The sequence below is a fragment of the Pseudophryne corroboree genome, chromosome 2 (genome assembly GCF_028390025.1).
Source record: "Pseudophryne corroboree isolate aPseCor3 chromosome 2, aPseCor3.hap2, whole genome shotgun sequence".
NCBI lineage: Eukaryota > Metazoa > Chordata > Amphibia > Anura > Myobatrachidae > Pseudophryne > Pseudophryne corroboree.
The window spans coordinates 132,288,857-132,433,035 of record NC_086445.1 but is presented as its reverse complement, the minus strand read 5'-3'; the positions used below and the strand labels follow the sequence as shown (position 1 = coordinate 132,433,035).

General features: G+C 45.7%; 1 protein-coding gene across 1 annotated transcript; it reads right to left on the bottom strand.

Annotated features, from left to right (window-relative positions):
- Nucleotides 1-82,578: 82,578 nt before the first annotated feature.
- Nucleotides 82,579-142,833, bottom strand: PDX1 (pancreatic and duodenal homeobox 1). Its single transcript, XM_063957032.1, has 2 exons — nucleotides 142,428-142,833; nucleotides 82,579-82,985 (listed from the first exon to the last, which is right to left on the bottom strand). The coding sequence occupies exons 1-2, from the start codon at nucleotides 142,831-142,833 to the stop codon at nucleotides 82,579-82,581; spliced, it is 813 nt and encodes a 270-aa protein (XP_063813102.1).
- Between the last annotated feature and the right edge of the window lie 1,346 nt (nucleotides 142,834-144,179).

Sequence of the window (144,179 nt, the reverse complement as noted above, 5' to 3'; positions counted from 1 at the left end):
CGACATGATCACAATGTCGACTTCTGTAAGGTCAACAGGAGCAGATAAGTCACTGCTAGAACTCCAGAGACTGTCAATAGTCTACTTTAAAATTTCAGCAGTGTCCACATGTCAACAGTGTTGACATTCTCATGTTGACATGATGAATTTTGCCCTTATATGCCACACCCGCCCAAAATAGATAACCCCTGTAACTGCTCTCATGTGACAGGGAAGGTCATTCCCCCTATCTAGTTGTTATGGCCTTTGCTCTTTTGCAGCTGGAAAAGGAAAAGTACTTGTGCTCCCACGTGATACCGATAGTATGTTAATAATGTCATATGTATGACTAAAATGATGGCTTTCTTGTAACAGAACCTGGGTCATTTCTCAGGGATGTTGCACGTTCTCAGTGAATTTCTATTTGCGCCTTCAGACAAAAACAGAACTTTCTGGGCTAGGCTCAGCAATAGGGGCATGACTCTGCTTACTCCAACTCAGAATCAGCCTCTGTATTTCTGAAATTCTGAAGTACACAGGCCCCTCCTTGCAGGCAGAGCCCTCTATCAGATGGATCATTGATCCTTCAGCTCAGACGTTGCCTGTTGTTACTATCTGTTGCTGTGTAACTAATGACGGTCAATAAACTGGTCGGTGGCAATGTAAAACACGAGTTTTGTTTGTATAGTGGTCAGAGGTTCAAAAGTCAGCATTGTTCCGCAGCAACGGATTACCTGTTCAGCAAAAATAAAATGCATGGTGTGTCTTGCTTTGAATATCATTGCCATTTTCATTTTTGGGCTTAAACAGCCAAGCAAATGTACCCCCATAGCAGCAACCTAAACCACTAGGCCCTTTTCATTTGGTATCATAAGAATCAGAATCAGCTGTATTGGCCAGGTGTACTCACGTACACTAGGATTTTTTGCATCGCCAAGCAGCAACATGAAGGGGGAATACATGGCATAAGAAGGGGGAAAACGTAGCATACATTACAAACATTACACGTATGAGTTCATACTGCACATTGCAACTGTACAATAGACTCAACATATTAGACATGTTAGACTTTTTATATATTGTTCAGCTGGTGGACAGCTAGCGGGAAGAAGCTTTTAATGGATCTGGTCGACCATATATGTATATACTTAGGGCCTGATTCGGAGTTGGGCGCAATGTCCATTTTGTATGTAGTGTATCGATTTTCCACTGTGACTGTATATAAGTCGCACAGCACATGTGTCGCCATAGACTTGCAATGGCGGGGGCAGCGAGGATTTATTGGCAAGGTGACTGACAGGCGGGGAACATTTGTGATAGGTAACGGGGGAGTGGCAACTGAAATGTAAATGTGTCACAATCGTATCGGGGCGATCTCAGCGCAGAATACATGGCTCTGGCAGATTGCTACTGATGGCCAGGCTGCTCAACCACAGGGTTACTAAGAAATCCGATTATCAACCGATATGCGTCCAATGTCTACGTCTGTGTATACAAGTGGCATATCTCAGACACCTCCAGTGGGTGTATCAATGCAAATCCCGGTGGCGTCACTTGCATATTTTCGCTCAGCTGCTGCATACTGAGTCGCAGCTGCATTTGCATACATCTCCTGTGATCCTTTAAACACATCGGAAGGCTGATAACTTATATTGCATGCTACATTAATACTGCCTCCTTAACAAAATAATACCTTATGCTACTTAAAAGTAATGCTAATTTTTGACAGTTTGAACAAATCTTTGCAAATCTCCACACATCGCATTGGTGACTGAGCTTCCATCGTCCAGCAGATTGGTTCTCAAAGTGCAAAAAAAGCAGCGCTTAATGCTGGTTACATACTGGGGTCATTCAGGTGCGGATGTTCTTCCTACTCCTGTTGCAGTGATTTGTCGCATGCAATTGTGATACAGGTTGAGTATCCCCTATCCAAAATGCTTGGGACCAGAGGTATTTTGTAGTGATGAGCGCCTGAAATTTTTCGGGTTTTGTGTTTTGGTTTTGGGTTCGGTTCCGCGGCCGTGTTTTGGGTTCGACCGCGTTTTGGCAAAACCTCACCGAATTTTTTTTGTCGGATTCGGGTGTGTTTTGGATTCGGGTGTTTTTTTCAAAAAACCCTAAAAAACAGCTTAAATCATAGAATTTGGGGGTCATTTTGATCCCATATTATTATTAACCTCAAAAACCATAATTTCCACTCATTTTCAGTTTATTCTGAATACCTCACACCTCACAATATTATTTTTAGTCCTAAAATTTGCACCGAGGTCGCTGGATGACTCAGCTAAGCGACCCTAGTGGCCGACACAAACACCTGGCCCATCTAGGAGTGGCACTGCAGTGTCACGCAGGATGTCCCTTCCAAAAAACCCTCCCCAAACAGCACATGACGCAAAGAAAAAAAGAGGCGCAATGAGGTAGCTGTGTGAGAAAGATTAGCGACCCTAGTGGCCGACACAAACACCGGGCCCATTTAGGAGTGGCACTGCAGTGTCACGCAGGATGGCCCTTCCAAAACCCCCCCCCAAACAGCACATGACGCAAAGAAAAAAAGAGGCGCAATGAGGTAGCTGACTGTGTGAGTAAGATAAGCGACCCTAGTGGCCGACACAAACACCGGGCCCATTTAGGAGTGGCACTGCAGTGTCACGCAGGATGTCCCTTCCAAAAAACCCTCCCCAAACAGCACATGACGCAAAGAAAAAAGAGGCGCAATGAGGTAGCTGTGTGAGTAAGATTAGCGACCGTAGTGGCCGACACAAACACCGGGCCCATTTAGGAGTGGCACTGCAGTGTCACGCAGGATGTCCCTTCCAAAAAACCCTCCCCAAACAGCACATGACGCAAAGAAAAAAAGAGGCGCAATGAGGTAGCTGTGTGAGTAAGATTAGCGACCCTAGTGGCCGACACAAACACCGGGCCCATCTAGGAGTGGCACTGCAGTGTCACGTAGGATGTCCCTTCCAAAAAACCCTCCCCAAACAGCACATGACGCAAAGAAAAAAAGAGGCGCAATGAGGTAGCTGTGTGAGTAAGATTAGCGACCCTAGTGGCCGACACAAACACCGGGCCCATTTAGGAGTGGCACTGCAGTGTCACGCAGGATGTCCCTTCCAAAAAACCCTCCCCAAACAGCACATGACGCAAAGAAAAAAAGAGGCGCAATGAGGTAGCTGTGTGAGTAAGATTAGCGACCGTAGTGGCCGACACAAACACCGGGCCCATTTAGGAGTGGCACTGCAGTGTCACGCAGGATGTCCCTTCCAAAAAACCCTCCCCAAACAGCACATGACGCAAAGAAAAAAAGAGGCGCAATGAGGTAGCTGTGTGAGTAAGATTAGCGACCCTAGTGGCCGACACAAACACCGGGCCCATCTAGGAGTGGCACTGCAGTGTCACGCAGGATGGCCCTTCCAAAAAACCCTCCCCAAACAGCACATGACGCAAAGAAAAATAAAAGAAAAAAGAGGTGCAAGATGGAATTGTCCTTGGGCCCTCCCACCCACCCTTATGTTGTATAAACAAAACAGGACATGCACACTTTAACCAACCCATCATTTCAGTGACAGGGTCTGCCACACGACTGTGACTGATATGACGGGTTGGTTTGGACCCCCCCCAAAAAAGAAGCAATTAATCTCTCCTTGCACAAACTGGCTCTACAGAGGCAAGATGTCCACCTCATCATCATCCTCCGATATATCACCGTGTACATCCCCCTCCTCACAGATTATCAATTCGTCCCCACTGGAATCCACCATCTCAGCTCCCTGTGTACTTTGTGGAGGCAATTGCTGCTGGTCAGTGTCTTCGCGGAGGAATTGATTATAATTCATTTTAATGAACATCATCTTCTCCACATTTTCTGGATGTAACCTCGTACGCCGATTGCTGACAAGGTGAGCGGCGGCACTAAACACTCTTTCGGAGTACACACTTGTGGGAGGGCAACTTAGGTAGAATAAAGCCAGTTTGTGCAAGGGCCTCCAAATTGCCTCTTTTTCCTGCCAGTATAAGTATGGACTGTGTGACGTGCCTACTTGGATGCGGTCACTCATATAATCCTCCACCATTCTTTCAATGGTGAGAGAATCATATGCAGTGACAGTAGACGACATGTCCGTAATCGTTGTCAGGTCCTTCAGTCCGGACCAGATGTCAGCATCAGCAGTCGCTCCAGACTGCCCTGCATCACCGCCAGCGGGTGGGCTCGGAATTCTGAGCCTTTTCCTCGCACCCCCAGTTGCGGGAGAATGTGAAGGAGGAGATGTTGACAGGTCGCGTTCCGCTTGACTTGACAATTTTCTCACCAGCAGGTCTTTCAACCCCAGCAGACTTGTGTCTGCCGGAAAGAGAGATCCAAGGTAGGCTTTAAATCTAGGATCGAGCATGGTGGCCAAAATGTAGTGCTCTGATTTCAACAGATTGACCACCCGTGAATCCTTGTTAAGCGAATTAAGGGCTCCATCCACAAGTCCCACATGCCTAGCGGAATCGCTCCGTGTTAGCTCCTCCTTCAATGTCTCCAGCTTCTTCTGCAAAAGCCTGATGAGGGGAATGACCTGACTCAGGCTGGCAGTGTCTGAACTGACTTCACGTGTGGCAAGTTCAAAGGGCAGCAGAACCTTGCACAACGTTGAAATCATTCTCCACTGCGCTTGAGACAGGTGCATTCCACCTCCTATATCGTGCTCAATTGTATAGGCTTGAATGGCCTTTTGCTGCTCCTCCAACCTCTGAAGCATATAGAGGGTTGAATTCCACCTCGTTACCACTTCTTGCTTCAGATGATGGCAGGGCAGGTTCAGTAGTTTTTGGTGGTGCTCCAGTCTTCTGTACGTGGTGCCTGTACGCCGAAAGTGTCCCGCAATTCTTCTGGCCACCGACAGCATCTCTTGCACGCCCCTGTCGTTTTTTAAATAATTCTGCACCACCAAATTCAAGGTATGTGCAAAACATGGGACGTGCTGGAATTTGCCCATATTTAATGCACACACAATATTGCTGGCGTTGTCCGATGCCACAAATCCACAGGAGAGTCCAATTGGGGTAAGCCATTCCGCGATGATCTTCCTCAGTTGCCGTAAGAGGTTTTCAGCTGTGTGCGTATTCTGGAAAGCGGTGATACAAAGCGTAGCCTGCCTAGGAAAGAGTTGGCGTTTGCGAGATGCTGCTACTGGTGCCGCCGCTGCTGTTCTTGCGGCGGGAGTCCATACATCTACCCAGTGGGCTGTCACAGTCATATAGTCCTGACCCTGCCCTGCTCCACTTGTCCACATGTCCGTGGTTAAGTGGACATTGGGTACAGCTGCATTTTTTAGGACACTGGTGACTCTTTTTCTGAGGTCTGTGTACATTTTCGGTATCGCCTGCCTAGAGAAATGGAACCTAGATGGTATTTGGTACCGGGGACACAGTACCTCCAACAAGTCTCTAGTTGGCTCTGCAGTAATGATGGATACCGGAACCACGTTTCTCACCACCCAGGATGCCAAGGCCTCAGTTATCCGCTTTGCAGTAGGATGACTGCTGTGATATTTCATCTTCCTCGCAAAGGACTGTTGGACAGTCAATTGCTTGGTGGAAGTAGTAAAAGTGGTCTTACGACTTCCCCTCTGGGATGACCATCGACTCCCAGCAGTAACAACAGCAGCGCCAGCAGCAGTAGGCGTTACACGCAAGGATGCATCGGAGGAATCCCAGGCAGGAGAGGAATCGTCAGAATTGCCAGTGACATGGCCTGCAGGACTATTGGCATTCCTGGGGAAGGAGGAAATTGACACTGAGGGAGTTGGTGGGGTGGTTTGCGTGAGCTTGGTTACAAGAGGAAGGGATTTACTGGTCAGTGGACTGCTTCCGCTGTCACCCAAAGTTTTTGAACTTGTCACTGACTTATTATGAATGCGCTGCAGGTGACGTATAAGGGAGGATGTTCCGAGGTGGTTAACGTCCTTACCCCTACTTATTACAGCTTGACAAAGGGAACACACGGCTTGACACCTGTTGTCCGCATTTCTGGTGAAATACCTCCACACCGAAGAGCTGATTTTTTTGGTATTTTCACCTGGCATGTCAACGGCCATATTCCTCCCACGGACAACAGGTGTCTCCCCGGGTGCCTGACTTAAACAAACCACCTCACCATCAGAATCCTCCTGGTCAATTTCCTCCCCAGCGCCAGCAACACCCATATCCTCCTCATCCTGGTGTACTTCAACACTGACATCTTCAATCTGACTATCAGGAACTGGACTGCGGGTGCTCCTTCCAGCACTTGCAGGGGGCGTGCAAATGGTGGAAGGCGCATGCTCTTCACGTCCAGTGTTGGGAAGGTCAGGCATCGCAACCGACACAATTGGACTCTCCTTGTGGATTTGGGATTTCGAAGAACGCACAGTTCTTTGCGGTGCTACTGCTTTTGCCAGCTTGAGTCTTTTCATTTTTCTAGCGAGAGGCTGAGTGCCTCCATCCTCATGTGAAGCTGAACCACTAGCCATGAACATAGGCCAGGGCCTCAGCCGTTCCTTGCCACTCCGTGTGGTAAATGGCATATTGGCAAGTTTACGCTTCTCCTCCGACAATTTTATTTTAGGTTTTGGAGTCCTTTTTTTACTGATATTTGGTGTTTTGGATTTGACATGCTCTGTACTATGACATTGGGCATCGGCCTTGGCAGACGACGTTGCTGGCATTTCATCATCTCGGCCATGACTAGTGGCAGCAGCTTCAGCACGAGGTGGAAGTGGATCTTGATCTTTCCCTAATTTTGGAACCTCAACATTTTTGTTCTCCATATTTTAATAGGCACAACTAAAAGGCACCTCAGGTAAACAATGGAGATGGATGGATACTAGTATACAATTATGGACGGACTGCCGAGTGCCGACACAGAGGTAGCTACAGCCGTGGACTACCGTACTGTACTGTGTCTGCTGCTAATATAGACTGGTTGATAAAGAGATGTAGTAGTATGTATGTATAAAGAAGAAAGAAAAAAAAACCTCGGGTAGGTGGTATACAATTATGGACGGACTGCCGAGTGCCGACACAGAGGTAGCTACAGCCGTGAACTACCGTACTGTACTGTGTCTGCTGCTAATATAGACTGGTTGATAAAGAGATGTAGTAGTATGTATGTATAAAGAAGAAAGAAAAAAAAACCACGGGTAGGTGGTATACAATTATGGACGGACTGCCGAGTGCCGACACAGAGGTAGCTACAGCCGTGGACTACCGTACTGTACTGTGTCTGCTGCTAATATAGACTGTTGATAAAGAGATGTAGTAGTATGTATGTATAAAGAAGAAAGAAAAAAAAACCTCGGGTAGGTGGTATACAATTATGGACGGACTGCCGAGTGCCGACACAGAGGTAGCTACAGCCGTGAACTACCGTACTGTACTGTGTCTGCTGCTAATATAGACTGGTTGATAAAGAGATGTAGTAGTATGTATGTATAAAGAAGAAAGAAAAAAAAACCTCGGGTAGGTGGTATACAATTATGGACGGACTGCCGAGTGCCGACACAGAGGTAGCTACAGCCGTGAACTACCGTACTGTACTGTGTCTGCTGCTAATATAGACTGGTTGATAAAGAGATGTAGTAGTATGTATGTATAAAGAAGAAAGAAAAAAAAAACACGGGTAGGTGGTATACATATATGGACGGACTGCCGAGTGCCGACACAGAGGTAGCTACAGCCGTGGACTACCGTACTGTACTGTGTCTGCTGCTAATATAGACTGGTTGATAAAGAGAGGTAGTAGTATGTATGTATAAAGAAGAAAGAAAAAAAAACCTCGGGTAGGTGGTATACAATTATGGACGGACTGCCGAGTGCCGACACAGAGGTAGCTACAGCCGTGAACTACCGTACTGTACTGTGTCTGCTGCTAATATAGACTGGTTGATAAAGAGATGTAGTAGTATGTATGTATAAAGAAGAAAGAAAAAAAAACCACGGGTAGGTGGTATACAATTATGGACGGACTGCCGAGTGCCGACACAGAGGTAGCTACAGCCGTGAACTACCGTACTGTACTGTGTCTGCTGCTAATATAGACTGGTTGATAAAGAGATGTAGTAGTATGTATGTATAAAGAAGAAAGAAAGAAAAACCTCGGGTAGGTGGTATACAATTATGGACGGACTGCCGAGTGCCGACACAGAGGTAGCTACAGCCGTGAACTACCGTACTGTACTGTGTCTGCTGCTAATATAGACTGGTTGATAAAGAGATGTAGTAGTATGTATGTATAAAGAAGAAAGAAAAAAAAACCACGGGTAGGTGGTATACAATTATGGACGGACTGCCGAGTGCCGACACAGAGGTAGCTACAGCCGTGGACTACCGTACTGTACTGTGTCTGCTGCTAATATAGACTGGTTGATAAAGAGATGTAGTAGTATGTATGTATAAAGAAGAAAGAAAAAAAAACCACGGGTAGGTGGTATACAATTATGGATGGACTGCCGAGTGCCGACACAGAGGTAGCTACAGCCGTGAACTACCGTACTGTGTCTGCTGCGACTGGATGATAAATAATGATATAAAAAATATATATATATCACTACTGCAGCCGGACAGGTATATATTATATAATGACGGACCTGCTGGACACTGTCTGTCAGCAGAATGAGTTTTTTATAGAATAAAAAAAAAAACACCACACAAGTGAAGTCACACGACGAGTGTTTAACTTTTTCAGGCAATCACAATATAGTATACTACTAACTATACTGGTGGTCAGTGTGGTCAGGTCACTGGTCAGTCACACTGGCAGTGGCACTCCTGCAGCAAAAGTGTGCACTGTTTCATTTTAATATAATATGTACTCCTGGCTCCTGCTATAACCTATAACTGGCACTGCAGTGCTCCCCAGTCTCCCCCACAATTATAAGCTGTGTGAGCTGAGCACAGTCAGATATATATACATAGATGATGCAGCACACTGGGCTGAGCAGTGCACACAGATATGGTATGTGACTGAGTCACTGTGTGTATCGTTTTTTTCAGGCAGAGAACGGATATATTAAATAAAACTGCACTGTCTGGTGGTCACTGTGGTCAGTCACTAGTAAACTCTGCACTCTCTACACTTCTACAGTACTCCTAAGCTCCAGTAAATCAGGTCAATCTCTCTCTCTCTCTCTCTCTCTCTTCTAATCTAAATGGAGAGGACGCCAGCCACGTCCTCTCCCTATCAATCTCAATGCACGTGTGAAAATGGCGGCGACGCGCGGCTCCTTATATAGAATCCGAGTCTCGCGAGAATCCGACAGCGTCATGATGACGTTCGGGCGCGCTCGGGTTAACCGAGCAAGGCGGGAGGATCCGAGTCTGCTCGGACCCGTGAAAAAAACCATGAAGTTCGGGCGGGTTCGGATTCAGAGAAACCGAACCCGCTCATCTCTAGTATTTTGGATGTCGGATTTTTCCGTATTTTGGAATAATTGCATACCATAAAGAGATATCATGGTGATGAACCCAAGTCTAAGAACAGAATGCATTTATGTTTCATATACACCTTATACACACAGCCTGAAGGTCATTTTAGCCAATATTTTTTGTAACTTTGTGCATTAAACAAAGTGTGTCTACATTCACACAATTCATTTATGTTTCATATACACCTTTTACGCACAGCCTGAAGGTCATTTAATACAATATTTTAATAACTTTGTGTATTAAACAAAGTTTGTGTACATTGAGCCATCAAAAACAAAGGTTTCACTATCTCACTCTCAGTCAAAAAAGTATGTATTTCGGAATATTCCGTATTTCGGAATATTTGGATATGGGATACTCAACCTGTATATGCTAATATGTTCAGAAGCTAACCAGTACAAAAGAATGGCCACTGCGATTGCATCATTTGCGTGATTGCAGAAACATTGCTTACATCATCGCACATTGGGTTGCCGTGCAGAGCCTGAGTACCTCTATAGACGCGCAGGCTAAGCTGAACTCCCAGGACGCACAGGCCTTTCCAGTAGCAAGTGTGATCGCAACTGCTAATGTATGTACCCCCAGAATATGCTGTCCAAACGCCCATGATATGCCTGACCACTCCTCACTACCACCCCCAAACTCTGACTTCCTGTCACTTACTTGCAACTAAAATCTTGCTGCAACTGTACTCACTAATCGGGTGGTCTTCTGTATGCCGAATGTCGGGATCCCGGCGCACAGTATACCAGCGCCGAAATCCCGACACCCGGCATACCGACAACTATTCTCCCTCGTGGGGGTCCACGACCCCCCTGGAGGGAGAATAAAATAGTGTGGCACCCGTAGCGCGCCACCGTGCCCCCAGCGAGCCCGCAAGGGGCTCCCTTTGCGCTCTCCATGCTGTCGGTATGCCGGCGGTCGTGCTCCCGGCGCCGGTATGCTGGTCGCCGGGAGCCCGAGCGCTGGCATACCGTACTACACCCCACTAATCACTCGCTACGTGTGCAATCACAGATGCATGCGCAAAAACATCAATCAATGGCCCTCATTCCGAGTTGTTCGCTCGCAAGCTGCTTTTAGCAGCATTGCACATGCTAAGCCGCCGCCTACTGGGAGTGAATCTTAGCTTATCAAAATTGCGAACGAAAGATTCGCAATATTGCGAAAAGACTTCTCTGTGCAGTTTCTGAGTAGCTCAAGACTTACTCTGCCAGTGCGATCAGTTCAGTGCTTGTCGTTCCTGGTTTGACGTCACAAACACACCCAGCGTTCGCCCAGACACTCCTCCGTTTCTCCAGCCACTCCCGCGTTTTTCCCAGAAACGGTAGCGTTTTTACACACACTCCCATAAAACGGCCAGTTTCCGCCCAGAAACACCCACTTCCTGTCAATCACACTCTGATCTCCAGAACGAAGAAAAAACCTCGTAGTGCCGTGAGTAAAATACCAATCTTCATAGCAAATTTACTTGGCGCAGTCGCAGTGCGAACATTGTGCATGCGCAATTAGCGGAAAATCGCTGCGATGCGAGGAAAATTACCGAGCGAACAACTCGGAATGACCACCAATATGCGTACAATAGCTGCTTTGTGTCCAAACCTGAATAACCCCCACTGTGCAATATATTGCTCGTTATATCGACAAACGATATAGCATGATACATCGGTGGGTGTGAACAGAGACATATCACGTCGCCTCTGCAGCACAGCTGATATATCTTGTAGACCAACCGACTCGTTAAGCGACTGCAAGAAACGCAGACAATTACTTCAGAAGTGGGCAGGCAAATTTATAAATGCCCAGCCAGTTGTGATGTCTGGCAAGACGTATTGAGCAGCAGATTGGTAAGGGTGCATAGTGCATGGCAAGGCCCAATAATCGCATTTGGAATGCAATCTTGGCAAGATAATAGCGCCCAAGATCGCATTGCAGGATGCAATTACACCACCCAAATGTATGAAGCAGCACCCACAGGGACAGGAGCTCTGAGAGGAGTCTATCCCTGCGATGTGTTCACTTCCATACTGACACTTCTGTGTGTGAGCAGTCTGCATGCATGGCAGCCATTTTCTCTTTTTTTATTTGACATGGGAAAGATCTATTCAAGTCTAAGCAAAAATCTGTAAAAGAAGAAAATAAAAGAATTACATTCATAAAAACAGAAGGAAAGCCCAGATCTTCCAGGGAATGGTAATCCAAACAGACTCAGATGCTGTGCATATTGGCCCACAGGCTCAGACAGGAGTGACAATCAGTAGGTTTCTTGTTTACAAGCTGCAGGGTTAAAGATCGTCCACTACAAGATTTTAGGTTAATAAATAGCACTTGTGATTTGATCCTGGAGTGAGAATAGGAAAAGCCATGTTATGGGAAAGGAATTTAACTCACACTGCTCAGTTATCGTCTGCAGCCTCACTGATTGGGTTACATCCACCCAAGTGTCAAACATGATGCCTCAATTGGTTACAGTATAAGAATGTGCGCTCACACACACGTATATAAACTATATAAATACATATATTTATTAGAGATGAGCGCCTGAAATTTTTCGGGTTTTGTGTTTTGGTTTTGGGTTCGGTTCCGCGACCGTGTTTTGGGTTCGACCGCGTTTTGGCAAAACCTCACCGAATTTTTTTTGTCGGATTCGGGTGTGTTTTGGATTCGGGTGTTTTTTTTCAAAAAACCCTAAAAAACAGCTTAAATCATAGAATTTGGGGGTCATTTTGATCCCAAAGTATTATTAACCTCAAAAACCATAATTTACACTCATTTTCAGTCTATTCTGAATACCTCACACCTCACAATATTATTTTTAGTCCTAAAATTTGCACCGAGGTCGCTGTGTGAGTAAGATAAGCGACCCTAGTGGCCGACACAAACACCGGGCCCATCTAGGAGTGGCACTGCAGTGTCACGCAGGATGTCCCTTCCAAAAAACCCTCCCCAAACAGCACATGACGCAAAGAAAAAAAGAGGCGCAATGAGGTAGCTGACTGTGTGAGTAAGATAAGCGACCCTAGTGGCCGACACAAACACCGGGCCCATCTAGGAGTGGCACTGCAGTGTCACGCAGGATGTCCCTTCCAAAAAACCCTCCCCAAACAGCACATGACGCAAAGAAAAAAAGAGGCGCAATGAGGTAGCTGACTGTGTGAGTAAGATAAGCGACCCTAGTGGCCGACACAAACACCGGGCCCATCTAGGAGTGGCACTGCAGTGTCACGCAGGATGTCCCTTCCAAAAAACCCTCCCCAAACAGCACATGACGCAAAGAAAAAAAGAGGCGCAATGAGGTAGCTGACTGTGTGAGTAAGATAAGCGACCCTAGTGGCCGACACAAACACCGGGCCCATCTAGGAGTGGCACTGCAGTGTCACGCAGGATGGCCCTTCCAAAAAACCCTCCCCAAACAGCACATGACGCAAAGAAAAAGAAAAGAAAAAAGAGGTGCAAGATGGAATTGTCCTTGGGCCCTCCCACCCACCCTTATGTTGTATAAACAGGACATGCACACTTTAACCAACCCATCATTTCAGTGACAGGGTCTGCCACACGACTGTGACTGATATGACGGGTTGGTTTGGACCCCCCCCAAAAAAGAAGCAATTAATCTCTCCTTGCACAAACTGGCTCTACAGAGGCAAGATGTCCACCTCATCATCATCCTCCGATATATCACCGTGTACATCCCCCTCCTCACAGATTATCAATTCGTCCCCACTGGAATCCACCATCTCAGCACCCTGTGTACTTTGTGGAGGCAATTGCTGCTGGTGAATGTCTCCACGGAGGAATTGATTATAATTCATTTTAATGAACATCATCTTCTCCACATTTTCTGGATGTAACCTCGTACGCCGATTGCTGACAAGGTGAGCGGCGGCACTAAACACTCTTTCGGAGTACACACTTGTGGGAGGGCAACTTAGGTAGAATAAAGCCAGTTTGTGCAAGGGCCTCCAAATTGCCTCTTTTTCCTGCCAGTATAAGTACGGACTGTGTGACGTGCCTACTTGGATGCGGTCACTCATATAATCCTCCACCATTCTTTCAATGGTGAGAGAATCATATGCAGTGACAGTAGACGACATGTCCGTAATCGTTGTCAGGTCCTTCAGTCCGGACCAGATGTCAGCATCAGCAGTCGCTCCAGACTGCCCTGCATCACCGCCAGCGGGTGGGCTCGGAATTCTGAGCCTTTTCCTCGCACCCCCAGTTGCGGGAGAATGTGAAGGAGGAGATGTTGTTGACAGGTCGCGTTCCGCTTGACTTGACAATTTTCTCACCAGCAGGTCTTTCAACCCCAGCAGACTTGTGTCTGCCGGAAAGAGAGATCCAAGGTAGGCTTTAAATCTAGGATCGAGCACGGTGGCCAAAATGTAGTGCTCTGATTTCAACAGATTGACCACCCGTGAATCCTTGTTAAGCGAATTAAGGGCTCCATCCACAAGTCCCACATGCCTAGCGGAATCGCTCCGTGTTAGCTCCTCCTTCAATGTCTCCAGCTTCTTCTGCAAAAGCCTGATGAGGGGAATGACCTGACTCAGGCTGGCAGTGTCTGAACTGACTTCACGTGTGGCAAGTTCAAAGGGCATCAGAACCTTGCACAACGTTGAAATCATTCTCCACTGCGCTTGAGACAGGTGCATTCCACCTCCTATATCGTGCTCAATTGTATAGGCTTGAATGGCCTTTTGCTGCTCCTCCAACCTCTGAAGCATATAGAGGGTTGAATTCCACCTCGTTACCACTTCTTGCTTCAGATGATGGCAGGGCAGGTTCAGTAGTTTTTGGTGGTGCTCCAGTTTTCTGTACGTGGTGCCTGTACGCCGAAAGTGTCCCGCAATTCTTCTGGCCACCGACAGCATCTCTTGCACGCCCCTGTCGTTTTTTAAAAAATTCTGCACCACCAAATTCAAGGTATGTGCAAAACATGGGACGTGCTGGAATTTGCCCAGATTTAATGCACACACAATATTGCTGGCGTTGTCCGATGCCACAAATCCACAGGAGAGTCCAATTGGGGTAAGCCATTCCGCGATGATCTTCCTCAGTTGCCGTAAGAGGTTTTCAGCTGTGTGTGTATTCTGGAAACCGGTGATACAAAGCGTAGCCTGCCTAGGAAAGAGTTGGCGTTTGCGAGATGCTGCTACTGGTGCCGCCGCTGCTGTTGTTGCGGCGGGAGTCCAAACATCTACCCAGTGGGCTGTCACAGTCATATAGTCCTGACCCTGCCCTGCTCCACTTGTCCACATGTCCGTGGTTAAGTGGACATTGGGTACAGCTGCATTTTTTAGGACACTGGTGACTCTTTTTCTGAGGTCTGTGTACATTTTCGGTATCGCCTGCCTAGAGAAATGGAACCTAGATGGTATTTGGTACCGGGGACACAGTACCTCCAACAAGTCTCTAGTTGGCTCTGCAGTAATGATGGATACCGGAACCACGTTTCTCACCACCCAGGATGTCAAGGCCTCAGTTATCCGCTTTGCAGTAGGATGACTGCTGTGATATTTCATCTTCCTCGCAAAGGACTGTTGGACAGTCAATTGCTTGGTGGAAGTAGTACAAGTGGTCTTACGACTTCCCCTCTGGGATGACCATCGACTCCCAGCAGCAACAACAGCAGCGCCAGCAGCAGTAGGCGTTACACGCAAGGATGCATCGGAGGAATCCCAGGCAGGAGAGGAATCATCAGAATTGCCAGTGACATGGCCTGCAGAACTATTGGCATTCCTGGGGAAGGAGGAAATTGACACTGAGGGAGTTGGTGGGGTGGTTTGCGTGAGCTTGGTTACAAGAGGAAGGGATTTACTGGTCAGTGGACTGCTTCCGCTGTCGGCCCAAGTTTTTGAACTTGTCACTGACTTATTATGAATGCGCTGCAGGTGACGTATAAGGGAGGATGTTCCGAGGTGGTTAACGTCCTTACCCCTACTTATTACAGCTTGACAAAGGGAACACACGGCTTGACACCTGTTGTCCGCATTTCTGGTGAAATACTTCCACACCGAAGAGCTGATTTTTTTGGTATTTTCACCAGGCATGTCAACGGCCATATTCCTCCCACGGACAACAGGTGTCTCCCCGGGTGCCTGACTTAAACAAACCACCTCACCATCAGAATCCTCCTGGTCAATTTCCTCCCCAGCGCCAGCAACCAGGGACGGATCTAGACTTTTCTTTTAGGGGGGGCGGTTTATTTATTCCTGACTCCTCCCCTACACTCATTACTCCTCCCACTACGCATACCAACTGTCCATTAATGCTCTAAAAAGCATATAAAGCATTGCCAGGCTGCACATGTGCTTCTTATGTAGCACACACACACCAGGCACATGTAACTACTAACACACATACGGGCTGCACACACTGCCCAAGGTGGGTGTGACGGCATGTGATGATGGCAGATTGGGCTAGGGGCCCCAGTGACATGGAGGATGGGGAGGGATGTCAGTGCAGCCACACACCATCACCTGGCAGCAGCCCCCACCTCATGTAAGTGGGCGTGGCTATGACTGTTAGGGGGGGCATTCGCCCCGTTCGCCCCCCCTTGGATCCGGCCCTGCCAGCAACACCCATATCCTCCTCATCCTGGTGTACTTCAACACTGACATCTTCAATCTGACTATCAGGAACTGGACTGCGGGTGCTCCTTCCATCACTTGCAGGGGGCGTGCAAATGGTGGAAGGCGCATGTTCTTCACGTCCAGTGTTGGGAAGGTCAGGCATCGCAACCGACACAATTGGAGTCGGACTCTCCTTGTGGATTTGGGATTTCGAAGAACGCACAGTTCTTTGCGGTGCTACTGCTTTTGCCAGCTTGAGTCTTTTCATTTTTCTAGTGAGAGGCTGAGTGCTTCCATCCTCATGTGAAGCTGAACCACTAGCCATGAACATAGGCCAGGGCCTCAGCCGTTCCTTGCCACTCCGTGTGGTAAATGGCATATTGGCAAGTTTACGCTTCTCCTCCGACAATTTTATTTTAGGTTTTGGAGTCCTTTTTTTACTGATATTTGGTGTTTTGGATTTGACATGCTCTGTACTATGACATTGGGCATCGGCCTTGGCAGACGACGTTGCTGGCATTTCATCGTCTCGGCCATGACTAGTGGCAGCCGCTTCAGCACGAGGTGGAAGTGGATCTTGATCTTTCCCTAATTTTGGAACCTCAACATTTTTGTTCTCCATATTTTAATAGGCACCTCAGGTAAACAATGGAGATGGATGGATACTAGTATACAATTATGGATGGACTGCCGAGTGCCGACACAGAGGTAGCTACAGCCGTGGACTACTGTACTGTGTCTGCTGCTAATATAGACTGGTTAATAAAGAGATGTAGTATGTATGTATAAAGAAGAAAGAAAAAAAAACCACGGGTAGGTGGTATACAATTATGGACGGACTGCCGAGTGCCGACACAGAGGTAGCTACAGCCGTGGACTACCGTACTGTACTGTGTCTGCTGCTAATATAGACTGGTTGATAAAGAGATGTAGTAGTATGTATGTATAAAGAAGAAAGAAAAAAAAACCACGGGTAGGTGGTATACAATTATGGACGGACTGCCGAGTGCCGACACAGAGGTAGCTACAGCCGTGGACTACCGTACTGTACTGTGTCTGCTGCTAATATAGACTGGTTGATAAAGAGATGTAGTATGTATGTATAAAGAAGAAAGAAAAAAAAACCACGGGTAGGTGGTATACAATTATGGATGGACTGCCGAGTGCCGACACAGAGGTAGCTACAGCCGTGGACTACTGTACTGTGTCTGCTGCTAATATAGACTGGTTAATAAAGAGATGTAGTATGTATGTATAAAGAAGAAAGAAAAAAAAACCACGGGTAGGTGGTATACAATTATGGATGGACTGCCGAGTGCCGACACAGAGGTAGCTACAGCCGTGGACTACTGTACTGTGTCTGCTGCTAATATAGACTGGTTGATAAAGAGATGTAGTATGTATGTATAAAGAAGAAAGAAAAAAAAACCACGGGTAGGTGGTATACAATTATGGACGGACTGCTGAGTGCCGACACAGAGGTAGCTACAGCCGTGGACTACCGTACTGTACTGTGTCTGCTGCTAATATAGACTGGTTGATAAAGAGATGTAGTATGTATGTATAAAGAAGAAAGAAAAAAAAAAACCACGGGTAGGTGGTATACAATTATGGATGGACTGCCGAGTGCTGACACAGAGGTAGCTACAGCCGTGAACTACTGTACTGTGTCTGCTGCTAATATAGACTGGTTAATAAAGAGATGTAGTATGTATGTATAAAGAAGAAAGAAAAAAAAACCACGGGTAGGTGGTATACAATTATGGATGGACTGCCGAGTGCCGACACAGAGGTAGCTACAGCCGTGGACTACTGTACTGTGTCTGCTGCTAATATAGACTGGTTGATAAAGAGATGTAGTATGTATGTATAAAGAAGAAAGAAAAAAAAACCACGGGTAGGTGGTATACAATTATGGACGGACTGCCGAGTGCCGACACAGAGGTAGCTACAGCCGTGGACTACCGTACTGTACTGTGTCTGCTGCTAATATAGACTGGTTGATAAAGAGATGTAGTATGTATGTATAAAGAAGAAAGAAAAAAAAACCACGGGTAGGTGGTATACAATTATGGATGGACTGCCGAGTGCCGACACAGAGGTAGCTACAGCCGTGGACTACTGTACTGTGTCTGCTGCTAATATAGACTGGTTGATAAAGAGATGTAGTATGTATGTATAAAGAAGAAAGAAAAAAAAACCACGGGTAGGTGGTATACAATTATGGATGGACTGCCGAGTGCCGACACAGAGGTAGCTACAGCCGTGGACTACTGTACTGTGTCTGCTGCTAATATAGACTGGTTGATAAAGAGATGTAGTTTGTATGTATAAAGAAGAAAGAAAAAAAAAACCACGGGTAGGTGGTATACAATTATGGATGGACTGCCGAGTGCCGACACAGAGGTAGCTACAGCCGTGGACTACTGTACTGTGTCTGCTGCTAATATAGACTGGTTGATAAAGAGATGTAGTATGTATGTATAAAGAAGAAAGAAAAAAAAAACACGGGTAGGTGGTATACAATTATGGACGGACTGCCGAGTGCCGACACAGAGGTAGCTACAGCCGTGGACTACCGTACTGTACTGTGTCTGCTGCTAATATAGACTGGTTGATAATGAGATGTAGTATGTATGTATAAAGAAGAAAGAAAAAAAAACCACGGGTAGGTGGTATACAATTATGGATGGACTGCCGAGTGCCGACACAGAGGTAGCTACAGCCGTGGACTACTGTACTGTGTCTGCTGCTAATATAGACTGGTTGATAAAGAGATGTAATATGTATGTATAAAGAAGAAAGAAAAAAAAACCACGGGTAGGTGGTATACAATTATGGACGGACTGCCGAGTGCCGACACAGAGGTAGCTACAGCCGTGGACTACTGTACTGTGTCTGCTGCTAATATAGACTGGTTGATAATGAGATGTAGTATGTATGTATAAAGAAGAAAGAAAAAAAAACCACGGGTAGGTGGTATACAATTATGGATGGACTGCCGAGTGCCGACACAGAGGTAGCTACAGCCGTGAACTACCGTACTGTGTCTGCTGCGACTGGATGATAAATAATGATATAAAAAATATATATATATCACTACTGCAGCCGGACAGGTATATATTATATAATGACGGACCTGCTGGACACTGTCTGTCAGCAGAATGAGTTTTTTATAGAATAAAAAAAAAACCACCACACAAGTCACACGACGAGTGTTTAACTTTTTCAGGCAATCACAATATAGTATACTACTAACTATACTGGTGGTCAGTGTGGTCAGGTCACTGGTCAGTCACACTGGCAGTGGCACTCCTGCAGCAAAAGTGTGCACTGTTTAATTTTAATAATATGTACTCCTGGCTCCTGCTATAACCTATAACTGGCACTGCTCCCCAGTCTCCCCCACAATTATAAGCTGTGTGAGCACAGTCAGATATATACATAGATGATGCAGCACACTGGGCTGAGCAGTGCACACAGATATGGTATGTGACTGAGTCACTGTGTATCGTTTTTTTCAGGCAGAGAACGGATTATATTAAATAAAACTGCACTGTCTGGTGGTCACTGTGGTCAGTCACTACTAAACTCTGCACTCTCTACAGTACTCCTAAGCTCCAGTAAATCAAGTGTCTCTGTCTCAAATCAATCTCACTCTCTCTCTTCTAATCTAAATGGAGAGGACGCCAGCCACGTCCTCTCCCTATCAATCTCAATGCACGTGTGAAAATGGCGGCGACGCGCGGCTCCTTATATAGAATCCGAGTCTCGCGATAGAATCCGAGCCTCGCGAGAATCCGACAGCGTCATGATGACGTTCGGGCGCGCTTGGGTTAACCGAGCAAGGCGGGAAGATCCGAGTCGCTCGGACCCGTGAAAAAAAACATGAAGTTCGGGCGGGTTCGGATTCCGAGGAACCGAACCCGCTCATCTCTAATATTTATATCACGGTTGGATCAACCATGATTTTTTAATGCTTTCTAACATTAATAATGATATAAGGCTTTGATTTAATTTATTTTTCAAATTTCAATAAAACCAATTTTCTAGAGCCTATTATCCCTATTACATCTTAATATATGTAGCTAGCCTAAACATATTAATTTAATACATAGTCACTTGTGACCAGTGCTTAAAGTGGTCCTAGAGAGGTGGTGGAACTCACCCCCCCTCCCCCCGCCGCCCATGCAATAAAAGTATTGCGCACGCAGTAGGCGTGCGCCCCAAAAAAGGGGCATGGTCTCAAACTGAAAGGGGCGTGGTCACACAATAGTAATAATGCCCACAGTAGTAGCACCCCTAATACACATAATGCCTACAGTAGTAGCACCCCGTAATACACAATGCCCACAGCAGTAGCGCCCCTTTTACAATGACCACAGTAGTAGTGCTCCTTATGCAATGTCCACTGTACTGGTAGTGCCCCTTATATATAGCCCATAGTAGTGGTGCCCCTTATGTCCCCAGTAGTGATGCCCCTTATGAAGTGACCCCTTTACAATGCCCTCATTAGTAGTGCCCTTATTTGTAATGCCCTTAATGGTAATGCCCCTGTGTAGTATTGCCCCCAGTAGTAATGTTGCCTGTAGTAATGCCCCCAGGCGTTTAGCCCCCTGTAGTGTAGCCCCAGTAGTTATGCCCCCAGTAGTTTAGCCCCCAGTAGTAATGCCCCTGCAGTTATGACCCCAGTAGTTTACCCCCACTTTAGTTTAGCCTCCCAGTGGTAATGCCCCCTGTAGTTTAGTCCTCATGTAGTTTGCCCCATGTAGTTTAGCCCCCAGCGGTAATGCCCTCTGTAGTTTAGCCCCTGCAGTTATGCCCCCAGTAGTTTAGCCTCCCAGTAGTAATGCCTTCAGTAGTTTAGCCCCATGTAGTTTGCCCCAAGTAAGAATGCCCCCAGTAGTTTAGCCCCTGCTGTTATGCCCCCAGTAGTTTAGCCACCCAGTAGTAATGCCCCCAGTAGTTTAGCCCCATGTAGTTTGCCCCAAGTAGGAATGCCCCCAGTAGTATAGCCCATGTAGTTATTCCCCCTGTAGTTTGCCCCCTTGTAGTTTAGCCCCCCTGTAGTTATGCCCCCAGTAGTAATGTGCCCCTGAAGTTGTGCCCCCAGTAGTAATGCGCCCCTGTAGTTTGCCCCCTTGTAGTTTACCCCCAGTAGTTAGCCCCATGTAGCTTGCCCCCAGTAGTTAGCCCCCTGTAGCTTGCCCCAAGTAGTAATGCGCCCTTGTAGTTTAGCCCCGCTGTAGTAATGCCCCTGTAGTTTTACCCCCAGTAGTAATTCCCCTGTAGTTATGCCCCCAGTAGTAATGCACCCCTGTAGTTAGCCCCATGTAGCTTGCCCCAAGTAGTAATGCCCCCAGTAGTAATGCCCTCTGTAGTTTGCCCCCTTGTAGTTTAGCCCCCCTGTGGTAATGCCCCTTGTAGTTTAGCCCCCCTGTAGTAATGCCCCCTGTAGTTTAGTCCCCAAATAGTAATGCCCTCAGTAGTTTAGACCCTCTAGCTATGCCCCCAGTAGTGTGCGTCAAGTAGTAATGCCCCAGTAATAATGCGCTCCTGTAGTTTGCCCCCAGTAGTTTACCCCTTGTAGGTTGCCCCCTGTAGCTTGCCCCCAGCAGACGTGCCTTAAAAAACAACAAAAAGCACCATACCTACCAAGCCCCGCTCCCGCATCCGACCGCTGTGATCCTCCCAGCGTCCGGCTCCCTGCACAATGAGAAAGACATCATGACGTCTCTCTCATATCACACACTAGAGCCGGGAGCCAGAAGCAAGAGCTCAGTACTGAGCTCCTGCCGCCGGGCTTCCACTGTGCGGGGAGAGCCGGGCGCCGCTGATAACAGTGGGCGCCCGGCATCTCCCTGCGGCGCCGGCACACTTCGGGTTAGGTGAGCCGGAGGAGGCAGAACTGCGTTCCGTCTTCAAGTGGAACTGACGGAACGCAGTTCCGCCCCGTTCCGGCTCACTTAAACCCCTGCTTGTGACTGATTTTTATAGTAAATCCTGCAAAATACTTTGATTTTCATTTGTTTTATATTCTGTCTCCTTTTGTACATTGCAATCCATTCCATTTGCCAGTCAGGGTGACTGCTTATCATGTGCTTTTCCTTCTCTTACTAGCTTCTACACCATACTCTTTACAACGGCACCTAGCCCTCGGTTTCAGCCACCCGGATGCTTATTTCAGTGTCATGTCCACTGATGCAAAAATGTTTATATACCTTGTACCTGTCCTATATTGTCTTGTACGGTAAGTCACTTTTCTTGATTTGTTCATTTGTTTATGTACTTTGGAGGTCATTCCGAGTCGTTCGCTCGGAAAATTTCTTCGCATCGCAGCGTTTTTCCGCTTAGTGCGCATGCGCAATGTCCGCACTGCGACTGCGCCAAGTAAATTTGCTATGAAGTTTGGATTTTTACTCACCGCTTTTTCTTCGCTCAGGCGATCGTAGTGTGATTGACAGGAAATGGGTGTTACTGGGCGGAAACAGGCCGTTTTATGGGCGTGTGGGAAAAAACGCTACCGTTTCCGGAAAAAACGCGGGAGTGGCTGGAGAAACGGAGGAGTGTCTGGGCGAACGCTGGGTGTGTTTGTGACGTCAAACCAGGAACGATAAGCACTGAACTGATAGCAGATGCCGAGTAAGTCTGAAGCTACTCTGAAACTGCTACGAGATGTGTAATCGCAATATTGCGAATCTTTCGTTCGCAATTTTAAGAAGCTAAGATTCACTCCCAGTAGGCGGCGGCTTAGCGTGTGCAATACTGCTAAAATCGCCTTGCGAGCGAACAACTCGGAATGAGGGCCTTTGTTAGGTGCTGCGGATCCCTTGTGGCGCCATATAAAGGATGATAATAATAATCTCCTATATAATAGTCCCGAGTGACTGTGTTTATAACACTGGGCGTGGCTAGGAGCTCTCATTGGGTTAGAGGCAGGTCTATCGCACCCAGACTACAGCTGATTGGGCAAGAAACGCCCGCCCACACAGGTTACATCCAATGGGAGGCTCTGCCCTTTGGCTGCTGTGTGTTCCCAGAGCAGGATTAACAATGGGGCTGATGGAGCTGCAGCTCCAGGTCCACACCCCAAAATAGGCCCACTGCATCTGCAACAACATACCCTCCAACAATTTACACATAAAAATCGGTACAAATTCAAAAAGGGGGCGTGGCCATGGGTGAAGTGGCGGGGCCATGCCCCCTTTCCTATACTTTCAATGGAAGTTTGGAGAGCCAAAAATCAGTACAGACCATTAGAAAAAAGGTACACTACCTGCAAAAAAGGTGCAGCTGGAGGGTATGCCACTGCATCTGCAGCAAGTCTCTGTGCTGTAGATAGGGGGAAAAAAAACCTTTTACTGCAGTGTCCTATGTCCTGCTGCTAGTCCGCCTGCCCCCTCCGGCATCAACAATCCCCACTCCCTAGCCGCGGCGCAGGTGGAACAAAAGCTGCTGCAGCCACCGGCATAGATGTGTATGAAAGCGTTGCAGCAGAAGGCTTTCATAGCCCTCCCTGCGCCGCATACTCTCTGAGCACCGAAGCCTCCTCTTCGCATGATGTCACAGAAGTGCCTCCCCGCCACACCCACGCCCAGATCCCCAGAGGCCCTGACTCCGCAACACAGCACCTGGGCTGCCGGCCTGGAAGCCCCGAGATGGCTAATGTAACAGACAGAGTGGGTGATATCACGGAGGGTAATGTCTGGACGCTGAATCAATGTTAAAGGTGACAGTGCTGTGCAGTGCAGTGGGTGTGCAGTGTCACTGACACTGCACAGCACTCTCACCTTTTACATTGATTCAGCAAGTCAGTCAGTTCTGCCAGCCAGTCACTATTGTTAGCGCTGGTGTCCCAAAGCACTGCATTACAGGGTAGAAGACACACTAAATAAACTACAGCTCCCAGCAGCCCTTAGCGCCAAAGCATTCCGGCGCTAAGGGTTGCTGGGAGCTGTAGTTTATTGAGTGCATCTTCTTCCCTGTAATGTGGCGCGTTGGGACACCGGTGCTAACAATAGTGACTGACTGCTTGGCTGCTGTGCGAGTCTCTGGGAGAGCCACTGTCAAAGGCAGGACAGCAGCTTAGCTGCTTCCAGGAAGATAAGCATTACCCGCCCCTCCCCCACTCACAGTACCTCTGGACCCCATCCGCGGCACCCCCACGCCCCCCTTCCACCACCCTTGGTGGCTCCACAACCCCTCCCCCACCCGCAGCACCCAGCTCCTCCCCCTTCCTCAGCACCACCGCACTCGCCCCACCCACGGCACCCCCGCAACTGCTCCTCCCCCACCCACAGTGCCTCTGGAGCCCCACCTGTGGCACCCACACCCCCACACCAGCCCCTCCCACACCTGTGGCACCCCCGCTACCGCCCCTCCCCCAACCGTGGCACCCCCAGACCTCCTCCCCCATCCGCATCTCCCCCGCACCCACCACTCCCCCAACCACAGCACGTACTAGGTGATATATCAGGCCCTGCGTGCCATGGTTTAAACTAAGGTGGTTTAAACCAGTCAACCCTGATTTATATATATATTTACAATGCATTCCTATAGGAAGTGTAACCATACCAAAAACATTAAAAAAGGAAAACTGTAACTTAATAGATTGCAATTTTAAACCTTTAGTGACGGCCTTTGAGACTCTAACTAAAGAATGGATGATGCATGAAATCTCTTGGTTGGGCTGCATAGCGGCTGCTAAAATGGTGCTCTTACCTAAATGAATGTACCTCTACCGTACTATTTCCAGACTTCTCCCCAGACAATCATTTAACAAGTTTAACCAAAGTCTTATTAAATATGCATGGAAAGGCTCCAAGCCTAACATAGCCAGAAATACTATTTCCCTTCCGAAACTCAGAGGAGGTGCTGCTTTTCCAGACTTTGGGGCATACCACTCAGCCTGTATATTGAGCCAAATTAAATATTGGTTCAGATCTGATTCCCTTACACCGTGGGTAATTATTGAAAGAGCTATGATGTCTCCTTTTGATCTCCCAGATCTCCTATGGCTACCTACTATGGTAATTCCTAGAGATGAGCGGGTTCGGTTCTCCGAGATCCGAACCCCCCCCCGAACTTCACCTATTTTACACGGTTCCGAGGAAGCCTCGGATCTTCCCGCCTTGCTCGGTTAACCCGAACGCGCCCGAACGTCATCATCCCGCTGTCGGATTCTCGCGAGATTCGTATTCTATAAAAAGAGCCGCGCGTCGCCGCCATTTTTCACTCATGCATTGGAGATTGAACGGAGAGGACGTGGCTGCATTCTCTCCCTTGAAAGCTCTGTATCTGTGCTCAGTGTGCTGCAAATATCTGTGCTCAGTGTGCTGCAAATATCTACGTTCTCTGCCTGAAAACGCTCCAAATCTGTGCTCAGTGTGCTGCAAATATCTGTGCTCAGTGTGCTGCAAATATCTGTGCTCAGTGTGCTGCAGATATCTACGTTCTCTGCCTGAAAACGCTCCATATCTGTGCTCAGTGTGCTGCAAATATCTGTGCTCAGTGTGCTGCATTTTGGTAACCAGCAGTATACATATAGTACAGTACAGTAGGCCATTGCTGTATCTTGCAGCTCTGTGTCAAGTATACTATCTTTGTGCTGCATTATTGTGAGCAGTATATAGTAGGACAGTGCAGCATTTTGGTGACCAGCAGTATACATATAGTACAGTACAGTAGGCCATTGCTGTATCTTGCAGCTCTGTGTCAAGTATACTATCTCTGTGCTGCATTATTGTGAGCAGTATATAGCAGGACAGTGCAGCATTTTGGTGACCAGCAGTATACATATATTACAGTACAGTAGGCCATTGCTGTATCTTGCAACTCTGTGTCATGTATACTATCTCTGTGCTGCATTATTGAGAGCAGTATATAGTAGGACAGTGCAGCACTTTGGTGACCAGCAGTATACTGCACATATAGTACAGTACAGTAGGCCATTGCTGTATCTTGCAGCTCTGTGTCAAGTATACTATCTCTGTGGTGCATTATTGTAAGCAGTATATAGTAGGACAGTGCAGCATTTTGGTGACCAGCAGTATAAATATAGTACAGTACAGTAGGCCATTGCTGTATCTTGCAGATCTGTGTCAAGTATACTATCTCTGTGCTGCATTATTGTGAGCAGTATATAGTAGGACAGTGCAGCATTTTGGTGACCAGCAGTATAAATATAGTACAGTACAGTAGGCCATTGCTGTATCTTGCAGCTCAGTGTCAGGTATACTATCTCTGTGCTGCATTATTGTGAGCAGTATATAGCAGGACAGTGCAGCATTTTGGTGACCAGCAGTATACATATAGTACAGTACAGTAGGCCATTGCTGTATCTTGCAGCTCAGTGTCAAGTATACTATCTCTGTGCTGCATTATTGTGAGCAGTATATAGCAGGACAGTGCAGCATTTTGGTGACCAGCAGTATACATATAGTACAGTACAGTAGGCCATTGCTGTATCTTGCAGCTCTGTGTCAAGTATACTATCTCTGTGCTGCATTATTGTGAGCAGTATATAGTAGGACAGTGCAGCATTTTGGTGACCAGCAGTATACATATAGTACAGTACAGTAGGCCATTGCTGTATCTTGCAGCTCTGTGTCAAGTATACTATCTCTGTGCTGCATTATTGTGAGCAGTATATAGTAGGACAGTGCAGCATTTTGGTGACCAGCAGTATACATATAGTACAGTACAGTAGGCCATTGCTGTATCTTGCAGCTCTGTGTCACTTCTAGTATCCTGATCAGTGCCCAATATCTGCTGCATTGTTGAGACCAGTATGTATACTGTACTGTGCGACGTGTGTTATACACCTGGTGATTTTATACATCCATTAATCTGTACTGAGCGATGTGTGAGATACACCTGGGGATTATACACCCTATATACTGTACTGTGTGATGTGTGAGATACACCTGGGGATTATACTATATTATTATTATTATCCTTTATTTATATGGCGCCACAAGGGTTCCGCAGGGCCCAATTACAGAGTACATAAATAATCAAACAGGAAAACAGCAACTTACAGTTGATGACAGTATAGGACAAGTACAGGATAAATAAACATAGTTACATCAGCAGATGACACTGGAATAAATATCAGGTGGCAGAAGACTGCTTGATGTGGTACAGTTGAAGATTATTAAAGTAAGACAAAGGATAAGCACATGAGGGAAGAGGGCCCTGCTCGTGAGAGCTTACAATCTAAAGGGGAGGGGTAGACAGACATGGGCGACACAGATGGGGTACATAGAGAACGTGGAACAGAGGGTTAGGATGAGATTTGGCTGGGTTTGGTGAAGAAGTGGACCCCCAGAAGGCACAAGTCAATACTTAACATTGCAACATTTTACTGGGCTATGCAGGAGAAAATTAAAAATAAGGGGGGAAAAAAAGAATCGATAACTTCTACCGCTTTCAAAAAGGTCAATGGAAGCTGAAATAATGGACAACTACCTCATGGAAGCCAGATACAGTATACCAAACAGTACTTAGCAGAGTTAGGAATGAGTGCTTATGATATACAGTAACATTTTGTCATAATATTTCAGAAACTGCATGGCTGGTCTCTTGCACTCTTTTGCTCTAATACACCACCTGCTTTAGGATTTATATTCAAAAACATTATGTCTCCATAATCCCCAAAACGTCAGTCTTCTTGGAAAGTGGTTTGTTCCTTTGTAAGGGAAAGAGAACAAACGTTCTCAAACAACGGTTTCTCAATTTCTTTTTCCTCTGGGAAGGGATTGTGGATTCGCAGGAATATCTGAGCATTTCTGTAATCAGAAAGCAGCGACTTTCTACAAATGTTTACGAATAATTCCAGTGATTTTGTCATTTTCTTCCAGTGATTTGGACCAATAATACTATTGATTAGAACGAATAATTCCAGTGATTTTGTCATTTTCTTCCAGTGATTTGGACCAATAATACCATTGATTAGAACAAATAATTCCAGTGATTTTGTCATTTTCTTCCAGTGATTTGGACCAATAATACCATTGATTAGAACGAATAATTCCTGTGATATTGAGGTGTTTGTGTCGCTTAGCTTAGCCATCCAGCGACCACAGTGCTACTCTTTTTCTTTTTTCTTTGCATCATGTGCTGTTTGGGGCCAATTTTTTTAAGTGACATCCTGTCTGACACTGCAGTGCCACTCATAGATGGGCCAGGTGTTTGTGCCGCCCTCTTGGGTCGCTTTGCTTAGTCATCCAGTGACCTCGGTACAAACTTTAGGACTAAAAATAGTATTGTGAGGTGTTCAGAATAGACTGGAAATGAGTGGAAATTGTGGTTATTGAGGTTAATAATACTATAGGATCAAAATTACCCCCAAATTCTCTGATTTAAGCTGTTTTTCAGGGGTTTTTGAAAAAACACACCCGAATCCAAAACACACCCGAATCCGACAAAAAATTTTCAGGGAGGTTTTTCCAAAACGCGTCCGAATCCAAAACACGGCCGCGGAACCGAATCCAAAACCAAAACTCGAAAAATTTCCGGTGCACATCTCTAGTAATTCCCCCTTGAGCCCATACTTGTAACAACTATTTAAATCTGGTGTAAATTTGTATCCTTCAATGCAGGAATTACTTTACCATCTTTAGAACTTTCCCTGAATGTCATAGGTGCCTTAATTCCGTCTCTACAATTTGATGAGTAAGCTGGATTGGGCCTGACTACCTTAAATGATGTGTGCCAGGAAGACGGTCTGGTACCCTTTTCTCTCTTTCAGAGCAGGGCTGATATTTCACATAAAGATTTTTTACAAATATCGACAATTGAGACATTGGCTACAGAGTCATGTCTCACCCCGCTTGAATAACTTGACTTTCCCCCCCTTACTACTGTCCAAACTTAAATCCTCAGCACAGAGAGGTAATGGGGGGTCATTCCGAGTTGATCGTAGCTGTGCTAAATTGAGCACAGCTATAATCATTCACACTGACATGCGGGGGGACGCCCAGCACAACGCTAGTCCGCCCCGCATGTCAGTGCCACCACCCCCCCGCAGAAGTGCAAAGGCATCGCACAGCGGCGATGTCTTTGCACTTCAAGAGTAGCTCCCGACCAGCGCAGCTTTAGCGTGCTGGCCGGGAGCTACTCGTCGCTCCCCGGCCCGCAGCGGCTGTGTATGATGTCACGCAGCCGCCGTGGCCCGCCCCCCAATGGTCCGGCCACGCCTGCGTTGGCCGGACCACGCCCCCTAAACGGCGGCTTAAAGCCACCATCCAGCCCCCTCGCGCCCAGCGACCGCCTCTGCCTCAGAGACGATCGCTAGGCAACGATGGCTGGCATGCACCGGTGCACTGAGGTGCCGGTGCATGCGCAGTTCTGACCCGTTTGCTGCGCTGCGAGAAACAGCAGCGAGCGATCGGATCGGAATGACCCCCAATATCTCTTGGTGGTATCAGTACTTGCTCTCAGAAAGGACTTCTGGGAAATCACCTTCTCAAGTCAAATGGGAGAAAGATTTCTCTCAAGTGTTTCCTGATGAGGATTGGGATGTCATCTTCTGGACTTGTTTTAGGATATCTAAATGTGTTCATCACTCAGAGATGTACTATAAACTGCTTCATAGGGCCTATTTCACTCCAGAGCGGCAACATAAAATATGGCCTTGTTATGCACACCAGTGCCTGCAGGAATGTACTGGTGTCTGAACGGATAGGGATGCAAAACAAATGAACTCACAGACAGACTGGGGAATATGACATTACGTACACAGAAGGTGATAGGGTAACAAAATAAACACAAAGTGAACAGAGAAGCCCAGAGGCTAAGAAACTGGGTGTCCCCCTAGTATTAGTAATGCTCAGATGGAAAAGCAAGATGTTGTGTTTTAATATGTAGAGAACCCGAAATGCTGTTGCTAAGGGCAACAGCAAAACCCTAAAGGGTTACCAACGGGTGTGGCAGTAAACTCCTTGGTCAGAGATGGAATAATAGACACAAGGAGAGTCTCCACAATCCTAATCCTCACTTGCAGTGCACAGGTTCAGCTTACTGCCACTAAACTGACACCTGAACCCCTTGCACAGTGAGACAGGATTTAGGCAGGCAAATCTGAGAATACAGCCGCAAACTTGCTAAGTTCACAGAGTAGCAAAAGAACCCCAGCAAGTTAAACGACTGACTCCAGTCTTACTGCTAGGTCTGGATTGGCAGAGTGTAGTACCAAATCCCCAGGCCTATTTGCAGTAAGCAACAACAAATACAAAGCTACACAGTACTGGCTAACTTTCAGGAACTGACTAACCAACAAAGATTCAGCAGCATCTGCTTAACCTGAGAAGAGGCCTTATATAGCAGGTGCTGTCCACGCCCCACTCAGACCTCACAGACTGTGAGCACAAAAACCAGCACCGGATCCCCTGCCGTGCACAGAGCCTGTAACCACTGCACAGCAAAAGACCCGAACCGGAGTATCAGCTGCGCTCATGTTACTCTGCTAGCACTTGTCTCCCGGTTGCCTTGACGACGTGGCAGCACAGGGCAGGAGACCCTAACAGTACCCCCCCTCTGACGAGGGGTCAAAGAACCCTTACCACCGGGTTTATCGGGGAACTGCGAGAAGAAAGAGCGTATCAGTCTGGGGGCATGTAGATCACAACTGCGCACCCACGACCGCTCCTCCGGGCCATACCCCTTCCAGTGCACCAAAAATGACAGCCGACCCCGAACCATCTTGGAGTCAAGAATCCTTTCAACAACAAACTCCCTCTGGCCACGTATCAGAAGAGGGGAAGGTCTTCCACTGGAAGAAGGATTACTAATCGCCCGTTTTAAAAGGGAACAATGAAATGTTTTATTGATACCCAAAGAACGGGGCAGATCTAACTGAAATGCCACCGGATTGATAACCCTGGTGATCTTATAAGGGCCGATGAACCGGGGGCCTAACTTATGAGATGGCTGTCTCAACTTCAAATTCTTGGTAGACAACCAAACGAAGTCTCCTAATTTGAAGCTGCAGGGTCTTTTCCGCTTATCAAAAACCCTTTTGGTCACTAATGACACAGACACAAGGGCTTTCTTCACTTTCTTCCAAATACCTCTAAGGACCGAAACCACAGAGGAACCACCAGGCGTGGAGTCCAGGGGGTCAAAAGAATTGGCCTTAGGATGATGCCCATACACACAAAGGAAGGGAGAGATCCCTGTAGCAGAGTGAGCCGCGTTGTTATAGGCAAACTCCGCCATGGACAGATGAGCAACCCAGTCAGTCTGACACTTGGAGACATAACACCTGAGGAAATGCTCCAAGGACTGGTTCACCCTTTCAGTCTGCCCATTGGACTGCGGATGGTAGCCTGACGACAAGCTGACAGAAATCTGGAGATCGGAACAAAATGCCCTCCAGAATTTGGCCACAAACTGGGATCCGCGGTCAGAGACCACATCAAGTGGCAACCCGTGGAGACGCACAACATGCAGCATAAATAATTCAGACAGGCGTCTGGCCGATGGCAGCCCAACCAGTGGAACGAAGTGCGCCATCTTCGAAAACCTGTCAACGACAACCCAGATGGCTGTCATCCCCGAGGATTTGGGCAAGTCCACCACAAAATCCATTGAAATGTGGGTCCATGGCTTAGATGGGATAGAGAGTGGATGTAATGGGCCAACAGGAACCCCTCTAGGAGTCTTATTTCGGGCACAGATGTCACATGCCCGAACCCACTGATCCACATCCTTAGCCACCGAGGGCCACCACACCGCCCTAGATAGCAACTCCCGAGTTCTGGCAATACCCGGGTGACCTGCCGACTTCTTGGCATGGAATTCCAGGAACACTCGCTGTCTTAACCTAGGAGGCACAAACAAAAGACCTACCGGAAGGTCTGGAGGAGCCTGCTCCTGTGCTCTAAGGACTAATGATAAGAGGTCCTGGGTAATGCCCACTTTAATACATGATGGGGACACAATGGGCAATGGCTCCTCGGTGGTCTCCTGGATTGGAGCAAAACTCCGCGAGAGCGCATCAGCCTTGATGTTTTTTGACCCAGGGCGATATGTTATCAAAAAATTAAAGCGAGCAAAAAACAAAGCCCATCGTGCCTGCCTGGCATTGAGACACTTCGCTGACTCTAAATATGCCAGATTCTTATGGTCGGTGAGAATTGAGACCACAAACTTAGCCCCCTCAAGCCAGTGTCTCCACTCCTCGAGTGCATCCTTAATAGCCAACAATTCCCGGTTACCCACGTCATAATTCATCTCGGCAGGCGAAAATTTACGGGAAAAGTAAGCACAGGGATGAAGGCGATTATCAGACACTCCCATCTGAGAGAGCACTGCCCCAATACCCATCTCAGAGGCATCCACCTCCACCACAAAAGGACGCTCTGGATCTGGGTGTCGCAGCACCTTGGCCGATACAAATGCCCTTTTGAGACGGGCAAAAGCCGCTTTAGCCTCACAAGACCAGTGAGCAACATCCGCCCCTTTCTTAGTGAGTGCCACCAAGGGCGCCACTATAGACGAAAATCCAGCGATAAATCGTCTATAAAAATTCGCAAAGCCCAGGAAATGCTGAAGCGCCTTCAAACTAGTGGGCTGCACCCAATCCAGGACTGCCTGTACCTTGGAACTCTCCATTTGGAAACCTTCTGGGGAGATAATATATCCTAGAAATGCGATTTGCTGAACTTCAAATTCGTACTTCTCCAGCTTCGCCCCAAGCCGATGGTCTCTGAGTTTCTGGAGGACTAAGCGTACATGCTTCCGATGTTCCTACAGGGAATGGGAGAAGATTAGGATGTCATCTAAGTATACAACTAAGAATCTATCCAAATATTCCCTGAGTACATCATTCATGAAATCCTGGAAGACTGCCGGGGCATTACAGAGCCCAAAAGGCATCACCAAATATTCATAATGCCCTGAGTGGGTATTAAAGGCAGTCTTCCATTCATCCCCCTCTCTTATTCGGATTAGATTGTACGCACCGCGTAGGTCAATCTTAGAAAAAATGGTGGCAGTACGAAGCTGGTCAAACAAGACCGAAATGAGAGGCAGTGGGTATGAGTTTTTAATCGTGATACGGTTCAATTCCCTGAAGTTGATGCAGGGTCGCAACGAACCGTCCTTTTTACCCACGAAGAAGAACCCCGACCCAACTGGAGACTGTGAAGGTCTGATAAATCCCTTAGCCAAGTTCTCCTGAATGTACTCTGCCATAGCCTGAGTCTCAGGACGTGACAGGGAGTACAACCTGCTCTTGGGAAGCTTAGCATTTGGCAACAAATCAATGGCACAGTCATAGGGGCGATGGGGAGGTAGTACCTCTGCAACTTTTTTGGAGAACACGTCCGCAAAATCTGCATAACACCCTGGCAATCCTGGCAAACTTAGCTGCGAGAGCCTGACTGGAAGGCTCAAGCAACTCCTGAAACAATCAGTACCCCAACTAAGAATCTCCCCAGAGACCCAGTCAAATTGAGGATTGTGGGCCCTTAACCAGGGTAACCCCAACACCAATGGGGCAAAAGTACAGACAGTCACATAAAAGGACAATTTTTCAGAGTGTGTGGCTCCAATAAACAAAGAAATCTGGCTAGTGCAAGAGGTAATTTTACCTTGGGATAATGGTTCCCCGTTTAACCCACAAATCTCAATTTCCGATGCCAAGGATACTAAGGGAACAGAGTGTTTCAGGGCGAATTGGCGGTCCATAAAAACCCTGTCGGCCCCACTGTCCACAAAGGCCTCAGTCTTGACAGTTTGACCAAGGATCTTCAAGGTCACCGGAATGATAAAAGTCTTCTTGGGAAATTCTGACTTCTGGCCTGACAGGATATTTCCCATCACCCTCAGGCCCTGAAGTTTTCCGGCTTTTCTGGGCATGATACTACCACATGACCTTTATTCCCACAGTACAAACACAACCCCTGCTGTCTCCTCCGCGTCTTCTCACGCGAGGAGAGGCGGGTAGCCCCAATCTGCATAGGCTCCTCGGAAAATTCCTTAGAGTCTGAGGTTCCCTTGGGAAAGAAGGAAACCTCGGTCTCCCTTTCAAGCCTACGCTCTCTCAGCCGTCTATCCACCCGGATGGATAACTGCATGAGCTGATCCAAGCTATCAGGCAAGGGATATTGTACCAGTTGGTCTTTTATCTGGTTAGAAAGACCTCTTCGGTACTGGTGTCTCAGGGCTGGGTCATTCCACTGGGTATCATGGGCCAACCTCCGAAACTCCGTACAGTAAACCTAAACTGGCCTTCGACCTTGCTTAAGGATCGAAATCTTAGCCTCGGCTGAGGCCGTCTTGTCAGGGTCATCATACAACATGCCCAGCGCCGTAAAAAAAGCATCAACACTTTTAAGCGACGGACAGTCAGGCTGCAACCCATATGCCCAGACCTGTGGGTCTCCTTGTAGCAAGGAAATCACTATGCCCACCCGCTGAATCTCCGACCCAGAAGACTGAGGCCTAAGCCGGAAGTATAGCTTGCAGCTCTCCTTGAAACAAAAGAACTGCGAGCGATCTCCAGAAAAACGATCCGGGAGATTTACTTTCGGCTCCTTAACCCCTGAAGGTGCTGCTGCTGCGGGAGATCCGCCAGCTGCCTGGGAGGTGTGCATTTTAATGGACAAATCATTAAATTGTCGAGTCAGGACCTGCACCTGATCGACCACCTGTTGCAACGTATTTTGAGGGGTATGCTCCATATTCCCACAAAATTTCAACAGGAGTATTAGGCTGCTGAATATGTTATGCACACCAGTGCCTGCAGGAATGTACTGGTGTCTGAACGGATAGGGATGCAAAACAAATGAACTCACAGACAGACTGGGGAATATGACATTACGTACACAGAAGGTGATAGGGTAACAAAATAAACACAAAGTGAACAGAGAAGCCCAGAGGCTAAGAAACTGGGTGTCCCCCTAGTATTAGTAATGCTCAGATGGAAAAGCAAGATGTTGTGTTTTAATACGTAGAGAACCCGAAATGCTGTTGCTAAGGGCAACAGCAAAACCCTAAAGGGTTACCAACGGGTGTGGCAGTAAACTCCTTGGTCAGAGATGGAATAATAGACACAAGGAGAGTCTCCACAATCCTAATCCTCACTTGCAGTGCACAGGTTCAGCTTACTGCCACTAAACTGACACCTGAACCCCTTGCACAGTGAGACAGGATTTAGGCAGGCAAATCTGAGAATACAGCCGCAAACTTGCTAAGTTCACAGAGTAGCAAAAGAACCCCAGCAAGTTAAACGACTGACTCCAGTCTTACTGCTAGGTCTGGATTGGCAGAGTGTAGTACCAAATCCCCAGGCCTATTTGCAGTAAGCAACAACAAATACAAAGCTACACAGTACTGGCTAACTTTCAGGAACTGACTAACCAACAAAGATTCAGCAGCATCTGCTTAACCTGAGAAGAGGCCTTATATAGCAGGTGCTGTCCACGCCCCACTCAGACCTCACAGACTGTGAGCACAAAAACCAGCACCGGATCCCCTGCCGTGCACAGAGCCTGTAACCACTGCACAGCAAAAGACCCGAACCGGAGTATCAGCTGCGCTCAGGTTACTCTGCTAGCACTTGTCTCCCGGTTGCCTTGACGACGTGGCAGCACAGGGCAGGAGACCCTAACAGGCCTTCAGTCTCCCAGTTTTGTTGGAAGAACTGTACCTCGATTGGAGATATTTTCCACATTTTCTGGGCATGCCTGGTTGACAGCCGCTCTGGTGGGAGGTATTTCTTATGATTGGTGAAGTATTAGGATTTGCTGTCCCTGCAGATCCATTAACAGCTTTGTTTCATTTTTTTCCAGGACCTATGTCCCAGGGGGACAGATACCTTATGGGCAATTTGGGATTTACTGCCAGCCAACATAGGCTGGTGCTTAGGGCTCGGCGGGTCCAATATTACCCACAGACAGGCAGAGGCCCAGGTCTGCTGCTGCTGAAGGGGACATTGTCCCCCTTTGATTTGTCCCCACTGACGCTACAGCGCACGGTATATCATGTCATATGCGCACCACACCAGGCAGGATGCAGGAAGAGGAGCACTACAGGGCACGGGCAGCGATGGAGTGATCTGGCGACATGCTGGACCTGACCGGCAGATCTCCATCTCTCCTTCCCGGATAAGGCCGCAGACAGGGAGGAGGACCAGATGAGTTACAGCATTCGTCAGCAGGGAGACATCACCGGAGGATGAGGAGCCCGAAAGGATTGGCAGCAATAGCTTGCGCATCGCACTGTTAACCCCCCACGCGACCAACACACCTGTCATCACCCCCAGTGTGTCCTCCCCCTCTGTGGTAAGTGGTGTCCGCGGCAGCATCACTTGTGAAATTCACCTCATTGTGCCCTCACATATGTGTGGATTTATTTTAGCTGTATAGACTCTGACTTCTGTTTTTCTGTGTGTGTGTGTGTGTGTGTGTGTGTGTGTGTGTGTGTGTGTGTATATATATATATATATATATATATATATATAAACATCTGTGCAATGTCCGTGACTTTCAACCAACCCTGTCTTTGTTGGCGTGCCTTCTGTTCTACCCCTGTTTTACATATATATATATATATATATATATATATATATAGTGGAACAAATTGCTGATGCACTCAGGGTCTTATGAGAAAAATAGTGTATTGATTGCTAGAGATGAGCGGGTTCGGTTCCTCGGAATCCGAACCCGCCCGAACTTCAGGTTTTTTTACATGGGGCCGAGCGACTCGGATCTTCCCGCCTTGCTCGGTTAACCCGAGCGCGCCCGAACGTCATCATCCCGCTGTCGGATTCTCGCGAGGCTCGTATTCTATCGCGAGACTCGGATTCTATATAAGGAGCCGCGCGTCGCCGCCATTTTCACACGTGCATTGAGATTGATAGGGAGAGGACGTGGCTGGCGTCCTCTCCGTTTAGACTAGAGTACTAGAGAGAGACACAAATTTTGGGGAGCATATTATTAGGAGGAGTACTACTTGCTGCTGATAGTGTGACCAGTGACCACCAGTTTAATTAATCCGTTCTCTGCCTGAAAAAAACGATACACAGTGTGACACAGTCACATACCATATCTGTGCTCAGCCCAGTGTGCTGCATCATATGTAATACTGTATATCATTATCTGACTGTGCTGAGTGCTCACTGCTCACACAGCTTAATTGTGGGGGAGACTGGGGAGCAGTTATAGCAGGAGTACATATTTTAAGTACAGTGCACACTTTTGCTGCCAGAGTGCCACTGCCAGTGTGACTGACCAGTGACCACTGACCACCAGTATTGTGATTGTCTGCTGACCACCAGTATATTGTGATTGTCTGCCTGAAAAAGTTAAACACTCGTCGTGTGGTGTTTTTTTTTATAAACGCATTCTGCAGACAGTGTCCAGCAGGTCCGTCATTACATAATATATACCTGTCCGGCTGCAGTACTAGTGTGATATATATATATATTTTAATTTTATCTCATTATCATCCAGTCTATATTAGCAGCAGACACAGTACGGTAGTCCACGGCTGTAGCTACCTCTGTGTCGGCAGTCGCTCGTCCATCCATAATTGTATACCACCTACCCGTGGTTTTTTTTTTTCTATCTTCTTGATACTAGTAGCTTACTTTAGGAGTCTGCAGTGCTGAGTCTGACAGACAGTGTCCAGCAGGTCCGTCATTACAAAATATATACCTGTCCGGCTGCAGTACTAGTGTGATATATATATATATTTTAATTTTATCTCATTATCATCCAGTCTATATTAGCAGCAGACACAGTACGGTAGTCCACGGCTGTAGCTACCTCTGTGTCGGCAGTCGCTCGTCCATCCATAATTGTATACCACCTACCCGTGTTTTTTTTTTTCTTCTATCTTCTTGATACTAGTAGCTTACTTTAGGAGTCTGCAGTGCTGAGTCTGACAGACAGTGTCCAGCAGGTCCGTCATTACATAATATATACCTGTCCGGCTGCAGTACTAGTGTGATATATATATATATTTTAATTTTATCTCATTATCATCCAGTCTATATTAGCAGCAGACACAGTACGGTAGTCCACGGCTGTAGCTACCTCTGTGTCGGCAGTCGCTCGTCATCCATAAGTATACTAGTATCCATCCATCTCCATTGTTTACCTGAGGTGCCTTTTAGTTGTGCCTATTAAAATATGGTGAACAAAAATGTTGAGGTTCCAAAAATAGGGAAAGATCAAGATCGACTTCCACCTCGTGCTGAAGCTGCTGCCACTAGTCATGGCCGAGACGATGAAATGCCAGCAACGTTGTCTGCCAAGGCCGATGCCCAATGTCATAGTACAGAGCATGTAAAATCCAAAACACCAAATATCAGTAAAAAAAGGACTCAAAAATCTAAAATAAAATTGTCGGAGGAGAAGCGTAAACTTGCCAATATGCCATTTACCACACGGAGTGGCAAGGAACGGCTGAGGCCCTGGCCTATGTTCATGGCTAGTGGTTCAGCTTCACATGAGGATGGAAGCACTCATCCTCTCGCTAGAAAACTGCAGTGCCACTCCTAGATGGGCCAGGTGTTTGTGTCGGCCACTTGGGTGGCTTAGCTTAGTCACACAGCTACCTCATTGCGCCTCTTTTTTTCTCTGCATCATGTGCTGTTTGGGGACTATTTTTTTGAAGTGCCATCCTGCGTGACACTGCAGTGCCACTCCTAGATGGGCCAGGTGTTTGTGTCGGCCACTTGGGTGGCTTAGCTTAGTCACACAGCTACCTCATTGCGCCTCTTTTTTTCTCTGCATCATGTGCTGTTTGGGGACTATTTTTTTGAAGTGCCATCCTGCGTGACACTGCAGTGCCACTCCTAGATGGGCCAGGTGTTTGTGTCGGCCACTAGGGTCGCTTAGCTTACTCACACAGCTACCTCATTGCGCCTCTTTTTTTCTTTGCGTCATGTGCTGTTTGGGGAGTGTTTTTTTGAAGGGCCATCCTGCGTGACACTGCAGTGCCACTCCTAGATGGGCCAGGTGTTTGTGTCGGCCACTAGGGTCGCTTATCTTACTCACACAGCTACCTCATTGCGCCTCTTTTTTTCTTTGCGTCATGTGCTGTTTGGGGAGTGTTTTTTGGAAGGGCCATCCTGCGTGACACTGCAGTGCCACTCCTAGATGGGCCAGGTGTTTGTGTCGGCCACTAGGGTCGCTTATCTTACTCACACAGCTACCTCATTGCGCCTCTTTTTTTCTTTGCGTCATGTGCTGTTTGGGGAGTGTTTTTTGGAAGGGCCATCCTGCGTGACACTGCAGTGCCACTCCTAGATGGGCCAGGTGTTTGTGTCGGCCACTAGGGTCGCTTATCTTACTCACACAGCTACCTCATTGCGCCTCTTTTTTTCTTTGCGTCATGTGCTGTTTGGGGAGTGTTTTTTGGAAGGGCCATCCTGCGTGACACTGCAGTGCCACTCCTAGATGGGCCAGGTGTTTGTGTCGGCCACTAGGGTCGCTTATCTTACTCACACAGCTACCTCATTGCGCCTCTTTTTTTCTTTGCGTCATGTGCTGTTTGGGGAGTGTTTTTTGGAAGGGCCATCCTGCGTGACACTGCAGTGCCACTCCTAGATGGGCCAGGTGTTTGTGTCGGCCACTAGGGTCGCTTATCTTACTCACACAGCTACCTCATTGCGCCTCTTTTTTTCTTTGCGTCATGTGCTGTTTGGGGAGTGTTTTTTGGAAGGGCCATCCTGCGTGACACTGCAGTGCCACTCCTAGATGGGCCAGGTGTTTGTGTCGGCCACTAGGGTCGCTTATCTTACTCACACAGCTACCTCATTGCGCCTCTTTTTTTCTTTGCGTCATGTGCTGTTTGGGGAGTGTTTTTTGGAAGGGCCATCCTGCGTGACACTGCAGTGCCACTCCTAGATGGGCCAGGTGTTTGTGTCGGCCACTAGGGTCGCTTAGCTTACTCACACAGCTACCTCATTGCGCCTCTTTTTTTCTTTGCGTCATGTGCTGTTTGGGGAGTGTTTTTTGGAAGGGCCATCCTGCGTGACACTGCAGTGCCACTCCTAGATGGGCCAGGTGTTTGTGTCGGCCACTAGGGTCGCTTAGCTTAGTCATCCAGCGACCTCGGTGCAAATTTTAGGACTAAAAATAATATTGTGAGGTGTGAGGTGTTCAGAATAGACTGAAAATGAGTGGAAATTATGGTTTTTGAGGTTAATAATACTTTGGGATCAAAATGACTCCCAAATTCTATGATTTAAGCTGTTTTTTAGTGTTTTTTGAAAAAAACACCCGAATCCAAAACACAACCGAATCCGACAAAAAAAATTCGGTGAGGTTTTGCCAAAACGCGGTCGAACCCAAAACACGGCCGCGGAACCGAACCCAAAACCAAAACACAAAACCCGAAAAATTTCAAGTGCACATCTCTATTGATTGCTAGTCACATCAAAAGCGCACCAACGTTTCGGGGAGTTCAACCCCTTTGTCAAGGTGTGAGTGAAAGAAAAAGAAAAGTGAAGTGTACTCACCCATAAGTAGAGAGAAGCCCGCCAAATCCCGTGCATCACGACTCCTGTGTCTCCGTCCCCGGCGCTGGGCGGCGCAGAAAGATGACTAGTGGTTACGTCCGCACTGCGTCGCAGCTGGCCCGTTGCTAGGCAACCCGCAAACAGCGTCGTCTGGGCGGAGGCAGGGGAGCTGTAGAAAGATACAAAAGATGTGTCACAAAGGGCTATACATAGAACAGCAAGCTGGATCATGTATCACATTAACTATACTGTAAAACACAACACTAGGGTGCTCCAAATGCAATTTGCTAGTTCTCCCGTGGCCAGTGCTCATAAGAAAGGCAAAAAACCCTGATATATTATACAATGTGGGCCACAAATTGAGGACCATATACAGATAGACAGAGCATGCACCCCACCCTGAACTGTGCCTTAAGCCAAAAACAGCAATAATAATAGAAGCGGAAGGCATGCCTGGAAAGGAACCCCAGTGAAATACATGACACAGAACTACAAAAACACAGAACGGGGTGCCCTACACTGGGAAGGCAAGCCACACCACCTGGAGGGCTGCCATCCTCAGTGGGTCCCGGGCCGATGCCCCCTCACTTGTGGGGTACGGACCTGTACCAGCGAGCCATCCCGTGTTGAGAACAGGCAGTCCTGTATATCATTATCCGAAAATACTCCAGGCAATTCTTTCATTGAGACCTGCCGGGTGGATGGTGTTAAGTTCAAAAATCCATGTTGCTTCCTTACGGAGCAGACGGCCATCACGGTCTCCTCCCCATAGGCTCTTGGGGACCTGGTCGATGATAGTATGTTTGAGGTCCTTCAAAGAATGCTTGGCCTCTTGAAAATTCCTGGGCTACTGGTTGGTCAGATGGAGCACCGGATAAAGCGGCCTTAATGGCAGAACGGTGCAGTGCCATACGTTCACGCAAAGTCCTTATAGTCTTCCCCACATAACACAGGCTGCAGGGACAGATAATGAGGTAAATGATGTGGGTAGAGGTGCAGGATAGTATATGTCGGATGGAATTCTTCCTTCCAGTTAGCGGTAAGGTGAATGTTGACCCTGTAATCATGTGGCTGCACGTAGTGCAGCCCAAGCACCGATAGCAGCCTGGCTTCTTTGACAGAAAGGATCTGCTCCCTTTGGTCACTGCCGGTTTGGAGATGTTCGTAATGTTGGTATGGACCACTAAATCCTTGATATTGCGGCCCCGCCTGAAGCACATCATAGGAGTTTTGTGCTTGAAAGGGAGACTTGTATCCGTTGAAATAATAGGCCACAAAGCTCTATTAGCCCTGTTCAAGACAGGGCTTGAGGTGTAAAAAGTGGTGGTCCAAGTGATTCTACTATCAGAGGATCTGACTGAAGGGCGCAGCAGCTGATCCCGTGGCAAAAGTAAGACCTCTCTCTTGATGAGGTCAAGTGCTGTCTTCTCATAACCCCTGGCCACAAATTTGGAGACCATGGCGTCCAATTCTTGCTCTACCGTCTCCGGTTGACTGCTAATCTGGGCTACCCTCATCATCTGGGACTTCGGTAGGCCCTGTTTCAAGGAGCGGGGATGATGGCTATTTGCTCGCAGAAGAGTATTTTTGTCTGTTGGTTTACTGTAGATACTGGTTTGCAGCAACCCCGCCTTGATGGTCACTAGTACATCAAGGTAATTAATAGAGGAAAATGACCACTGGGACGTGATTCTGATGGGGGAAGGCCTGGAGTTGATAGATTCCAGCAAGAGTTTAAGCGATGACCCACCCCCCGTCCAGATGATGAATATATCATCGATGTATCTAGTGAAGAGCGCAATTGATTGTGTAACTACTGGATCCTAGAAGAACATGGATGTCTCCTCTCTCAGCATGTAAACATTGGCATAAGAGTGGGACACATTGCTCCCCATGGTACGGCCGTTTTTTTGCTGGTAAAAACGCCCATCAAAGATGAAGAAATTCCTGGTTAATGTTAATTCCAACAGCTACAGAAAGAAATCGATGTCAACCGCTGTCATGCTCTCCTCGTGTAGAAAAGACCTCATGGCCTCCAGACCATCAGTGTGCGGGATGCTTGTGTACAAGCTGCAGATATCTATTGTACACAAAATTGCCCCCTCCGGGACAGCCCTGAATGCCTCTAATAGAATAAGGAAGGAAGTGGTGTCCTTCAGACATCTTGTTTGCTTGTGGACCAAGGGTTGGAGGATGCAGTCTAAAAATTGTGACACTGGCTGATACAGGGACTGGCGGGCAGAAATGATGGGGCGTCCTGGAGACCTGACTAAATCCTTATGGATTTTTGGTACCGTGAAAAAGATTGGAACAACCGGAAACTCCTGTGTAAGATCCTTGAAAACCTTGTCAGAAATAAGCCCCTGTAGTCTGGCACTACTTAGAATCCCATCCAATTCCTGCTTGTAGAGCAACGTCGGGTCAGAGTCCAGGCCCCTGTACGTATTGGGTTCCGACAGTTGTGCCAAGATCTCGGTCCGATAATATGCCAAATCCAAGACAACCACCCCACTTCCCTTGTCGGCAGGATGGATGACTCTATCCGTTTATGAACCAAGGTTCCTGAGGGCCTGCCATTCCTGTCTTGACAGGTTATGATGTATTTGGTTGGATGCCTTCGTGTATTTGTTCATGGACTCGTCAACCAGCCGTATGAATGATTTAATAGAGGGATTCGAGGATTGTGGGTCAAAAGTGGAACTGCTTCTTACATTGAGGAACGGCTGTAGGACCGTTGAGGATGTAAGCTGAGGACTGGGATGCATGGAGAAATATTCTTGTCGCCGTAGTTTTCGTGCATATTGGTATAGATCAAGGGTGGGCATTTATTTTAGCTGGGGGGCCACTTAACGCTTTCAAGTGAATATTCGAGGGCCGCACACAAAATGTAGTGTTTCTGATGTAACTCCAGGCACACCCCTCCCCATATACGTGTGTCATCACCTGCCCCCCAATATGCATTATATATTTATTAATATATTAATAATGGGGACAGGCCAAAATAAAGGGAAATGTCTAAATAAAATAAACAGAAGAGCCTTCATTAAAGGACAGAAACCACTATAAGCAAATAATAAATAAAAAAACCGTGATGAAAACAAAAAAATATATAGTATACTCATTGGGCACAGTTACCAGCTCCTTCCCATCTCCCCCCCCCCCCCCCTCCTTGGGCTCAGATACCAGCTCCCCCTTCCTCCGTCTGCACACTTAGCAGCCCCCTCTCCACATACTGGGCAGACCTAGCACCCTCATCCTGTTGCCATCCGCCAGCCATTCAAACGCGTATGCCACGGTACCTTAACAATCCAGTAACAAGTCCGCAGCGTGTGCATCAGCTGCAATCAAGCCTCCCGCTTCCGTGTCCTGCGTTTGGCTTCACCCCCAACTCCATCCGGCGCTAACAAGGTCCTTCTGTGCAGCTACTGTATACCCGACTGCACTAGTGACATCATCTAGCCGTGACTGCAGCGACTTGGAGCTATTGTAGCGCAATGACAAGCAGCCCCTCAGGCCGCTTGTCATTGCACAGTGGTAGGAGGCAGCGGGCCGGGCAGGATCTGTTTGCGGGCCGTATCTGGCCCGCGGGCCGTAGTTTGCCCACCCCTGGTATAGATCGATCTTCCAATTCATATCATTATGCCGGTTAGTGGGAACAAAGGAAAGCCCATTGCTGAGGACATTCAGCTCAATGGGGGTTAAAACACGGGTAGATAAGTTATAAATTAGATCTTGTTTTTTGCTGCTCGATCTATTGAGTCGCGTGTTCTGCCCACCCCGGCGGGTGGCAGACCTCTTCCTCTGGCGGTTGATGCACTTGGTACCCCAAAAGGGATGGATGGCGTGTCCTGAGAGCCATCAGAGTCCGCTACCGCGAATTCACTGTCCTGTTGGATGAAGCCCCACGCCCTGATCTATACTCTCTGCGGCGACGCCAGCCTTGCTTGGATCTTGGTTGTGAAGAATAGGAGCCACCGGAGGTTCCTTCCATCAGCCATCGATGCACTCTATTGGTCTCATAGTCCTCCTGGACCATGTCCAATTTATTTTTCTTAAACTTGAGTAACTCCTTTTCTTAAACTTGAGTAACTCCCTGCGATAATTTGCGTAACCAGTCGTGGGAATCATCCTGCTGCAGAGAGGGCAGATGAACTGATTCGAAGGCAGCTATTTTATCCTTAACCACCCTTAGCTCTCTACTGGCCTCCTCGATCACCAATAGCATAAGATCTAAACTACACTTCTTGGTGATCCCGACCCATTTCTTACAAAAGTCAGGGTTATACCTGCCAATGGTAGGAGCATTCCTAATCCTGAACCCTCTGGGGATCATGCACTCCGTGTGGTAGTCGGAAAGTGATATTCCATGAAGTAAGAAATCTATTTCTCTGAGTTTCAGTTTATATAATTGCTGATACAGATCTTCCTGACTCAGCTGCTGGTCAGTAAATGACAGTTGTTACTTGAATCGCAGCCTGTCCGCATAGTCATCGGTGAAACCATATAGGTCCCTCCTATTGATATTTAAGTGCACATATCCTTTGGCACAATCAGTGTTTGGAGTAGATGGTCCTGGGTCCATGGCCGGAACCGTGCTGCTGTGAAAGCCCAAAGTCCAAGTGCACACGTGCAGCTGCTGCAGTCCAAAGTGTCCAGTGCCTGTAGCAAGAAAGTCCCCTCAGTGGTACAGCAAGTGCTGCATAGATACCAGTGTGGGACTGCAGCTGTGTCTGGCGGTAATTCAATCACCATGCATAGGGTATAGTAAAAATAAAACAAAGTCCAGGGGTGCCCTAGTTCGTGCAGGGGACACCAGAACGGCGACTCCTGGGGGTACAAAGAATCGTGTAGCCCGGCACTCCCTCGGTCGAGTCCGTGCCCCGGTGCCCTCAGAGAGATTAATCAATAGTGGAACAAATTGCTGCGGCACTCAGGGTCTTATGAGAAAAGTTAATTTGCCAAGCATAAAAATTTTTTAGTATGCAGATTAGCTTAAGACAGTTCCTATGTTGGCTTCTACCATAGGCGAATGTAGTTTGTGCATGCACAAACTACATTCGCCTATGGTAGAAGCCAACATAGGAACTGTCTTAAACTAATCTGCATACTAAAAAATTTTTATGCTTGCCAAATTAACCATTAACTTTCTTTCTGCTTGGCAGACTACAAAATAAACCAGTAGACTAAGTACTAACTTGGTGAGAAAGGATCTTTAGCAAAAGACCTTCCAAGTACGGACTTTCTACATTAAAGGATTGGATATAATTACGCTGGAAATATATACATGCCACAATGCAGCGTAGCTAGGAAATATTTTGCTTTATTAAAAGTATACTAACAGCATGCTGGTCTTCTATGAACAACAGTTTCTTTGTGATTTGTAGAGGGAAAGGATGCATTGAGCTAGATATTAATTGTATATTTTTCATTATTGGTTTTAGTGTTTTCTCTTAATTGTCAGTGTAATTGGTCCACAGGGAGCGATTTTATGAGAGTATATATTTTTATTATAGTAAGTAAAAATAGTTAAATATAAATAAAAATATATTTTAAAATTTATTCTGTCAGCGCTTTCTGAATCTTTTTTGGAAGTGTTTGTTCTTTGAAGGGGGGAGTAGCCCCTTCGATATAAAATAGCAGCAGACAGTTTAGTACTAAAGACTGAGCAATTAATTGGCGCCAGGTGATACTTGGTATCTTGTGGTTTTTTTTTTTTATGAGAAAAATAGTGTATTGATTGCTAGTCACATCAAAAGCGCACCAACGTTTCGGGGAGTTCAACCCCTTTGTCAAGGTGTGAGTCAAAGAAAAAGAAAAGTGAAGTGTACTCACCCATAAGTAGAGAGAAGCCCGCCAAATCCCGTGCATCACGACTCCCGTGTCTCCATCCCCGGCGCTGGGTGGCGCAGAAAGATGACGAGTGGTGACGTCCGCACTGCGTCGCAGCCAGCCCGTTGCTAGGCAACCCGCAAACAGCGTCGTCTGGGCGGAGGCAGGGGAGCTGTAGAAAGATACATGAAGGCATCCAACCAAATACATCATAACCTGTCAAGACAGGAATGGCAGGCCCTCAGGAACCATAGTTCATACACGGATATAGTCATCCGCCCTGCCGACAAGGGGGGTGGGGTGGTTGTCTTGGATTTGGCATATTATCGGACCGAGATCTTGGCACAACTGTAGGAACCCAATACGTTCAGGGGCCTGGACTCTGACCCGACGTTGCTCTACAAGCAGGAATTGGATGGGATTCTAAGTAATGCCAGACTACAGGGGCTTATTTCTGACAAGGTTTTCAAGGCTCTTACACAGGAGTTTCCGGTTGTTCCAATCTTTTTCACGGTACCAAAAATCCATAAGGATTTAGTCAGGCCTCCAGGATGCCCCATCATTTCTGCCCGCCAGTCCCTGTATCAGCCAGTGTCGCAATTTTTAGACTGCATCCTCCAACCCTTGGTCCACAAGCAAACAAGATGTCTGAAGGACACCACTTCCTTCCTTATTCTATTAGAGGCATTCAGGGCTGTCCCGGAGGGGGCAATTTTGTGTACAATAGATATCTGCAGCTTGTACACAAGCATCCCGCACACTGATGGTCTGGAGGCCATGAGGTCTTTTCTACATGAGGAGAGCATGACAGCGGTTGACATCGATTTCTTTCTGTCACTGTTGGAATTAACATTAACCTGGAATTACTTCATCTTTGATGGGCGTTTTTACCAGCAAAAAAACGGCCGTGCCATGGGGAGCAATGTGTCCCCCTCTTATGCCAATGTTTACATGCTGAGAGAGGAGACATCCATGTTCTTCCAGGATCCAGTAGTTACACAATCAATTGCGCTCTTCACTAGATACATCGATGATATATTCATCATCTGGACGGGGGGTGGGTCATCGCTTAAACTCTTGCTGGAATCTATCAACTCCAGGCCTTCCCCCATCAGAATCACGTCCCAGTGGTCATTTTCCTCTATTAATTACCTTGATGTACTAGTGACCATCAAGGCGGGGTTGCTGCAAACCAGTATCTACAGTAAACCAACAGACAAAAATACTCTTCTGCGAGCAAATAGCCATCATCCCCGCTCCTTGAAACAGGGCCTACCGAAGTCCCAGATGATGAGGGCAGCCCGTATTAGCAGTCAACTGGAGACGGTAGAGCAAGAATTGGATGCTATGGTCTCCAAATTTGTGGCCAGGTGTTATGAGAAGACAGCACTTGACCGCATCAAGAGAGTGGTCTTACTTTTGCCACGGGATCAGCTGCTGCGCCCTTCAGTCAGATCCTCTGATAGTAGAATCACTTGGACCACTTTTGACACCTCAAGCCCTGTCTTGAACAGGGCTAATAGAGCTTTGTGGCCTATTATTTCAACGAATACAAGTCTCCCTTTCAAGCACAAAACTCCTATGATGTGCTTCAGGCGGGGCCGCAATATCAAGGATTTAGTGGTCCATACCGACATTACGAACATCTCCAAACTGGCAGTGACCAAAGGGAGCAGATCCTTTCTGTCAAAGAAGCCAGGCTGCTATCGGTGCAGCCACATGATTACAGGGTCAACATTCACCTTACCGCTAACGGCTAACTTGAAGGAAGATTTCCATCCGACATATACTATCCTGCACCTCTACCCACATCATTTACCTCATTATCTGTCCCTGCAGCCTGTGTTATGTGGGGAAGACGATAAGGACTTTGCGTGAACGTATGGCACTGCACCGTTCTGCCATTAAGGCCGCTTTATCCGGTGCTCCATCTGACCAACCAGTAGCCCGGCATTTTCAAGAGGCCAAGCATTTTTTGAAGGACCTCAAACATATTATCATCGACCAGGTCCCTAAGAGCCTATGGGGAGGAGACCGTGATGGCCGTCTGCTCCGTAAGGAAGCAACGTGGATTTTTGAACTTAACACCATCCACCCGGCAGGTCTCAATGAAAGAATTGCCTGGAGTATTTTTGGATAATGATATACATGACTGCCTGTTCTCAACACGGGATGGCTCGCTGGTACAGGTCCGTACCCCCAAGTGAGGGGGCATCAGCCCGGGACCCACTGAGGATGGCAGCCCTCCAGGTGGTGTGGCTTGCCTTCCCAGTGTAGGGCACCCCGTTCTGTGTTTTTGTAGTTCTGTGTCATGTATTTCACTGGGGTTCCTTTCCAGGCAGGCCTTCCGCTTCTATTATTATTACTGTTTTTGGCTTAAGGCACAGTTCAGGGTGGGGTGCATGCTCTGTCTATCTGTATATGGTCCTCAATTTGTGGCCCACATTGTATAATATATCAGGTTTTTTTGCCTTTCTTATGAGCACTGGCCACGGGGGGACTAACAAATTGCATTTGGAGCACCCTAGTGTTGTGTTTTACAGTATAGTTAATGTGATACATGAGCCAGCTTGCTGTTCTATGTATAGCCCTTTGTGACACATCTTTTGTATCTTTCTACAGCTCCCCTGCCTCCGCCCAGACGACGCTGTTTGCGGGTTGCCTGGCAACGGGCCGGCTGCGACGCAGTGCGGACGTCACCACTCGTCATCTTTCTGCGCCGCCCAGCGCCGGGGACGGAGACACGGGAGTCGTGATGCACGGAATTTGGCGGGCTTCTCTCTACTTATGGGTGAGTACACTTCACTTTTCTTTTTCTTTCACGTACACCTTGACAAAGGGGTTGAACTCCCCGAAACATTGGTGCGCTTATGATGTGACTAGCAATCAATACACTATTTTTCTCATAAGACCCTGAGTGCCGCAGCAATTTGTTCCACTATTGATTATTCTCTCTGAGGGCACCGGGGCACGGACTCGACCGAGGGAGTACCGGGCTACACGATTCTTTATATATATATATATATATATATATATACACACACATACTGTTTTTTGTACTTCTGTATCTAATCAGAGATCTGGGATCACTTGTCTTAGCCCCTGCACACCCAGTGTGTGTATGTGACTTCCTTGCTGGCCTTGGAGAGTCTCCCATTATCCTGAGGGTTTGAGAGGGTTAGAGAGTTTTAGGGCTCCCCTAAAAGAAAAGTACAGAACGACCCCGGCTGGTGTTGCTGTTTGGGGACGATTCTGTTCATCTCCAGCTACTGGGAGAGCTGCTGGTGGTGGTGGAGACTGGAGACGAGCAGAATCAGTCCCCATGCTGCCGGAGAGGAATCTGCCCCCAATGCAGGGGGTCTGCTGCTACTGTCTCATGCTCATGTGAGGGAAGGAGGCACAGCCAGGGGCGTGATGACCGGATATAGTGCTATGGATTGTTTTAGGAAGGGGGGCTCCGAATTGGGGTCTTACTTAGGTCCCCATGAGGTCTAAATTATCCTCTGCTTATGGGACATATTTTGATAGTGGTCAAGGCTTCCATTGCCCAATTGTGGATATCCCCTCTTATTCCTGCTATCGCTGTTATTATGAGGAAAGTTCATAGAACCGGCAGAGACTAATTATTTGACTTCTGCCTCCTCTTGTCATATGAAGTGGTTTAAGTGGGGAGAGTTCAGGGAACGAATGGGGCATTCCTCTATGTACAGCACGCCAATAGATCTGCATGTCGTGAATTTGGGTGGTATTCAGTATGCTGGCTGTTGGGATCCCGGTGCTCAGTATACCGGCGCCGGAATCCCATCACACGGCATACGACAACTATTCTCTCTCTTGGGGGTCCACGAACCCCCTGGAGGGAGAATAAATAGAGTGGCGAGCTTAGCGCGCCACCGAGCCTGCAAGGGGCTCATTTACGCTCACCCATCTGCCGGCATGCCGGCGGTCGGGATCCTGGCGCTGGTATGCTGCGCACCGGGATCCCGGCCGCCAGCATAACATACTACACCCCCTGAATTCCCCTCCCTTGGATTCCTAAGACAGTTTTTCTTTTCCCTGTTGCATTGATACAGCATGTGTTATTTTCTTTTCTCCTGAGTGAATATAAGTAGGTTTTGTTTGTTTGCTGCCTCTTACTTTTCTCTCTCCTATGTCACCTTATATTTCTTTATTTTTCTTAATCTGAGGTTATTTGTCTGATTGTATTTTATATTCTGTGTATCATCAAAAACTCGATAAATATTATTATTACAAAAAAAATAAAAAAAATAAGGCAAACTCTAAAAAGAGAACAAAACACTGGTAAGAAAACACTATGGGCCTGACTCTGAGGCGGGAGTAAAGCAAAAATGAACAAGTGACTGAGAGTTCGGCCAAAATAAGTTACCATGTTGCAGTGCATTGGGAGCAAATACATTTGTTATATTTGCATGCAGGGTACAGTCTTTCTGCTTCTGCATACTGGGCCTTATTCAGCTTCAGGTGCAAATTTGCAAAGTATTTGGGGCGTGCATCTGGCGCCTGCTGTGATTAAAAACATGTTGGTGCTGCGACTGCAGCTGCGTATATCCTGCGCATGCATGGGTCAATCAGAATTGTCAATGGTACTGGATTTCTGCGTATGCATTTTAATTATATGAATACATACGCATATTTACAAATGCATCGTTAGGCGTCTTTTACCTTTCTGGGCGGCTCTTCACGTTTTTTAGTAGAAGCAGTTCTGAGAAAATCGCAATTTCTGTCTCAATCGCGATCCAAGCTGAATAGCCAACAAATGCTGGGCAGCTTTATTTTATACACTGCAATTTAGATCTGAGTTTGGACACGCTCCACCCCAGGGCCGGCTCCAGGCATGTTCGAATAGAGCGGCCGCGCAGGGCGCCGCGCGCTGGCACCGCTATATTCGAACCTGGAGCCGGCCGGGTAATGCTGCAAGGGGCCTTGAACTCTTGTGTGCGCTATGCGCGCTGAGCGGCGATGATGTCTAACGTCAGACGCCGGCGCCGCGCAGTGGGCATAGCGCACACAAGCGCTTTGGAGGCCGCCCGCCTGCCGGGCCCAGCACCCGGATCCCCGCACGCACGCCAAGCCCAGCACCCGGATCAGCACCTGGATCCCTGCCCGCCCGCACCCGGCCCCGCACCCGGCCCCGCACCTGCACCCGGCCCCGCAGACAGCAGCACTCCTCCCCCTCCCAGCGCCGCAGGTATTTTATTTTTTTTTTTTTTTTGGGGGGGGGGGGCATTTATGGATTGCACTGTGGGGGCATGGCACTGTGTGGGGTCATATCTGCACTGTGGGGGCATGGCACTGTGTGGGGTCATATCTGGCACTGTGGGGGCATTTATCTGGCACTGTGGGGGCATATCTGGCACTGTGGGGGTATATCTGGCACTGTGGAGGCATTTCTGTATCTGGCGCTGTAGGGGCATTTATGTATCTGGCACTGTGGGGGCATTTATCTGACACTGTGGGGGCATTTATCTGGCACTGTGGGGGCATATCTGTATCTGGCACTGTAGGGGCATTTATGTATCTGGAACTGTGGGGACATATCTGGCACTGTAGGGGCATTTATGTATCTGGCACTGTGGGGGCATTTATCTGGCACTGTTGGGGCATTTATCTGGCACTGTGGGGGCATATCTGGCACTGTGGGGGCATATCTGGCACTGTGGGGGCATATCTGTATCTGGCACTATGGGGGCATTTATGTATCTGGCACTGTGGGGGCATTTATCTGGCACTGTGGGGGCATTTCTGTATCTGGCACTGTGGGGGCATTTCTGTATCTGGCACTGTGGGGGCATTTATGTATCTGGCACTGTGGGGCATTTCTGTATCTGGCACTGTAGGGGCATTTATGTATCTGGAACTGTGGGGACATATCTGGCACTGTATGGCCATTTATGTATCTGGCACTGCTGGGGGGCATGTCGTGTAGCTGGCATGGCTGGGGAGCATATCATGTAGTGTTCCCGCTAGGCATCTGTGGCTAGGCAATGTGTCTAACGTGCTCTGCCTGGCGAAAAGTGTCTAACGTGCTCTGCCTGGGGCAAAGTGTCTAACGTGCTCTGCCTGGCGCAAAGTGTCTAACGTGCTCTGCCTGGCGCAAAGTGTCTAACGTGCTCTGCCTGGCGCAAAGTGTCTAACGTGCTCTGCCTGGCGCAAAGTGTCTAACGTGCTCTGCTTGGCGCAAAGTGTCTAACGTGCTCTGCCTGGCGCAAAGTGTGTAGGAGGTTCTACCTGGTGCAATGTGAATTAACTGCACTACTGTGTGGTGTCATGTGAATTGCCACTATTATGTGTCCACGCACCTTCCCCACGAAGCAACGCCCCTACATTTTTGCTGCGCACTGTCCATGCTTGACCATGTGGGTAGATGAGCACCAAGCATTACAGTATGTACATCATTTTGCCCTCCTAACTTAAAAATGTGCCCTCCCTGTGATCAGCACCCTGCCCTAAAAAGTGAACACTATCATGTGTAGCTGGCACTGCTGGGGGGCATGTCATGTGTAGCTGGCACTGCTGGGGGGCATGTCATGTGTAGCTGGCACTGTTGGGGGGCATATTGTGTGTAGTTGGCACGGCTGCGGGGCATGTCATGTGTAGTTGACACTGCTGGGGGGTATATCATTTCTATCTGGCACTGCACATTATGTGTATCTGGCACTATACTGGAGACATTATGTGTATCTGACACTATACTGGAGACATTATGTGTATCTGACACTATACTGGAGACATTGTGTGTAAGGAACACTACTGTGGCTGTTATGTGTAAGGCTGCTAATTGTGTGCGTAGAGGGGGTGTGAAAATATATTTATTTATAGTCTAATAATATGAAGTTATGAGGCCACTCCCACTTTCCCCGAGGTCACACCCACTTTTCCTGGAGCGCGCGCATCTTCGGCGTGCACATAGGGGTTGGGGGTGGGGGGGGGGGGGCGCTTTTCCATGTTCTCGCTCAGGGTACTAGTAGGCCTGGAGCCAGCCCTGCTCCACCCAATCTGAAATCTCTCTGCACATGTTACATCTGCCCCACCTGCTGTGCACCAAGGTCCACAGTTACTAATTCTTTCTTTTTTGTTGTTGCTTTACTCCAACTTCAGCGTATTGCCCTATTGGAGAATGTAAAAGCCTTTCTCATACGTCCTAGAGGATGCTGGGGTCCACTTCATGACCATGGGGTATAGACGGTTCCGCAGGAGCCATGGGCACTCTTCAGACTTTTCAATGGGTGTGAACTGGCTCCTCCCTCTATGCCCCTCCTCCAGACCTCAGTTTTAGAAATGTGCCCAGGCAGACTGGATGCACTCTAGGGGAGCTCTACTGAGCTTCTCTGAAAAGACTTATGCTAGGTTTTTTATTTTCAGGGAAAACTGCTGGCAACAGTCTCCCTGCTTCGTGGGACTGAGGGGGCAGAAATAGGAACCAACTTCCTGAAGAAATTCATGGCTCTGCTTCTGGCTGACAGGACACCATTAGCTCCTGAAGGGTACTGAACGCTAGCCGTGTCTAGATGCTCACTCCCACAGCACGCCGTCACCCCCCTCACAGAGCCAGAAGTCAGAAGACAGGTGAGTAGAAGAAGACAGATCTTCTATCAAGAAAAGTGACGGCTGAGGTACAGCGCGGCTGGCGGGAGCACAGCGCGCCATTGCTGCCCACACACACAGGCACTGCAGGGTGCAGGGCGCGGGGGGCGGGTGCCCTGGGCAGCAAAATACCTATATAAACTGGCAAAAAGGGGGCATAAGATGCCCAGGCACAGCTCTACCCCTGCCAGTATAAATATTATGCAAAGTCTCTGAGGTAAAAACGCGCCATTGCGGGGGCGGAGCTTCTTCCTCAGGCAGCCAGCACACTGCTCAGCGCCATTTTCTCTCTTTCCTCAGGCTGCAGAGACAACGCTGGTCCTCCTCCACTTCTGACTACAAGTATCAGGGTGCATAAAGGGGGGGCACAAGCGGTTTTTGGTGCTTTACAAGTGTGTTTTACTGTGTAAAAAGCGCTGCATGTCAGTGGGCATTCTGTGTTCACAGGCATTAGATACTGGCGCTGGGGTTGTGAACTGGCTGCTCCTAAACTGTGTCCCTCTGACAGATTTTACTGTGGGTCTGTCCCCTATAAGTCCCAGTGTGTCTGTGTGGGTGTTGTACACGTGTGTGACATGTCTGAGGCAGGGAGTTCCTCCCCGGAGGAAACCATTTTAGGGACACAGAGTTGTAATGTGGTGGCGCTGCCGGCACACCAAGAGCCTGCATGGGTGAAAGAAATACGTGATAGTATGCATCATATCAATAGGAGATTAGATAAGTCTGAATCTCATGCTGAGTGCTTGATTTTTCAGGGCTCTGTTCTTCCATCCGCAGGCGACCCCTCTGGTTCACATAAGAGACCATATGCGAATATAGGCCCTCATTCCGAGTCGTTCGCTCGGTATTTTTCATCGCATCGCAATGAAAATCCGCTTAGTACGCATGCGCAATATTCGCACTGCGACTGCGCCAAGTAATTTAACAATGAAGATAGTATTTTTACTCACGGCTTTTTCATCGCTCCGGCGATCGTAATGTGATTGACAGGAAATGGGTGTTACTGGGCGGAAACACGGCGTTTTATGGGCGTGTGGATGAAAACGCTACCGTTTCCGGAAAAAACGCAGGAGTGGCTGGAGAAACGGGGGAGTGTCTGAGCGAACGCTGGGTGTGTTTGTGACGTCAAACCAGGAACGACAAGCACTGAACTGATCGCACAGGCAGAGTAAGGTTGAAGTTACTCAGAAACTGCAAAGTAGTTTGTAATCGCAATATTGCGAATACATCGGTCGCAATTTTAAGAAGCTAAGATACACTCCCAGTAGGCGTAGGCTTAGCGTGTGTAACTCTGCTAAATTCGCCTTGCGACCGATCAACTCGGAATGAGGGCCATTGTGAATACTGATACCGACACGGACACTGATTCTTGTGTCGACGATAGTGACTCCAAAGAATTAGATCATAAATTGCAAAGAATATACAATATATGATTGTAGCTATAAGGGAAGTTCTGGAAGTCACGGAAGCCACTTCTGGCTAATTTCTATAAAGAAAAGAAATCCAAGGTCACTTTCCCTCCTTCCCACGAGCTTAATACTCTCTTTGAAGGGATGTGGGTGAATCCCGAAAATAAATTTTGTATTCCCAAGAGAATTCAGATAGCTTATCCTTTCCTGATGGAGGACAGGAAAAAATGGGAGTCATCCCCTGTGTTAGACAGTGCACTGTACAAGTTGACAAAGTAGGTAATTCTCCCTGCACCTGGCACGGCTTCACTAAAAGAGCCGGTAGACCGAAAGATGGAAACTACATTGAAATCCACTTATGTTGCCAACGGTACACTGCTCAGGCCCACAATTGCTTGCTTGCGTGTGGGTGAGTCACGCTATTGAAAAATGGTCAGAAAGCGTGTCATCAGAAATTGACACGATTGATAAAGATGAGATACTCCTTAAGTTAGGGAATAACAAAGATGCTGCCGCATACATGCTAGAAGCGATGAAAGATATTGGACTCTTGAGTTCACAAGCCGCTACCATGGCAGTATCGGCTCGGCGGGCGTTGTGGATTCGCCAGTAGAAAGCGGATGCAGATTCCAAAAGAAATATGGAGGCTCTCCCATATAAAGGTGAGGCCTTATTTGGCGATGGACTGGATGCGTTAGTCTCGGCGGCTACCGCAGGCAAGTTGACATTTTTGCCCTCTGCCCCTGCACCGGCAAAAAAGACATATCACCCTCACATGCAGTCCTTTCAGCCCAATAAATACAAAAAAGCGAGAGGTTCCCCCTTCTTTGCAGGTAGGGGAAGAGGAAAGGGAAAGAAGTCCACAGCGGCTTCAGGTTCCCAGGAGCAGAAGTCTACCCCTACTTCTGCCAAATCTTCAGCATGACGCTGGGGCTCCCTTGCGGGAGGCCGCTCGGGTAGGGGCACGTCTCAAAGTGTTCAGCCAAGGTTGGATTCTGTCTGGCCTGGATCCCTGGGTGTTGCAAATAGTGTCCCAGGGATACAAGCTGGAGTTTCAAGACGTTCCCCCATGACGATTTTTCAAATCGACCTTGCCAGCTTCTCTTCCGGAAAGGGAAGCAGTAACAGCGGCAATCCAAAAATTATGTCAGGATCGGGTCATAGTCCTGGTACCGTTGTCACAACAAGGGGAGGGGTTTTATTCAAGCCTTTTTGTAGTTCCGAAACCGGAAGGCTCGGTCAGACCGATCCTAAACCTAAAAAATCTGAAACTCTACTTGAAACGATTCAAGTTCAAAATGGAATCACTGAGGGCAGTGATTTCCAGTCTGGAGGAGGGGGACTGCATGGTGTCTGTAGACATAAAGGATGCTTACTTGCATGTTCCCATTTATCCTCCTCACCAGGCTTATTTGAGATTCGCGGTTCAAGATTGCCTTTACCAATTCCAGACGTTACCTTTCGGTCTCTCCACGGCGTCGAGAGTATTAACCAAGGTGATGGCGGAGATGATGATTCTGCTGCGTCAAAAAGGAGTCAATATAATTCCTTATCTAGACGATCTCCTGATAAAGGCACGATCCAGGAAGCAGTTGTTACAAAACATCACACTCTCCCTGTCAATACTACAACAACACGGTTGGATCATAAATTATCCAAAGTCACAGTTGGAACCGACGACAAGACGGTCTTTTCTCGGTATGATCCTGGACACAGAAGTTCAGAGAGTTTTTTTTCCGGTGGAAAAGGCTCTGGAAATCCAGAGAATGGTAAAACACATATTGAAGCCAACAAGTCTGTCGATTCATCAGTGCATTCGGTTGTTGGGAAAGATGGTGGCGGCCTACGAGGCCATACAGTTTGGCAGGTTCCATGCCAGAGTTTTCCAGTGGTACCTGTTGGACAAGTGGTCGGGTTCCCACTTACACATGCACCGAAAGATAATCCTGTCGTCAAAAGCCAGGATTTCACTCCTGTGGTGGTTAAACGGCTCTCACCTGCTAGAGAGACGCAGATTCGGGATTCAGGACTGGCTCCTGGTAACCACGGATGCAAGTCTCCGAGGCTGGGGAGCTGTCACTCCGGGGTGAAAACTTCCAAGGAAAATGGTCAAGTCAGGAAGCCTGCCTTCACATAAATGTTCTGGAATTGAGAGCCATTTGCAACAGCCTTCAACAAGCGGTACATCTTCTTCAAGATCATCCCGTGCAGATCCAGTCGGACAATGTAACAGCAGTCGCGTACATAAACAGGCAGGGCGGAACGAAAAGCAGAGCGGCAATGGCAGAGGTGACGAAGATCCTCCTCTGGGCAGAAAGACATGTAAAGGCTCTGTCTGCAATTTTCATACCGGGAGTAGACAACTGGGAAGCAGACTACCTCAGCAGACACGATCTCCATCCAGGAGCGTGGGGCCTCCAACAAGAAGTCTTTGCTGAGGTGACAAGTCTTTGGGGAGTTCCACAAGTAGACATGATGGCATCTCGTCTCAACAAGAAGCTTCAGAAATATTGTTCCAGGTCGAGAGACCCTCAAGCAATAGCAGTGGATGCGCTAGTGGCTCAGTGGGTGTTCTGGTTGGTGTATGTCTTCCCTCCACTTCCGCTGATCCCAAAAGTGCTCAGGATCATAAGAAGATCAAGAGTTCGAGCAATATTCATTGCCCCAGACTGGCCAAGGAGGGCTTGGTACCCAGATCTTCAGGAGTTGCTCATAGAAGATGCTCGGCCTCTTCCTCTTCATGAGGACCTGCTGCAGCAGGGGCCATGCGTGTACAAAGACTTACCGCGGCTACGTTTGACGGCATGGCTGTTGAGCGCCGGATCAGAAAGGGTATTTCCAAGGAAGTCATACCCAACCTTATTCAGGCCAGGAAAGGAGTAACGTCGAAACATTACCACCGTATTTGGAGAAAATATGTGTTTTGGTGTGAATCCAAGAAGGCTCCTACGGAATAGTTTCAGTTGGGACGTTTTCTCCATTTTCTGCAGGCTGGTGTGGAGGCGGGCCTCCGATTGGGATCAATCAAGGTCCAGATTTCGGCCTTGTCAGTGTTCTTCCAAAAACAATTGGCCTCTTTTCTAGAGGTTCAGACCTTTGTGAAAGGGGTTCTGCACATCCAGCCTCCATTTGTGCCTCCAGTGGCACCATGGGACCTTAATGTGGTGTTGCAGTTCCTTCAATCAGATTGGTTTGAGCCTCTACAAGAGATAGAGTTGAAGTTTCTCAGTTGAAAAGTGGTGATGTTTTTGGCATTGGCATCCGCACGGTGGGTGTCTGAATTGGGGACCTTGTCTCACAAGAGCCCTTACCTGATCTCCCATGAAGATAGGGCAGAGTTGAGAACTCGTCAACATTTTCTTCCAAAGGTGGTTTCATCTTTCCACATAAACCAACCTATTGTGGTGCCAGTAGTTACTGACACGTGGAAAAAAGAGGCAAAAACGGCTGCGCTGTATATCAGGAGTTAGTGAGTTAAAAAGGAGAGCTCTCCTTTTTAACTCACTAACTCCTGATATACAGCGCAGCCGTTTTTGCCTCTTTTTTTCCGTCTGTTTACCATTTCACATAGTGTGTCGGCATGCGCAGTATCTCATGAGTTCTGAATTTTCAATTTTTAATATTAATTTATTGTGTTTGAGGCGCTGTGCAAGTAGTGTTTTTATTTAGTTACTGACACGTGCACTGAGTCAAAGTCTCTAGATGTGGTTAGGGCTTTGAAGATTTATGTCGCTAGAACGGCTCGAATACGGAAAACAGAGTCTTTGTTTGTCCTGTATGCTCCCAACAAGATTGGGTGTCCTGCTTCCAAGCAGACTATTGCACGTTGGATCAGAGGTACGATTCAGCACGCTCATACTACGGCTGGATTGCCGTTACCGACGTCGGTGAAGGCCCATTCCACTAGGAAGGTGGGCTCATCCTGGGCGGCTGCCCGGGGAGTCTCGGCATTACAACTTTGCCGAGCAGCTACTTGGTCGGGGTCAAACACATTTGCAAAATTCTACAAGTTTGACACCTTGGCCGATGAAGACCTCAAGTTCGGTCAATCGGTGCTGCAGGGTCATCCGCACTCTCCCGCCCGTAATGGAGCTTTGGTATAAACCCCATGGTCATGAAGTGGACCCCAGCATCCTCTAGGACGTATGAGAAAACAGGATTTTGATACCTACCGGTAAATCCTTTTCTCCTAGTCCGTAGAGGATGCTGGGCGCCCGTCCTAGTGCGTACTTTACCTGCAGTTTTGTTTATTAGGTTACACATGTTGTGTTATATTAGTTTCAGCATGTTGCTGTAATTGGTTCATGCCTGTTGGCGTGTGTTATGTTGTATGCCATGTTGTGCGGCATGGTTGAGGCGCTGTGCCTCCCCCCGCTGTGAGAAGGGAACCAGACGCTACGCGTCTAGTTTCCCTTCGTGGCGCTGGTCCCCCCCGCAGTGAAGGGAATCAGACGCTAAGCGTCTAGTTTCCCTTCATGGAGAGGACCTTTGCTGTGCGGTGCGCGCGATGACGTCATCGCGCACCGCACAGCATTGTAGCACAGACGCTAGGGGTCATAATTGACCTCTAGTGCCTATGCTGTGCTATGGGGTAGACGTCATGACTGACGTCTCTCCCATAGATCCGAGGAGAAGAGCGGCGCCGGGGGGAGGTCTGCAGGTCTGGAATCAGGAGCGGGGTATAGTAAGTATACTTTGGTTTTTTTTTAATTTCCTTTCAGCGGCGCTACAAATGGGGGCGTGACTGACCATGCCCCTGCATTAAGCCACGCCCCTAACTTTTGCCCGGGGCGCCACAAGGGCAAGAACCGGCCCTGACTATAGCAGGGGGGCGTGCTGCATGGTGACAATTTGCCATAGTGCCAGCCAGCCCTAGGCTGATCAGCACAGGAAAAGCACTAGCCCTGTGCTGATAGATAAAAACACCCCCAGACCCTTCACCCCATTTATTACTCACTTAATTCCATAAGGATTGGTCCTCTTTGGTCCATATAGCATACACAAACTTGTGAAAAACTAAATGAAAGGTGTTGTCCACATTCGAATAACTATGATTTATTTCTACATCCGAGCCCTCATGCAACTTTTATACAACACACTCATGCAGACACTTTCAGCAGTCTTTATTAGCCACTGGCATAAAAATGCATGCTTTTACTAGTATTTTTTTAATGGTAATAAAATCAGGTACATGGTTATGAGTATGGCTTCCACTAGTGGTATCACTTGCGATAGGGAGCGTTAGTGTTACGGTGTTTCTGTTCTGGCGCTGTCTGCCTCATTTACTGTAAATTACCTCATTGGAGAGTCCTCATCATGGACGGCCCTGGCAGCAACTGGAAACATTTGTAATTGTATAGCGCCACATGTCAAAACTTAAATTGCAGTGTCACTTGTGTTAATGCAATGCCAGAGGGCAATCAGCCTTATAAACATAGCTATTTGTTTTTATTGTACCTTGGATATGACACAGTTCTGCTATGCCCTCTGCACTGGACTCAATTGTACCCAGAGTACATCTCTGTTTAATAATAAAAAACACAGAAAGCATACAGTGTTCCTGTCTTTGGCTGTCCAGTGACTTGTGTACAAGGGCCCTCATTCCGAGTTGATCGCTCGCTAGCTACTTTTAGCAGCCGTGCAAACGCATAGTCGCCGCCAACAGGGAAGCGTATTTTCGCTTTGCAGAAGTGCGACAGTAAAAACTTTTTGTGCAGAACAAGCCCAGCCCTGTAGTTACTTATTCTGTGTGATGATTGCTGTGACGAGTGACACGGTAATGATGTCAGATACTCGCCCAGCAAACGCCCGGCCACGCCTGCGTTTTTCCAAACACTCCCAGAAAATGGTCAGTTGCCACCCAGAAACTCCCACTTCTTGTCAATCTTGTTGCGATCGGCTGTGTGATTGGAATTGTCGCTAGAACCAGTGCAAAACCACAAAGGACTTCGTACCCGTATGACGTGTGTGGGCATTGCGGTGCATGCACATGCGCAGATTAGCCATTTTTTCACTGATAGCTACGCAGCGACCAACGGCAGCTAGCGATCAACTCGGAATGAGGACCAAGATGCCCAGTATACAGTGCAGGATGGTGTCTTCCCTTGTGTTTGTACATCTACTGACATCCATTGCAAAGGTGCAGCGGAATTTGGAATACTTCCTCCATGAGTGTGAAAAGATTGTTCTTATTCAGGCTCCTGGCTTGTGAATAGATATATGACTTATGTACATGTTTCTGCACTCTTCCTTCCTCTGAATCAGCATGCTACAGGGAGCCATTCACAGGCAAATGTACTGGGCTCTTTGTGTACTGCAGCAGTGTACACATTTACACAGCACTTTCACAAGAAACGTGTGTGACCTTTCTACATTCATTCACTCTGCCACTAATAATGCCTGTGATGCAACGAGGTCGTGCAGGGAGTGAGTAGTATCCTGTATACATAGAAAAAATGATTATATAAATACACACACACATTATATATATATATATATATATAGTTCCAAAAAAGGCACTCACCAGGGACCGCTATGTGAGTTAATAAATACCGTCTTTTGGATTTTTCCACTAAGTCCGTGGTGAGTGCCTTTTTTGTAACTATATGGATATGGAATTCGTAAGGAATGCATTGGAGTGCACCCCAGGCAGTTGATGTTTTGGATAAGGCCCTCATTCCGAGTTGATCGCTAGCTGCCGTTGTTCGCAGCGCAGTGAGCAGGCTAAAAATCTGCACTTCTGCGCATGCGTATGCGGCTCAATGCGCATGCGCGACGTACTTTCACAAAAGCCGATGCAGTTTCCCACAAGGTCTAGCGATGCTTTTCAGTCGCACTGCTGGCCGCAGAGTGATTGACAGGAAGTGGGTGTTTCTGGGTGGTAACTGACCGTTTTCGGGGAGCGTGTGTAAAAACGCAGGCATGTCGGATAAAAACGCAGGAGTGGCTGGGGAAACGTAGGCGTGGCTGGCCGAATGCAGGGCGTGTTTGTGACGTCAAAACAGGAACTAAACAGTCTGAAGTGATCGCTAGCTAGGAGTAAGTCTCGAGCGACTCAGAAAATGCACAATCTTTTTTTGTAGCAGCACTGCGATCCTTTCGTTCGCACTTCTGCTAAGCTAAGATACACTCCCAGAGGGCGGCGGCTTAGCGTTTGCACGGCTGCTAAAAGCAGCTAGCGAGCGAACAACTCGGAATGACTACCTATAAGTGAGTGTCAACCTACCGAAGATATATATATATATATATATATATACAGTCAATGTCGACAGTAATAATGACACCACAATGTTGACAGTTATGATGTAAACATTATTAATATGTCAACAGTGTCATAATGATGGCATTAGGGTCAGGTTTCTCAATACATCATACCCAGAGTGAGAAAGGAGTCGGGAAGATAGTGTTGAGCCGACTGCTGCTGGTTACAAAGGTGCAGAAGTCTCAGAGCATGTGGAGAGCATGAGGAATGGCATATACATGGTATCCTGAGAAAAGGTCGACACCACTTAGGTCAACACCAATTGGTCGACACACCTTAGGTCGATGGCCGACAAAAGGTCGATATGGACAAAAGGTTGACATGAACAAGTTCGACATGGGAAAAGGTCGACGTGAGTTTTTCTAATTTTTTTCTTCATTTTTTGGACTTTTTCATACTTTACAATCCACGTGGACTACAATTGGGAACGGTAACCTGTGCCGAGCACAGCGAGGTACCTTGACCGAAGCATGGCGAGTGAAGTGAGCCATGCGAGGGGACACCGGAGGTCATTCAGAACTGATCACTCGCTAGCATTTTTTGCAGCGCTGTGATCAGGTCAGAACTGCGCATGCGTATGCATCGCAGTGCGCAGGCGTGTCGCATGGGTACAAAGTGGATTGTTGCTGTGCGATGGCTTTTACGAAGAATCCATTCGCACAGCCGATCGCAAGGAGATTGACAGGTAGAAAGCGTTTGTGTGTGGCAACTGACCGTTTTCGGGGAGTGTTTGGAAAAACGCAGGCGTGTCCAAGTGTTTGCAGGGCGGGTGTCTGACGTCAATTCTGGCCCCACACAGGCTGAAGTGATCGCAGCGGCTGAGTAAGTTCTGGGCAACTCAGAAACTGCACAAAGTTTTTTTGCACCACTCGACTGCACATGCGATCGCACACTTGAACAGCTAACATACACTACCCGGTGGGTGGCGACTATGCGAACGCAGGCCTACAAAAACCAGCTAGCAAGCAGTCAGGTCTGAATGACCCCCACGGTGCACTAGTTGGGGTTCCCGGTCACATTACGGAGTAAATGACCACAAAAAAACATTAAAGACTCATGTCGACCTTTTCCCATGTCAACCTTTTTCATGTCGACCTTTTGTCCACGTCAACCTATTTCAGGTGTCGACCTAAGGTGTGTCGACCAATTGGTGTCGACCTAAGTGGTGTCAACCTAATTGCTGTCGACTTTGAGTCCCAGACCCCATATACATGACGTGGGGAGGTCTGAGGGCATGTGCGAGGATTGATGGCTGCTCAGATGGCATGTGGGAGTCTGATAAGCATTTTAAGGGGCATGTATTAATGAGGTCTAAGGGCATGCGTGCAGTCTGATGGGAATAAAAATGCCATGTGGCCAGTTCTGCGGTTATGCTGCAGATCTGACGGACATATAAAATTTACTTTTGGAAAAGCAGCCATTTGGACCCACTTGAACACAAACACACGATAAAAACCCTGCACCTGCCCCTGTGTTTGAGATACCGCATACAGCTAATGTCCGTGTTTATCCACTGTACAAGTGATCATGTATATAAAGTATATACTGAATACCTCTATGTAATTTCCAAATATGGTCGTTAGATGGCAGCATTGAGCCGTGTTGACAGATTGTGAGTATGGTCCATCGTAGCTGTCAGGACAGGAATGAAATTTATAGCGCGTTTGTTCCCCAGCGCTGCGATTTCCTAATATGACAAAGGCTCTGCTACTGTATTCAAAGGTAAGGTATGAGTGTGAAATGCAGAGCATTGATGTGGAGGTGAGGAGGCTGCGGGCAGGCGGGGGATATCCTGGGGACATCTCCTGCTAAATTGTCACCTCTGCACGAGTCAATGGGAGCAGGAGGTGTGAGCGAGGAGGCTGCGTCGATGGTGCGACTGATACTACAACCAGATTGTCAGAACAGTGGAGACCGAAAGTCGCAGATTAAAATCCTGGCCATTGCGCGTTCTCGGTCGTTTAAGCATTTATTTCACACACTGCTTCCAAGAAACAGCAATCTAGTTATAGTGCATTCATTGTAATCTATTATATAACATTCGGTATTACAAAGAAGGCTCATCTCTCTCCTTTATCGAATAAACTAATGTCCTCATTGTATAATAGTGATATACAGTGGCGCACCCAGGGGGGGTTTCCGAGTTTTTTTTAGCTGCATGAGTATTATTAATGACTGTCTAGCGTCCTCTGCAGCCTGCTGTCTTCCTGGTGGCACTTGCAAGTGCAATAAAAGTTTACTTTATTTTAATTATAGTACATATATATCCATGTGCCTACATATATACACATGTATATACATACATACATACATATAAACACACACACACATATGATATATATATATATACATGTGTATATATATGTGTACTGTATGTGTGTGTGTGTATATATATATATATATATATGTATGCATGTTTAATATGCTATGTATATGTGTATATGGGTTCACTACGATCTCCCGGCGGCCGGCCTCCCGGCGACCAGCATACCGGCGCCGGGAGGCCGGCCGCCGGCTTACCAACAGTGTGGCGAGCGCAAATGAGCCCCTTGCGGGCTCGCTGCGCTCGCCACGCTACGCGCGCCACACTATTCTATTCTCCCTCCAGGGGGGTCGTGGACCCCCACGAGGGAGAATAAGTGTCGGTATGCCGGCGGTCAGGCTCCCGGCGCCGGTATGCTGGTCGCCGGGAGCCCGACCGCCGGCATACTGAAGACCACCCGTGTTTATGTATGTGTGTGTGTGTATGTGTGTATATATATATATATATGTGTGTGTAGATATATGTATATATATATATATATATATATATATATATGTGTAGATATATATATATATATATATATATATATATACACACACACACATACACACACACACACAGACACACTAGTTTTACGGACCCAGCATATACTGGGTCACCTCAGTCCCCACCCCCGTGATTGGCTCTGCCCAGTTCTGGAAACCCCCCCATGCAAATCCTGCGTTTGCCACTGATATACAGTAGTGTATAGATATTATTATTATTATTATTATTATTTATTTATTTAGCACCACAAGTGTGATGTAACATCGGTATCCGTTCACATGGTCGACCATGTTATGGTCGACAGTCATTAGGTCGACCACTATTGGTCGACATTGACATGGTCGACATGGACACATGGTCGACACATGAAAGGTCGACACATGAAAAGGTCGACATGAGTTTTTTAACTTTTTTTCTTTTGTGGAACTTATCCATACTTTACGATCCACGTGGACTACGATTGGAACGGTAATCTGTGCCGAGCGAAGCGGTAGCGGAGCGAAGGCACCATGCCCGAAGCATGGCGAGCGAAGCGAGCCATGCGAGGGGACGCGGTGCACTAATTGGGGTTCCCAGTCACTTTACGCAAAAAACGACACCAAAAAAGTAAAAAAACCCATGTCGACCTTTTCATGTGTCGACCATGTGTCCATGTCGACCATGCCAATGTCGACCAATAGTGGTCGACCTAATGACTGTCGACCATAACATGGTCGACCATTCATACCGGAACCTGTAACATCATGCAAGGGGATAAAACTAACAGAAATAAAAATTATAATTTCACAAATATATAAATATAAAGTCAGTATTAAGCATAATAATGTAGAGAATCCCAGTGTCACGTATTTGGACTTATAGGAAATGTGCTATTTCTGATTTACCTTTATGAAATAATAGGGTGGAGATTTATAAAATCTTAGACGCGTCGCTTGCACCTGTATGGAACTTTATGGAGCAGCTGTGAGTGAGTGGCCCCTTGTACACATTACACCTGGTAGAGCCCCTTATACACATTACGCCTGGTAGAGCCTCTTATACACATTTCGCCTGGTAGAGCCCATTATAAACATTACGCCAGGTAGAGTCCCTTATAAACATTATGCCTGGTAGAGCTCCTTATATAGATTTTGCCAGGGTGGTCTTCTGGTTGCCGAATGTCGGGATCCCGGCGCACAGTATACCGGTGCTGTAATCCCGACACCTGGCATACTGACACATATTCAAGGGGCTCGTTTGCGCTCGCCGCGCTGTCGGTATGCCGACGGTCGGGCTCCCGGCGCCGGTATGCTGGTCGCCGGGAGCCCGGCCGCCGGCATACCATACTACACCCATTTTGCCAGGTAGAGTGCATCCTCCTCCTCCTCCTCCTCCTCCTCATTCCTCTGCTCCTCCTCACTACCCCTTCCCCCTCAGCCAGCCGCTATGCTGCTGCTTACCTCATAGAAACATAATATGTTGGCACATCTCTGCAGAGCTCAGACACTGCAGGCGATGAGCACACAGGGCAGGCAGATTCAGTGCTGCCCCAGCTGTATTAGCAGCAGTACGTCCACCACTGCTACTATTACTTTACTCAGTGGGCAGCGCTGCAGCTGCTGGCGGTGGAGGCAGGAATAGGTGGCCGATTACGGGTCCGCGTGGATGACGCTTCTCTCATGTTTTGGGGGATAGAGCTTTCAGAAGCAGTGCCCTCTGCACTCATTGTCTTATGTCTGGACATATCCTCCTGGGAAATGTAATTGAGAGAGGAATTGAATTATGTGCTAATACATCAACCTGGTAGAATCAGCGCACTTTTCATCAGCCCAAACTCGCACAAAACTGCTCACACCCACATTAGGGCAGCAAGCACTAATGTGGGATGGACGAGGGTGCGAGAGGCCAGTGCCACTGCCGGTGTTTAATTGCCATGGCAATGGCAATTCGCACCCTTTGACCACAATTGAATTCCCCCAATAGTGTGAATTTCTTAGCGCAATGGCTTTGCCAATTCTTTTGGGAAAACTGCAAAACAACAGATGTATTAAAGGCTGAATTGCCAGAAATCATGATTTTCAAAATGAGTCACTGCAACTTGCCGTCCCAAGTAATAAGCAACAAGTCCACAAATCAGTCACACCCCGGAAACATTTGTGGATGGGACAGGCATTATATCTGCAATTGAGGATGTAGTCAGGTGACCGGCGTTCTGGATCCCGGCGGTCAGCATACCAACGCTGGGATCCCGGCCGCCTGGATGCCAGCAGGGGGTCCAGAACTATTCCCACTCATGGGTGTCCAGAGTGGGAATAGAAAATGCGGCGAGTGCAGCGAGCCACGAGCTACTGCAGCATGGCGAGCGCAACGAGCCTGCAAGGGGCTTCATTGCGCTCGCCCCCCTTTTGGCATCCTGGCGGCCTGGATTCCGGCATCGGTATGCTGACCGCCGGTCACCCAACCCCAACCCTGCAATTTCTATTTTAAAATGAAAAAATAAAATAAAAATTACCCCCTGTCCTTCCTGTGTTACTTACCGTCATTACTAATAACCATTTGGAAATGCCCAGGTTGGTGGGTACCAGAAAAAAAAAATAGTGTCTCCTTAATCATTAGAATCTATTTCTTGAAAATGTGCGCCCTCTTTATCTATATACATATAAATAAATATCTCAATAAAAAACGGTATCCTTATCTTGCGCACAGGGATGGGAGCCGCATTACAGGAGAGATGTCTGTTGTTAGGTCTCAAATATACATAGAAAATAACACAATTCCCAAGTGCGCTATGGGGGTCATTCCGAGTTGATCGTAGCTGTGCTAAATTTAGCACAGCTACGATCGCAAACTCAGACATGCGGGGGGACGCCCAGCACAGGGCTAGCCCACCCCGCATGTCAGTGCCGGCCCCCCCCGCACAAATACAAAAGCATCGCACAGCGGCGATGCCTTTGTATTTGAGGAGTAACTCCCGGCCAGCACAGCACCTGCGGCTTGCCGGGAGTTGCTCGTCGCACCCGCTCCCCCTAAACGGCGGCTTATCGCCGCCGTTCAGCCCCCTCCCGCCCAGCGACCGCCTCTGTCTCAGATGCGATCGCTGGGCACCGACGACTGCCATGCGCCGGCGCACTGCGGCGCCGGCGCATGCGCAGTTCCGACCCGTTTGCTACGCAGCGACTAACTGCAGCGAGCGATCGGGTCGGAATGACCCCAATTATTCATTGGATATTTCTTCTAAAAATCTTCCAAAAATGGAGCCAATCGGTATGGAATGCAAATTGGAGAAAAATTATGTTTTCCCAGGATCCTGAAACAGATATCCCCTCACCAGAAAATCACCCAAACTAAAAGCCCAAGGCCAATTAGTACCAATTATTGGTACAAATTGGTCCTTTTGCATTCCATACCGATTGGCTCCATTTTTGGAAGATTTTAAGACTAAATATCCAATGACTATAGCGCACTTGGGAATTGTGTTATTTTATAAATAAATATCTGTGTGATAAACAAACATGGTCTCTTTATATTTCTAATTAATATATGCCCCTCTTCTCTGGGACAGATAATATTGGGGGACATACAAATATATTTAATAAACACAGTGCAAAATAATAAAATAAGGTGGAATCCATATTATCAATTAAAAATCTAAAATGGCCCAGATTAGTATTTTAAAATATAAAGTGGGCTCACATATTAATTTATTTATAACTAGGGTACAAATATTTACTTATAAATAAGGTGGCACTCACACACACATATATATTTTTTCAATGACTTGTTAAATAAAATGACTTTTGTTGATTAGGGGGCACATATTTTTCCCCCCCTGGCATCCACCGACCAGAGGTATCAGGATAGAGCCAGTACTACATAGCATTGATTCAGGGGCCCAAAAAAGATGTTGAAATCACTGACAAAACTTCACTCCCATCATCTCTGTCTCATGCCTGGATCTTTTCAATATCTATGTGATTGTTTTGTTGATGTGCATGATTTATTTTTGTTTTTAGTTTGACTTTGCAGAGCTTTGTGCTGACTTCAAATTCACTATGTTGATGATAAAGATCCATTACTGAAATATACAGTATATTGGAGAAAATAATAAAAGTTGCAGTACCACCTCTGACCACCAGGTGATGCAGCGTTCTTCCATTGAAACATTATATTGATTGTGTAATATTATCCTTTATATTTAAGGTGCCACAAAGGATCTGCAGCGCCTTACAGAGTACATGTACAGAAATAGTGCAATCATTACATAACAGGATGTAAGGTGCACTCAGTACTATTACCATACAAATAAAACTAAAATGAACACATTAGACAATTTATGGACAATACTGACAGCCGAATCAGTGCAAGCTGAGATCTGTATTCTAGTTGATGGGTGCAGCAGATAGGATCGGGGCTACTGTACTCCAATTTTTTGCTATGGGGCCATGCTTCGACCTTGTGTCAAAGCATATGAACAAAAATGGAAACAGTAACGGATTACGGGGGTCATTCAGACGCAGCGCAGTTTGCTGATGTGCGGGCACACACATTACGCAGTGTGTGACCGACGATCTGATCGACAGCGGCAGGAGTCCGTGGGGCAGCAACGCGGTGTTAGGGGGACCAAATGGGCCAACCCCCCCAAATGGGCCAACGGGCCAACCTTAGAGCCGATGCGGAAGGCAGCCTCACACATGCCGGTTGGCCTTGCCCTGCGCTGGGTGGCACTGCAGCATGTGAGGAGATGGACACAGATCTGGCAGTGTAGACAGTGATCTGCCTCCATCTCTGAATAATGTCCTACATATAAAACAGATCACTTTATGTATATATGCATGGGGCTATATAATATTCTGCAGCATGGAGGAGTATATTATACTCCTGTATAGGGTGTATAGGGCTGTATGGTATTTTGGACATTGAGCTATATATTATACTGTGCATGGGTTTGTACAATGGTCCTCATTCAGCTTCAGTAGCAGTTTTGTGGGGGAAAAAACACAAAACTGCTACTGCCACAGGGCAAGACCGCCCAGCACAGGGCAAGACCGCCCAGCGCAGGGCAAGACCGCCCAGCGCAGGGCAAGACCGCCCAGCGCAGGGCAAGACCGCCCAGCATGTTAATCAGCGCCCAGCGATGTGATCGTAATTCAGTTGTGATCGCCGAAATCTGCAATTAGTGGTAACCCCCTGTATACGCAGCCCGGCAGCATATGCAGGCGCACTGCCGCCATGGTTCGCTCTCCGCCTGTCCCTCACATTGCGGTTGTATCCCTCCAGAATGCGATCACATTGTAAATGCCTGCAAACTCATGCTGCCAACTCTGCGCATGCGCAAATGGCCAAAAAGTGCCCATTTGCGATTTTTGCAAATTAGCTAATGTTACTGAATTAGGCCCAATATATGGAATCTAGGGCTGTTTAATATATTATATATACTGTTTTTTTTTATAATGAAGTATTATATACTAGATATTGGGGCTGTACAATATACTGGTCACAAAACTGCATTAAATACTGGCTATTTGGGGCAGGGTATTTGTGGCAGTATACAGCTGATCGTTCTAATTGTATAACATGCAGGTTAGTGTTTTGTTGGGGTGGGTTCGGTACTGCCGGTGAACAAGGTCAGCTTCTGTACATGTCAACATTCTGACTGTCAGCATAATGGCTGCATACCCTGAATGGGTGTAACTGGCCAGCAACTGATAGTGCGCTGATAGCTCCTTTTACAAGTGGATAGATGGGTGCAGTGTGCCTTTATTTTCCAGCACTCAGTACAGCTGCATCTGTGGCCAATTGCATGCAACTCTGAATCAGGCACAGAGAATGCTATTTACAAAGTGTAAGATCACTATTCCGTAGGGTGTAAGCAGCTTTGGGCACACCATGAATGTTGGAGAACAGTTATATAGGGGTGGTCTTCAGTGTGCCGGTGGCCGGGCTCCCGACGACCCCCATACCGGTGCCGGAATCCTGCTTGCCGGCATACCGACAGATTTTCTCCCTCTTGCGGGTCCACGACCCCCCTGGAGGGAGAATAGATAGCGTGGCGCTCATAGCGCGCCACCATGCCCGCAAGGGGCTCATTTGCGCTCGCCCAGCTGTCGGTATGCCGGCGGTTGGGATTCCGGCGCCAGTATACTGGCCGCCGGGAGCCCGACCACCGGCATCACACACTACACCCTTATATAGGGCAATGTTCATTGTTTGCAGGGCTGTAGCATACCTCCCAACTGTCCCGATTTTCGCGGGACAGTCCCATTTTTTGGGGACTGTTCCGCTGTCCCACCTGCGGGCCACAGTGTCCAGCGGTGGGGGTGCAATTGGGAGGCTCCTGTAGTCACTGCACTGCTTAGCAGAGCAGCGGTGAATAGATGCTGTGCGCATGCACAGAGGGAGAGAGGGCATGCCAGCAGCTCACAGAGCGCTGGGCATGCCCCCTCAGTGACAGAAAATGGGGCGTGGCAGGCAGTCGCAGCATTTCTGTGCAGCCACGCCCCCTTTTGCAGAGGCCATGTCCCCTTTTCAGGCGGGTGCAGCTTCGCTGCGCATAGAAGTCCCGGGTCAGCATTCTCCAAAGTTGTGAGGTATGCTGTAGAGAGCATGGCCAGGCCTGGGTAATATAGGGGGCATGGCCTAATAACAGAGGTGTGGGCACACTCCCTTAAAAAATGCAGAAAAATACAATTTTTAGACACCACTAGGACCCACTGCAGCCCAGTACACAGCATGGTGCGCTGGGCACGGGAGGGAGGCAGAGAGGCTGCTGCCAGCTGCCAGGTAAGAAACTGAATGCGCAGACCGGGCCCCCACCGGGCTGCTCCAACAATCATGGGCCCGGATAATTAGTAGCTGCCCTTGCCCCCTCTCAGCACCACTGATTGTTTGTAGAAATGGAGCTGGGTGAACTGTAGGCACTCCTTATGAAGTACAGGGGTATTCACAGCAAAGCATCTTGTCGTGTGGAGATAGCAGACAGGGTGGGAGGGTGCATTGCTACGCACAATTCTTGGTTCACAGAGGAGCACACAGTCAGTTGCCTGGAAACCCTCCTTTGTCACAACCTGGCCAGTGACCACTACATGCAGTATAAAGGGAGGAATATGGCTGTTGCACATGCAAAGTCTGCTGTGTGTGTATGTGGCTTTGCATGCTCAGTCATTGCACCAGACCGAGAGTATCTGGCAGTGAGGTTCAGTGAGGTCAATGCAGAGCCAGGCCTAGGCATAAGCAAACTAGGCAAATGCCTAGGGCATTTGGTATGCTTAGGGGCACCAGCAGCTTCTGCTGATTAAAATGATATGCGGCATGCCTATATTCTGTGTGTGACTGCGGCTGTATCTGCATACGAAATGCTACGTTGCAGTGTATTCCTGGAAATCACTGTAATGTAGCATTTCGTATGCAGATACAGCCGCAGTCGCACACAACATATATGCTGCATATCATTGTAATCAGCAAAAGCTGCTTGTGCATCCTAGCCACATAGTAATGCAAATAAGATGCATTTTCATAAACAAAAGGCGCCCAACATTAGCAAAGCTGCCAGCTGACTCATGCCAGGCATGTCCTGCAGAACTAGCGGCGGTGCTAGGGGGCACCAGCCAAAATCTTGCCTAGGGCATCATATTGGTTAGGGCCGGCTCTGGGTCAATGGCTGGGGAGGCGAGGCACTGGCTAGTCTCACACACACACGCACGCACGCACGCACACACACACACACACACACACACACACACATATATGATTTGCTGGTGAGTTTTGACTATACAAATGATTAGAATAATGCAAAGGTGATATTTAGAAGTTAGAAATCTCTTCTTTGTATTCTTCTAATCATCTTTTAGTCAAAACTCTGGAGTATACTGGTGTATGACAGGTGATGCTCTGCCTCCCCTGCCTACCCTAACCGCACGTCACTGGAATCTGGTAATGTTGGAGTGTTGCGGTGGTGGATTGGGATGTTAGTCCACACAGCAGCAATTAACCATGATGACTGGTTTATTCATATAACAGAGATAACAGCTTGTAGTATATAGAAGATGTTCTGCAGTAGCAGGAACTCACAGTGTACATGTGAAGCAGTACAGCGGTAACACAGCGTCTTAGTACACACAGGATGCTGTATACATACAAGGTGCAGCTGCAGGGTAGACAAGGTCACACACTGGGGAGAGCAGAAGCTGCTTGTCATTGCAGTTGTCTCTCCCAGGAACAACTCTCTCAGACTGTGCACTAAGCACCTCCCCCTGCACTGAGCTAGCACTAGGAGGGAAAACACTAGAGTAGGGAAGCTGCCTCTAGTGCTGGGAACGGAAACAGACCATGATTATGCTAGAATCAAGTTGGAGAAAAGACTTCTGATGTCACCAGGGGGAAGAGCCACATAACCAAGGGGAGGAGCCATGCCCAAAATGTTCGCTCACCACGTTTCAGGCATGGCAGTTCGCTCTGCCTCGGTCACCACCGGGTTACTAAAGAGAGTAGTTGGTGGCGTGGATAGTGACAGAACTATCCCGCTGGCCTAGCTCACCCCCCTGGTGACGTGGCTCCTCCCCCAGACGTCAGAGGTCCTTTAGCCCACTTGATTCTAGCATCTACCGACAGACCATAGAGTGATCCACTGTCTAACAAGTAAGTAGCTTACTGTGATCATGGGGCCTGCATAGTACTGTTTTACATAAACTGCACTTTGGGGCACACTATAGCTTGTTACATGCTAATAATGCATGGGCTGGGGACAATTGCTCTAAAGTAGAGATGTGCGGCGGGCACTTTTCGTGTTTTGTGTTTTGATTTTGGTTCTAATTCTAATTCCCCGCTCGTGTTTTGGTTTTGGCTTGGTTTTGCCAAAACCACCCTTTCGAGTTTTGGTTTCGGTTTTGGATCTGGATGATTTTTGAAAAAAAAAATAAAAACAGCTAAAATCACAGAATTTGGGGGTAATTTTGATCCTATGGTATTATTAACCCCAATAACATTAATTTCCACTCATTTCCAGTCTATTCTGAACACCTCACACCTCACAATATTGTTTTTAGGCCTAAAACTTGAGCAATACAAGTGTGCGGCACAAACACCTGCCCCATCTAGGAGCAGCACTGCAGTTGCAGACAGGATGGCTCTTTAAAAACAGCACATGATGCAAACAAGAAAAAGAAGTGCACCGAGGTTGCTGTATGACTAAGCTAAGCGACACAAATACCTGGCCCATCTAGTAGTGGCATGCAGTGGCTGAAAGTCGAAAGTGTCCCGCAATTTTTCAGTCCACTTACAGCATCTCCTACATGCCCCTGTCATTTTTCAAAAATTCTGCAATTGGTGGACTTATACGGCAGTACTCCTGGACTAATACAACAGTACCCCTGGACTTATACGGCAGTGTCAGACAGGATGGCACTTTAAAAAACCATGCCCCAAACAGCACATGATGCAAAGATGAAAAAGAGGTGCACCAAGGTTGCTGTATGACTAAGCTAAGCAACACAAGTGTGCGGCACAAACACCTGGCCCATCTAGGAGCGGCACTGCAGTGTCAGACAGGAGGGCAGATATAAAAAAAAGGCCCCAAACAGCACATCATGCAAAGATAAAAAAGAGGTGCAATGAGGTAGCTATATAACTAAGCTAAGCGATACAAACAATTGGCCCCATCTAGGAGTGGCACTGCAGTGTCAGACAGGAGGGCAGATATAAAAAAAAGGCCCTAAACAGCACATTATGCAAAGATAAAAAAAAGAGGTGCAATGAGGTAGCTGTATGACTAAGCTAAGCGACACAAGTGTGCGGCACAAACACCTGGCCCATCTAGGGTTGGCACAGCAGTCCCACTGCACTAATGTCGGCTACCGGACGCACGTCTAACACCAGCATAGTTGTTATGGCCCCAGCAATCCGCTTTGCAACAGGGTGTGTGTATATATATATATATATATATATTTATATATATACACATATACGGCAGTATCACTGGAATTATATGCCAGTACCACTGGAATTATATGGCAGGATCACTGGATTTATACGCCAGTACCACTGGACTTATACGGTAGTACCACTGGACTTATACGGCAGTACCACTGGACTTTACTTATACACCAGTACCACTGGAATTATACGGCAATATCACTGTAATTATATGCCAGTGTCACGCAAATTATATGGCAATATCACTCTAATTATACGACAATATCACAGGAATTATACGCCAGTACCCCGAGAATTATACGGAAATATCACTGTAATTACACGCCAGTATCATGGGAATTATATGGCAATATCACTGTAATTATACAGCAATATCACAGGAATTATACGCCAGTACCCCGAGAATTATACGGAAATATCACTGTAATTACACGCCAGTATCCCGAGAATTATACGGCAATATCACTGTAATTATACGGCAATATCACAGGAATTATACGCCAGTATCCCGAGAACTATACGGCAATATCATTGTAATTACACGCCAGTATCATGGGAATTATATGGCAATATCACTGTAATTATACTGCAATATCACAGGAATTATACACCAGTATCCCGAGAATTATATAGCAATATCACTGTAATTATACGCCAGTATCACTGGAATTATATGGCAATATCACTGTAATTATACGCCAGTATCACTGGAATTATATGGCAATATCACTGTAATTATATGGCAATATCACAGGAATTATACGCCAGTATCCCGAGAATTATACGGCAATATCACTGTAATTATACACTAGTATCACTGGAATTATATGGCAATATCACTGTAATTATATGGCAATATCACAGGAATTATACGCCAGTATCCCGAGAATTATACGGCAATATCACTGTAATTATACACCAGTATCACGGGAATTATATGGCAATATCACTGTAATTATATGGCAATATCACAGGAATTATACGCCAGTATCTCGGGAATTATACAGCAATATCACTGTAATTATACACCAGTATCACTGGAATTATATGGCAATATCACAGGAATTATACAGCAAAACTGCAAGGGACTTATATAGCAGCCAGCAGCACTGGGGACATATAGCAGCAGAGGACACCAACACTGACTGGCTGGACTAATGCAGCTCAATACACTGACTACACTGGACTGAGCAGCACAAGACAGCACTGGAATCGCCACCCCACTTTCCCGCCCACACAGACACTGAGGTCGGAGACACGTCCTCTCACTACACTCTCCGAGACTGGAGTGAAAATGGCCGCGATGCGTGGCTCCTTATATGGAATCCAAATCCCGCGAGAATCCGACAGCGGGATGATGATGTTTTACCTCGTTCTGGTTTCCGAGTCAGGTGGGAAAACCCGAGCCTGACTCAGATCCGGGCTCGTGACATGAAGTCCGGTAGGATTCGGTTCTCTGAGAACCGAACCTGCTCTATTCTAAAGTCAAAAAATTGGAAACCCACGCTGAGTGAAAACCCAGTGCAGACAATGGGGCAGATGCAGTGAGCACAGTGTCAGTGTACGTACCATATATTGCGTTATTCTGCACTGCAGATGCTCAGAAAGCTAACCACAGATGTGTCTGATTACAGACCGGCACGCATCTGACTTTTGATCATAGGTGCCCAATCTCCTGGATTTTGGGGTAACATTGCGATGCAGCACACCTACACTTTACACTGCTGCCACTGCTCTGACAGCTTGATTGTTCTGCAAGTCACCACTCAAATAACACAAAGGGGGAGATTTATCAAATCTTGGAGAGAGATAAAGCAGAGAAGTTGCTCATAGCTACCTCTCAACTTCTAACTGAAGTTTTTGTAGCACAGCCTGTTAAGTGACAGCAGCTGATTGGTTATTATGGGAAACTTCTCCACTTTATCTCTCTCCATTATTTGATAAATCACCCCCAATGTATGCAGAAGAAAGGTCAGATGATTGGGTTAGATGTGAGCAGAGTGAGTGGAGTAGTATGGGGAGTTTATCAGCTCAGTCTTCCGTATAATTGTGCCAGCTGAGATTCTCCAAATGATTCATTGGACAAATAGCTCCAGTGTCGGACTGCATCATGAAGGGCCCACCAGGGGGATGCAGTGGTAGGGGCCCATGCTTAGATGCTTGGCTAACCAACAAGTGCATGGTCTGGGTGCCTTGATAAATATATCTAGTAAATATTGCTAGTGCAAGCATGATAATGGACCAAATCAATAACAGCAATGTACTGTAGAAAATACTCCTTAGTCCTGTGCAGTATAATGTATACAGGCCCGGCGCTACCCGCTCAGCGAGGGGATGCAGTGCAGGGAGGCGCTGGGACGGAGAGGCGCTCCCCCTGCTCTGCATTCCTTCCCTGCTGCGCCGTCCTGGCCCCCCTGCTGCTGCTGTGTCTGTCACTGTATGACTGTGACAGTCACTGACAGCGGAGCCTGCAGCGTGAAAAGCCTCCTCCCTCCCTCCCCTCCCCTCACCTGTGTGGCAGCGGCTGTGTAAGGGACTGAAGGGGGCGGATCTAAACGGGACGGAAGGGGCGAAGCTAAACGGACCAGAAGGGGGCGGGGCTACACGGACCAGGCTGCTGTACCGAGGGAGACTGGCTTAGGTAAGTAGAGGATGAGAGAGAAGTGTGTGTTTGTATATATGGTGTGTATATGGTGGGTGTGTGTGTGCATACGGTGTGTGTGTGTGTGTGTGTATATGGTGGGTGTGTATGTGTGTGTATATATGTGTGAATTGTGTGTGTGTGTGTGTGTGAGGCATGTCTGTGTACGCGCACTTTATGGATGGTAGTACTGGGGGGGCATTACGTATAATGACGCTATTACTGGGGGGGGGCATTACATGTAAGGACGCTACTACTACTGGGGGGGCATTTTGTGAAACAACGCTACTACTGGGGGGGCCATTACGAATAAGGACGATACTACTACTAGGGGGGAATTACGTATAAGGACGCTTCTACTACTGGGGGTGCACTACGTATAAGGACGCGTCTACTACTGGGGGTGCACTACGTATAAGGACGCGTCTACTACTGGGGGCGCACTACATATAAGGATGCTACTACTACTGGGGGTGCACTACGTATAAGGACGCGTCTACTACTGGGGGTGCACTACGTATAAGGACGCGTCTACTACTGGGGGCGCACTACATATAAGGATGCTACTACTACTGTGGGGGGCATTATGTATAAGGATACTACTACTACTGGGGGGCATTATGTATAAGGATGCTACTACTACTGGGGTACATTACATATGACGCTACTACTACGGGTGGGGCATTATGTATAAGAGGAATAAGATTGTGCTACATTGTGGCGTAATTTTAAATGGGGGTACTATTGTGTGGCCATGCCCCTTACTTGTGAGCCCACACCCCTTTTCCCGGCGCGAATATGGGAGGGCGCAAATTTATAGTTTGCAGGGGGGCGCCGAACACCCTAGCACCGGCCCTGAATGTATATGTATAATTCAAATGCATAGTCTGGAACCTGATTCCTAGAGGAAGGAGTGGGTGCCCCCCCCCCTCTCCCCCATGCAGTAGGGTCCACCGGAGGTTTCCCCTGTACCCTTATGGGCCCGTCTGACCCTGAACAGCTCTGTAAGAGCAGCATGTATGACGCAGCGCATTTTACATGCAATGTATTGCACCAGTCATCACAAGCATAACGGCGTTTATTACTGCAGTATACTTGAAGCAAATCACAATGGACAGCTATTCCGTTAAGAGCTGTACCTTTGCGATAGAAGGACGTCCGGGTCTAGGCTCTGGGAGTCCTTCTGCGCATGCATCAAGTGAAGCATGCAGCTCATGGGGTGCTGGGATGAATCTGATTATATCCCTCTTAGGGGAAACCCGAATAGAAAACCATAGGCTTCTGATGGCATTGTCCACCGTATCCAAGCCTCAGAATATATTGCATTCTGGAGCTTGGTGTATATAAAAAAAAGCACCCAAACCTCCAAAAACACCATTTTCTTAGGTTAGGCCGCAGTTTTAACGTTGCTGTATCCCACCCTAATTCTTTCTATTAGATTGTTAGCTCTTATTGCTTATTCCAAAATGCTCTGTTCCCCCACAAACAGCGCTGTATGGAATTCATCCGCCATATACTAGGGCTGATTATGAGTCACATGTACTACCGATGTCGGACACACATGTTTATATGTCGCACTGCGTAAGCATCAAGATAGGGTGTGCATGGAGGTGACGTTACGCTCAGAGCACACGGGCGATTCACAGTCTTAGAAATGTGTTGAAAATGAAGTGGCCGTTCCGGAGCAGTGACAGGGAGGTGTTTTAGCGTGCGAACGAGTCTGTTATATGGGCGTGTTATGGGAGTGCCACTGAAAGTAGTTGCATACACAGGAGCTCAATTGCTCACATAAGTAGGCCATACTCCGGACTTGCCATAGGACAGCGCCTATAGACACTGACAGTTAATTCATTACCACTGGTGTTACCTTTATCGATGGTGACACATTTCATCGATGGCAGGTAACTATTCCGTGCATTGACATGAATGGTATTACCATTGTTTATGCACATGGGTGGCTGCTGGCCCTGATTCTGTGTGAGAGCCAGGCCGAGCTCAGGTTATCAAGTAGGCGGGACATCCCATTCTAGGGATGTCCATCGGTGGGTTATCCATCGATGATTACCATAGATGGTACCATCGGTGGATAACCTCGATGGTGGGCAACCATCTGTAAGGGAACCATAGATGGTTTTGCCCATCGATGGTCCCAATTACTTTAGTCCCAGACACCCTAGAGGAAAAAAAAATTGATAGCTCTTTATCATCGATGGCTGGAAACCATCTGGTTCTCCCCCATTGATGGTAAAAGTAGTTATCATCGGTCAAATACCATCGATTATTTCGAATGGCCGATGTCCATCCCTATCCCGTTCCCTGACAGCACTGTGCAGCAATAGCAGCATTGTAAATGTCAAAAAAACAAAACAAAAAAAAAATCCTGCAAATAGCTATCATCAATGATGTATAACCATCTGGTTATGCACCATTGATGGTAAAAATATTCTACATCGGTTATATACCATCTATGATTTGGGAACATCGATGGTCGATGATCATCCCTACCACCACAGTTGTGTCTATGCTCCAGCACCTCCTGCCACTGACAGGTAAGAGGGGCACTAGTAATGAGAACCCGCTCCATCCTCCTCTCGGTGTGGAGTGGGTATATCTTATACAGTTCGATAAAGCTTATGACAAGGGTATTCAACATGCAGCGCACCAGCTGCTGTGGAACTACACCTCCCAGCATGCCCTGCCACAGTTATGCTATCAGGGCATGTTAAAATGGTGGCAGGGCATGCTGGGATGTGCAGTTCCACAGCAGCGGAAGGACCGCATGTTGAATACCCCTGGCTTATGGTTTATATTTTCAAACTTGACCCTGTGGGTTAATGTTTAATAATATTTATCTTCACAATATTTATCTTTTAAGTGTTTTGTAAAAGTCTATCTGAAATGTACAATGCTCACACAGTCACACACTAGTGTGTTTGCCTGTTCTTAATAGAATTAATAGCCTCCAGACCATGAGTCAATATTATTGTCTAAGGGATGCCTATCAGACTGTACTTGTTGTTTGCAATCAGGTCCCACTTTGAGACAAGTAGTTGAACCTAAAATGTCTCTGGCTCAGCAGCGGAGGAGGCAGGAACAAGATCAGAGTATTCCTGGAAACACGTCTCACTTGCCCCTAAGGTTTATGATATCACATATAGAGTTCTGTACAGTCATCTTTATTTAAAATAAAATACCAAAATACAGTTTATTGCATACACAGACAGCGACTGACCTCAGGGGTTGCAGTTGCACACCCCAAATTTTCAATCCACTTTTAACAGTTTCCGAGAGTTGAATAAAATTAAATGTGTCCTAATGTACTATTCCACAGATCCCAAAGTGTTATTTTCACATTCCAATGTATGATTACGGGGTACAGAAATACAGACATTTCTAATAACTGCAATGATCTAGTTTGCACATGTTCATGTTCAACAGGTCAGTTTTATAAAAGCCAATATAGAAAAAAAGGGCATCTGAGCAACGTAGCCAGAGGAGCTGATGCATAGCTGAATACAAGACACGCGTCACTGTTCACACGGGGGTTGGACCAGTGTCGGACTGGGGAATGAAGGGCCCATCGGGGGAATGTAGTTGTAGGGGCCCATGATTAGGGGTGTGGCCAGCCACCACAAAGGCTTGGTCAATCATTAGAAAATGCATGGTCTGGGTCCCTTGAGATCTGTATGTGTGTGTGTGTATGCGTGTGTGTGTATATATATATATATATATATATAGTAAATACTGCTAGTGCATGCATGATAATGTACCAGATTAATAAAAGCAATGTACTACAGAAAATGCATCATAGTCCTGTGCAGTATAAGGTATCATTTGTATTATGCATACTTCAAGTGCACAGTCTGGAACCTGTTCTCTAGAGGAGGAGGTGGGGGCCCACACAGTGCGGCCCACTGGGGGTTACCCCTACACCCCTGTGGACCAGTCCAACCCTGGGTTGGACAGAAAGTGATGTGTGCGTTGGTTTGTGACCCGTCACCATTATCAGTGCACACTTTTCCCAGCCCTATCCTTTGTGCATACGATACATCTGAAAACAGATGTATTTACGCCTCCGGCCAAATTTGCATAGCCCCCATTTCCGTCGACCCCCCCCCATGAAGATTGCCTATGTTAACTCAACTCATTACAGCCCAGTTGCACCCCTTCAGCTGTAAGTGGAGATGCATCAGAATTACAGATGCCCCTGCATCACCCTCTGCTTGCGAGTTCTGAATCATGCACAGTGTAAAAACACACTAGATACACTCTGCAAACAGTTGCTCATTCATCTCTGCATCAGCCCCAGGCTGCTGTGTGGAAAGTCACAATTCACCGCAATAGCAGGCAATATTTGCGTATTCTCTGTCTTCACTGACATCACGCATTTCGCTCTAGTATGATTACAGAATGATGTGATACATGGGGAAGAGTCACCTTATACGTAATGAAAGTGGGGAAGTGTGGCAGAACTGTTGGTTATTGCTTTTAGCTATTACATAAAGCTTAGTTCACATGCAGATTTAATAGACAGGTCCAGAGGGCTCATTCCATAACCTGCTTTGATATATCTGATTTAGGTCCATTGAATCCAATATACTTTAATACTTTAGTTACAATATGAAGTAATGTATTATCCCTATCGTTTTTCCAGCTGTCTGAGTGATCCGGACGATGACATAGAGTTGACTTGTGAGGATGACGAGGTTGGTAGAGGAGGAGAAAGCACTAAGTCCCTGGTGGGCTGAGTGTTCCCCATACATTCCTCTTTTATGACATCTCCAGAAGATACCACAGAGTCTTGTTCTGGATCACTTCCTCTCCCTCTCTTCTTGTCTTCTTCCTTCTTCCACTTCATACGGCGGTTCTGGAACCATATCTTTATGTGTCTTTCGGTCAGGTTGAGCATGACGGCCAGTTCCACTCTTCTTGGTCTCGAGATATATTTGTTAAAGAGGAATTCTTTCTCCAGCTCCAGGAGCTGAGCTCTTGTGTACGCTGTCCGTGTCCTCTTATTCTCTTCTTGTTCCATCATGTAGGAGCCACCTGCAACAAGAACATGAAGAAGGTTTTAGTTACATACTAATAGATGGTTTTACTGTTTTTCTTCTCAGCAATTAAGAAGTTACCATCTAGTGAATTCATTCACGTTACATCTCCATTCATAATGCTATGTTCAAGACCTTTTAACTTATCATTGGAAATGCAGTGCATTTGTGGCGAAATGTGGTGCACTGGCAGCGAAATGCGTTCACACGGAGATACTATAAATTATATTATTGCAAGATTTTTGAAAAATGACCAGAATAAAATTGTTACATTTGCAAAATGAATGAAATTGTGTAACTATTACTCACCCCTTAAATAATCTTAAGGTCTCGCACAAACTGGAGTGTCTTATTAAGGTGTTTTACATGCGTAAATGGGTCTGACACTAGAAACTATTGTTACAAATGCTACTGTCCCCACTTCATCATCATTTGACTTGCAATGTAGTAGCATTTTTCAGAATAAGACTTGTTCCTTTGTTTATGTTTACCCCATAGCCTATAGAGGCTGATTCTGATCCTGTACAGCTGTATCCATGTCGCATCTTTAGATGCACCACAGGCCCCATGGCAGGAGCATTTTCTCCATCCAAGTATGGTCACCTATGTAAGCAGTTGAGCATCTGTGTGCAATGCCACTTTCTGCAACACATTGGTGATATCATGCACATAATACCATCTCCATACATGTGCTAAACACCTCCCCACCACTGCCCAGGGATGCCAACTACATTATGGAGCCTGTGCATCTCCTGTACACCTCACCTGTAACTCAGACTCTATATGCACACCATCTAGACGCATGCACAGGAGAAGTTACATGCTCCACTACGCCCGACATTGTCAGTGCATGTGACTCAGAATCAGCCTCATACACAGTGGGAAGTCTACAAGTTTTCTCTAAAACGCCAGCTAGAGGCTAGTACAACCCATAGCAAAAGAATCATAGATATCTGATTTTATGTGCCAGTGTTAGAGTAAAAGGTCAGTGGAGAGCCACCCTAAATGGGGTGGTCTTCAGTTTGCCGTATATCAGCGCCGGAATCCCGACCGCCAGCATACCGACAGCTCCTCTCCCTCTTGGGGGTCCACGACCCCCCAGGAGGGAGAATAGATAGCATGCCCGCAGCGAGCCCACAAGGGGCTAATTTGTGCTCGCCCAGCTTTCGGTATGCCGTCAGTCGGGATTCCAGTGACGGTATGCTGGCCGCCAGGAGCCCGACCGCCGGCATAACGTGCTACACCCCCCTAAATGATGTTCTGCCATAATCCTTATATCCCAGACCAGTCCTTGCCGCCTTACTGCTGCGATGACTGTAAAGGTGCATACACTCTGGGTGTTTTTGCCCAGCATGTATGCATAGTGATGATCGCTGACAACGCTGGGCTGAAAATCACTCAGTGCATACACACTGAGCGCTTTTCCTTCCTGCCCAGCGATGTCAGCGGGGTGAACAGATTTCCATAGCAGGACGCTATAGAAAGCCGTTCACCCCACCGTTCATGAAGCGGAGCGCGCATCAGTGCTCATCGCCGGGGCATATTACACACTGGGCGGTTTTGAGCTGAAAGCAACTCAAAACACCAAAAGTGAGCTCCTTTCAGCTCAAAATCGTCCAGTGTGTATGGGCCTTAAGACACCTTCATCCACTTATGATGAGGCTTAGGGCGGTATCCAATTAGCTGTGCTAAATTACTGCAGGTCACTGTTTTTCGCACCCAATTTTTTAATGCGGCTAATTGGATACCGCCTTTAGTGTTTCTATACAGTACACATTATCGGACTTTTGCAACATAGCATACAAGTCGGACCCAATTACACTTGCATTGTATGTATGGAACTAAGGGCCTAATTCAAATTTGTACACCATGGCCGATTATCACGCAATGATGCGATTATCGACAGACTGCACATGTGCTGCAATCGCAATGCACATGCGCAGTGTCGCTGCTGCGATCCCACTTGCACTGAGTATTTAATGTAAAAGTAAATGACAGAAGTGGGCGTTTGGTTGGGAAAACGTAGGCGTGTCATGGCCGTTATTCACGGCATTTATCTGCTGATGGCTGCAAGCTCGTACATGCTAAAAAACATGGCATCTAAGTCACTACTGTTGTGTCCAGTCTGTAAAGCCATAGGACAACCTTTAAGCTTTGTGTTCTTCGTTTTTTGTGTGTGGGCTGCGATTGAGTTTGTGATGGCTTTGATGGGTGTCTCTTTTATCCTCTGGTCAGCAGCAGCACTTGCCATCATTAGCTGCTCTGTAGCCTATAAAATCGCAATTGCGATTGCATTTGTGTACAAAATTATGAATTAGTCCTTAAATGTGGATATTCATCCATATACTGAGTTGTATGTACCGATGCCGCTGCACCACCCCTATCCATATATACAGCATACTTGCCTACTTTTGAAAACTAGTTTCAGGGAGATTCCAAGAGGCAGCAGAATGGTATCCGGTTGATAGATAGACAGTGTCTAGTTAGACAGTCAATAGATAGACACCATAGGTTAGACAGACATTAGGTCCACAGGGTCAAAAGGTCGTCAGGGTCAAAAGGTCGACATGAATAAGTTAGACAGTACAAAAGGTCGACAGGGTCAAAAGATCAACATAAAAATGGTCGATATGAAAAAGATAGACATTATTTTTTAAATGTAACATGTTTTTGGACCTTTCATACCTTCTCTATCCATGTCGGTATAGAGTAGGTTATAAACCGAGCCCGAAGCATGGCGAGTGAAGCGAGCCCCGCGAGGGTATGTCTTTCTACAATTAGGGGTCCCAGATTACAAAACTATCCACACAAACCACAAAAATGCAAAAAACAGTGTCTACCTTTTTTAGGTTGACCATTTTCATGTCGACCTTTTGACCCTGTCGACCTTTTGTACTGTCTACTTTTTCCATGTCGACCTTTTGACCCTGTCGACCTAATGTCTGTCTAACATATGGTGTCTATCTATTGACTGTCTAACTAGACACTGTCTATCTATCTATCATACCACACCCAGCAGAATACGCCGAACTTTCTGTTGAGGGTGTGTGTCATGCTCCACCCAAAGGGCGTGTTTAGGTCCACCTATGGGCGTATTTATTGCCACTCAGGGGTGTGTCCTGCAATGGCAGGTGTAAGCTATAGTACAAATAGCAGCACTTACACCATGGTAGACAGTAGCACTTCAGCATGACCCGCAGCTCCATGTCTCACCCTCCACTGCAAGCTGGTCCGGGACCCACCGCTCCACGTCTCCAGCAACACCACACGGGAGTTGACACTCGGGGTGCCCAGCGCTGCCTGCTGTAATATACACAGCAGACAGTACTGCAGCTGTCAACAGCTATGCAGACAGAGACGGGTAAGTGCAGACGGTGTGTCCGCATGAGAAGTGTGCAAGGCACAGTTTGCCCCACCCTAGTTATGGCCCTGTACACAGCACCATAATATATTACATTATGCACAGCCCACCTCCCCCATATTGCACCCAGTACCATATTACATTACATTATACACAGCCTCACGGGATCAGTACAAAATGCCGCCGGCCGGAATCCCGGCAGTCGAAATACCGACGCCGGAATCCCGACCACACAATCCCGACAGGGGTGGCGAGCGGAACGCAGCCCCTTGCGGGCTGGCTTCGCTCGCCACGCTGCGGGCACGGTCAGAGCCGGCCATAGGCATAGGCAAACTAGGCAATTGCCTAGGGCATTTGATATGCCTAGGGGCATCAGCAGCTTCTGCTGATTAAAATGATATGTGGCATGCCTATATTCTGTGTGTAGCATTTCATATGCAGATACAGCCACAGTCTCACACAGTATATAGGCATGCTGCATATCATTTTAATCAGCAAAAGCTGCTTGTGTATCCTAACCATATAGCAATGCAAATAAGATGCATTTTCATAAAAAAAAAAGGTGTTCCCGACGTTAGCATTGAGGCAATATTTATGAGGACACATCTGTATCCAAGCAGAAGCAGAGGTCACAGTGTTAGTGGCAGTGTGAGTGCTGTGTGCATGTGAGTGGGTTGGTTGTGCAGTAGTGTTTGGAATATGTGTAAGGAGCATTATGTGTGTCATGTAAAAATGCATTAATAATGTGCAACATATGTGTAAGGGGCACTATGTGTGTCATTATGTGTATAAGGGCATTAATAATGTGCAGCATATGTGTAACAGGGTACTACTGTATGTGTGTCATTATGTGTATAGGGGCACTAATAATGTGCAGCAAATGTGTAGGGGGCACTGTGTGTGTCATTATGTGTATAAGGGCATTAATAATGTGCAGCATATGTGTAAGGGACATTATGTGTAAAAGGGCATTAATAAAGGTAGTCATAATGTGTAAGGTGCATTATGTTTATAAGGACATTAATAAGGTGTCTCATGTGTAAGGGGCATTACTGTGTGGAATGTGTGTAAATGCATTACTAATGTGTGGCATTATGTGTATAAGGTACTCTACTATGTGGCGTTGCGTATAGAAAGGGCACTACTGTGTCTTCTGATGTGAATAAAGAGCAATAGGGTGTGGTGTAATGTGAATAAGGAGCAATTCAGTGTGATGCAATGTGAATAAGGGGCTCTACTGTGAGGAGTAACGTTTATAAGGTAAAGTGATACTACTGTGGGATGTAATATGAATTATGGACACTATCGCATGATCATATGTGAATAAAGTTGCAGTACTATGTGGCATAATTGGAAATGGGGTTATTGTGTGGCCATGCCCCTTGTCAGCAAAAACACACCCCTTTTTTGGGTTGTGCGCCAAATGTGCGAACTGTTCCTATTTAAAATATAGGGGGTACAAGGTCAGAGGCGGAACCAGCGGTGGTGCTAGGGGGCACCAGCCAAAATCTTGCCTAGGGCATCATATTGGTTAGGGCCGGCTCTGGGCACGGTGCCTCGCTACGCTCGGCACACTATTATGTTCTCCCTCTATGGGTGTCGTGGACACCCACGGAGGGAGAATATGTCGGGATTGTGGCGGTCGGGATTCCGGCGTCTGTATTTCGACCGCATCCCAGCCTCACCCACATTACACCCAGTATTACATTACATTCTACACAGTCCCCCTTCCCTCATATTACACAGTGTCCCTATTACATTGCATTATGCACAGCATACACCACCCATATTACACCCAATAGCACATTACATTTTACACAGCCCCCCCCCCCCCCATTTTACATCCAATAGCATATTACACGGACCCTCATTTTACAACCAATAGAATATTACACGGCCCCACCCATACTACACCCAGTGCACATTACACTGCATTTTACACAGCCCCCCCCCCCCAATATTACACCCAGCAGCACACTACATATTACACCCAGTAGCATACTACAAATTACACAGCCCCCCCATATTACACCCAATAGTATATTACACAGCCTCCTCCATATTACACCCAGTAGCATATTACACAGACACCAATATTACACCAAACAGAATATTACACAGCCCCACCCATATTACACCCAGTGCACATTACACTACATTTTACACAGCCCCCCCATATTACACCCAGTAGCACACTACATATTACATATCCCCCCACCTAAATTACACCCAGCTGCACACTATATATCACCCCCCAACATATTACACCCAGCAGCACACTACATATTACACAGCCCCCCATATTACACCCAGCAGCACACTACATATTACACAGCCCCCCCCACCTAAATTACACCCAGCTGCACACTATATATCACCCCCCAACATATTACACCCAGCAGCACACTACATATTACACAGCCCCCCATATTACACCCAGCAGCACACTACATATTACACAGCCCCCCCACCTATATTACACCCAGCAGCACACTATATATTACACCCCCCCCAACATATTACACCCAGCATCACACTACATATTACACAGCCCCCCATATTACACCCAGCAGCACACTACATATTACACAGCCCCCCACCTATATTACACCCAGCAGCACACTATATATTACACCCCCCCAACATATTACACCCAGCAGCATACTATATATTACACCCCGCCAACATATTACACCCAGCAGCACACTACATATTACACAGCCACCCTACCTATATTACACCCAGCACCACACTATATATTACACCCCCCCAACATATTACACCCAGCAGCACACTACATATAACTACAGGGGCTAACTACTGGGGGCATTGACACTGGGGCTAAACTACAGGGGGCTAAACTACTGGGGGCATAACTACTGGAGACATAACTATTGGGGGCATAGCTACGGTGGCTAAACTACAGGGGGATAAACTACTGGGGGCATTACCATTGGGGGTATTACCACTGGAGGCTAAACTACTGGGGGGCATAACCACTGGGGGCTAAAGTACTGGGGGCATAACTGCAGGGGGCTAAACTTCTGGGGGCATTACCACTGGGGTCTAAACTAGAGAAATTTTTCGGGTTTTGTGTTTTGGTTTTGGGTTCGGTTCCGCGGCCGTGTTTTGGGTTCGACCGCGTTTTGGCAAAACCTCACCGAATTTTTTTTGTCGGATTCGGGTGTGTTTTGGATTCGGGTGTTTTTTTCCAAAAAACCTAAAAAACAGCTTAAATCATAGAATTTGGCGGTCATTTTGATCCCAAAGTATTATTAACCTCAAAAACCATAATTTCCACTCATTTTCAGTCTATTCTGAATACCTCACACCTCACAATATTATTTTTAGTCCTAAAATTTGCACCGAGGTCGCTGTGTGAGTAAGATAAGCGACCCTAGTGGCCGACACAAACACCGGGCCCATCTAGGAGTGGCACTGCAGTGTCACGCAGGATGGCCCTTCCAAAAAACCCTCCCCAAACAGCACATGACGCAAAGAAAAAAAGAGGCGCAATGAGGTAGCTGTGTGAGTAAGATTAGCGACCCTAGTGGCCGACACAAACACCGGGCCCATCTAGGAGTGGCACTGCAGTGTCACGCAGGATGTCCCTTCCAAAAAACCCTCCCCAAACAGCACATGACGCAAAGAAAAAAAGAGGCGCAATGAGGTAGCTGTGTGAGTAAGATAAGCGACCCTAGTGGCCGACACAAACACCGGGCCCATCTAGGAGTGTCACTGCAGTGTCACGCAGGATGTCCCTTCCAAAAAACCCTCCCCAAACAGCACATGACGCAAAGAAAAAAAGAGGCGCAATGAGGTAGCTGTGTGAGTAAGATAAGCGACCCTAGTGGCCGACACAAACACCGGGCCCATCTAGGAGTGGCACTGCAGTGTCACGCAGGATGTCCCTTCCAAAAAACCCTCCCCAAACAGCACATGACGCAAAGAAAAAGAAAAGAAAAAAGAGGTGCAAGATGGAATTGTCCTTGGGCCCTCCCACCCACCCTTATGTTGTATAAACAGGACATGCACACTTTAACCAACCCATCATTTCAGTGACAGGGTCTGCCACACGACTGTGACTGATATGACGGGTTGGTTTGGACCCCCACCAAAAAAGAAGCAATTAATCTCTCCTTGCACAAACTGGCTCTACAGAGGCAAGATGTCCACCTCATCATCATCCTCCGATATATCACCGTGTACATCCCCCTCCTCACAGATTATCAATTCGTCCCCACTGGAATCCACCATCTCAGCTCCCTGTGTACTTTGTGGAGGCAATTGCTGCTGGTCAATGTCTCCACGGAGGAATTGATTATAATTCATTTTAATGAACATCATCTTCTCCACATTTTCTGGATGTAACCTCGTACGCCGATTGCTGACAAGGTGAGCGGCGGCACTAAACACTCTTTCGGAGTACACACTTGTGGGAGGGCAACTTAGGTAGAATAAAGCCAGTTTGTGCAAGGGCCTCCAAATTGCCTCTTTTTCCTGCCAGTATAAGTACGGACTGTGTGACGTGCCTACTTGGATGCGGTCACTCATATAATCCTCCACCATTCTTTCAATGGGGAGAGAATCATATGCAGTGACAGTAGACGACATGTCCGTAATCGTTGTCAGGTCCTTCAGTCCGGACCAGATGTCAGCATCAGCAGTCGCTCCAGACTGCCCTGCATCACCGCCAGCGGGTGGGCTCGGAATTCTGAGCCTTTTCCTCGCACCCCCAGTTGCGGGAGAATGTGAAGGAGGAGATGTTGTTGACAGGTCGCGTTCCGCTTGACTTGACAATTTACTCACCAGCAGGTGTTTGAACCCCAGCAGACTTGTGTCTGCCGGAAAGAGAGATCCAAGGTAGGCTTTAAATCTAGGATCGAGCACGGTGGCCAAAATGTAGTGCTCTGATTTCAACAGATTGACCACCCGTGAATCCTTGCTAAGCGAATTAAGGGCTCCATCCACAAGTCCCACATGCCTAGCGGAATCGCTCCGTGTTAGCTCCTCCTTCAATGTCTCCAGCTTCTTCTGCAAAAGCCTGATGAGGGGAATGACCTGACTCAGGCTGGCAGTGTCTGAACTGACTTCACGTGTGGCAAGTTCAAAGGGCATCAGAACCTTGCACAACGTTGAAATCATTCTCCACTGCGCTTGAGACAGGTGCATCCCACCTGCTATATCGTGCTCAATTGTATAGGCTTGAATGGCCTTTTGCTGCTCCTCCAACCTCTGAAGCATATACAGGGTTGAATTCCACCTCGTTACCACTTCTTGCTTCAGATGATGGCAGGGCAGGTTCAGTAGTTTTTGGTGGTGCTCCAGTTTTCTGTACGTGGTGCCTGTACGCCGAAAGTGTCCCGCAATTCTTCTGGCCACCGACAGCATCTCTTGCACGCCCCTGTCGTTTTTTAAAAAATTCTGCACCACCAAATTCAAGGTATGTGCAAAACATGGGACGTGCTGGAATTGGCCCAGATTTAATGTACACACAATATTGCTGGCGTTGTCCGATGCCACAAATCCACAGGAGAGTCCAATTGGGGTAAGCCATTCCGCGATGATCTTCCTCAGTTGCCGTAAGAGGTTTTCAGCTGTGTGCGTATTCTGGAAACCGGTGATACAAAGCGTAGCCTGCCTAGGAAAGAGTTGGCGTTTGCGAGATGCTGCTACTGGTGCCGCCGCTGCTGTTCTTGCGGCGGGAGTCCATACATCTACCCAGTGGGCTGTCACAGTCATATAGTCCTGACCCTGCCCTGCTCCACTTGTCCACATGTCCGTGGTTAAGTGGACATTGGGTACAGCTGCATTTTTTAGGACACTGGTGACTCTTTTTCTGAGGTCTGTGTACATTTTCGGTATCGCCTGCCTAGAGAAATGGAACCTAGATGGTATTTGGTACCGGGGACACAGTACCTCCAACAAGTCTCTAGTTGGCTCTGCAGTAATGATGGATACCGGAACCACGTTTCTCACCACCCAGGATGTCAAGGCCTCAGTTATCCGCTTTGCAGTAGGATGACTGCTGTGATATTTCATCTTCCTCGCAAAGGACTGTTGGACAGTCAATTGCTTGGTGGAAGTAGTAAAAGTGGTCTTACGACTTCCCCTCTGGGATGACCATCGACTCCCAGCAGCAACAACAGCAGCGCCAGCAGCAGTAGGCGTTACACGCAAGGATGCATCGGAGGAATCCCAGGCAGGAGAGGAATCGTCAGAATTGCCAGTGACATGGCCTGCAGGACTATTGGCATTCCTGGGGAAGGAGGAAATTGACACTGAGGGAGTTGGTGGGGTGGTTTGCGTGAGCTTGGTTACAAGAGGAAGGGATTTACTGGTCAGTGGACTGCTTCCGCTGTCGGCCCAAGTTTTTGAACTTGTCACTGACTTATTATGAATGCGCTGCAGGTGACGTATAAGGGAGGATGTTCCGAGGTGGTTAACGTCCTTACCCCTACTTATTACAGCTTGACAAAGGGAACACACGGCTTGACACCTGTTGTCCGCATTTCTGGTGAAATACTTCCACACCGAAGAGCTGATTTTTTTGGTATTTTCACCAGGCATGTCAACGGCCATATTCCTACCACGGACAACAGGTGTCTCCCCGGGTGCCTGACTTAAACAAACCACCTCACCATCAGAATCCTCCTGGTCAATTTCCTCCCCAGCGCCAGCAACACCCATATCCTCCTCATCCTGGTGTACTTCAACACTGACATCTTCAATCTGACTATCAGGAACTGGACTGCGGGTGCTCCTTCCATCACTTGCAGGGGGCGTGCAAATGGTGGAAGGCGCATGCTCTTCACGTCCAGTGTTGGGAAGGTCAGGCATCGCAACCGACACAATTGGAGTCGGACTCTCCTTGTGGATTTGGGATTTCGAAGAACGCACAGTTCTTTGCGGTGCTACTGCTTTTGCCAGCTTTAGTCTTTTCATTTTTCTAGCGAGAGGCTGAGTGCTTCCATCCTCATGTGAAGCTGAACCACTAGCCATGAACATAGGCCAGGGCCTCAGCCGTTCCTTGCCACTCCGTGTGGTAAATGGCATATTGGCAAGTTTACGCTTCTCCTCCGACAATTTTATTTTAGGTTTTGGAGTCCTTTTTTTACTGATATTTGGTGTTTTGGATTTGACATGCTCTGTACTATGACATTGGGCATCGGCCTTGGCAGACGACGTTGCTGGCATTTCATCGTCTCGGCCATGACTAGTGGCAGCAGCTTCAGCACGAGGTGGAAGTGGATCTTGATCTTTCCCTAATTTTGGAACCTCAACATTTTTGTTCTCCATATTTTAATAGGCACAACTAAAAGGCACCTCAGGTAAACAATGGAGATGGATGGATTGGATACTAGTATACAATTATGGACGGGCTGCCGAGTGCCGACACAGAGGTAGCCACAGCCGTGAACTACCGCACTGTACTGTGTCTGCTGCTAATATATAGACTGGTTGATAAAGAGATAGTATACTCGTAACTAGTATGTATGTATAAAGAAAGAAAAAAAAACCACGGTTAGGTGGTATATACAATTATGGACGGGCTGCCGAGTGCCGACACAGAGGTAGCCACAGCCGTGAACTACCGCACTGTACTGTGTCTGCTGCTAATATAGACTGGTTGATAAAGAGATAGTATACTCGTAACTAGTATGTATGTATAAAGAAAGAAAAAAAAACCACGGTTAGGTGGTATATACAATTATGGACGGGCTGCCGAGTGCCGACACAGAGGTAGCCACAGCCGTGAACTACCGCAATGTACTGTGTCTGCTGCTAATATATAGACTGGTTGATAAAGAGATAGTATACTCGTAACTAGTATGTATGTATAAAGAAAGAAAAAAAAACCACGGTTAGGTGGTATATACAATTATGGACGGGCTGCCGAGTGCCGACACAGAGGTAGCCACAGCCGTGAACTACCGCACTGTACTGTGTCTGCTGCTAATATAGACTGGTTGATAAAGAGATAGTATACTCGTAACTAGTATGTATGTATAAAGAAAGAAAAAAAAACCACGGTTAGGTGGTATATACAATTATGGACGGGCTGCCGAGTGCCGACACAGAGGTAGCCACAGCCGTGAACTACCGCACTGTACTGTGTCTGCTGCTAATATATAGACTGGTTGATAAAGAGATAGTATACTCGTAACTAGTATGTATGTATAAAGAAAGAAAAAAAAAACCACGGTTAGGTGGTATATACAATTATGGACGGGCTTCCGAGTGCCGACACAGAGGTAGCCACAGCCGTGAACTACCGCACTGTACTGTGTCTGCTGCTAATATATAGACTGGTTGATAAAGAGATAGTATACTCGTAACTAGTATGTATGTATAAAGAAAGAAAAAAAAACCACGGTTAGGTGGTATATACAATTATGGACGGGCTGCCGAGTGCCGACACAGAGGTAGCCACAGCCGTGAACTACCGCACTGTACTGTGTCTGCTGCTAATATAGACTGGTTGATAAAGAGATAGTATACTCGTAACTAGTATGTATGTATAAAGAAAGAAAAAAAAACCACGGTTAGGTGGTATATACAATTATGGACGGGCTGCCGAGTGCCGACACAGAGGTAGCCACAGCCGTGAACTACCGCACTGTACTGTGTCTGCTGCTAATATAGACTGGTTGATAAAGAGATAGTATACTCGTAACTAGTATGACTATAAAGAAAGAAAAAAAAACCACGGTTAGGTGGTATATACAATTATGGACGGGCTGCCGAGTGCCGACACAGAGGTAGCCACAGCCGTGAACTACCGCACTGTACTGTGTCTGCTGCTAATATATAGACTGGTTGATAAAGAGATAGTATACTCGTAACTAGTATGTATGTATAAAGAAAGAAAAAAAAACCACGGTTAGGTGGTATATACAATTATGGACGGGCTGCCGAGTGCCGACACAGAGGTAGCCACAGCCGTGAACTACCGCACTGTACTGTGTCTGCTGCTAATATAGACTGGTTGATAAAGAGATAGTATACTCGTAACTAGTATGTATGTATAAAGAAAGAAAAAAAAACCACGGTTAGGTGGTATATACAATTATGGACGGGCTGCCGAGTGCCGACACAGAGGTAGCCACAGCCGTGAACTACCGCACTGTACTGTGTCTGCTGCTAATATATAGACTGGTTGATAAAGAGATAGTATACTCGTAACTAGTATGTATGTATAAAGAAAGAAAAAAAAACCACGGTTAGGTGGTATATACAATTATGGACGGGCTGCCGAGTGCCGACACAGAGGTAGCCACAGCCGTGAACTACCGCACTGTACTGTGTCTGCTGCTAATATATAGACTGGTTGATAAAGAGATAGTATACTCGTAACTAGTATGTATGTATAAAGAAAGAAAAAAAAACCACGGTTAGGTGGTATATACAATTATGGACGGGCTGCCGAGTGCCGACACAGAGGTAGCCACAGCCGTGAACTACAGCACTGTACTGTGTCTGCTGCTAATATAGACTGGTTGATAAAGAGATAGTATACTCGTAACTAGTATGTATGTATAAAGAAAGAAAAAAAAACCACGGTTAGGTGGTATATACAATTATGGACGGGCTGCCGAGTGCCGACACAGAGGTAGCCACAGCCGTGAACTACCGCACTGTACTGTGTCTGCTGCTAATATAGACTGGTTGATAAAGAGATAGTATACTCGTAACTAGTATGACTATAAAGAAAGAAAAAAAAACCACGGTTAGGTGGTATATACAATTATGGACGGGCTGCCGAGTGCCGACACAGAGGTAGCCACAGCCGTGAACTACCGCACTGTACTGTGTCTGCTGCTAATATAGACTGGTTGATAAAGAGATAGTATACTACTAATATTATATATATACTGGTGGTCAGGTCACTGGTCACTAGTCACACTGGCAGTGGCACTCCTGCAGCAAAAGTGTGCACTGTTTAATTTTAATATAATATTATGTACTCCTGGCTCCTGCTATAACCTATAACTGGCACTGCAGTGCTCCCCAGTCTCCCCCACAATTATAAGCTGTGTGAGCTGAGCACAGTCAGATATATATATACATTGATGCAGCACACTGGGCTGAGCAGTGCACACAGATATGGTATGTGACTGAGTCACTGTGTGTATCGTTTTTTTCAGGCAGAGAACGGATATATTAAATAAAACAAACAACTGCACTGTCTGGTGGTCACTGTGGTCGTCAGTCACTAAACTCTGCACTCTCTTCTACAGTATCACAGCCTCAGGTCAATCTCTCTCTCTCTCTCTCAACCCTAATCTAAATGGAGAGGACGCCAGCCACGTCCTCTCCCTATCAATCTCAATGCACGTGTGAAAATGGCGGCGACGCGCGGCTCCTTATATAGAATCCGAGTCTCGCGAGAATCCGACAGCGTCATGATGACGTTCGGGCGCGCTCGGGTTAACCGAGCAAGGCGGGAGGATCCGAGTCTGCTCGGACCCGTGAAAAAAACATGAAGTTCGTGCGGGTTCGGATTCAGAGAAACCGAACCCGCTCATCTCTAGTCTAAACTACTGGGGGCATAACTACGGAGGCATTACAACTAGGGGCTAAACTACTGGGGGCATAACTACAGGCAGCACTACTACAGCATACCTCCCAACTGTACCGATTTTCGCGGGACAGTCCCATTTTTTGGGGACTGTCCCGCTGTCCCACCCACGGGGTGCAGTGTCCCACGGTGGGGCAGTTGGGAGGCTCTGTTACTCGCTGAATAGATGCTGTACACATGCGCACACTGTCTATTCAGTGGAGCCAGAGGGAGAGGGGGCATGCCAGCAGCTCACAGGGCACAGGGCATGCCTCCTCAGTGACAAAAACCGGGGTTGTGACCTGCGATTGCGGCACTCCCGCGAAGCCTTGCCCCCTTTCGCGAGGTCACGTCCCTTTTTCTGCGGGGAGGGGGGGGGGGCTGCACCGCACCAAAGGTCCCTCTTTCCACTTCAAAAAAGTTGGGAGTTACTAGTACTACACAGGGACATTACTACTGGGGGCACTACTAATGAGGGCATTGTATGAGGGGCATCACTCCTGGGGACATAAGGGACACTACTACTGGGGTTATTGCATAAGCGGCACCACTACTATGGGCTCTGCATAAGGGGCACTACCACTGTGGGCACTACCACTACAGTGGACATTGCATAAGGGGCACTACTACTGTGGGCATTGTATAAGGGGCGCTACTGCTGTGGACTTTGTGTTTAAGGAGCACTAATGTGTGTCATAACACTACTATGTGGTGTAATGTGGATAAGATTGTGCTACTGTGCGGCATAATTTTAATTGGGTATACTATCGCGTGACCATGCCCCTTTCTTTTTGAGACCACCACACCCTTTATTACATGGGCGCCGGGGGAAAATAGTTGATGTTACTCTGCAACTGGAACACTTTATAACAGTAACCTGTCACAGGATCCACTGGTGTAAGTGTTATCTTATTCATAGTGCCTTGTGTACTGCTGTATGTGGTTAGCAAAAAGACAAAAACAAAAATCAGTTCATCAGGTGTATCAATAATTCTGACCTGTAGTACTGAGAATGAGCTGTAGGTGGTGCAATATAACCATTAATATATGCAGTCAGCACTGTAGACTTTGATGCACCATCTTTACATACATTTTGGATGATATTATGTAAAATTGTCACTAACAAATTAAGGATTAGCTATATAACAGACATTTACATGGCATGAAAATATAGTTAAATAAATTTAAATACATTTTTATACTATACTATATAATAAAAGGCTTACGCTGCTCCTCACCTCTATGGGAGGAATTAAAGTGTTTTGTGCGCTGGTGACCGCTAGATGGGCCCGATGGAGCAATCCAAGTGTTGCTCCATTTGGGCATGCTCAGCTGCCGGAACTGGCATTACTGTTATGTTGATCTGTAATTTTAATGGGCGGGTAACTAGTAAAACAATAAAGTAACTATATAATAAACGATTGTATACTTTTCATCTTTGTCAATGCTACAAAACTGAAAATCAGGATAAATTAGGCCAAATGACATAATATTTTATTTTATATAAACTAATGCCTGTCTTCTGTCTTTACATCTATACTGTATACCTACTGTATATAGTATTTAATATAATTGTTTTGAAATGAGCAGCGGCGGCTCCTACCTACATTTAATATAAGGTTGCCGCTACCCCCATGCCCGGAGAGGAGACAGCCAGCTGTCAGCCCCAGGTCCCGGCACCTAAGCAGTGGATCCAGTAGGTGCCGTGCTGATGCAGATGCCATGGTACGACTGCGCATGAGCAAATCCCCATCTTCTATGGACTACATCGGTTGCAGCCCATAGAATCGCATCCCGATCTGGCAGTCCCGGTGGGAGGAAACACCTCCCAATGGGACTGCCTGTAGTGTCTGTGACTGACAGATGTGACTTCCAATAGGATGTCACTACCAGTCACAGTGAAGCCAATGCAGTCATGGAATGCAGGACTAATTCAGAGATGGATGCAGCTGCACGTCCATACGCAGTGGCTGCGTCCATTTGTTCTGCCCATCGATGAAGTGTGATTGAAAGTGGCGGGCGTTAGCGGTGCGGGCAAAGATCACTTGGAAAATGGCTGCCGCAGCCATTTCTGAGTGATTTGCGTATGCACAGTGGAGGTGTCCCCGGGAACAAGGTGCTGCCGCCATGTTCCCAGAGACCTGCACATGCGCAGTAGACTCTGGCATTATTAAATAGCCCCTGACTTGTTATATTTATTATATTTTTATATATTTATTTTATTATTGCTTATTTGCAGGTTATGTTTATCACCTTTAATTTTATGTGCACATGGTGAGACGAGGGACACACGGAGGGGCTTGCATGGGTGACGTTGCATGCAGGTTGGTGACAGAGAGACTGACACAAAGATGGTTGCGGATGCACAGGGGGAGTGGACAGGGCGGAGGATGGAACAAGCATTGGTGGGGGAATGTAGTAATGTATATTGCGTAATCTCTTACAGAGCACAGAGTGGAGAACTGGGGCCCAGTTACAGCACAGGGTTAGGGTGCAGAGCTGCATAAAACTATGCAATTTCTAACAATATGAAGCTACCTGCACTTTGTAAAAAAAAAAAAAAAAAATCAGCATTGCAATTGAGCAGATCTATGTAGTGTGTAGCCACACATCCAATCCCTTGCAGCCACACACTACATAGATCTGCTCAGCTGCAATGCTGATCATTTTTTCACAAAGTACAAGGTAAGCTTCAAATAGTTAGAATTCTCTAGCTGTCTATGCAAGGGCAGATCGCTCAATTAATAAAGTGTCTGACTGCAATGCCACAGGCGATGGGTTTGAATCCCGGGTATGTAAGAATCTTGAAATGTAATAAAGGACAGTGTGACTGAATAACAAAGAGCTTTCAACTTAATTTCATGAATGTTGTATAGGTATTAACAGTGGATGGGGTAGGGACTACAAAAAGGGGGGAAGCTGCAAGTGAAAGTAATTAAAACATATAATTGACAAGTGCCACCAACAGCGCCCTCTACCATGCAGCGCTATGTGCGATGCCCCCTCTGCACACACCTAGTTATGGCCCTGACTACTCTTTAGTAGCAATGTGGTCAGTGATACATTGTTTAAACCCTTAACATTAATATTAATTATGTGTGAAAGCAAGAGAGATAGATAGACAGACAGACAGGCGGGAAGTGCTTAAAATACCGGTAGTCGGGAACTCGGTAGTCATAATGCCGACGCCGGAATCCCGACTAATGGGGAAATGCCACCGCCGCAGCCATAACACCCATAGTGGGAGAGTAGAACCTGTAGCGAGTGCAGTGAGTCACCATGCCCGCAGCGTAGCAAGATCAACGAGCCCGCAAGGGGCTTTCTAGCACTCCCCTCACTGCCGGCATTATGGGGGATGGGATCCTGCTGTCAGGATCATGACAGTCAGGATCCCGTCCGCCGGCATTTCATACTGATCCCCGACAGACAGACAGACAGACAGACAGACAGACAGACAGACAAATAGATAGATAGATAGATAGATAGATAGATAGATAGATAGATAGATAGATAGATTCTGTGGTCCAGTAAAAATTTTTTTTATTGTTCCTGTAACACAATGCGTGTTTGTGTGATTATTATGAAACATAATGTCTACCAGCATGACAATTGCTCCATGTCAATGGGTTTGTAGGTTAATATAAACAAAATGTAACTTCCCATGTTAATATTTTGTGATGTGTCACATAAATTAGAACAGATTTATATGCATCATAGTGATATTGCAAACTATGGTTTGGATCATATTTTCCAGAAAACACCCATATTATGAAGCAAATTAGATCCAGTGGATTCCAATAACGAAAGATGAAGAAGGCAAGAGAACAGGTTGCTCAGACAATGTCTGGGTCAATTTTTACATTTGTGATGTCTTCAACATCAGTTACAAAAGTAGAAGTCCTTTAGATTATTCAAGCGGAGGAATCTGAAGAGAAAGTACAGGAAACATCTTCACAAGGGGACTTAAATGACTGGGAGCAAATAAGACAGCAACAGCAGAAGCATTATGATGATAATGGGGGGACATATATTTTCTATATATTTGATCTCACCGCTTGGCCAATTACAGTTCCAAATGACTTGAGGGTTGACCTTAATAAGAGAGGGAATAGTCCCTTCCAAAATATGGATAGTCCTTTCAGTGCAATTAAAACACTGCATGTTTCTATAAGTCTCTGCCACATGACGAGAACATTTTGAGAATGGATGGTTTACTTGCCATCAAAGAAAATGTGTCCTGTTTTTGCTTGAGGTTTATATACTCTTGATGACAAAGGAATGGGGACATCCAGCTTTGTCACTGAGTTTCAAGCATGGCGGAGGCTAACACAAAGGTGTCTGACCATGAGGCTACTGAGCAGCATGTCACATATCTGGAGAATTGGAAAACCTTGGGATCAGTGTTGAAGCTTCAATGGTAAAGGAGATGGAGAATTGAAGGGATGTTTTACATTGGCTTTTAGACAAAACCTTGTTTCTGTTTTACCAGAACCTTCCTTTTTTGTGGTCACAAAGAGGACACATCATTGGCAAATAAAGAAAACTTTATGGAATTGAGTCAAATTATTTTGATCCCATTTTGAAAGGATATTTTGTAAGAATTAAGTATTCTAATCCATATGTGTTTTATATTTATTGCCAAAGATTCAGAATGATCTTATAATCCTTTTGGGTATTATCATCAAAAAGACAATAGTATTTTGGAAGCACTCTTTGTCCTACACTGATCAGATATGTGAAGTAATCAGATACGTCCATATTGAATGTGACAAAATTGAAGTAAAGGAATCATTCTTGGGCTTCTTTCCTGTTGCTGGAAAGATGATTGCTAAGCTCACCGAGGATATCCTGGAAAAGTGCATTGTAAAACTCTAAGCTCCTTAAACTTTTTCTTGAAGATCAGAGAAATTAAATTGTGGAGAGCACCATAAATTATGCAACAATTAAATGTAGAGATGTGCGGCGGGCACTTTTTGTGTTTTGGTTTTGGATCTGGATCCTCGCTCGTGTTTTGGATCTGTATTGGTTTTGCCAAAACCACCCTTTCGGGTTTTGGTTTTGGATCTGGATGATTTTTGAAAAAAATATAAAAACAGCTAAAATCACAGAATTTGGGGGTAATTTTGATCCTACTGTATTATTAACCTCAATAACATTAATTTCCACTCATTTCCAGTCTATTCTGAACACCTCACACCTCACAATATTGTTTTTAGGTGAAAAGATTGTACCGAGGTCGCTGGATGACTAAGCTAAGCGACCCAAGTGGGCGGCACAAACACCTGGCCCATCTAGGAGTGGCACTGCAGTGTCAGACAGGATGGCACTTTTCCAAAACTAGGCCCCAAACAGCACATAATGCAAAGAAGAAAAAGAGGTGCAATAGGGTAGCTGGATGACTAAGCTAAGCGATCCAAGTGGCACAAACACCTGGCCCATCTAGGAGTGGCACTGCAGTGTCAGACAGGATGGCACTTTTCCAAAACTAGGCCCCAAACAGCACATAATGCAAAGAAGAAAAAGAGGTGCAATAGGGTAGCTGGATGACTAAGCTAAGCGATCCAAGTGGCACAAACACCTGGCCCATCTAGGAGTGGCACTGCAGTGTCAGACAGGATGGCAGTTTTAAAAACTAGGCCCCAAACAGCACATAATGCAAAGAAAAAAAGAGGTGCAAGATGGAATTGTCCTTGGTCCCTCCCACAAACACTTATACGGCAGTACCACTGGACTTATACAGCAGTACCACTGGACTTATACGGCAGAACTCCTGGACTTATATGGCAGTACCACTGGACTTATACGGCAGTACCATTGGACTGGTCTAATACGGCAGTACCACTGGACTTATACGGCAGTACCACTGGACTTCTACGGAAATACCACTGGACTGAACTTATATGGCAGTACCACTGGAATTATACGGCAGTACCACTGAACTTATACGGCAGTACCACTGGACTGGACTATATGGCAGTACCACTGGACTTATACGGCAGTACCCGTGGACTTATATGGCAGTACCACTGGACTTATACGGCAGTACCACCAGACTGGACTTATACAGCAGTACCACTGCACTTATATGGCAGTACCACTGGACTGGACTTATACAGCAGTACCACTGGACTTATACGGCAGTACCACTGGCGTTATATGGCAGTACCACTGGACTGGACTTATACAGCAGTATCACTAGACTTATACGACAATACCCCTGGACATATACGGCAGTACCACTGGACTTATACGGCAGTACCACTGGACTGGACTTATACGGCAGTACCACTGGACTTATATGGCAGTACCACTGGACTTATACGGCAGTACCACTGGACTTATACGGCAGCATCACTGGACTGGACTTATACGGCAGTACCACTGGACTTATACAGCAGTACCACTGGACTTATACGGCAGCACCACTGGACTTATACGGTAGCACCACTGGACTTATGGCAGCACAGGGACACCACCACTGGACTGATGCAGGACAACACAGCACCACTGCACTGGACTGGACTTACACAGCAGCACTGGACATATGGCAGCAGAGATCACCATCACTGACTGGACTGAGCAGCACAAGACAGCATTAGAGCAGGTCGCCACCCCATGTGCCACACCACTTTCCCGCACAGACACTGAGGAAACACGTCCTCTCACTACACTCTCCAGGACTGGAGTGAAAATTACGGCGACGCTCGGCTCCTTATATGGAATCCAAAACCGTGAGAATCCGACAGCGGGATGATGACGTTTTGCCTCGTTCTAGTTTCCGAGTCTGTCAGGAAGTCCCGAGCCAGACTCAGATCTGGGCTCAGGACGTGATGTTCGGTAGGGTTCGGTTCTCAGAGCACTGAACCTGCTCATCCCTAGTTAAATGTGAGGAAATTAACTTATCTGTGGAGAGAAGAGGCAGAATAAAGATCCAAAAAAGGGTGCCAGGAACGATGGTGGCCTCACATTGCCCAAGGAGGTAAAAAGAACTATGGGCCATATTCATATTTGTATGCAAACAGAACGGTTTTCATACAAATATGATGTATGGGGATCTGCGCATGTGCAAAATGGGTCTTGTGATATTGCACACAACCCTATGTCAGCTTTAGCATGACTGACATGCTGCACCTTTTGAGGGGCGGAGTGGGGTGGCACCCAACACCTTTCTATATTGGGGGTGTCACCCCTTTTTGAAGGTGTCACTGATCCAGGGTTTGCGTTATTGGGCAAGACTTCCTGGACCCAGGTGTCCGGATCTGACAGCCAGCCTGAGTAAGCTTCAATTTACGCAGGCTGACCGGTGCCTAAAACCATTGCTAATCGCATATACAAAACAAGACAAAAAAAGATGCGCTAACCCACTGGTGGAAATATATACACTTTTTAACCAAATAGTTTGTTTATTTTCTGATTATTGTCAGCTGCTGCTTCCCCACAATGAGGTAATTGCAAACCTCCTTTTATATAGAGAAAAGCAGGAAACAGTAGGTGGTGGGGGCGCACTGCTAACACTCTGATCGGCTATGTGTCATTAAAAAGAAACACATTTAATATCACACAATAAAATCAATACAATCATTAAAAAAATCCATAGCAAAACATCATTATTCACTGAAGCCCACTAATAGGCTTATAGAGAAAATTTTATTATTTTTACTATTTTATTTTGTGTCCATATAAGTCCTCAAACAAACGCCCCAAGTGCTATGGGAATCAATAAACAATTTAAAAGTCTCTCTGTAGAGCAGTTTATATACTCCAATTGATTGATAGAGGCTTTCCGTCATATTTTCCATATATGTATATAGATAGGGATTATCCCGTTTATTGAATAATAGTAATCCATTTAATACTGCTTGCAGTCAGAGATGAATTTATATATGTTTATGTAGCTTTATTGATCGACTTTTTGTGTTTTTAAAATATTTTTACTATACAGCTTGTGAAGTCTATTATAGGAATGCAATGTTATTGTAATATTGATGCTTTATCCTGTTAAAACTTTCACTCTTTGTGCTGTTACAATATTGTAACTTTTTAACAGTTATTTTTTGATATGGTTGTTGTTACAAAGTAATATGTGAGCGGGGTGCCATCACGGATGATAAGTCTTAGTGATTGGTTGAGCGCCATGTAAAAGAGAACCTCTGCGTCAGCCACACCAGCCTCCTGACGAAGTCTGTTGACGAAACCGGTCGGGGCGTGGTCTGGCTGACGTGTCTTCCACCCAGGTGATGTCCTTCTCTGTTCTGTGGTCTGAGTCCCAGCATGCGTCCGATGGGGTGCTGTCGGCGGCACGGTGTGCATGTCCCGGAAGATACAGTAGCGGTGATGGATGGTTACACTGGACGGGTGTAGTATTGAAACATGTGGTAATCAGCCCAGTGTTTATTTTATTGGTACGAGTCTTTTTACTACTAGTGCTTTTAAAGTGTTTATGTGATTAAAATGTTTTCATGCACCATAGAACGTCCCTATTTCATCTTTTCTACAGATAGATAGGAATTAGTATAAATAATTCAGGTCCTCTCACCGACTGTAATTGGCAATGGTGGTCATTCCGAGTTGATCGCTCGCTAGCAGTTTTTAGCAGCCGTGCAGACGCTATGCCGCCGCCCACTGGGAGTGTATTTTAGCTTAGCAGAAGTGCGAACGAAGGGATCACAGAGCGGCTACAAAATAATATTGTGCAGTTTCTGAGTAGCTACAAACCTAATCAGCGCTTGCGATCACTTCAGACTGTACAGTTCCTGATTTGACGTCACAAACACGCCCTGCGTTCGCCCAGCCATGCCTGCGTTTTTCCTGGCACTCCTGCATTTTTCCTGGCATGCCTGCATTTTTCCTGGCACGCCTGCGTTTTTCCGAACACTTCTTGAAAATGGTCAGTTGACACCCAAAAAATGCCCTCTTCCTGTCAATCACTCTGCGGCTGCCTGTGCGACTGAAAAGCATCGCTAGACCCTGTGTAAAACTACATAGTTTGTTGTAATAGTAAGCCGCGCGTGCACATTGCGCCGCATGGGAGGAAGTGCCTTTTTTTGCCTCAACGGATGCAGCTAGCGAACAACTTGGAATGACCACCAATATCAATATGTAGTACTTTCGTCCACTTATAATATTTATAATATATAATTATATAGACACAAAATAAAATAGGAAAAATAATAACATTTTCCCTACAAGCCTATTAGCGGTCTTCAGTGAATAATGATGCTTTGCTATGGATTTTTTTAATGATTGTATTGATTTTATTGTGTGATATTAAATGTGTTTCTTTTTAATGACACATAGCCGCTCAGAGTGATAATTAAAAACTAAATTTCAGATGTGTGTTAGCAGCGTGCCCCAAACACCTACTGTACTATTTTCTGCATTGCTAATCGCGACTGATAGTCACGATGGTTGAGATGGTGATCCGAGGCTGTGTCCTCAGATGCAGCAGTCGGATCCTCACTAATGCAAAAAAGTTGTACAAAGAAGTATTTTTTCTTTTGTTTTTTCACAAATGGCAAATTCACACTGAGGACTCAAAGTGCTTATATTTATTGACGAAGTGGCGCTGCACTTATTTAACTTTATCAAACAAACACACAAGTTTTACTAAAAGTAAAAATAACAACAACTTTGTTTTACACACTGCTGAGATTCACTGCATTTATATAATTATAGTAATGGTGGCCCGCACCATTGTGCATCAATAAAGGATTAATGTTGTACTGCGGGCAGTGACAAAAAAAACCAGTGTGCGCTGTACACCAAGGGTTAATGCTGCCCTGTATTAGGAGGACCAATGGTCTGCAATGCAGGCCGTGACAAAAAACACCAGTATGCACTGTGCACCAAGAGTTACTGCTGCTCCTGTATTAGGAGGACCTCTGGGCTGCACTGTAGGCAGTGTCAAAAAAACACCAATGTGCACTGTGCACCAAGGGCTAATGCTGCCCTTGTATTAGGACCAGTGTTGGACTGGAGCATGAACAGCCCACCAGGGAAATGCAGTGGTAGGTGCCAATGTTTAGTGGTGTGGCCAGTCTCCAGAGGGGGTGTGGCCAGCCACCACAGAAGTTTGGCTAACTATTAGAGAGTGCATGGTCTGGGTTCCTTGATAAATATATATAATAAATACTGCTAGTGTGTGCATGATAATGTGCCAGATTACTAACAGCAATACAATGTAGAGAATACACCATAGTCCTGTGCAGTATAAGGCAACATATATATAATGTATAATACAGTCTGGAACCTGATCCCCAGAGGAAGGGTTGGGGCTCACCAAACAGTGGGGCCCACCGGGGGTTTCCCCTGTTCCCCTGTGGGCCAGTCCAACCTTCATTAGGACCTCCTGGCTGCAGACCGGCAGTGACCCCCACCCCACCCCACCAGTGTGCACTGTGTACCAAGGGTTAATACTTCCCCTGTATTGGGACCTCCTGTCTGCACTCCGGGCAGTGAAAAGAAAACCCCACAAGAGTGCACTGTGCCCCAAGGGTTAATGCTGTCACTGTGTTAGGACCTCCTGTCTGCACTCCGGGCAGTGAAAAGAAAACCCCACAAGAGTGCACTGTGCCCCAAGGGTTAATGCTGTCACTGTGTTAGGACCTCCTGGCTGTACTCTGGGCAGTGACCAAAAAAACACCAGTGTGCACTGTGACTAAAAGGTTAATGCTGCCCCAGTATTAGGAGGACCTGGCAGTGAGAAAAACAAAAGACACCAGCAGTGTGCTGTGCACCAAGGTGCTGCAGTTATGTTACAGCACCAGTGTGATACACTGAAGGCAGTGCTACATTGGATGATATTTTAAACGATATTGTTCATTTTCAGCCTTCTGAGCAACATTGTTTAAAATATCATCCTGTGTGGCTGGTGTGAACGATGAACGATGCGTGCTCCCGCAGGTCATCTACAAGGTGTTCTGTTGTCCGCAGCTAAAGCTCAATTTCCTAAATGCTGAATGACAGCATGCACCTGGTGGAGGTGATGATGTCACTGAACGATATCTTTAGTAATATCATTCAGTCTGGCTGCACTATATTGTTTGCTTAGGAGCTGGCCGGAGTTCAGGGGGAAACACTGACGACATCACTCATGGAGCAGGTCGTCCAGTGTAGAACTGCCTTTAGTCCAAACGCATTATAAAAAATAATGTTTTGCTAACTGCCTACATCCATCTGGCTCAGCCAGTATGTTAAGTTGACTAGGGCCATGTGCATGCCCTTCAAACTGTGACTCCTCTTGTAAAGCTTCCTCCCCTCAAGCAGTCCTGTGTGAATTGGTGCCTGAATCCAGTGGCGTCACAAGACAGGGGCGTGGGGAGCGGCCTGGGTGTGACGCCTGGAAGGGGTGACACCAAACTGTGGGCTCCTCTCCAGTGACAGGAGCCAGGTGCTGCAGTGTGAAAGTCTGCTACAGCACCCGGCTCCTGTCATAGAAGAGGAGCTGACAGCGCTGGTAGACAGTCTCTGGGGGCAGCCCAGTACAGCTCAGCATCTCCGGAGATGCTGGCCGGGCACACCCCCGGAGTGACGATCCCGCGAGGCCATGCCCCCTTTATTTGCAGCCATGCCCCCTTTTTGCAGTGAGCAGCTGTGATATCAAGGGTGAACCCTGGGTGTCACTATACCCGGTTACACCTCTGCCTGAATCACTGTGAGAGGGACTTATTTTGAATCCAAAATACGTGAGATCCGGCAAAGGGAAGATGACGATTTGCCTCGTTTTGGAATCCGAGCCTGGTGGGAAAACTTGATCTATGTCTTGGTTTCCCCGGATCCCGAAAGTTTGGGTAGGCTTGCTCATCTCCAACTATAACACAGGTGGTTTGTGCCACACTGCATACCCTTCTGCAATTACTGATACCAGCAGGTACTCCTTATGCAGGGAGGAAGATAATTAGTTGATGTACTGAGTATTAATTCCATTCTCAAAGTGATTACTTTCACCGTGTGTGTACACATACTTATCCTAGGAAACGTTTAGTCTTTGGCACAAGAATTCCAAGTTGCATCATAGATCTCATTTTTCCAATCAATATGTCTTCTAGAACCTTGGACCTTTCCAATGTAGTTGGAATCCAGGAAAACTTGCATTATCTAATTATTAGTGTTAATCAATATATTTTGAAGGGCAATTACTGCACAACAAATATAATAAACACATTGCTATTGCAATAAACCTTTGCCTAGTTTCTATCTATATACATATATATATATATATATATATATATTGAATTGATACATCATTTTAATTTAGCGATTTTAAAAAAAGAATCTAGAAAAATACATTTTAAATATTAACTTGAAATAAGTACGATTGCTGGTCCGCCATACACCAGCTTACACTTTACTGATGAATATGACATGTTTCCAATTCCTCAGTCTAAGAAATAATGAATCAATGCATATCTTATCTTATTTACTGCCGTGTGCTTCATTCCCTCCAGATGGCATCATGGCGCCTCCCGCTCTGCACAGTTGCCTGGCACCCTGATATATGATTATTTTGAAAGACAGACACACAGTCGCCAGAGATTTTATTCCAGAGACGCTTTGTTGCTGAGCCGCTGAATCACTCTAGGTAACATGCGATACTCTCAGCATAGCCTTGGAGCTCCACAGTCCTCATCATTCATGTTTACTGAATGTGATAAATGCACTTTATTGCGTTTTACATACTCCTGTTCAATAAATGATAACATCGAATAAAGGGTATTAAACAATAAAGCTAAAACAAAGTGATTGAAGTATCCCTGTAATTTAAGAGAAGTCTAACGCAGGAGATATCAGAGGTGTTTGGGGTAGTCCCGCACACTTCCACATCCCCCAGAAGAGCATATGGATCTCCTGCATTCGCATGGGCAGGATGGGTTAATAATACTGGGAATTGCAAGTCATAGGGAGCGTTTGGGCTAAAATGAATAGAGACGTAATTTTGTTGTTGTTAAGTAAACCCATAGCAACAGTTGGAAGGAATTCTTAAGTAGAGATGTGCACAGATCCCTGTGTTTTGGTTCTAATTCATCATTGTGTTTTGGCAAAACCGCCTCAAGTGTTTTGGTTCGCATTCCATTTTCGGTACGGAAAAAACTTGCTAAAAAAAATCAATAATCATTAATAAAAATCAATAAAAATTGATAAAAACAGCTAAAATCACGTCATTTGTGCAATCTAATTATAAATTTGAAATCCAAACCGCGGGAAGATACGAAACTGGTTTTGGTCCAGTTCGGAACCACAAAATTCAGATGGATTTGAATTTCTGGAGAACCGAACCATAAATCTCTATTCTTAAAGGCTGGTTCTGAGTCGCACGCTAGCCACACGTAATGCCGACATTTATGTATTTGGCTGATCTTATAAATACTGCACATGCGTCTGAATCATTCTGCACATATACAATACACCAATTATATGTTAAAGCACTGAGATGCAGAACAAATTTGGACATAGGGAGTGTGGATCTTAGTGGGTGCATGTAGGAGGTAACGGGGTGGTTAGGCAGACGTGAGCCTGTCACGGGAATGTTGTCGATAGCAGCTGCCTCCAAAGACACTCACACAGGAGGTCAGACACAGAAACTGCACTTGTCATAGCGCTGTGGCTCGGGGCTCTGCAAGTGGGTGTTTCAGTTGTAAAGAAATTAGGCGCCACATTCGCATAAGACGTATTTTGCAGCATCCATGTCTCCATGCAACTCAGGTCCTTACTTAAAGACAATGAGACCATGTGGCCTAACTCAGAGATGAGCTGATCTGATGAGTTTCACCTTGATGTGGTAGATGGGCAAACATTTTTGGCCAATCATTAAAACTCCATAAAAATTGTAGAGATTAGTTTTCTTAGCGCTTATGGTGTGCTCCTGCATTCTCTCTTTTCCTGCTTAACCTAATGGCCAATGAGCAAACAGATGATCCGATGCTGCATCTTTGGATGCAGCAGAGGATCAGAGAAGGAGTCCTCTATGTGCACAAGACACGTTCTGTGGCATTAGCATGTTATCGCTGATGCTGCATGGCGTTAACGACTGAAGGCATCTTAGCGGCCAACATAGAAACCTAGTAAGGCTGCTTTTGTGATCAAACATGGAGGGGCCACAGCAGATATCCTGGAGATACGGCTTGGTGTGACATCAGATGCACCATCAGTCGTGCCATCGCAAGTTGCACTTGCCATAGGGTAGATGCAGTTCCTCTGAGCCTGGTCTCTATGTGAGCGGTTAAGTCTGTCTGTACGCAACGCAACCACTATTAGTGACTAATAACATTTCTGCGCATCAGTTATCTCCCAGCTGCCGCTCAGGACGGCCAAATGTATTTCAGAGGCCATACGTCCAAATCTGTAATGCATCTCTGTACAAACACCAATAGGAATAAAATTTCCATTGTAATGAATGGTGACTCTGTTATCCATTCATTACTATGCTGGGAACCACTAAATTGCTGAAACTGCAAGGGTCAGCCCCAATTGACCTTGTGGTTTACCCTCTAAGTCTAACCACAAGGTCAGTTGGGGCTGACCCTTACGGTTTCAGCAATTTAGTGGTTCCCAGCATAGCAATGAATGGAGCACAGTGTCTCCATTCATTACAATGGGCAAGCTGCGATTGGCTGTGCCCTGGGAGTACAAAGTCAATCAGGAAGCTGCTGGTATGGCAGCAGTTTCTCATTGGTTGGGGGGTCTGTCTAATGATATTATTCATGTGGAGGGACCCCATTTGTGTAGTAGAAGTGTATGTGTAGACATACACTTCTGCATGTCCGCTGAATCAAGTCAGTGGCGGTTTGTTGTTTTTAACCCCTGGGATGCCTACTTGAAATGAAGAGGACCAATCGACACAGGAGTAGGTGAGTATAAAAATTTTATTACAGGTACCCGTGTACTCTACTTGACGAGGGGACCAAGGGGCTCTGTTGGACAGTAGGTAAGTATGTGTGAGAGTGTAAGTGTGCATGTATGTTTCAATAAAATTTTACTTTCACGGTGTATGTGTCCTGTGTTTTTTTGGATATTTATTTTACTGTTGAACTACAGGTACCAGAGGGCTCTTTAATTCCCCACATGCTGGTAACTGTGGTTCTCCAGGTACCAGCATGCAGGGGAGATTTGCTGGAATACAATATTCTTTTTTACATATTCAGTAGCTTCATCCCTGGCCCTTGAGTGCCTGGAGGGGGGGGGGGGGGGGGGGGCGTTATTATATAGTTCCCCACTCCCCTAGGGAACCAGCGGCTGCAGGGACCTATATAAAAGTGTCCCCTGGCTGTGGCATTACCTCCATGGCTAGTGGAGCCCGGTGCTGGTTTAAAAAGTACGAGGTCCCCTACTTCTTTTGTCTCCCATATTTTTGGAACCAGGACTGGTCCAAGAGCCCGGTGCTGGTTGTTGAAATATGGGGAACTGCTACACATTCTCCCCCCCCCCCTTCCCCCAGTATTTTAGTACCCAGGACCGGCTCAAAGAACCTAAGGCTTTTTTTTACATTTTTTTAACACTTTCTTTACTTTTACACACAGAAGCATGCACAGATCTCACTGATCTGTGCATTCTTCTGTCTAAATTTGCATCTTGCAATGCAACTTGCATTACAAGGTGCAAATGTAACCACAAGCTTTCAGGTCTGTTTTTTCGCCAGACCTCGCGTGCAGGTTGAGTCTTTTACTAAAAACTTGCACTGCATTACATTTTCAAGTTGTGCTGCCAACTTGCACCTTCTCGAAGTGCAAGAAGGTGAGAGTTTGAATGTGTGCAAAAAATCACACCGCATTACATCCTGCCCATTATGTAAACTTATGGTAGTCAGTATAAAGTAGAACATGCTTTGGGTTCCTTCCTTCCCCGCTCCAGCATCCTCCTCCGTAAAGTGCACGTGTGCACAGTCAGCCTTACCTTCTATAATCCGTCTCCCAGCTGGTTAAATACATACCCTGGTGCTGCAAAGAGCCCGGCCAAAAAGTGTGTGTGACCTATAGGAAAGGGGGGGTGGCTTCATGAGAGTGCCGCGATTGCAAGCCATGCCCCCATTTTCCATCACTGTGGGGGCATGCCCAGCGCTCTTTATGCTGCTGGCATGCCCCCAGTCCCTCTGACTCCTGTGCGCATGCACACAGCGTCTATTCACTGCTGCTCTGCTAAGCAGAGCAGTGACTGACAGGAGCCTCCCAACTGGCCCCCCCCCCCCCCTGCGGGACACTATGGAAAAAAAACAGGACTGTCCCGCGAAAATCGGGACAGTTGGGGGTTATTTCTTTTCTATAACTGAGGACGACCATGTGTGGGTTGAACGCTACGGGGCGAACCTGGTCCTCTATGTACGTTTTATAGATGACCTGTTTATTATTTGGAATGGGGATACAGATTCCATACAATCTTTCATCACTAGTCTTAATAATAATAATTTTGGTTTAAAATTCACTGCCACTTTTAGTTTAACACAGATTAATTATTTGGATGTCACACTTTCGGTGAAAGACAATAGACTTATAACGGAAACTTATAAAAAACCAGTTGATAAGAATAAATATCTTAACTACGAAAGTTCACATTTAAATGCTTGGAAAAACAATATACCAAAAAGTCAGCTAATTCGCACAAAACGGAACTGTACTCTAGAAACTACATATCAACATCAAGCCACCAAATTGATGAATACCTTTTCAGGACAAGGATACCCTAAGGAAATTATCCAGAAGGCATATGAAGAAGTTAACTTTATAGATAGACAAACATTGTTACAAATGGAAAATACACGGCAGAGTAAAGACCCTAGTAGGGAGGAGAAGAATATAGGTTTCATTACACAGTTTAATGGCTGTTCTAAAGAAATTAGAAACATCATAAAAAAGAACACACCAATTTTACTACAAGATGATATTCTTAAAGATGAAATTAACCCACAGGGAAAGGTGATCTTTAGGAGGTCTGAAAATCTGAAAACTAAATTGGTCCAGAGCCATTTTATAAAGGCAAAAGTACCAATTATGGATAAACTGTGGCTTCCAAAGAAACCTGTGAGTTACCATAGGTGTGGGAATAGTAGATGTTTCATGTGTAACAACTCACCAAGGAAAACTATAGAATTCTCCTCCTTCACCTCTGGGGCCAGATTTGAAATTAAGGACTTTCTAAACTGTCAATCTTCCTATGTCATCTATATTTTGAGCTGCAAATGTGGGAAACAATATGTGGGACGAACGACCCGCACGCTCCATATTAGATACATGGAGCACAAACGAAATATACAGAATGGTAATAAACTACATCCCTTGTCAAACCATATTATATTATGCCAGAATGGTGATATGAAAAGTGTATCAGTGATAGCGATTGAACAGGTGAAGAAAACATATAGAGGGGGTGATAGGTTTGGGAGACTGTGTAGACGTGAGGCGTTCTAGATATTTAGATTAGATTCCATGGTCCCGAATGGACTCAATGATGCCATTGAGTTAAATAACATTTAGAGCCACATCATGTCTCCCCCTCCCTCTGTGAGAGTATGTCTATTCTTCTCCTATTTCCTCCTCCTGTCCTCCCTTTTGATTGGATTAATATCCTCTGCCTTGGTAGCATTATAAAAGAGAATTTATAGTTTGATCCTAAAAAACATGATCTGTGCTACACATTATCTTTTGTTTCTCTCTATTTTCATGTATCATATATGTACTCCTTTATGTCTATTATGGTCTATTATGACATACACGGTTAGATCTCCCTTTCCCTTAGTGTCTGTGTGGACATTTAGACATACGTGTACACACACTTTAGGTGTGGATACATGTGTGTATCTGTTACGGACGCACGGGAATATGTATTGGATATTGAATATATTGGATATCAGATGGAAGTGAGTAAAGAGAATATATACATGTATACATACATTAGGATTATATAAATGTTTATTTTCCATATATACCTCTCTTTATATTTATATAGTAAAAGGATAAATTATAGATAAATAACAGCTACATATGAATAGTTTAGTAATCTCTCTTCTTTGTGGATGTTTTAGACAAACTTTGACACGGGTGTAGAACCCCTTTTTTATGTGTATATGTATATACACCTGAATTGATTGATTGAACAATCTATGCGTGCTGAGATGCACTCTTTTTATGTTTTTGACATGTCGCCTAAAGATATATATAAATATAAATGTCATATTTTATTGTCATATTGATATTGTAGTAATATTTAGCCATTAGTATGGTTTTTGAAGTGAATGTTGTCCTCCTTTACATTCCATAAGGAAATGATTATAAATCTTTTAAAATATAGATAGAAGGTTTTGTTATCTGAGGGCTGTGCATGAAATCCTCTACTAATTTGTTAGGCACCTGCATTGTGCTTTGGACACAGCTAATGAATGATCGATTGCAGATGGGACTGAAATTATGAGAAGTCCCGAAGCCGCTATACACCTGAAAGCCGATATGCGCTCCATAGCCAAAACGAGGCTTGAAACGCCCAGGAGACTGAAACGTCAGGATGATGGGCGGGCTGACAATCTAGCGCTCAGCTTAAATGAAGAGAACGGAGACACTACATTCATTCTGATGAAGCCGCTGATCCCGGAGGGAGGCGGGGAAACGCGTCAACTACTCATTTAAATTGCTATATACCACTATCCGGAGGTCTCGACAACCAACACGTACACTCCAGCAGGTTGTAGTTGGAATTCTTCACCTCTTCTTATGATCCCCCAGAGATGACTGCACGATAAAAGGTTGAAAGCACCAGCAGCCGGGGAGGACATTCTGGGTGAAATAATCCATACACAGGAGTGGTGAGACCGCACTGCATAAATGTCTGGCCAGACACGTTTTTAGAGGGAGCAGTGGCTCACATTATTAACAGGCTGTGGCTATACAAAGCGCATATACCCGCATTCTATGTGAGGAATAACTTTATTTCATAATTTTTTCATCAAAGTGACTGTTATATAGCCCCACAGAAAAGAACATTGTGCGTATCATTCAGCCTCAGCAAATATTGGATAAGTTATATTTTAACCATTACAATAGGTGTTGTTAAGAAATTCTAAGTGGATATAGAGTAACTTGTTACAATATATGTTACATCCAGTTCATATGTGAAATAATCATTGTAAAGGTATATTGACCGGCCGGTGGTATAAATTGCATATTTTATATATATATATATATGTTTTTTAATAAAAAGACCTTTATAAATTCTAATCCATATGCGCTGTAACATTAGTTTTCTTTGTTGCTTGTTTGATTTTTTAATCTAATAGGGGTGAGTAGCCCTATGTTGCTGGCAGCATATTGATTGGAGTGACAGAGCGCTAGATTCAGTATTGGCTTTTCTATAACTTCCTGCCTCCGTTTCACAAGTATGATAATATGCTGATGGTCCTCATTCCAAGTTGATCGCACGCTGATGATTTTTGCAGCGCAGTGATCAGGTTACTACTGCGCATGCGTATGCACTTCAATGCACACACACGTCGTACGGGTACAAACAGCATTGTTGCTCTGCAATGCTTCTAGCGACGATTCCATTCGTACAGCCGTTCGCAAGGAGATTAACAGAAAGAGGGCATTTATGGGTGTCAACTGACCGTTTTCTGGGAGTGGTTGGAGAAACGCAGACGTGTCCAGGCGTTTGCAGGGCGGGTGTCTGACGTCAATCCCGGGACCGGACAGGCTGAAGTGATCGCATGGGCTGAGTAAGTTCAGACCTACTCAGAAACTGCAAAAAACTTTTTCATCCCGCTCGGCTGCATATGCAATCGTACACTTGCAAAGCGAAAATACATTTCCCCGTGGGCGGCGCCTATACGTTTGCACGGCTGCAAAAAGTAGCTAGTGAGCGATCAACTCGGAATGAGGGCCTTTGTCTCCTGATATAATATGAAAGTAATTTTTTAGATCTGTGTTAATTTTGTATGGGCACTGTATTTATTTAGTCTTCATCTGCTGCTTTGCATTTAAGTGGCTGGGAATAGATCGAGCAGACCAGCAACAGGAGATGAGTATGCTGATGTTTTGGGCACAGTCCCCTAAACTTTGGAATAATTAAAAGTACAATTTGCTGGGGAAAATCCTGCAGATTGTGAATGGAGCTTTAGGTTGTGAATAGTATACTCATTGAAATTGCCCTATAAATTCTTATTTTCTGTATTGCACAGCTTAGGGAGACCATGGCTTATGGGGAGCAGTGACCTGCAGGGGTGCTGACAGCTCTTCTGGGCCCCTGTACTTGGAGGGTTTGGAGAGGTCCCACCCCTCCTAAAAAAATGTTAAAAAGAAGGGTGAGCGCCAGTGTGTGAGGGGATAAACATGGAGACATTGCAAAACCACAGAGTATACAAGCATGAGTAAAACAACAACAACTAACAATAGCAAATGTACACAGTAGAGGCACTAAAAACAACTGGGTAGGACAAATGACAGGGGGAAGAGTAGGGCAACACTTTGTAGCTAGAATAAGCAATGAGGAGGCCAGTTCAGCTGGGCTGAGACAGAGGCTGTAGGGGGTGAGGTGGGGTGTGTGTGTGTGTGTGTGTGTGTGCGTGTGTGTGTGTGTGTGGGGGGGGGGGGGGGGCATGCAGCAGAACCCGCTTCCCCTCCACTCTAAGTGACACTGGTGACCTGTCCAGTCATGTGATTATGCCAGTGTGGACAGCACAAGACATGACAGGGGCAATGTCATGAGGTGTGGAGGGGAATGGAGGTGAGCAGATATTCATATGCCAAGAGCCAGATAATGGAAGGATAATATTAGGTTTCTTTCAAACTGGGGCACCTCTATTTCTCTGACGTCCTAAGTGGATGCTGGGGACTCCGTCAGGACCATGGGGAATAGCGGCTCCGCAGGAGACAGGGCACAAAAGTAAAAGCTTTAGGATCAGGTGGTGTGCACTGGCTCCTCCCCCTATGACCCTCCTCCAAGCCTCAGTTAGGTTTTTGTGCCCGGCCGAGAAGGGTGCAATCTAGGTGGCTCTCCTAAAGAGCTGCTTAGAGTAAAAGTTTTGTTAGGTTTTTTATTTTCAGTGAGTCCTGCTGGCAACAGGCTCACTGCAACGAGGGACTTAGGGGAGAAGAAGTGAACTCACCTGCGTGCAGGATGGATTGGCTTCTTAGGCTACTGGACACTAGCTCCAGAGCAGTGGCGGTTCTTGCCACGGGCAAGCAGGACTTTTGCCCGGGGCGCCGCCTTCCGGAGGGCGCTGGCGCCATCCGGAGGGCGCCGCACCGTGGCAAGATCCGCCACTGCTGCCCGCTGTGTCCCCCGTCCGCCTCCGCTGCCCGCTGCCGTCCCCGTCCTCGGCGCCTCCTGTGAAGGGAACTAGACGCTATGCGTCTAGTTTCCCTTCGTGGAGAGTAACTGCTGAGCGGTGCGCGATGACGTCATCGCGCACCGCACAGCAAAGGTCCTCTCCACGAAGGGAACTAGACGCATAGCGTCTAGTTTCTCTTCGTGGAGAGGACCTTTTGCTGTGCGGTGCGCGATGACGTCATCGCGCACCGCTCAGCATTCAAGCGGCGCTTTCAATGTACAGGGGGCGTGACTCACCACGCCCCCTGTATTAGGCCACGCCCCTTTCCTGCCCGGGGCGCTCTGCGCCCTTGAACCGGCCCTGCTCCAGAGGGACGATCACAGGTACAGCCTGGATGGGTCACCGGAGCCGCGCCGCCGACCCCCTTGCAGATGCTGAAGAGAGAAGAGGTCCAGAAATCGGCGGCTGAAGACTTCTCAGTCTTCATGAGGTAGCGCACAGCACTGCAGCTGTGCGCCATTGCTCTCAGCACACTTCACACCAACGGTCACTGAGGGTGCAGGGCGCTTGGGGGGGCGCCCTGGGCAGCAATGAAAGTACCTATGCTGGCTAAAAATACATCACATATAGCCCCTGGGGCTATATGGATGTATTTAACCCCTGCCAGGTTGTCAGAAAAACGGGAGAAGAAGCCCGCCGAAAAGGGGGCGGGGCCTATTCTCCTCAGCACACAGCGCCATTTTCCTACACAGCTCCGCTGCTAGGAAGGCTCCCAAGCTCTCCCCTGCACTGCACTACAGAAACAGGGTTAAAACAGAGAGGGGGGGCACTTATTTGGCGATATTATTATATATTAAGATGCTATAAGGGAAAACACTTATATAAGGTTGTCCCTGTATAATATAGCGTTTTGGTGTGTGCTGGCAAACTCTCCCTCTGTCTCCCCAAAGGGCTAGTGGGGTCCTGTCCTCTATCAGAGCATTCCCTGTGTGTGTGCTGTGTGTCGGTACGTGTGTGTCGACATGTATGAGGACGATGTTGGTGAGGAGGCGGAGCAATTGCCTGTAATGGTGATGTCACTCTCTAGGGAGTCGACACCGGAATGGATGGCTTATTTAGGGAATTACGTGATAATGTCAACACGCTGCAAGGTCGGTTGACGACATGAGACGGCCGGCAAACCAATTAGTACCTGTCCAGGCGTCTCAAACACCGTCAGGGGCTTTAAAACGCCCATTTACCTCAGTCGGTCGACACAGACACAGACACGGACACTGACTCCAGTGTCGACGGTGAAGAAACAAACGTATTTTCCATTTGGGCCACACGTTACATGTTAAGGGCAATGAAGGAGGTGTTACATATTTCTGATACTACAAGTACCACAAAAGAGGGTATTATGTGGGGTGTGAAAAAACTACCTGTAGTTTTTCCTGAATCAGATAAATTAAATGAAGTGTGTGATGATGCGTGGGTTTCCCCCGATAGAAAATTATTGGCGTTATACCCTTTCCCGCCAGAAGTTAGGGCGCGTTGGGAAACACCCCTTAGGGTGGATAAGGCGCTCACACGCTTATCAAAACAAGTGGCGTTACCGTCTCCAGATACGGCCGCCCTCAAGGAGCCAGCTGATAGGAGGCTGGAAAATATCCTAAAAAGTATATACACACATACTGGTGTTATACTGCGACCAGCGATCGCCTCAGCCTGGATGTGCAGCGCTGGGGTGGCTTGGTCGGATTCCCTGACTGAAAATATTGATACCCTTGACAGGGACAGTATTTTATTGACTATAGAGCATTTAAAGGATGCATTTCTATATATGCGAGATGCACAGAGGGATATTTGCACTCTGGCATCAAGAGTAAGTGCGATGTCCATATCTGCCAGAAGATGTTTATGGACACGACAGTGGTCAGGTGATGCAGATTCGAAACGGCACATGGAAGTATTGCCGTATAAAGGGGAGGAGTTATTTGGGGTCGGTCCATCGGACCTGGTGGCCACGGCAACAGCTGGAAAATCCACCTTTTTTACCCCAAGTCACATCTCAGCAGAAAAAGACACCGTCTTTTCAGCCTCAGTCCTTTCGTTCCCATAAGGGCAAGCAGGCAAAAGGCCAGTCATATCTGCCCAGGGATAGAGGAAAGGGAAGAAGACTGCAGCAGGCAGCCCATTCCCAGGAACAGAAGCCCTCCACCGCTTTTGCCAAGTCCTCAGCATGACGCTGGGGCCGTACAAGCGGACTCAGGTGCGGTGGGGGGTCGTCTCAAGAGTTTCAGCGTGCAGTGGGCTCACTCGCAAGTGGACCCCTGGATACTACAAGTAGTATCCCAGGGGTACAGATTGGAAATTCGAGACGTCTCCGCCTCGCAGGTTCCTGAAGTCTGCTTTACCAACGTCTCCCTCCGACAGGGAGGCAGTATTGGAAACAATTCACCCAGCAGGTGATAATCAAAGTACCCCTCCTACAACAGGGAAAGGGGTATTATTCCACACTATATTGTGGTACTGAAGCCAGACGGCTCGGTGAGACCTATTCTAAATCTGAAATATTTGAACACTTACATACAAAGGTTCAAATCAAGATGGAGTCACTCAGAGCAGTGATAGCGAACCAGGAAGAAGGGGACTATATGGTGTCCCTGGACATCAAGGATGCTTACCTCCATGTCCCAATTTGCCCTTCTCACCAAGGGTACCTCAGGTTCGTGGTACAAAACTGTCACTATCAGTTTCAGATGCTGCCGTTTGGATTGTCCACGGCACCCCGGGTCTTTACCAAGGTAATGGCCGAAATGATGATTCTTCTTCAAAGAAAAGGCGTCTTAATTATCCCTTACTTGGACGATCTCCTGATAAGGGCAAGGTCCAGAGAACAGTTGGAGGTCGGAGTAGCACTATCTCAAGTAGTTCTACGACAGCACGGGTGTATTCTAAATATTCCAAAATCGCAGCTGTCTCCGACGACACGTCTGCTGTTCCTAGGGATGATTCTGGACACAGTCCAGAAAAAGGTGTTTCTCCCGGAGGAGAAAGCCAGGGAGTTATCCGAGCTAGTCAGGAACCTCCTAAAACCAGGAAAAGTGTCAGTGCATCATTGCACAAGGGTCCTGGGAAAAATGGTGGCTTCTTACGAAGCGATTCCATTCGGCAGATTTCACGCAAGAACTTTTCAGTGGGATCTGCTGGAAAAATGGTCCGGATCGCATCTTCAGATGCATCAGCGGATAACCCTGTCTCCAAGGACAAGGGTGTCTCTTCTGTGGTGGCTGCAGAGTGCTCATCTACTAAAGGGCCACAGATTCGGCATTCAGGACTGGGTCCTGGTGACCACGGATGCCAGCCTGAAAGGCTGGGGAGCAGTCACACAAGGAAAAAATTTCCAGGGAGTGTGATCAAGTCTGGAGACTTCTCTCCACATAAATATACTGGAGCTAAGAGCAATTTACAATGCTCTAAGCTTAGCAAGACCTCTGCTTCAAGGTCAGCCGGTATTGATCCAGTGGGACAACATCACGGCAGTCGCCCACGTAAACAGACAGGACGGCACAAGAAGCAGGAGGGCAATGGCAGAAACTGCAAGGATTCTTCGCTGGGCGGAAAATCATGTGATAGCACTGTCAGCAGTGTTCATTCCGGGAGTGGACAACTGGGAAGCAGACTTCCTCAGCACGACCTCCACCCGGGAGAGTGGGGACTTCATCGGGAAGTCTTCCACATGATTGTGAACCGTTGGGAAAGACCAAAGGTGGACATGATGGCGTCCCGCCTGAACAAAAAACTGGACAGGTATTGCGCCAGGTCAAGAGACCCTCAGGCAATAGCTGTGGACGTTCTGGTAACACCGTGGGTGTACCAGTCGGTGTATGTGTTCCCTCCTCTGCTTCTCATACCTAAGGTACTGAGAATTATAAGACGTAGAGGAGTAAGAACTATACTCGTGGCTCCGGATTGGCCAAGAAGGACTTGGTACCCGGAACTTCAAGAGATGCTCACAGAGGACTCATGGCCTCTGCCGCTAAGAAGGGACTTGCTTCAGCAAGTACCATGTCTGTTCCAAGACTTACCGCGGCTGCGTTTGACGGCATGGCGGTTGAACGCCGGATCCTAAGGGAAAAAGGCATTCCGGAAGAGGTCATTCCTACCCTGGTCAAAGCCAGGAAGGAGGTGACCGCACAACATTATCACCACATGTGGCGAAAATATGTTGCGTGGTGTGAGGCCAGGAAGGCCCCACGAAGAAATTTCAACTCGGTCGATTCCTGCATTTCCTGCAAACAGGAGTGTCTATGGGCCTCAAATTGGGGTCCATTAAGGTTCAAATTTCGGCCCTGTCGATTTTCTTCCAGAAAGAATTGGCTTCAGTTCCTGAAGTCCAGAAGTTTGTCAAGGGAGTACTGCATATACAACCCCCTTTTGTGCCTCCAGTGGCACTGTGGGATCTCAACGTAGTTCTGGGATTCCTCAAATCACATTGGTTTAAACCGCTCAAATCTGTGGATTTGAAATATCTCACATGGAAAGTGACCATGATGTTGGCTCTGGCCTCGGCCAGGCGAGTGTCAGAATTGGCGGCTTTGTCTCACAAAAGCCCATATCTGATTGTCCTTTCGGACAGGGCAGAGCTGCGGACTCGTCCCCAGTTTCTCCCTAAGGTGGTGTCAGCGTTTCACCTGAACCAGCTTATTGTGGTACCTGCGGCTACTAGGGACTTGGAGGACTCCAAGTTGCTAGATGTTGTCAGGGCCCTGAAAATATAGGTTTCCAGGACGGCTGGAGTCAGGAAAACTGACTTGCTGTTATCCTGTATGCACCCAACAAACTGGGTGCTCTTGCTTCTAAGCAGACGATTGCTAGTTGGATGTGTAGTACAATTCAGCTTGCACATTCTGTGGCAGGCCTGCCACAGCCAAAATATGTAAATGCCCATTCCACAAGGAAGGGGGCTCATCTTGGGCGGCTGCCCGAGGGGTCTCGGCTTTACAACTTTGCCGAGCTGCTACTTGGTCAGGGGCACACCCTGGCTGAGGAGGACCTGGAGTTCTCTCACTCGGTGCTGCAGAGTCATCCGCACTCTCCCGCCCGTTTGGGAGCTTTGGTATAATCCCCATGGTCCTGACGGAGTCCCCAGCATCCACTTAGGACGTCAGAGAAAATAAGAATTTACTTACCGATAATTCTATTTCTCGTAGTCCGTAGTGGATGCTGGGCGCCCCTCCCAAGTGCGGATTGTCTGCAATACTTGTACATAGTTATTGTTACAAAAATCGGGTTATTATTGTTGTGAGCCATCTTTTCAGAGGCTCCGCTGTTATCATGCTGTTAACTGGGTTCAGATCACAGGTTGTACAGTGTGATTGGTGTGGCTGGTATGAGTCTTACCCGGGATTCAAAATCCTTCCTTATTGTGTACGCTCGTCCGGGCACAGTATCCTAACTGAGGCTTGGAGGAGGGTCATAGGGGGAGGAGCCAGTGCACACCACCTGATCCTAAAGCTTTTACTTTTGTGCCCTGTCTCCTGCGGAGCCGCTATTCCCCATGGTCCTGACGGAGTCCCCAGCATCCACTACGGACTACGAGAAATAGAATTATCGGTAAGTAAATTCTTATTATTAACATATGTGTTTATTGTGTAGAAAAAAAACATGGTTGACAACCCTACTATATACCAGCTGGCAGGCTGCTATAAAACCACAGTCAGTAAAGGTGAGGCCTACTGAGTGCTATGGAGAGACATAAAATCAAGTGTAAGCTACATTTTCTCTGCTTGAGCAAACCCTACTTGCTGACCTTTTAGACCTCCCTCCCGAATCCCTTCCTCACACAGTTGAGGCTGGGCTTGAGGATGCAAATTACAGGCATATTGCACCAATAGCCCCATCCCACAAGGAAGTGAGATCCAGGTGATTGACACACTTGCCCATAAGTTTGGGAGAACTCCTTGAAATTGAAGTGTCTCATGGATGTTCTAGGAGCAAAGGAAAGTAAAGAACAAAATTTGAGTTCATGATGCTCCCCCCCCCCCCCCCCCCCCCTCAAGATGCCAGCTTTTGCTCTGGTGAAATGATCATTGAGCACTGCCTTTACGGCTTATATGGACCCAAAGATAAACAGATAAACAGAGATGGCTCCCTAATCCTTGCAGCATAGTTGACCAATGACACCGTGCTGTCAGTGTAGAGGACCTGAGAGGAGAAGTAGGTGAGAAGGAGATCAGACGCCGAGAAGACTCTTGGTCAACAAAACTACTGAAAGTGTTGAAGAGAACCAGGATAGTGAAAGGTGGATGAGTAGACACAGTGGTGGGTTGTTCACAACTCGGGCTGAGGCTGGGGAGAAACGGGAGTGGGTATGGCTGTGTACAGTATGTGTGTCTGGGGAAGAGTTTAGAGCTGCAGCCCTGGCCAGCTTGAGCCTAGCCCATAGAGAGAAGAGACTAAAGAGTGAAGACAGAAGAACAGAAACTGAAGAAAATAGGAAGGAGGTAAAATAGCCCCAAATGAACTGTAAAGGGATATAGTAGGAGGAAAGGAGAAATTTAAGGCTAATACCACGGCGGGCTTAGCATGAGAAATGAGAGGAAAAAGTTCAGAGCCATGTGAAGAATAGGAAGGTTTTGGGTCTGTAATAGTAACAGTTCTCTCTGAGCTGGTGAAAAACAGCCAAAGGTACTAGCACAATCCATGATAATCATCAGGTTTTTTTTACAACTCCTCATATAAGAAGACATGTGGGTAAAACCACAGCCAAAGCCGGAAACTAGAACAATATCCAACGTCACATATTACCCATTATCTAGTTGTTTATGTTCTTACAGTGTATGTTATATGTGACTGCTGAAACTTATTGCTACTCTTGTTAATGCATATGTTTACACTAATGATATGTAGTGAGTTATACATAAAAAAAAGTTAATTTAATAGAGATAAACAGGTTGCAGCCAAGAGGCTGATGACATCTCAGCAAAAATGCCATCAGACCCAATCATATGCCCCTTTTTATTCATCAGTACCCTCTACTTGCCCATTATATGCCATCAAATCCATCCACATACCCTTTTAATGTCATCTGTCCTCTCTATATGCCACTTATGTACCACTAGGTCCCTCCATATGCCTCTTTTAAGCCATCGGTCCCCTCCAAATGCCGTTATCAGCTATCAGTCCCCTCCACACTATCATTCCCTCCATTTGCTCTTTTTGTATAATCAATCCCCTCCACATGCCCCTTATGCACCATTAAACCTCACCATGTGCCCCTTGTATGCCACCCGCCCGTCCAGATGCCCCTTATTTGACTCCGCCACATGCCCCTATAAACCATCCTTTACATGCCCCTTATGTGCAATCAGTCCCCTCTAGAGGCATGTGCTATTAGTCAACCTCACATGACCTTTCCATACATCAGTACCCACCAGATGCCCATTATGTGATCAGTCCCCTCTACATGTCCCTTATGTGCATTAAACCTCCCATATCTCCATTTATGTCACCAGCACCCTCCAGATGCCCCTTATGTGCCAATAGTCAACCAGTACAATCCAGATGCCCCTTATGCACCAACAGTCCCCTCCAGATGCCCCTTATGAGCTGTTAGACCACCTCACATACTCTTTTTATGCCATCAACCTGTCCACATGCCCCTTTTATGTCATCAGTTCCCTCCAGATTCCTCTTATGTGACTTCATACTCAAAATGGAAGTTATATGCCATCACACTACTTACTGTATTTGCGATCAGAGCCTTAATGGTGCACCTTATGTGCTATCAACCACCTCCATATTCTTTAATAAAAGCTTCCCTTGAGTCCTTGAATAATATAAATACAGTGCAGGTACTCCCTCAATTGCATCATGGCCAATAATATTTTGTTTTTTTTCATGGTCACCATATAATTCTGAAACACAGAAATGGACTAGTATAATAACTATGTGCCTAATTCAGACCTGATCGATTTTGTGCAAAATCGCACAGTGGACGATTATTGAATGACTGCGTATGCACCGCAATGCGCACACGCGAGCCCGAACAGCAACAGAATGGTGCAAAAATTTCGATCACTAGGTGTACGCAAAGTGATTGACAGGAAGAGGACGTTTGAGGGTGGTAACTGGACATTTTCTAGGAGTGTCAGGAAAAACGCAGGCGTTCCCAAGCTCCGGCCCCGATCAGCCTGATTTTATCGTACTGTAGGAGTAAGTCCTGGGCTAAGCACAGACTGGAAAAATCATTCAATGGTGAGTGAGTTGCGAACGGATTTGCACACTTGCACGGGGCGAGTTGTCACTCTCTCTGGGCGGCGGCTGTCTGATCGCAGACCTCTGTAAAAATGCAGAGGAGTGATCAGGTCTGAATTAGGCCCTATGGTGGTCATTCCAAGTTGTTCGCTCGCTAGCTGCTTTTAGCAGCAGTGCACACGCTAAGCCGCCGCCCCCTGGGAGTGTATCTTAGCTTAGCAGAATAGCGAACGAAAGATTAGCAGAACTGCTACTAAATATTTTCTTGCAGTTTCTGAGTAGCTCCAGACCTACTCCTAGATTGCGATCAGCTCGGTCCGTTTAGTTCCTGGTTTGACGTCACAAACACGCCCTGCGTTCGGCCAGCCACTCCCCCGTTTCTCCAGACACTCCTGCGTTTTTCCCTGACATGCCTGCATTTTTTAGCACACTCCCAGAAAACGCTCTGTTACCACCCAGAAACGCCCCTTTCCTGTCAATCACTCACCGATCAGCAGTGCGACTGAAAATCGACGCACAGACTGCTAAGTTTTTTGTTAAATAACTAAGCGCATGCGCGCTGCGTACCATGCGCATGCGCATTTAGCAACAAATCGCAGCATAGCGAAAATCGTCAACGAGCGAACAACTCGGAATGACCACCTATATGCGGACCTGCCTGAGACTGTCATAGGGAAAACCCATATAGCAGTCTGACATTTCAAAGAGGGTTGATTGATGAAACTGTAAAAAAGGTCCCATCAGTCTGCACATAGGGGGTAATTCCAAGTGGATCGCAGCAGGAATTTTGATAGCAGTTGGGCAAAACCATGTGCACTGCAGGGGAGGCAGATATAACATGTGCAGAAAGAGTTAGATTTGGGTGGGTTATTTTATTTCTGTGCAGCGTAAATACTGGCTGCTTTATTTTTACACTGCAAATTAGATTGCAGATTGAACACACCACACCCAAATCTAACTCTCTCTGCACATGTTAAATCTGCCTCCCCTGCAGTGCACATGGCTTTGCCCAACTGCTAACAAAATTCCTGCTGTGATCAACTTGGAATTACCCCCATATATGATCACTTCTAATTTTGGGCTCCAGCAAAGTCCTAGCTTCTGTAGATGTTGTATTTGTACATATATAGTGAATGCACACATAAAATACATTAATTGGTAATAATTGAAACTGAATAAAAAAAATCCAATTTCTTTTATTATTTTTACAAAATAACCTCCACATCATTTCTAACCTATTTACGTTTCAGCTAGATATGTCAATCCACAAACAACAAGTTTCAAAAGATACTTAAGGGGTCATAAAATAATAAAATTGAACCTGATCTTTTTCTGTTCTTAGACAAATTCAGCATCACATGACCTTCTCTGTGTCATACAGGGCTGCTGAGATTGGCTTTGGGCCTGTGTACTGGAGTGGGGTGTGGCCAAATGCAGAGAGACGTGGCCACTCCCCCCAAAAAAAAATTAAAATAAAAGCTGCACAGGGTGTGCCAGAGCCTGTACACAGGGATAGCGGAGGCTGAAGAGGGGAACACTTGTCCTAGTGACCATGTTGACCTATTAACCATGTCAACCTAATGCATGTCGACCAAAAGTGGTCGACCTAATAAGTGTCGACCTAAGTGCTGTCGACCGAAAGACCAGATCCCCTTCAGCAATACATCTGAGATCAGAGGAAGAAGGGACATGCACTCAGCACTACGTGGTCTCCTTTCTTACTACACGGCACAGAGGTGTGTGGTCTCCGCTAAAGCACTGTAAGGACTTTTAAGAAGACATTGTTATGCTCTGGTTTGCTGCTATTGTTGGTTCGGTTGTTGATCATGGATCGACAATGTTATGTTCGACAGTCATTATTGATTTGGAGGCCTCGGGTTAAATTTACTAAGATGGGAGTTCTATTTAAAATGGGATGTTGCCCATAGCAACCAATCAGATTCTACTTTATATTTATCTAGCACCTTCTAGAAGATAATACCTGGAATCTGATTGGTTGCTATGGGAAACATCCCATCTTAGTAACAACTCCCATCTTAGTAAATTTACCCCTTCTAATGCAAATCAAGGCCCTCATTCCGAGTTGTTCGCTCGTTCTTTTTCATCGCATCGCAGTGAAAATCCGCTTAGTACGCATGCGCAAAGTTCGCACTGCGACTGCGCCAAGTAACTTTACTATGAAGAAAGTATTTTTACTCACGGCTTTTTCTTCGCTCCGGCGATCGTAATGTGATTGACAGGAAATGGGTGTTACTGGGCGGAAACACGGCGTTTTAGGGGCGTGTGGCTGAAAACGCTACCGTTTCCGGAAAAAACGCAGGAGTGGCTGGAGAAACGGTGGGAGTGCCTGGGCGAACGCTGGGTGTGTTTGTGACGTCAACCAGGAACGACAAGCACTGAACTGATCGCACAGGCAGAGTAAGTCTGGAGCTACTCTGAAACTGCGAAGTAGTTTGTAATAGCAATATTGCGAATACATCGGTCGCAATTTTAAGAAGCTAAGATTCACTCCCAGTAGGCGGCGGCTTAGCGTGAGCAACTCTGCTAAATTCGCCTTGCGACCGACCAACTCGGAATGAGGGCCCATATTTGAGCCAAAAGTCCCTCTCAGAAAAACCTTACCTGCAACAACATAGTAACGGGGCACATTGAACAAATGTATTTAATAGTGATTAATTAACACTTAATTAAGGTGTCCAAACAATTACTAGCTATATTTATAAGACACAAATATTGAATGAATCTATTATTGGGTTCAATATAATCATACATAAAATATATAACATTTAAAAACACAGACAGTATAATATTTAATACAATTAAAGACCATTATTACTTAAACATCAAATAACAGGACCAAAATTATTTTCATGTTTATTGGGGCCATATTAATCAATTATAGATGCACATGAACACTGGCACTTGTAGTGCCTCAAGTGTCTACTATGGGGGTCATTCCAAGTTGTTCGCTCGCTAGCTGTTTTTAGCAGCCGTGCAAATGTTATGCCGCCTCCCACTGGGAGTATATTTTAGCTTAGCAGAAGTGCTAACGAAAGGATCGCAGAGCGGCTACAAAATAATTTTGTGCAGTTTCAGAGTAGCTTCAGACCTACTTAGCGCGTTTGCGATCACTTCAGACTGTTCAGTTCCTGTTTTGACGTCACGAACACGCCCTGCGTTCGGCCAGCCACGCCTGTGTTTTTCCTTGCATGCCTGCGTTTTTTGAACACTCCCTGAAAACGGTCAGTTGACACCCAGAAACGCCCACTTCATGTCAATCACTCTGCGGCCACCAGTGCGACTAAAAAGCTTCGCTAGACCTTGTGTGAAACTACATTGGTCGTTGTGAAAGTACATCACGTGTGCGCATTGCGCCGCATATGCATGCACAGAAGTGCCGTTTTTTGCATCATTGCAGCGCAGCGAACATTTTTAGCTAGCGATCAACTCGGAATGACCCCCTATAATAGGTACCTCCATCATTAATTCATTAATATGGCTCCAATTAACAATTTCTAAGTAATGCAAATACTTATTGAGTTTTATTTTGTCAATGTACTTATTTTTTTTAGTTATTATGAACTTGCTCCCAATAATTAATTAAATAAGTGTGCCCCATAATATATTTATTCCTTGTTTAGGCACCTTCATTACATTTTAATTTGTGAAAATTACATCAAGCAACTGTAATAGAAGTTTAATGTGCCCTTTTACAAAATTCTGACCATTCAGGTAGCTCAAGCTGCAAGATGTTTGAGCAGTCATACTTGCCAGGGGAAATTCTCTTCACCTGGTGGTTTCCTGACAATTTTGCATTTAACAAACCCACTGAGTGCAATTGATATAATAAATTATTTCAGTATGCAGTAACTATATATACTGTAGATATAATAAACACATTCGGTATACAGTAAAATTTCATAATACAGTTACATTTCGGGATACAGCAACTGTCGAGATACAATAAACGTTAGATGACAGCACTGTTGAACACACAATTAAAAAAATTTTTTTTGACCAATTTCAAACAATGCGGTTAACTAGTTATCTCAAAAGGGCAAATAAACCACAACAAATGCAACAGACTGGCTAATGGAAACCTTTCTGCAGAACAGCCTTGTGCCTGCTCCAGCCTTACACCTGACTTTCTAAAGCTCATGGAAAATCGGGTCACTCAGAAGTCACATTGAAATGTTAGATGTCTTTGTCATATCTTGTAACACTGATTTATGTTATAGTAAATGCCTGCTAATATTTTATTACAGGATAATGTCTCTTTCTTTGATAAATTGTACTTTTAACTAATTACTGAGTGTAAGGGCAGAGCGTGGCCCTTTAGAATGTCAATGAGCCACACATGACCCTCCCATGAAGCGGGGGGCGCAACCCATGATGTGTATCATGTTGCGGTACCCATGACGTCTATCTGGTTGCTTTCGTAGGTCCATATGCCCCACTAAATGTGAACTGCCTGTAATGGATTCATCACTGCCAACAAATCAAAAGTTTAGAGCTTTTTCATTGTTGCAACAATGTTGAAAAATTGCTGCAGAACAGTAAACCCTTTAATGCTGCAGGAAGCTAATGAGTTTCAACATTGTTTCTTTAAACAAATGCAGGAAACAAGTAATACTGTAGCTGCAACTTGTACTCTCCACTAGAGAATATGGGCCAGATGTAATTTGGCAGCCGTGCGGGATGCTGGCCAATCTCTGACATTTTTTTTAAAGGGGCAGTCATTTACAAGCATGGTTTTTCGATGGCCCATTTAAATAAAAACAAAAACATTGCGAGATTAGCCGGCATCACGCACGGCCGCCAAGCTCAAGCGTCATTACATCCGGCCCCATGATAATAGGTTGAACTCGATGGACAATTGTCTTTTTTCAACCTTAGATACTATGTCACTATGGGGGTAATTCCAAGTTGATCGCAGCAGGATTTTTTTTTAGCAGTTGGGCAAAACCATGTGCACTGCAGGGGAGGCAGATATAACATGTGCAGAGAGAGTTAGATTTGGGTGGGTTATTTTATTTCTGTGCAGGGTAAATACTGGCTGCTTTAATTTTACACTGCAAATTAGATTGCAAATTGAACACACCACACCCAAATCTAACTCTCTCTGCACATGTTATATCTGCCTCCCCTGCAGTGCACATGGTTTTGCCAAACTGCTAAAAAAAAATCCTGCTGCGATCAACTTGGAATTACCCCCAATGTATCTATGTATCTGTGAAGTATCTCTTTACTTAAGCCATGAAGTAGGTTTAGAAAAGGAACATGCATCCAATTCTTAGTTATTACATTGTTCTAACTGGTGTAAACTAAATATCTTCTCAATGGAAGTGTGCACTCAAAGCAAAGCAGACCCACTTTGGCACACATATAGATGTGCATTTTATTATGCAATGATCCTAGAGCACCACAACCACAGTGACCTGATAGGTGTGTTACTGCCACTGCATACAGTAGGCTGATGTACACCAAATATGAGTACAAGCATCTGCACACAGCAACCTACCTACGTCTGCGGACATCAAGTCTTCAGGGACAATTGCACAGAAATAGTATGGCAGACATGAAGCCCTGATGTCTCTAATCCATCACTGTAATCCATCTGCAAATGTGCTGTTTCTGTGCTACCCTAATGTATGGTATTGCTGGAAAGATATTAGTAGGGATTGAGGCATGTAGTGACCATATAAAGGTGCAGTAGAGGCTGCTATTCTGTATAATACACAAGTTTACCTAATAATCATTGATTATAAACTTTCCTATCCAATTACATCCCCACTGTACAAATACTTGCGTGGGTTTCCTCCGGGTCTCCGGTTTCCTCCCATAATCCATAAATATACTGGTAGGATAATTGTCTCCTGACACAAACTGAACGCTAGTGTGTAAGTGTGTGTGTATATAAATGTGTTTAGGTGTACATGGGCCAAGTGATTCTTATCTGCCATCAAATTCTATACTTGATGTATAACATTTCTTTACTGATGATGGTTTAAAGGTATAGTCTTATAAGTGCTTTTTTCTTAAGCTTTTTTGTGTTATTGGGCTCTATTCAGTAAGAAAATCGATATTGCCCCGATCATTATTGGGCAATATTGGCATGAAATTTTTTATTTTAACACTGTTTTATTATCAGGCTATTCAGCATAAAACTTCACAGGAAAAGCGGTTGTGGTAACATTTATTCCTGCAAAGTTCTAGAAGGCTTTGTTTTCAGAAATCTAAATACAAAACCTTCTGTTTTTCGTTCTGTGCATGCTCAGTCATGCTTTTACTTAACAATGCGAATAGTCTCCTATTCGCATTAAGTCTGAAGTGTAACAAGCGACAATTAATAGCCTAATTGCCGATTGTCATAATATCCTGCAGGGTCTGATGGGAAAAATTGCCCCTGTCCCTGCATTTTTGGTCAAAATGAAGGATTTTCTTTATATAAAGCTATTCTGAAATGGCGTTATATAAAGTAAAGATTTTTCAGGAAGATTAATATTTTTATGCTTGCTGAATAGCATAAAACATTAAACCACAGTAGGGATCAATGGAGTGATCCCTACTGTGCAATATTCAGTGAGATGGGCATGAACAGAGAAGATAACTGTGTTACCTTCTCTGTTACACCTTTGCTGAATAGCGGGGTTGGGTTCAAAATGCGGTAACACTGCTTTCTGTATTTTAACATGTAAATGAACATCCTGAATATAGCCCATCGAGAGCTGATCAATACACATATAAAGAGTGCATCCCTGCAAATGAACCTACAGTACAGTGATCTATCTACCTATCTATTTATACAAGAAGAAGATCCACAGCACTATCAGGACTCGTTACTGTAACAGTAAATCCTGATGATGATGATGTGTGTGTGAGTTTGTATATATATATATATATATATATATATAGAGCGAGAGAGAGAGAGAGAGAGAGAGAGAGAGAGAGAATGCTTAATTGATTAATGATAAATGGATCACCAACTAAAAATATTTTTCATTTGAGATAGTAATTAGTGCATTTCAAACCACACAACTAGCACCTGGGGGAGGCAGTGAAAGCGTATGATCGAAGCTTATAAGTAATGCTGCGTACACACTATACAATTTGTTCACAATCTGAATGATATTGTTCAGTCCTAAATGATATTGCATAATGTGTATGCGTGATCCGACGTACAATGCGCGCTACCGAGGATCGCATGCAACGTCGTATGTTGGACTGCATGCAGTCTTGATGAGGCGATATTGTGTAGTTTTGAACGCCAGTGATTACTTTGTTTCTAGACATCATTTGACATCATTTGTAGTGTGTACACACAATCCGATCCAATATGATATCTTACAATATCGTATCATATGAGATCGTATAATGTGTACATAGCGTAAGTCACTTGTGTAAGGCTATTGGCATTGTAAGCTATCTTTAACTGAATAATAATAATAATAATAATAATAATAATGATGATCTTTTAATTATAGCATTTATTTTGAGATTACACCATTACTATAAAAATAATGGGAGGACTAGATGTCCTATTGACGTTCATTTGTTATTATGCACAAAATGATAAGCTGCTCAATCAGATTGTGATGTCACTCAGGTGCTAAAAGTGAGGGGTAATTCTGTGTAGAAAAAAAAAACATATTACTACATAATAGTCAGATAATACGGAGATCTTAGTTGCGTATTTCTGCAGATATAGGGTTAAGTTTCACTCGGTGTGCATTAGGGAACACAAATTGTTCATTTGTTATTAGCATCCCGTATCTTGTATTTGGTTGCTGAAGAACTGTGATGTTTGTTTTTGTTCAAAAAATTATATAGTAATATACATTTTCCAAAGCAATTTAACTCCTGTATAACAGAAATTGTGACAACACTAACCCAGAGGATAGACAAATATAGAATAACAGAATGACCGAGACTAACGACTGCCACTTTTCTATACTTATAGTTACATACACACATGTGTTTTTGTGTGTGTGTGTGTGTGTGTGTGTGTGTGTGTGTGTGTGTGTGTGTATATATATATATATATATATATGAACAGCAAAGGGGTACCCTTAGGCGCTACGTGGAACGGAACAAAGCTGCAATGTAGACGAACCCGCTGTTAGATGGGGCCCTAAGATATCAAAACAAACAATACAAGTCTAAGTGCGCTAATGGATAGTACTGTGTATCCCATCAAAACAGATTTAAAAGATTCAACTTTCAGTTTTTAATACATAAAAGCCACGATAACATAAAACATCTGTGAGCATATTAACATCTTTTTACAGAATGTATAAACAATGTATACAAACAATTTCTGTCAGATGGAAAGTTCAGATAAAAATTAAGATTCGTGACAAATCTTCCTTAGTAGCATAGGATACAGATGGAATACAGTACTTGAACACAACCCAACGCGTTTCGTCAATCCCCAATAAGAGTAAGACCGCTCAGCAAACTGGAACTTCAGTGTGAAATGAATACTCCAAAGTATTCATTTCACACTGAAGTTCCAGTTTGTGCTGCTGTAATGATATTATTGCTGTCTGCAAAGTGCTGATAGGCAATAGGTTGACCCACTGCTGAGCGGTCTTACTCTTATTGGGGATTGGTTTATAGAGTCAGTGATAGACTATAAACCACATTTTATTCGGGTCACCTGTTTGACCATTTGTTTTCTGGATCCCTTGTGACTGAGGGCTTCATAATATTGAATCCTTCCCCCAGTCATTTCGGTTTTTTGCCTGCTTTTATTGATATATTCAGTGAGCTTTTTACATACTTTTGGATTATCTTTAAAAACATCCGGCACTTGATATTACCCCTGAGGAAGTCCCAGTTAGGGACGAAACGCGTTGGATTGTGTTCAAGTACTGTATTCCATCTGTATCCTATGCTACTAAGGAAGATTTGTCACGAATCTTAAGTTTCATCTGAACTTTCCATCTGACAGAAATTGTTTGTATACATTGTTTATACATTCTGTAAAAGATGTGAATATGCTCACAGATGTTTTATGTTATCGTGGCTTTTATGTATTAAAAACTGAAAGTTGAATCTTTTAAATCTGTTTTGATGTGATACACAGTACTATCCATTAGCGCACTTAGACTTGTATTGTTTGTTTTTATATATATATATATATATATATATTTATTCTTATTATCATTATCCTTTATTTATATGGCACCACAAGGGTTCCGCATTGCCTTACAAAGTACATGAACAAATCAAGAAAACAGTGACTTACAAGACAATGTACATGGTATATAAACATTTCATGACACTAAACTATGTATGAGTGTGGCAGAAACCGAGGGATAGGTGCCCTTATAATGAATATGGAATAGAAAATAGTCTAAGTAAGAGAAGCAAAAGCAGATGAAGGGAGAGGGTCCTGCTCATGAGAGCTTACATTGTAAAGGGAGAGCTTACATTATCTATCTATCTATCTATCTATCTATCTATCTATCTATCTATCTATCTATCTATCTATCTATATATAGGAAAGCCCTCACTCACTGACTGACTCATCACTAATTCTTTTACTTCCCGATATGTTAGGAAGCTGAAATTTAACATAGGATTTCTTCAGGTGGGAAATAGGAAAACTATGTAATTAGAATTTTAATAAACTCCGCTAAGGGGATGAAAAGGGGGTTGACATAATGACGTCATTACCGATGCATGGCTTGGGTTGCATGAATGATAATGCCCAAACGGACAATCGGATCAAAACGGTCCTGTCACTTTTTACCGTATCTGCTACAGGTGCTCCTCAGGTAACACCAAGAACCATGGATTAATATTTACTTACATTAAGACGTCTCAAATTTACATCTTTTACCAAATTTCTAACACACATTTATATTTACAACGGTGAAAATCAGAAACTCCCCTGCGAAGAACAGCTAGTAAATATATATATATATATATATATATATATATATATACTGATTGAAAATAGAGTTATAGGGTACAGATCACATTCAATAATTAGGATTGGCTGCCTTGAAACACTAGGTGCCCTGTTATGAGAAACCAAAAAACAAATATGTAGTATTAGTGTAATTGGCGCCTTGGGGTTGTTATAACACCCCTATTTTTGTGGCAGAATGACCTAATGTCAAATAAGATCTTGTTTAGGAAAGCAAACAATAAGTTCCAATATGCGAAATGTATTAAAATTTATAAAAGATCCTCTGATACTGTATTGAATTCAATCCAGTATCAGATGATCTTTTATAAATTTTTATAAATTTTGCATATTGGAATTTATTGTTTGCTTTCCTAAACAAGATCTTACTTGACATTAGGTCATTCTGCCACAAAAATAGGGGTGTTATAAAAACCCCAAGGTGCCAGTTACACTAATACTACATATATATATATATTTTTTTTTTTTATATATATATATATATATATATATATTTATTCTTATATAGTGCAGCAGTTGCACTTTACAATTGGATATATATTTATTTCCATGAATGACTGGCACTCCAATTAAAGACAGCAGGTAACCTGTGTCCCTTCCCTTGGACATAAATATCCCAGCAATACAGCAAGAAGATAGAGATGTGCGGCACATCATGGATGTCAGTAAATCACAGCATATTGTACATTGCTTGAATATCAACGTTTCAGATGTCTTTATTAAGCACCTTTCGTCACCTGATACTATTATTATAATATCTATTATATTACCAATACTATAATACTACTACAATCCTACTACAGTGTGCCCCTAATATTTGTCTGTCTGCAGCCACTAATATACACACACAGGGTAATTCTAGTAAATACGGGGGTAAAAGTCGGTGATGGATAGAGACCGACAACCCAACTCATAATAACAAATTGCTGAATATGCTGATATGATTGCAACTAACGTATTATTTTAGGAGTTAAATATTTACTGTATATATTGTTTATGAGGACATTGAAGAAATGACAATCTGCTTTTCTACAATAAGGAGAATACGTTTAGGAAATCATTTCCCCATGATGTACAGTACATACAATCGCAGTATTGCAGGGGAAATTACTACAACCCATTACGGTAACGTCTATCTTTGCTAATCAGCTATGGGCAGCCAAGCTATTGAAAGTTTTGTGTTGTGGAAAATCACCGCTACATTAGATGTAACATCTGTGTGTACTGTAAAAATAACTCTTCACAAAGTATCCTCAGAACATTGATAAATCTGTAGCTCTGGGTCCTCCTCCCTAATAGACCTAGCTGATGTCATATCTCCGCTTATTTTATGTAGATGGAGAGCAATTCTTATTTTTCATCATAAAAAGACAGACTCGGAATAATGTAATACAGTATATTTGTAATACTGTAAAACACGTATGGAACTTTATAAGTCCTCGAGTGTCGTCACCTATCTTTCTGAGTTTTATTCTGAAACTTGGACTGCACACCTGGGCATGCTCAAAGTGTACACACACACACACACACACACACACACACACACACACACACACACACACACACACACACACACACACACACACACACACACACACACACACACACACGTATATCTGTGTGTGTGTCAAGATTTCATAAGTGCAGCGATGCAATATTGCTACATTTTAATTAAATTACTAATTTATGACACTAATGGCAACTTTTTGGATATATTGTCTTGTCTGATTACAAGCACAGATTGCCTTATTTATTTGTTTCTACGGTGTAAAAAAAAAAGTCTGTACTGCCATAAAGCGCTGAAGTCAAGCCTATTACAGTCAATGTAGAGGTTCATCAAGGTAAATCCAGAAAAAGCAACAGCAAAATCCAGAATATTGAAGCATAACATCCTAATAAGCATACATTATATCTGTCTAATCTATCTATCTATCTATCTATCTATCTATCTATCTATCTATCTATCTATCTATCTATCTATCTATCTATCTATCCTCTCTCTCTTTCTTTCTCTCATCTATCGCTCTATTTATCCATTTGTTTTTAATAATTAATTTCACATTTGTTTTACATTTATGATAAACATTCAGTGCAGAATTTAGTTCTTGAAATATTTTAATAACTAATTAATATTTAATTAACTAAGCTTAATAATGTATAATTAAACCTTAACTGATTAATTTATATTATATTATTTAAGTATTAAATTAAACTTTGTTTTAATAAATACAATTATACTTAAATATGCTTATTAAGAAAGTGTAATTTAAGTTTTGCTATTTTATGGCGCTAATTTGGAAAACTCAGGGTAGAGAGACATTTCTATAAAGCAATGTCCATTAAATTAATCCACGTCCATTTTATTTACAGAATACGCCTCGGGGCTCTATTGTAAAAATCACACAGAATGCACCAATTAAGTATTGTTCGGGAAAAACGATAATTAGAATATAATTAAAATTTAGAGTTATGACATGAGGTCTCACTAAAAAAATACAACTACGACATTTTCAGTCATTGCTACAATGTAAACATGAATACTTTGTCCTCATTGCTATGATATGCACTTAGACCGCAAGTTACTCATTCCTTGAATATACCAAAAGCATTAATAAATAGAAGCCAGAATGTATCTTGTAGTTTTGGAAATTTGTCTGTCATTTATGTGTTACTATTTTTGACCATCATTTAAGAGTTACTTTTTTGGCTATAATTTGTTACTGTTTTTAGCTGTCATTTATTTATTACTGTTTTTGGCTATAATTTGTTGCTGTTTTTAGCTGTCATTTATTTATTACTGTTTTTGACTATAATTTTTGTTACTGTTTTTGGCTGTCATTTATTTGTTACTGTTTTTGGCTATCATGGACTATTTGTTACAGTTTAAGACTATATTTTGCTTCCTACTGTTTTTGTTACTGTTTCTAGCTATCATTTATTTGTTACTGTTTTTGAATATAATCTGTTACAGTTTAGGACTATCATTTGTTTGTTACTGTTACTGTTTTTGTTACAGATTTATACTATCATTTGTTTGTTACTGTTGCTGTTTTTGTTACTGTTTTTGGCTATCATTTATTTGTTACAGTTTCGGACTATCTTTTGTTTGCTACTGTTTCTGGCTATCATATATTTGTTACTGTTTTTTAATATAATCTGTTACAGTTTAGGACTATCATTTGTTTGTTGCTGTTACTGTTTTTGTTACAGATTTCTGCAATAATTTGTTTGTACTGTTACTGTTTTTGTTACTGTTTTTGGCTATCATTTATCTGTTACTGTTTTTGGCTATCAGCTATTTGTTACTGGTTTTCAAATCGTGCGGTTTGTGGATGCCTTTAATGTTTTTCCGTCGCTTGCAAACGTCTGTATTTGAATCCTGAAATAAATCAATAACAGAGGAGGGCCCGGAAGTCGCTGATTATTTTCCAGTATCAATGTACCAGTACGGAAGTGATCTAATAGCATTCTCATAAAAGTACATTTCATGGGAATATATTTCTGCTCGTAGAAATTGCACATGATATAGCTGGAAGGATAAAACAATGTAAATCGCTGCATCCCCTACAGTGGGCAAATCATAGCATTAACTTGCCTGTTTTAAGTGTTTAATATGTTCTTAATTATTGTTACTAACTTGTTAAGATACTGCCAAGAAGGGTGGAAATGAACGAACGGTTATTATAATTCCTTTGCTTTCCCGGATGTTACAGCATTAAAAAGCCTAAGTGATACAGAGCTACTGCATAATTATATGTTAAGGTAACAATAATAATAATAATAATAATAATAATAATAATAATAATAATAATATTTAGGCTCACAGATTGCTGTGATATACACTATATACCGCTGCCATAACGTGTTACATTATGGAAATATCTAAGAAACTGGGCCTAGCAGACACACTAACCCTCGGACCAGTTACTGTAATCCATCTATGTCTACACTACAGTACGTGGGATCTGATATTACAGTACATGTCCATATACAGTAGTTAGAGGTGACAGCATACCCATATACAATATATGACAAAATATTATTATACACTGTATGGCAATGCATCCATATACATGATATGACAACATGCCCATATACAATATATGGAAATATATCTATATACAATATATGCCAATATATTCATATACAGTATATGACAATACGCCCATATACAATATATATAAATATATCTATATACAATGTCTGACAGTATAGACAACATGTCCATATACAATATATGAAAATATATCAATTTACAATTTCTAACAATATATTCATATACATGATAGGACAATATGTCCTTATACAATATGTCCTTATACAATATATGACAATACATGCATATACTATATATGGCAATATATCCATATACATGATACGACAGTATGTCCATATGCAATATATGATAATGCAGCCTTATACAATATATGCCAATATATCCATATATTTTATTTGATATGTCCACGTACAACATAGGACAATATATCCTTATATATATATATATATATATATATATATATATATATATATATATAGCACTATAGCCATATACATGATCGGACAACATGTCCATTTACAATATATGACACTGTATACACATACATGGTATGACAGTACGTCCACATACAGTATATGACAATATGCAGAACAGGATGCAGTGGAGGGGATATTTCAAATATGTGCCAGGAATATTACTAGAATATACATTTTTAACAGTCTGTTTGAACAATGAGATTAAAAAAATATTTGCTTTGCAGGTGTGACAAAACGTGTATAATGGGCCCAGCGATAGCATTGTACAACGAGATAGAGGAATATTGTTCAGTAACTGAACCCTGTGTGTAGAAAGAGTCTGTTCCAATAGCTGCCAATCACACGGAACATTTCCTGAAAGTGTAATACACTGTGGCTTACCTACAGGGAAGTGACTAATGACTTTTTGTATATACATATATATGCGTGTGAGAGTATTACAGCTACAGTGCAGTCAAAACGACTTCATGTAACAATGCATAAATATGTGTCCAGTCTCATAGGGGTTACCACTCTGTTCATCCTATAAGTGGACATACTGTATATGTCACCTATAGCTTTTATAAGTATGTGTTACTCCCTCATAGCTCAGTAAAGGTTACATGGGAGAGTATTGCAGTCACCTTTATGTTTCCTGGCGGAGCATGCTCTCACCTGTATATTATCTAGGGCAGCATGACACTCACCTGTACGTTACCTAGGAGAACATGCCACTCACCTGTATGTTACCTAGGGGAACATGCCAATCACCTGTATGTTACCTGGGGCAGCATGCCACTCACCTGTATGTTACCTAGGGCAGCATGACACTCACCTGTATGCTACCTAGGGGAATATGCCACTCACCTGTATGTTACCTAGGGGAACATGCCACTCGCCACTCACCTGTATGTTACCTAGGGCAGCATGCCACTTACCTGTATGTTACCCAGGGCAGCATGCCACTCACCTGTATGTTATCTAGGGGAACATGCCACTCACCTGTATGTTATCTAGGGGAACATGCCACTCACCTGTATGTTACCTAGGGAAGCATGCCACTCACCTGTATGTTACCTAGGGAAGCATGCCACTCACCTGTATGCTACCTAGGGGAATATGCCACTCACCTGAATGCTACCTAGGGGATATGCCACTCACCTGTATGTTACCTAGGGTAACATGCCACTCGCCACTCACCTGTATGTTACCTAGGGCAGCATGCCACTCACCTGTATGTTACCTAGGGGAACATGCCACTCACCTGTATGTTACCTAGGGCAGCATGCCACTCACCTGTATGTTACCTAGTGGAATATGCCACTCACCTGTATGTTAACTAGGGGAATATGCCACTCACCTGTATGTTACCTATGGAAGCATGCCACTCACCTGCATGTTACCTAGGGTTACATGCCACTCACCTGTATGCTACGTAGGGCAGCATGCCATTCACATGTATGTTTCCTAAGGCAGCATGCCACTCACCTGCATGCCAAATAGGCGAATATGCCACTCTCCTATATGTAGTCTATGGGAGCATGGCCCTCACGTTTTTGTTACATAGGGTAACATGCCACTCACCTGCCCACTGCCCCTTCCAGGTGTGTGATTTGGTTGATTTCATCCATGGGAAAGGTAAAACGGTCCGGTTCCGTTCCTCTAAGAGTCCAGGCTCTCTTTCCTCTGGGAATGGGATTGTTTGCTGCTGGTGGATTCCTGGATGATGGTGATGATGGTGATGATGATGGTGGTGCAGGTGGGGTACACCGGGATCTTCTGATATGGGTGGCACCTCGTAGGGAGAAATATCTGGGGGGCTTCCTGGGTCCAGACCAAGCATTGGGTTGGAGTAGGTGGCCGGCTGCTGTCTCCCCACGTAGAGGCATGCTGGGGGACTGGGGCTGTAATCCTGCCCTTGCCCCCTCTGAAAGGCGCAGGAGTCTTTGTAGATCTGGGCTGGGGAGTAGAACTGCTCCTCCGTGTTCATGGCTGTCAGTGAATCAGGAAAACATAAGGTTCTCTGTGAGGTTTGCGCTGCTGGCTTACAGGTAAGCCTTACCTGCAGGGAATGGCCCGCTTCCCCCAGCCCCACAGTCACATTGGCTACACAATAGCCCATGTGATCTGGCAATGGGCACCGGCTGGGTGTGGCTTAGCCAAGATAAGTGCAGCTGTTTGCCCCTTTCCCAGTGACATGTCCCTATATTTATCCCTCTCTCACTGTGTCTATCACACAGGTGAGTCGTGCATAGGAGCTTTAAGTTAAATCATTTGCATTGCTTTATAAAAGTGTATGATTAGGGATAAGGAACATTTGCTCAGCCCTGGTAGCTCCCTTCTGTATATTATATTGCTTGATAACCATATCACCATATGGAGGGCTATCAGGATAGAGATAACACAGAGAAACCTTATCAGTGGGACCACCCCTAATGGTGTCCTTCACCTTTATTGAGATGCGTGCAGATTGCACTCCCGTGTAGACATGTGATAGCGTTTTGCAACTGCTGCTTTAATTAAAGCCCATTTCTTTTGTCACTTTTCCTTTCTACAGTAGTGTTGCAATTGTGTTTTTTAGGGAACTGTAACAGCTGTGTCCCAGTGCCCAGCCAGGGGTAGCAAAGTGACCTTCCCAGGGCTGCTCACCAGATAATTGGAGCACTGTGTGATATTAGCTGGCAGGGCTCACAATGCTATCAATACAGGGCACGATAGCAAGGCTATTGATTATTGAAGGGGTATTTTGTGGAGGTTTGCTTGAATGTGTTGACCCTTATAGATAATTTGCTGCTCAGTTGACTTGGTGACAGGGATATGAGGAGGCGGAGAGCTCCCAAACAGGACAAAGATCACTGCAGTGGCTGCCCCAGTCTGTCATTCTCACACTTGTGCACACACACTCCATATTTACTCTGCACTCCTGCTCTAATTGCACATTTCTCTGAATCAGGATCCATTTTAATGCTTCATTTACCCCTATTTAGCAGGACAAGTGCAGAGCTGGTATCTTGAAGTTTCCTGATGTAGAAAACATATCTAATGTGTTGTAGCAAAGGTAATATTTGTATTGTTAACAAATGTCACTTGAGATGTGTGTATTAGTTGATACAAACAGGTACATGTATACTGTTGTGCGACACTGCCTAGGAACACTGCCAGCCATATCTGTCACATTGTAGCATCAGAAATGTGATGTAGTTATGCCTTCAGGCACCTCTTCCAAATATCATCTTATTATATATATATATCTATATATATATATATATTATATATCTATGTATCTATCTATCTATCTATCATTCTATCTATCTATCTATCTATCTATCTATCTAT

Coding starts and splice junctions, on each gene's coding strand:
- PDX1 (XM_063957032.1), bottom strand. CDS start 142,833: ATGAACACGGAGGAGCAGTTCTACTCCCCAGCCCAGATCTACAAAGAC. Junction 82,986..142,427: donor CTGGAAGGGGCAGTGGGCAG/GTGAGTGGCATG, acceptor TTCTTGTTGCAG/GTGGCTCCTACATGATGGAA.